Source organism: Aquila chrysaetos, chromosome 15 (assembly GCF_900496995.4).
Source record: "Aquila chrysaetos chrysaetos chromosome 15, bAquChr1.4, whole genome shotgun sequence".
In the NCBI taxonomy this organism is placed as follows: Eukaryota; Metazoa; Chordata; class Aves; order Accipitriformes; family Accipitridae; genus Aquila; species Aquila chrysaetos.
In genome coordinates, this window is record NC_044018.1 from 19586704 (window position 1) to 19708599 (window position 121896).

At 42.1% G+C, this 121896-nt stretch overlaps 4 protein-coding genes across 7 annotated transcripts; 2 read left to right on the forward strand and 2 right to left on the reverse strand.

The window, feature by feature from the left end:
- Window positions 1-39377: 39377 nt before the first annotated feature.
- COLEC11 (collectin subfamily member 11) lies at window positions 39378-88034 on the reverse strand. 4 transcript variants are annotated; one of them, XM_030036985.1, is made up of 7 exons: window positions 87833-88034; window positions 65539-65694; window positions 59724-59795; window positions 44481-44552; window positions 43703-43756; window positions 42205-42300; window positions 39378-42048 (listed from the first exon to the last, which is right to left on the reverse strand). In XM_030036985.1, the coding sequence occupies exons 2-7, from the start codon at window positions 65666-65668 to the stop codon at window positions 41639-41641; spliced, it is 834 nt and encodes a 277-aa protein (XP_029892845.1). In that variant the 5' UTR covers window positions 65669-65694; window positions 87833-88034; the 3' UTR covers window positions 39378-41638. The 4 variants fall into 4 exon arrangements, with proteins under 4 accessions (XP_029892845.1, XP_029892843.1, XP_029892846.1 ...); XM_030036983.2 differs by having other exon boundaries at window positions 81139-88034; XM_030036986.2 differs by lacking the exon at window positions 87833-88034 and adding an exon at window positions 81139-82750 and having other exon boundaries at window positions 39378-42030.
- A 248-nt stretch (window positions 88035-88282) lies between these two features.
- RPS7 (ribosomal protein S7) lies at window positions 88283-95903 on the reverse strand. Its single transcript, XM_030036987.2, has 7 exons — window positions 95790-95903; window positions 95112-95193; window positions 94705-94776; window positions 93006-93149; window positions 90969-91033; window positions 89121-89271; window positions 88283-88398 (listed from the first exon to the last, which is right to left on the reverse strand). Exons 2-7 carry the CDS (start codon window positions 95184-95186, stop codon window positions 88321-88323), a joined length of 585 nt encoding a protein of 194 aa, XP_029892847.1. The 5' UTR covers window positions 95187-95193; window positions 95790-95903; the 3' UTR covers window positions 88283-88320.
- Window positions 95904-102546: 6643 nt separating this feature from the next.
- On the forward strand, window positions 102547-111313 carry RNASEH1 (ribonuclease H1). Its single transcript, XM_030036988.2, has 8 exons — window positions 102547-102717; window positions 102811-102935; window positions 103523-103717; window positions 104305-104404; window positions 104900-104954; window positions 106068-106152; window positions 108541-108665; window positions 110848-111313. Exons 1-8 carry the CDS (start codon window positions 102608-102610, stop codon window positions 110932-110934), a joined length of 882 nt encoding a protein of 293 aa, XP_029892848.1. The 5' UTR covers window positions 102547-102607; the 3' UTR covers window positions 110935-111313.
- Window positions 111314-113696: 2383 nt separating this feature from the next.
- ADI1 (acireductone dioxygenase 1) lies at window positions 113697-120422 on the forward strand. The gene is made up of 4 exons (XM_030037434.2): window positions 113697-113878; window positions 114285-114404; window positions 117033-117212; window positions 118949-120422. The coding sequence occupies exons 1-4, from the start codon at window positions 113759-113761 to the stop codon at window positions 119078-119080; spliced, it is 552 nt and encodes a 183-aa protein (XP_029893294.1). The 5' UTR covers window positions 113697-113758; the 3' UTR covers window positions 119081-120422.
- The last annotated feature ends 1474 nt before the right edge of the window (window positions 120423-121896 follow it).

Here is a 121896-nt window from a genome sequence, read left to right on the forward strand (position 1 = left end):
TCAACTAATTACCATAATATGAGCATTACAATAGACAAAAGAATTAAATTTGGTGTTTAGCATGCAATCTACATCATAATTCCCAAGGGTGGCTCCTTTAGGATGTACCTAAACATCCAAATAAATTCTGCAGCCTGTAGACTCTTTTGCTGTCCCTGTCAACAACTAGTGAATTTCAATTACAAATTGTAAAAAGAAATAGTATTCATTATTCTGTCATTTGTATTGTATCTGTGGATATTTCTTCATATTACAAAATTGCATACCCTAACATCTATTCCTCTAGCACTTAAAATTAAAAAATAAATAAATAAATAAATCACTTATGCATTATTGAGAGGAAGTTTGATAAGAACATACCAACTGAAAACATCTTTTCCTCATCAAACCTACATGAAGTCTTTCATGCTCATTAGTTAATTTAAATGAGCAATCAGAAGTCATACACTGTTGGTTAATTAGCCATTAAAAATAATAATTGAGGAACTGCATGTGAAGTACAAAAATTAAAATGAAGCTGCAAAAATAAGAGAGGTTAAAAGGAAAAGTGATATTTTGTCCAATGTAATTTAAACAATTCTGCAATAAGGGTAAAAACTATTGATACTTTTGTTTTCTTCATACCATGACCAAAACTCAACATGAAAAGAACAATAGTAAAGGCCTTTTGAAATTTCACAAATGCTATCTATCCAATACCTCAGATAAATTTGCATAAAGTAATCAGTTCAGACTAGTCAACGGTAGCAAGACCTCATATGTGTTAATTACAGTAACTTTTAAGACACAGAAACACTGAATTCACCACAAATTCAAAATAATAATGTTTAAAATGGTAACAAAGAAAGAACAGCATGTACATCAAAAGTTAAATTATAACCAAAGACAGAAACCTTTCAATAAAATTAATGTCACTGTTGTAGTACGTGAGACGAGAAATAGAAGACAGTATACTAAACACAGGAAAACAATTAAAATCCTAAATTCCATTTCTGCAAAGTGTTTTCACTCTGAACCTGTACTGTCTAACAACAAAGTTACCAGTGAACTGTATGTTTAAATGTTTTACTTTGCAACAGAGGCCAGCATTCATCTCTGATGATTTTATGTGCCTCATTTAGAAGGTAAATCCGTCAGTCTTCCTCTGAGGCAACAATTCATTCCTCACAGCTACATATTCTCTGTCAGAAAGTAGTTCTATTAAATGTATTATCCATTCATACAGTACATGCATATTTCCTCTCACCCAAGCCAGAGCCATTTAGTAGTACTGCAACAGTTCTACCATGGGTAAGCTACCATCCCACCTCCTCCACACATAGTGCCACTCCAGTATTCATTAAAATATTAGTACAACTTAGGACATATAAGGGCTTCCAGAAGAAGTTAACCTCAGGCATAGCAATTCATATTTCCCAATTAAGGCAAGACTGCCTGAAAATGCACAAATTTTCAACATAAGCTCTTAAACTTCAAGGTGGATAAGCTGATGATATGTGACAGAGATGATACATCATCTCCTGACAGAAGGGGAGATCCGTCTCCTCCTGGTAGTACTGGTAATCATCACTTAAACATTATGACGTAGGGGTGAGGATTCTAGAGCGTTTTCCAAATGATTTACATCTCAAAAACTTTGAAGTGTAAATGAGGCTTTACATTAATTGAACAATACAGACCAGCACCACAGTTGACGCTGCAGGGAGGTAATAGTGCATACTAAATCCTGGTGGAATATACACCTCAAAGAAGACTTTTTACAAATGCCAATCAGGCTCTATAACCACTGTAAGGATCATATCCAGAATGGAGATTCACATTAACATCCTGTTTGGTAGGTGTGAAGCTGTGTTTGATATATACATATATGCAGTCAAGCATAAAGAGTAACCTAGATGCAAAGGAGCACGAGTTTCAGAGCTGCCAGTCAAGCACTTAAAATTGTCTGAGGAGAGACAAATGAAGGAACTGACACCATAAGGAGTTGAAATGATTGTTAGAAAGATAAATTTTCTATGTTTCCAGGCAAAAGCTGTGTCCAGTTCACCCCAGTGAATTCTGAGATGTGACTTCTATAAACTAGTCCCTATGGACTGAACACTCTCAAAGCTGCCCAGGTTCCTTGAAGCCTGATCACAAGAACCCCTTTTACTGACCAAATCACTTGCTGTGGGAAAAGGATAACCTCTGTTCTCTGGAGGCATGCAAAAACAGCTGTCATGACCTTTATGAACACTCTTAGTAATACTGATTGGCCTCAAAACAGCAGTTTCTTGGATTACCATGAACCACCATGAACCCCTTGGATTACCAAGTGATTTGATTCACCACCATGTGCAGTGTCATGAACCAGGTCACAGTATCTGCTTCATCCAGGGCTGTTTGAAGCAGCATTCTTAAGTAATCCATTTTCTATATAGGCCATTTCATCAGAAGTTCTGTAATTGATCAGACTGTAGGAGTACCACAATGCACCCTGAAAGCCTGTTTGACATCCTAAACTGACACAACACAGAGAAGCATAGACCTTTCTGAATAAGTCCCAACCTTTATAGTTCCTGACAGCGGGGTTGAGACTGCTGAGCTCTTTTGGAAGTTGCTGCCACTGTGAGAATCTTCAGGGACAGGTTGGAAACTGTAAAAACAGACCCTGACTGAAGAATCTGGGAATAGTTACCCACTATTAGACTGAAGCTTTAGGAAGAAAGGTTTGTTCTAAAATAGCGAGATTATTTGGTAAAGCTATCCAAAATGTGCAAGGCAAGCAGATAATAACAGTACTGAGAGGTTCTAATGCTGCTTCAAATGGAGTGCTAATTAATATGCCCTGCTTCCCAACAGCAGAGTAAGTCAGTGTACATGCTGAAATTCTCCAGCAAGAGAAGTTCCAAGGAAGATCTCATAAATCTAGCTGACAAATTACTACAGAAAGAGAAACCAATGGAGAAAGCAAGAAATAATGAAAAACTTACAGGCTCTGATTCTTTCTAAAACACATGCTAAGCACATGCACTCTGTTCTGAAAAAGGGAAATACTCAAAGGACATCTGTACCGAGTCTGGTTGGGTTAGACTTAATTTACTTTATAGCAGCCTGTATGGTGCTGTTTTAGACTGGTGAGCAAATCAGTGTTGATAACACAACAGTGGTTTAGCTGTTGCTGAACAGTGTTTGCACAGTGAACAAGGCCTCCTCTGTTTCTCACGCCAATGAGTAGGCTGGGGGTGGGCAAGAAACTGGGAGGGGACACAGCCAGGACAGCTGACCCAAACTGACCAAAGGGATATTCCACACCATACGACATCACGGTCAGCAATAAAAGCTGGAAAGGAGTTTTTCCAAGGTAGCAGTTGCTTGGGGACTGACTGGGCATTGGTCTGCTGGTGGCAAGTGTCTGCTTTTGTGTCACTTGGGGATTTTTTGTTGTTTAGGGGCGATGAATATTAAACTGTCTTTATCTCGACCCACAAGTTGGGGTTTTTTCCTCACTTTTGCCCATCTGGCTGTTCAAAGTAGTCAGATTGGAAACACCAGAGGAAAAACACTCAGTGGCTTGAGAGATAACCTGATAGGAGCAAGCCCTTCTCTCTCTCTCTTTTGCATCTTAGGAATAGAATTTGTTATTCCTTCCATTAGTATTCTCACAGAAAGGGGAGGAAAATCGTTTGTAAATACATACATCCTCACTGAAACAGTGCCCCACAACACTGACCTGTGCAGACGAGCAATCCTCTGATGTGCAGGCTCCAAGGCCATAGTTTAATAAAGATGGACTCTCTCTGAAAGGCAACACAAACATTCAGCAAGATCACATTTCTTACAGGAACCCTGTAGATGTCAACTAATGCTATATCTCTCTGATTGTCTTGAGTTATGGTTGAATGAGCCCTAATTAAAAAAGGGTGGTCTTAGTTAGCTACCCCACAACACATCTCACCATCAATTATTCAGCAACAAACAATCCTTTTGGTCCTTCAGGTCCTTTGGCAACAGATACGTAAAAATGATCTCTTTAAAAGAACTTCTGTCAATATAAAAGGATAAAGCAGATCTAACCAAGATGCACTAAGCAATTTTAACTGTGAATCTCGTCTGTGTGGCTTTGGAAAAAATGCAGTCAAATTAGTTTCTCAAATTAAAATGAAACTGATACTAGCTGCATGAAAACTTAGTACAAGTTCTAACAGTAACCATTTGCTTTAAATTAAAAAAAAAAAAAAAAAGGGAGAGAATAACAGTTCAGATGTTAAGAGTTTGAACCTTCCTTGGTCTCCTAGATAAAGTAGTTGCTATCAAAAACAAACAACAGAAAGAACACATTGTCTAGGGTTTTCCCGTTAAGAAAATTAGCACTCAATTTAAATCCTATTATGGTACCAGATTTTTTAACTAGGGGAAAAAGTCTTGCAATATTTATCATAAGCCTATCAGTTGCAGAACATGAGACTGCACAAAAACGTATAAAATGAGGAAGCTCAGTAAAATAACCATCAGATTAATTCTGACTAAACTAATAAAAATGTTCAGATCCAATAAACGATGTAGCATGACAAGCAGACAAGTTAATCACTGTGTGTCATAAGCAAAGCTATGAACCTTGACTATTTAGACTGAATGCTGTCATTTGTAAGGACCTATCTAACCATAGAAGATCCATTGTCTTTTAACTCTCAGAGCCACACAACATCCAAGCCATGATATGAAAAGAACTGAGATTTCAGTTCTGAAACTGGGTCACATGTATTGTCCATCACTGTCTTCAAAGGTAAGGCAAGCCACTGTTGATTCTAATGGCTTCTATATGGACCAATGTGGGATTAAAGAGCTCTGGTATCCTTCTCTAAGGATGCTCACTGCTTAACTTAACTCCCAAGTCCTCTTTCAGTGTAGACAGTTAAGTGGAAAGATCTGACAGAAACATCATGAGAATAAGCCTCTTGAAAGTCCACAGATGTAAACTAATTTATCTTATGAAGCCATGTTATTTTGAAAAGCATGCCAATTTCTAAAATCCAGAACTGGACTCCAAGTTTGATCCTTCTATACCCAGAAAGTAACTGTTGTACAACCCGCTTCCTATAAGATCAGTTCTAGAAACTTCCTCCAGAATAAGGTCTTTTTGATCTACGCATGTGGAAGTGGACTTGCAGGAGTCTGGAGTCAGTGTATGGGAGCCAAAAATACTGTAATAACAGTATAGGAGAATTTTGAGGGTGATCAAAGTGGACAATGTCTGTAACAGGTTTTGTTGACTCAGATCTCAGAATAAACTCCAGAACTTACTAAAAATCACACATACAAATCTCAGCTGCCTAATCACTGGCATCTAGTGCCCTTTTAGATACCTATGGAATCTGAGATGCACAACAGGGGGGTGTCACAGGACTTTTGGAGCCTCATGTCACTCTGGAGCAGCAGCTGGAGGACAGGTAGGATACACTAGAGGATTTCAAACAGCAGTAGACATCTGTAAGAATCTCATCTCAGAAGTCGATACTGGCAGCAATAACAAACTGTTCTGATAAAATATTCAAGATATAGAAAGATGTCTCAGTAGCAAACAAATAAAAATGAAAGTTTTACACAACAGAAACCACAGAAAAGCAGCTTCATTTGGCCAGCTGACTGAGGGGAACTCAAAGGGAAGTATATGCCATGCCTCTTTCATAGTAGCATAAACCCCAGGAACAGGACGAATGCTTGGGCCATGTTCAAACTGCATTCTCCACTGCCTGTGTATAAGGAAATCATGGCAAGAAACATGGATATACTAAAACTGCTTACATCTAAGAGGGAATGGTGGATGACTCGGGCAAGGCACTTTGAGGAGATGCCTGGACTTGACCACAAATTCAACATGAGCCACAGAAAAATATCACTGACCCAGCTGTGATGTTGAGAATAAAAGATCGGAGCTGAGCTGCATATTCTTCTTTTTTATGCTACATGTACAACATATGGAGGAGATGGAGAAGAAATGCATCCCCACAGCAGCTGCTGAGGCTAAAAGCTCCAACAATTGCACTTATGTACATTCTCTCAAAAGAGAAGTAAATTGTCTGAAACAAATATAAGATAATGTAGTATAAGCTTTGGTGGTTTTTCAATGTTTCACAAAACTATGATTCAAAAAAACCAAAAGGATTATGTTAACATGGTTGTAAAAATCAGGTTCCAAACTAAAGAATTAATTTAACAGGAAAGCCTACTTAGTCTGTAAGGCCTTGAACAGCAGGTTCTATGTAAAGGAAGAGAGATAACACCATATTTAAAGAATAAAACATGTTGAATTTATAAAATAGTTTCTACAAATAGGAAAGTAAAATTTTCTGTGGTAAATAGCATGCTGTTTTGCAGTCTGCAGTTCTGAACTCTTTAAATATTGTTATCAATATGGAAGCAGAAAACATACCAAGTTCTAAACAAGCATAGGCCCTGAGAGATATATGGGAAAACAACATAACAAAGTTCAGTGTAATGTTATTTTTTATTTGTAGCTTTCAGGAAGATTTCTGCTGCCAGATAAACACTTTCGACATATGGATAGATCTGAATGGAACAGTTGCTTAGAAAGACAAGAAAGAATAATTGAGTAATTTTGAAGTTAGGATAAGTGAGAAGGACATTTTTTCTAATCCCTGTAAGATTTTGGGGTTGCAAAGGCTTTCCCAAAGAGGGCTCTCTGAAGTGTAAAGATTCTGATCCTTTAATAATTGGAGGAAGGATCTTAAACATAAAGGAAAAGATATTTTATCATCTCTGACTTAGATGGAAGATTTCTAAGCACGACAGAAATAAACTTCCATTAACATCCTGGGAAATGAAGAACTTTATCTAAGTGGGTAGAACTTATTTCTTTCATTTTACTTTATTTTTCTAGTGATACACTACAAGCTCACCATGTGACTTACCCTATTTTTTTTGTTTACAAACTGAACATGATCAAAAGCAAATAATAATTAGTAGAAACAGTTGATTCAAGAAGAAATCTGGCTGAACTTATATCATCTATCTATTCAAATATAATTTTAAATCCTGTTTTACACTTGAAACATCAGTTAATCTTGTCTTTACTAATTAACACTTGCCCATTTTATCTTATTGGTCTATCCTTTGCAACTGTGACAATCTCTTCATTGATTTTTATATCCTTGTACTTTAATTGTTGCATTAAAGCTGTAGTTTACTAGGACATCCATTTCTTAAAGTAAATCATGGCCTACAACAATGTTCTGGGAAATCAGACCAACTATTATTAAATAATGCTAAATCTTGATACACAAGGTCATGTCCTCTTGCTCAGTATGATATGATTGCATATTAGTTGAACTCGTGGTTCCAGCTGTCTGGAAACATGAACTCAGTTAATGTATGATTGACTACACTGAGGCCACATCCATAGGAGAAAATCAAATATACATTTTAAGGAGTGTTAACCCAGAAGCTTGAAAAAAATCCTGCTTTTGGTAACGGGTTGTTCTTCATATATTCCTTATATAATCAAAGAGTGGAACAGCATAAACTGATGCGTGCTAAGTAAATGACCTATGAATAAAGACAATGATAAAATGCCAGATTGAGCAATTTTACTGGCCATATTAAATTGTTCATAGTTTCTCTTACCTGTAAACAACTCCTAAATGAAGAAAAATTCTTTCATTAATTAGGGCAAGCTTTTCAGAGTAAGCCTCAACATGAGAAATTTTACAGGTGACTTGATCATCTCTACATTGGGGAAAACATTGGCAAGAGGCAAAGAAAGTATTTTTCTTTAGTAAAGAAAGTAATAAAAAACAAAAAGACAAAATGTATTAATTTGACAAAATGATGTAACCTGGATCATTATTAGTACTGCCACTTAGATTTCAATAGTTCATTTTAAATCTTAGTCTATTTCATTAAACTTTAAAACTCATTCATAAAAATACAGGATCATATCCTTAATATGCCTGTCTGACATGATAGATGAGTCAACAGTGAAATACATTGTCCTTCAGACTTCAGCTACATTGTCTTCATGTTGTCCGGAGAAGTTCTTATGATTCCTAGCAGAAATAAGGTACAGTTCATTAAAACAGTTAGCAAACCAACTGTTTTCTTCATTGCAGTCCATATTAGATGTTGTGTCCAGTTCTGGGCTCCTCAGTACAACAGAGACATAGGCATACTGGAGCAAGGCCTGCAAAGGGCCACAAAGATGAGGAAGGCATTGGAGCATATATGTGATTACGTGGAGGAGCCAAGATAGCTGTTCAGTGTGGAGGAGTGAAGGCTCAGGGGGATCTTATCAATGTGTGTAAATTTCCAATGGAAGGAGTAAAGTAAACAGACTTTTTGCAGTGGTATCTAGACACAGCACAATGGGTATAAACTGAAACACAGGAAATTCCACTTAATCATAAGAAAAAAAACTTTTTTACAGTGAGGGTAGTCAAACACTGGAACTGGTTGTCCAGATTGTGGAGTCTCCATTCTTGGAGATATTCAGCATCTGACTGACTGCACATGGTGCTGAGCAACCTGCTCCAGCTGATCCATCTGTGAGTAGGGGTTTGGACTGGATGATCTCCAGAGGTCCCCTCCAATCTCAACAATTCTGTCATTCTATGTGATTTTGTATCAATTGCAGATTCTCTAAACCCATGTCTTATTTTCTAATTTTTCCTTTTCCTTATTCTCTTCTTTATTCTATTCTTTCTTTCCCTTTCAACATAAACTGTTCTCCTAAACCCTGATTCCACTAAATCAACAGAAAAATACTTAGATTGTTCTCATCTTCTGTGTTGAACACTAAAATCTCCTTTCCAAAAATTACATCTTCTCATTAAAAAAAAACCAAACTGGTAAAGCCACCTTCCTCAGCCCCTAGCATTACACATCCTTTCTCCTTGACACTCCTCACTTATTACCATTACTCCACAAGTTTAAGTTTCTTTTATACCTTCTGAAGATTATCCATAACTCACAACCTGTTCAAACATTAAAATACTTCCATTTCGTACATCACTAATGACAACAAATATTTAATTTTCACTAATTTTTCATTAATTTTCACTCATTAAATCTTTTCACTTTTTTGATATTGCAGCTCAACTGAAAATTCCTTGCAGTTTCACCTATTACATTCTTACCAATAATTTCCTAATAAACTTTTCTATTTTGAAACTACAAATGACACAACAAACTTAAATGTTTGTTACATGTAAATATTTTCAGCTGCTTTGTACTATTTATAATTGTTATCAAGAGTTCAGTCTTATATCTAGTCTCCCACCCAAAACCATAACGAAGCTTAGAACCTGATCCGACCCGTAAGAAAGTATGTAAAAAGTACATGATTTTCTACTATGAGTCCAGCATTTTGCGAGCAGGTTGCCTTGTCTTGCAACATAAAAAAAGGATTGCACAGAAGGGAGCATTTACAAATTTACAGCTGAAAAAACCAAAAACTGTTTTAAAAGGGATTTTGCAATCTAGGCTTAAATTAGCCATTCCACACTGTCAGTGGTGCAAACCTGCTCTAAAATGCTTTATAAAGTATCTTCTGTGTCTTCTTCCACAACAAAGTAACTTTTAATAAATCATCTATGTATATCAAACAGGAATCTGAAGCTGCTTCTTCGTAACACAAGGGATCTAACATAATTTAGACAGCATAAAAATTAATTAATTATTAATTCAGCAATTCTTTATGCAGCAAGGATTTAAATGCTCAGTATTGAACAGCTTTCTTCCCTACTTTTCTCTTTTTTAATCTGTAATATAATAATACACTTTGCTGTTTCAAGACCAAGGGAACATATTTTAATCACTTGTTTAGCTTGTAAGTGGCATAATACAACTTCCTATATAGGTAAGAACACTGTGGCAATCAAAACGCTTTCCAGGAACATGTGTTCATTTTTTTTAAGCTTTAAAAAAAAAAAAAAAAAAAAAAAAAAGCAAACCACAAACCTAAAAAAGCCTGGGGCAAGTCCTAGCAGAGTGTGTCAAGTTTCAGCCAAGAGCAAATATTTATGTCTGCATGCCACTTTAAAACAACATCTTGAAGTAATAAAGGTTGCATTCGGAAGAAGTTTGGGGCCATCTAGTGGAACTTTCAGTAAAATCATGTAAAGCCTGGGGGACACGTACAAGAAACAAGCGTTCAGTTTGCCAAAAAAGGGACACCTATTCTGCATTTTTAGCAGTTTTTTCCTCAAATATACTGTGTAAGTTGACACAACTTTTTTTGGTCCAGTTTAAGAAAAAAGTAGCTATCCAAAGAACTTACTGTTAATGCAAAATACAAAACTGCAGAATGAGGGGTTGATTTAGAAATTCATCCCTAGAAACATATAAATCCAGGGTAGACAAGGAAAATATATTGTATAGTGTAAGACATGGCAGCCACAGGAATTAACTACATGACCTAAAGAATCTTCTTCATCTCTAAATTCTGTTATTTTAATTTGCCAATGGCAGTGTTCAAGAATTAATTAGATAAACACACACTTCTTTTCCTTGAAGAAGCAATTGAGAACATATGTCAGAGATATTCTTCAATTTATATTTTTTACCTTAGCTCCTGATTTTGTCATTGAAATGATGTGTGATTGCTTCATTACAGAAAAATTAAGTATTTCAACATTAGCCTGATGGCACCATTTCCTACATCGCACCTGCACTTTAAGAATTACCTTAGCTTTGTATTTATTTTTGGGTGCAATTTAAACGTTACCAGCTTTAATGCGCAAACCTTTCTATAGGATTTATCATGATTATTTCAAAGAGCTCCACAATACAGTTCCAGACAAGATCATACAAAGCTTTGGGGTTAACAGTCTACTTATACACAGAGAGAATACACACCATCGTCAGTGTTGTCTTCAAGCATAGAACTAATTCTACAGTTGTCAGAGTCCAAGTCTACTGATTTGCAGTTAATTATGAGAACACATATGTTTTTCCTGAGCTTCTCCCGTAATAGACAAGTTTTTAGGTGGAGATAATAGAAAAGGTCATGTAAAAACAGTTTAATTAAAGGATGACTCCACAAAATCTACAGAGCCTTTTGATCTCTCTGTTCTTGTAACTTCTTAGAATTACCTGCAAGTACACATTGTCAGAATAACGACTTGAATTATTAGGAGTTAAGTTGAAATCAAATTAAAACTTAGATAATAAACTTTTTTTAACTTCTACTAGTAGCTCTTTCTCTAGTTATACCACTTTGAATGCTCACACTTTGACTAACAGCTTCTCCATTAAATAAGTCTTGACAGGAAGCATGGAGAAACAAGGTATTATTATCTTTTCTGCTTCATATCCAACACTTTACTCCCCCATTCTTGCACAGTTGAACTGTTATGCTCTTGCTGTGTGGGAAGCATCACAACTCCAAAGAAGGTGAATTTGCTTGAACTTTGTTATATACATTACTTGATTAACGGAACTTGTTGGTAAGATCCGTAGCCATAGTACAGCATTTCATATGCCCAGGCAGGGTGGCCAAAGGCACATGGAAGATAAATGTGAATTATTATTATGGTCTATTTTTCAGGTTTATTATAGAAAGTTGGAATATAGGACAGAAATCTATAGGAAATCAGGTTTCATTAGCAGTTCACAGAATTAATTGCTCAAATTCTCCATTCATAACACTCCACTGTTTTAGAAATCTTTGTGATGCTTTGTGATTCTGGGATTTTTTTCTAAATAACTCTTGGACTAAGTGTCATTTAACCATATCACCTATGATATATACATGTATCGTATAACTTTTCCAAATATTATATAATGTTTTTTCTTTATATTACACTAGCATAAAACAATTATGCATTGCAATACATTGTCACTCTCAACTTATGTCCTTCCTTAAGAATACTTTGGAAAAATTAAGCCTACTGTCATACCATACAAATTTATTTAAATTCATATTATCTAAATCAGGAAAGAAATTGACCATCCTAAATCACACCTCGTTAACTAGAATTTCACTACAAACATTCAGCTCTTAACTGAACATAGACATTTGGGAGTTTGTATATACTGTTAGAGTAGAAAACTTAAAACCAAAAGTAAATGTCTGATTTATACTTACTTGATGTTACGTGGCTTATTATAGATAAATTGCCATCTGGAAGGCACACAGATAGTACTATGAATTATTGGTTTAATCTGCAGGAAAAATAAATCATACATCATTAGCTGATGCAAGATGTTTAAATTATTTTCTTCTCAGAAGCATTTCTTAAACACTAGTCCCAGTTTCAAATACTATCTTTGTTCAGTGCAATATGTTACTTGTCAGTATTTTGGAAAATCTGTCATACTTGAGGAATCCCAAGGTTTTTACTGTTTCATGTCTTCTATTCTCAAAAACCTGTGTCATGTTCATTCACCATTTGTCCAAAACACTTTTCTGTTCTGAAGCAGCTGACACAATTTAATCAACCAGAGAAGTCACTGTCAAATGGCCTGATAAGCTCTCTCCCCTGAGAAAATAAGCTACCACCACAGCATTTCCAATACTTGCTAAGCCAAGAACTGAAAAATTGAGACTTGGAATCAAAAAGGATTTCCCACATAGGAGTCCAGACCAGAATAACAGCTAAATATTTATAGTAAGTAGGCCAGTAACTGCAAAACCAGCTTTCCCCACCTACTGAAAAAGACATTGCTGGCAACATTTTGCTTTAGTTTATGCTATATAAAGCCCTGTTATCATTGATGGTACTGCAGTGATTGTAAACTTTTCTGTGACTTCAGTCTATTCATCCAAATGAATTTATGTTTGGTGATGAGGACCCAGTAGGAACAAAGATTTGCTGCTAGTGTAATAGCAAAGGTAGGAAAGCATAAATCTTGTCTCCAACATAAAACCTATCCTTAGATGCAAAAGCTACAAGTGCTACATGAGAAAAAAGAAAAACACATGAAGAATCAGTGAGACAGAGATCTTCACTGATGGGATTCTACCAGCAAATGTATAAGGCAAGGAATTGGTTAGACATAAAAATCTACAATCTCTCTTTCAACGTTCATGTTGTATTTAGACTTGAGTCAGCTCTACCTATACCAATAAGCTAAAAAGGTCCAGGGACTGGATGGCACAAAGCACAGGATGGCTTGTATCCATACCTAAACTCTCTTGACGGGATATTCTATCCTCCCCATAGGGAATGCTAACCTCAAAATAAGGATATTGTCTGAAAGAGTGCCAACTGGCATTTGCCAAAAATGTTTCAGGGACTACACTAACAAATTGGAAATTTTATTCTATCACTTGCCATCCTCAGAGCCATATCCTGGCCCTGTCCATACTAGGATGAAGGTGGCCACTGAGTGCTGTTACAGTTCTGCATAGAGTATACGTTAACTTCTGTTGGTAATGATGCAATTTTTTTTTTTTTCATTTTAGTCCTCTAATTTCCATTATAGCTACCATTTTTCTAGCTTTAAAGAATATTTGTGGAGTACAACAAAGCTCTTAAACTGGCCAAATATTGCAGTATAGTTTATCACAAAATCCTGGTCCCACAGGCATCCGCACAGGGACTTGCTACATTTACACTAGTGAACAAAGCAGTGGCAATGCCTATTGCCCAGCCCCAAAACAACATAACATCATCTGTCTACTCCATAATATTAACCTTACTTAGTCTCCAAAACAGGGTTCATGCCTATTAAGAATGGTCTCTGGTCCATCCTAACTTCCAGACTGAGACTGGGAATTGGGGTATGAGCTGGCACAAGCCAAAATCATGTCCCAGTACAGATAATTGACTTCCAGTACCCAAACATATTCTAGGAGACTGTTTAATGTATTAATAAAGATGCAGCCAGAGAGAAACATGCGCTGGCACTGTGTAGTATAGCTATTCCTTAGAGATCTCTTTCTGCCCATGTTCCTGGTATGATATCAATGGAAGAGAAGGTACAAGAAGGGGAGAATAATAAACACCTGGGTTTCATCATGACATACAGACAGGACACAGCTGGAGTGACCACCCCAGCCCAAGAACTGGTGTTCCCAGAAACTTAAGTTATCCACTCTGTAATCACTTAGATCTGGTCTCTGCCTTTCAGTCTATATGCATGAACAAACAGAATTTGTCTCTAAATATGATTTGATAGAGAGAAAATAATAAAATATAGCAAAAGTGTCACTTCCAGAGTGATGTTTTGTAAATTCTCTCTGTTGACAAAGCACTGTTATAAGATACATCACAAACAGCTGTACAAAGAGAAACACTACTGTTCAAATTAGACCCAGATGTTTGTTTCATTAAAATAGCTTTGATAATGCATACCCAAGAATATAAGGTTACTGGTAGGTTTTTTATTCACAGTAATTAAAGTGTTAATTTAAATAGGTTTTACTATGGCATTTTACAAACTTGTAGTTTAGTAATTTATATCAAGTATGTATCAAGGCAATAACCAAAATTTCAAGAAATCTATTTCTTATATAAAACTTGCTTGGGATTACCTTTTTTTACTTATTTATTTATTCTCATTAAGAATGGTACAGATTCAGTGAAGCCAGCAGCCAAGCCCGGTTCATTTTCCCTATATTCTACTATGAAAGCGATGGCAGAGGCAAAAAATAACTACTGTAAATCTCTATTTCAAATCAAAATCCAATTGTAATTCAAAATGTAGAAATTTATCAAAGGCCTTTCCCATTTAACTGTTAAGAATCCAATCCTGTTTGCCTTCAGTGCCATATGAGAGAATGCAAAGATCCCATTCAAAATGATGACAAGCTCTGACTGGCTAAACATGCCCAAACAAACTCTGTATGGTATGCAATCTTTATCACATTAAGTGATATAGATGCTATACAGCATATGTGTAGCAATACTGGGCTCAAAAATCAAATATTCAGTGAGACAGGACATATATCCAGTCACTTGGACTCTGCCTTCTCTGCAGAGGGAGAAGACGGGACAAAGTACAGATTAGACTCATTGCATGTATGAAACAGACTTAATCTGCATATGCACACACTATTCAGGGCTTCCCACAGGCTTAAAATAGCCCACCATTTGGTTTGCTTAAATTCCAGCAAAAGCCATTTGAACCACTCAGGACCTATGTGGAGGATTCAAATGGGACTTCAGCAGGGCACGGCCTTCCATTTTGTCCGTTATGTCCCAGGCAATAATGGGCTATCATAATGATAAATACAGCAGAGATGTGGCAATGCAAATGTACATGTTGCAGGTTGAACTGCCAAAAATGGCTAAGAAAGGAAATACAGTTTAACATCACTTTATCTGTTATCAATACTGCCTCAAAAACTCCCTATGGTAGATGGATTACATACAAATAAATCTCAGTTTGCAAAATAAGCAGTTAGAAAAATGGGCTATATGTATTCTGTGTGACCAAGCCTTACTAGATTTAGGTTTACAATGTATGGTATTTACATTCTAATTTTGAATGTTTCTTATCCTCTGTAGCGGTTCAAATACAAATAAGCTAACTTAATACCTGTGTGATCTAGGTCAGTCTCTTTGACTTCACAGTGGGGAATAAAAATGGGAAGGCCTTACTCACCTGGCGTCAGTTTCAGCTGAGAGATGAAAACCATCCGAGATCAGATAAGAAAGAAAAAATCTTTTTTACAGTGTGAGTGGTCAAACACTGGAACTGGTTGCCTGGACAGATTGTGGAGTCTGCATCCTTGGAGACATTCAGAACCTGACTAGATATGGCACCGAGCAACCTGCTTTGGTTGACCCCACTGTGAGTAGGGGTTTGGACTGGACAACCTCCAGAGGACCCCTCCAATCTCAACAATTCTGTGACTCTGTGATTAATCACTAAATGTCATCCATCGCTTACACTGTCTGCACTTCTACTTGTACAGTTTACGGCAAAGAATGCAGAAGAGTAATAATTCCTCTTAATTCCTAAAAATATGGAAAATATATATTGCCAGTCAAGTGATGTTTAAATAGTTACATAGTACAGACAAAGGAAAGTTAAGAAAAACTTCAAGAGTAACATTATCTTTGTATCCAAATTTTTACATAATGAATCTCACGTAAATTGATATTATTATCATATCGTATTCTTCCCTGAAATAGCATATTTTAACTGTTAAACATAAATTATACAAGCATAAAGTAATGAATGGGTATTTTTTCAAAGTAATTTAAACAGGTGGTATTCATAATTAAACACTTACTGTCATTTCTTTCCTTTTCCCCTCAGGCTTTTTAATTCCTATTTCAATGTAACTGTAGAGGAAAAAAGACACAGTAGATAAAACTTGTTCATTTGTATCCAAATGGAATAGACAATCTAAAAATACTTTGGCCTTGCTGTGGAATCTTTAACTAAGGATTAAGAGACACCCAAAAAAGGACACGGCTACCATCACTTCAACTTACCAAAACTGGAAACTAAATGTTATGCACTGTCACCACCACAAAATCCAAAATCCCATCAGGTGTAGGGCTCCCCATGTTTGGAGGCTTTAAGACACTTTAAAAGGGCTGCTCAGAAATCCCACTCTTTGGCCAGGAATTGCCTGCAGATAGCCAGCAAGAGACACTAGCCACATGTATGTATGAAATACAGTTACACAAAATAATTTACTGACACACAGAGAGAGAATGCCCTCTATCATCTCTCAGTCCTGTCCAGTCTGAGTCCAGAACTCTCCCTGAAGACTGCTATCCATCTTCTCATGACTGTAGCTAGTGATGGCACCACCCATCTCCAGGACAACAGCCTAATGACTGACATACTTGTACAGAATCAATGTGGTTTAAGTTCTGGTCTACAAGTTATTTTTCTGAAAAATGTCACGACCCGGGCTGGACAGACCAGGGAGGAGTCGTGGTGAGTTTGGAATTCCCTTGGGCTAAATTAAGGTGAAAGGACACCAAACGATCAGTTGAACATTTTATTCATGGCAACAGCAAACTGAACTTGGGAGGCATTAACAATAGGTGGCGGGGGTTCTCTCAGCAGGAATTGGCATGGAACCACCTCAGTAAACCGTGTAACCCGTGGTAACCACACCTATATAAATTCAGGGAAAAAGGAGAGCCCTCCCGTTGGGTCAGTGCAGACCCCCCTGCTTCCTAGGCTCCTTCGCAGAGAGGAGCCCAGGGGCGGCTGGATCCGCTCCTCGTCCCAGGCTTGGTCAGCGGGTTTGTGTCTAAAGGGATGAGGTGTAGAGATCGTGGAAAGGGAAAGAGAGAGCAGGACAGCGAGAGACAGGGGAGAGGGACAGCGAGAGGGAGAGGGAGAGGAGGCAGTCACCGGCCCTGGGTCCAGCGTTGGTCCAGTCAGCCGAGGGCGCCGGTTCCGGCGGGCACGCACACGCAGGGCTTCAGTTCGCGCCCTTTTGTCATCTCCCGGCCCCTCCTTCAGGCGGGCACTTGAACTCATTAGGCTAACGAGGTGTCGCTTGTGAGCCTTCGGGAAATGGGTCGGTGGGCTCGGGGGTCCTTCGGGCAGCCGCTTCGCCTTCCCTGCAGCGGTGACCCTGGTTTGATCTCCGGCCACGGACGGTGAGCTGCCCCGCTCAGCACCTCAGCGCAGGGAGCGGGGCACCCTCCGGCACCGCCTCCCCCTCTGCTGCTGGTGTCCTGCCGGCCGGCTGCTCTTCACCTGGGCGTCCTTGCTGGGCAGGGCTCCTGCTCACGCGGAGGTCCTCCTCAGGCAGAGCTTGCCCCACCGCCATGTCTGAGGCGTTAACTCTTCCAGTCTCTCACAGATGCCTGCTCTGATATGTTGTATTTGTATGTATATGTAAGTGTATAGAAAGGGAGTTTCATGGCTGGATTTACTCCACAGTTCCAGTACAGATTTCTGTAGTGGTCAATTAAAATCTGATTTTTGAAATGTTTTTGGCTGTCTAAACAGGCTGATCCATGGAGATACTATATGTATCACAGTGGACAGGTGCCTTTACGTACATGCCAGTAATATTTTTAAATCCACAGTTCAGATATCAACAAGTTCTCTGCCAAAAATAAAAAATAAAAAAAAAAGCATCATACTGTATTTCTGCACTCTTCTTTTTCAGTGAAATCTGACCAAAATTTCTGTTCAATCTTCAGTGCCACAGCGCAGCTAAGCAACTGCTCATGCTGGATATCTAAACTAGTTAAACTAATTTTATTCAAGTTGAGATCTGCCAACTAGCTAATCTTCTTTGTGAAACAAGGAATTCCTTAATTTCACAGGGAAGTGATTGATTCTTCAATACAGCCTAACTACAGGTTAAAATTTTGCAACTTTCAGATCCACTGGAAATGCCAAAAACTAGCACAGCTCTGCGAAAAATTGTGCCAGCAAAAATAATGAGATGGAGCATGAGGAGACAGAGAAAAAACTTGTCTTGGTTGCTAACATGTGGGGTTATCAAAGCAGCTACCTAACTCTAAGGGAGGGTCATGCTTAAAGATTCCTTCCAGCCCAGAAGCCAGAGACACTGGCCTCTGGTGTTTAAGGCTACGGCTTGTTTGTCCAAGCCCTCCCTTCTCTACTCTGCATCTGTGCTGCTACTGGCAGTACTGATGTATGAAGACACCTTCAGAATTTTCAAGAAACTATGTGCATCAACTTCCATTAAGAACAAAAATCCCATACAAAAATCAACTATTTTCTAATGAAGATTATTCATTATTTACACAGAACATCAGGATAAAACATGTAACATCCTAAAAGCTCAATGATCTCTCTTGCTAAAATTTACTCTCCACTGTGAGCACCATCACTCTCACTGGTAAAAAAATCAAAATTTTATTTTGCTGCTACTGACAGTCCCAATGTTGCCTTCTCAGAGCAAGAACAGCCAAAACTTTGTTACAGCATTCCATATGAGAGCAGACAATTTTAAGGTCAGTGCTGAAAAGCTTTGCAGGGTGACAAATTAATTACAGTATTAAAGAAAGAAAAAAAACTTTGATCGGCACTATTTCCCAGAGGGGCGACTTGGCTGAATAAAACTTAGGTGTTTTCTTCAGTAACCAGTTTGCCTTTTCACTGTGTGGTAGGGAAGTGTATTTTCATACCTCCTTCTCTTCGCTCTCCCTTTTGCATTTTCAAGCACATTTTGGCTGATACACAGCAATTCAAAATGATAAAACCCTGGTAATGCTAAGACAGTTTATAACCACACGGGCAGCAGGCGACATAGGCCAGGGCAGCCCTTTCCCTTAAGCCCCATCACCTGAGGCGGTTTAAACTGCAGAGGAAGCTCTTTGGGCCAAGGACGAAGGCCTGGAAAGCGCAGTCGCTAGCAGGTTCATAAAGGTTTCCTCCCCTTCCCCGCCAAGCACTATGATGGCCCCTCGTCATCCCAGCAGGCCCAGGGTGGGGACCACGCAGCCTCCCCTCAGGGTGCAGCCGGGAGCCACAAAATGGCTTCCTACCTACTGCCGCCCAGCCCGCCTGCTCAGCCCGAGGGAGGCCCTGGGTGCAATGCCTGAGGGGAGGCCAGGCCTGGCCTAGCCCAAGGCGGTAAGAGCGATGGGGAAGGAAAAATAATCAAAATTAAAATCATGGCAGCCTTTGTAACTATAGAGTTATTTTGGTGTGCAACATCATTCACATAACTCAGTCATTTCGGGCTGCATGCATGTGGGCTCTTGCCAGGGTGAGATTTACAAAGGTGCTGGGAATGTTAAAACCTCCTGGGGTTAAATGTTAAATGTCCTGAGAAACACTGAGAAGGGGAGACTGCAGTTCTGGTGTGGGTGTTACAGACCGCTTCCCAGCTAACAGAAAATAAGCTGTCAAAATTGCTAAGACCTACCTGAAATATGAGGCGTTTGTTTCTTTGCATGAGCTATTCCTTTCTCCTGTTTTGTGTTTTTGTTTTGTGTTTTTTCTCTAATGGATGCTGAAGTGTTTATCGAGCACTGAGGAGGGCGGCCAGCTTCCTGGAGCTGCAGAGACGGAGAATAATGGAGGAGCTCAGCTGGGGCTCCTGTGGAGAAGCCTTTCCCTTCACGGAGATTTGCCACAAGTTTAGAATGTCTCTTTTGATGGGCTCCTTATTTTATCCAGGTTTTCTGAACAGTTCTACTCCTTTCCAGTATGAAAGACATCACAGAAAGGGCTACTAAGGACCAAAAGTCCTTATGTGAAAGACAATCTCTAAAAAAGGTCATTTGGACTAGTAAAAATCTCAAAATTTTTCTTACACAGGCAAAAAAACTGTTTCTTATTTTATAAGCAGTGAAGAAGTTTCTGGGTAAATAGAAATACAGAAAATGGAAATGCAGGTAAACTAAAAACCACCTTTTTATGATAGCATTACACATCACATCATAGCCACAAACTGTAGCGTGAACCAGAAAGGAACAGAAGACCAGCTATGAAGACCAGGTCATTTCTAGCATGAGATACTAGATACAAGTGATTACTGGTAAGGGAGAAAAGTCCTGGTTAAAATGCTAATCTGGCTCTGGAGATGTGGAATCAAATCTCATATTTTCTATGACTGAGTCTATGAACAGACTTCCTGTTTACCTGCTATAAATCACCTCATTTCTCCTTATTTCTCTGGACAAAATAGATATCCTAGCACTTACTTGTCACACAAGGTATTCTGAGCTTATACCTTATATATATTATAAAGTATATTTGCCCTACACTAATTCCCCGGTCTTCTTCTGAGGGTGACATTTCATTTGTTCTTGTGGAAGCAGCTCAGGAATCCTGTAAGGAAAATGGTTCTCTGGATGCTTGCTGTTGCTGGCCTTGTATCCTATAGGAAGGATTTTTCTTTGTACTGCCAAAATATATGATCCTCTTTAAAACACTTACTAATGTCAAACCCTGCATAAAAGATTCATATATGTGGTAAAAAAAAATGAAATCAACAGCTATTTCTTCCCTCACTCATTCCACTGCCATCTTGTCCTTGATACGATGTGGCTATTGCAATAATACTGTTTTCCAAATGTCATGTTTCAAGGAATTACTTATGCCAATTACAAACTCTGAAATCCACTTCCTCCTAAAATAACATACCTGTAGCCTTAACTACACAATGTAATGATCCAACAGCTCTTTCTCTATGAAATCTAGGAACTTTTCAGAAATTAGTCTTTTACCTTGTTTCAAAATTAGTCTTTTATTTGGCTTCAAACATGTTGCTGAATTGATATATGAGCGACACAGTTTCCAGCAAAGAAAGGTTTACCTTTACCTTATCAACAGATAATGCCAGGTGCTCAGAGCTGGGTAATGGACTGATCATGCCTGTTGAACAAAAAAGACATATAGAGAATATAACATTTCTTTTGTTTGCAACTAAGACAAAGAGATATGTACAATCTGTAAACTTTGAATGCAAATACTGTTTTTAGCACATGAAAGTGTGGCAACATCAAGAGCTATGTACAAATGCAGGTTGTGCAGTAAAAATCAATTTATGGCTGCAAAGCAATCAAAAAACCCATAACATTTCCCAATTCATTTTCAAAGAATTCACATGCAATCAAAACTTTGTGGAAGTATTTATATTAGATTTATGTGGTGTTTAGGGGTAGTATTCACTTACTAATTTGTCTTCCAGAAAACCACTAGACTAGGGAAGAGGGGGAGTGGGAGAATTTTCTCCACCTTTAGATGTGAAAGGAAAAGTTTAATTGAAAAAGTGTATGACTACATTGAGAAAAAGTGTATGACTAGCTTAAAACATAGATATATATGGCTTAAAACATAGCTAAGTATTCATAGTAAGCATAAAAGATGAGAAATGTGTTCATTGGGATCCTGAGCTGCAAAGGAAAGACTTTAAAGATTTGGTTGGTTTTATCTGGACTTTTGGTCCAGTCCATTTTATTAAAAGGACCATTTTGACCATTCACACCAAAATCTAAATTTGACTAATAAAATAATTCAGTTGCAGAACTTCAGTCTGGATGCATCCATATTTTGAGATAACCACTGTCAAGTTCAGGAACATTTTCAGAATTAATAAATTTCAGTGCAAAGTAGGAAAAAATGAGTATTTCCTGGCTAAAAGGGCCATTGTAGAATAGACTTGTGGCACCACAAAAAGTATTCAGATATGCATGAAGCTCTTCACAGCCCAGCACAGACTAATTTTACCTACTGGTTAAACAGGAGAGTTGTATGAAAGCTGAAGCTCTGCATTCTCAGTGGATGAAAAAAAAATCTGTAGTTTCAGGGGTGCTTCATACTATAAAGTAGTTATTTTAAGCAGAAGGTAAATTATTACAATCATCATCTAAGAACTGGAAAATATCACAGTAAAATTACCTAATTTTATTGCTTCTTTCCATCTCTTTTGAGTGTCATTTGAAGACTACCATTATTTATAATCTGAATGGTATTCACTGTATTACCTGAAATCCTTCTCCTTGTCATCTATCTGTTTTCCATAGTGAGCAAACTGATCTGGTTTAAATTCTGGACTATGCTTCTATATTCTGCTCTCAGTTAAATGCAGGCAGCTATTTATACTGTAATAAACAGAACAATTTTTCCCCCAACATTTAATGTCATAGCTAAATTGTAAGTTGCATCAGGCAAAGGATTATGTTGGTCTACATTAAAAGAAGCTGAAGATGTTCATTTCAATATATTAAATTTTGCTTTCAGTTCCAAAGTATTAAAAATTCACCATAACCCTGCTGACTTCAGTAAGATTTTTATAGATCTAAATGTGACAGTAATAGTTTACTTAAATAATTAAGTCTGTCAGAGGTAAGATGAAATTTTCAGTTGCTTCTTGAAGAGAGGCCATCAGAAGAAGGAAGTGTCCAAAGGATGTTTTGCACCATTATTTACCCTGCGATGAAAGAAAATGGTAGTTGAGGTACAAAATGTCTCATTTGGTTCACAGAAATAATTTTCAACCATATTGTTATGCCTGAGTTCTGATTACAGATTAGTACATTTCAGAAGTTGTTATTATGGCAGTAATGAGCCAGCAATTGAATTAAATCTGTAATCAAAAATCAGAAAGTTGTGTAATCATAATCAAGCTTGTACAATTCTTTCTCCACTGGAAGAACAGTCACAGGCCAGAGGAAATATGTCTTAGAAGGTACCTGAGCATTTTCACTAGTGTGTTCACTGTAAAACCTACTTTACAGTCACTTTCACAAGTGTAAATGGAGAAAAGATATTGCAAAATAAGGTCCTTTGTCTTCAGACCTGTATTACATGCTACTGTACTTGGTGTAATGTGAAGCCTACATATCTTATCACTTCATTACATAAAAAGCAAAAACACGAATGCAAAGATTTTTACTTGTTTTTTAGATTTGGAGCTTATCAGAAATTTCCCAGCAGCAGTCAGAAAATAATGGATTTGATAGGATCAAAGTATTCTGCAGGGATACGCTGATTATGTTGCAACCTTTGAGGAAAATCTACTCATTTTTGACCACTCTGCCCCCCACCCATCTCCTGGGTGCTTGGCTGCTAAAGCCCTTTATCTAGCCAACTCCTGCATTGCTTAATCTCCTGAGCTCTTTGGGGTTTTTTTAAGCAGTCTGGCTGGCTGAGTTCTCAGCCACCATCCAAGCTCATAAAGGCGCTGGTAAGGCTTACCAGTTCCCTGGGCAGCTGGAAATCAAGATAATACAATAACAAAGATGAATTCTCTAGAGCTACTGCCTCGCCCTGCAGCCAGCTGGCTCCCACATGCCACAAAAACCAAACATGCTACCTCAACAGTCTCCCAAGCTGTCTGAGCTACGTGGGTAACCAGTTCCTTAATAACTCAGCTCTCTGGACATTCCCAGTAGTCTCCTTTCTCAGCTCTTCATCTTCCTGGTAGCACTGCTTCCCAGAAGCTGTTTTACTACGGAGCTGGTAAAGCCAGGGGTTCATGAGATGGACAAAAATTTGAAAAATGCATTTTAATTTTACCTTTTTTTACCTCCTAGAAATTTTGCCTCATACTAATTCTTGTGCTTCGGAAATTTTGTCCCAGTGTTGTACTTGGCTTTTAAATGCAAAAAAGTTCATTGCAAGGTCTTTCCATTCTTCTGGCCAACTGGAGTTTGGCTTTGATCTTGATAACTGTCAAATTTCATTGTTTCTCTCATTTTCACCTCACAATTCTCAAAAGATGTGCCTACACTCCAAAATATACTTAGCTGTTTTCCTTGTCCAAAGAATAAGAATCCTGCTGAAACTTTGTCATTATCAAAAACAAAGCGGGGTGTAGAAGCAAGAATACAAATACGGTTTAAAAATTAGCACATCCTCTATGAAGTTTGCTCCCCACAGTCTGCTTAGTTTGACAGTTGAAGTGAGCACTGAAGGAATAGAGGTTAAATGCTCATAAACTTTCACACCACCTACCATTTCAAAGACTTGACTGTCACATTGGTCATCATTTCTATATCTTATTGGTCCACCCTCAGGAGCCATTCGTTCTTCCTTTATATACTTAATGGTTAGATTTTCTTTGGGGAACTTTTGTTTCTTGCCATATTGGATGACAACTAGAGGTTCCAAGCTTGCAATGGAGCTCCAGGATTACGCATAATATTCAGGAGAGGGAGACAGCTTATCCTATCTCTGTTTATAGAGAATATGCAGAGTTCAACCCATCTCACCTGGAGACTTGAGATCCAAGAATAACAACCATGAGAGGTAAAGGAACCCGAGTAAAAAGCCTAAAATTTATTGTACAATTGCCAACTTCTGTGTAATACCAACATGAAACTAGACACATGAACTACGTATTTGTTTATGCACATCATGATTACTTTTCCTCTCCCCCACTCCACTGGATTTTTTTGGTTTTTATAACGTGCAAACTCACCAGTCTTGGGCAAACTGAGTATCAGCCTACTGTACCTTTAATAGATTTTCTGATGGAGCAAAAAGTTCACCTGTTGTAAACAACATCTATTAAAAAGAAGAAACCGGAAAACTAATACTTTGTGAAAACTTGTATGTCAAACAACAACAAAAAATGCACCTACACATCAGCTTCCATTTATGACCAAGCACTTTTTCCTTTAAAAAAAAAAAAAAAAAAAATCACATTTTTGTGCTCTGTGTTCTTGATCTATAAAAGTGAACTACTCCAGAAGAGCATGTGAAAAAGAAAAGCTCCATGAAATCAGTTTACAGAGGAAACATTAATGTCTGCCAGTGCACATGCACAGCTGTGTGTGAAGTTAGCCTTGCTTTGAGCAGGGACTTGGGCCAGGTGACCTCCAAAGGTCAGTCCAACCTCCTCTGCAAGTCTGCACCTTACTGCCAAGGGCACACAGCACACAGCATGTCTGCCATCGCAGAAACAGCCTGCCTGATAGCTTGTGTAATGGCCTGGGGCCATTGCAGGAACAGGGGGTGAAACTGCTTCTGATCTCCAGACCGAATGATGGGCTGGTAAGAACATTAGCAGTCAGGCTCTTCCCCTCATTTGTCTGACAGAAACTGCTGTCATTATCCCAGCAGCAAGAGAGCCGGATGCGTGTCCACACTTCAGTCACCCCATTTCGCTGTATTAACCCCATCCACTGTAAGAGAAAATTGTGTTAATATGCAAGGTGTGACCAGAAGTGGGTGAAGCGCAGCAACCTGTCCCATTTTGCCTCTTCTGCTAAGTGGTGGCAACCTCTGTCAGAAAAATAGGGCAGGCAGGAGAAGTAACATTTGAAATTGCTGCAGCTAAATCTGTCAGAGCCTTTTCACAGTTTTTTGAATACAGATAGGAAGGGTAATTTCTAGCCTGCAGTTCAAAGCTGCATGCATGTTTTCTCATGGTCATCAACTTCTGTATGTGTAATTCCTACTTCCGATATTTTCAGTTATTTCACATGACATTTGCGAGTAGTTCAGTTCGAAGATACACATCTGCCTATAACAGCAGCCACCTGCCCTTTCTCTTGCAGATACCAGCTAGTTTGAGTTCTCCCCCTTTAGATTTATAAATGATTCAGTAATGCGCCATAAAAACAATCTTTTAATTATGACTGTTTTTAAAGAATATAGTCTTTCTTCTTTCATGAAAATGGATGTAAGCATGAGGTTTCATAACACAAAGCAATTCCCCAGGATATTTTTTCATCTTTTTATTAATAATCTCTCTCACCTATAGTACATAACTCCATTTACTCCAAAGACACCCAAAAAACAGATTATGCTACTGACCTGTAGTTTATGGTGAAGCATAGGGAGGAAACGAGAGGGGTTTGCCAATCAAAAAGCAACTTCCTTTTTATGAGCTCTGCTATAGAATGTCCATGCTCACCCTCAGAAGAACCTCATTTCCAAGCTTTCAAAAGATGCAATATATATTTCAGTGAGTTATATTAGTAGAATTTCAACATGTACATCTACTAAAACTCCTGAGAACAACTACTTTTAGGAAAGAATTTTAATTAAAGCAAAAGACTATGCTGAAGAGTTTCAGGTTTTATTCTGATCTTTCTCACAGGTTTGCAATGATATGGTTCATAAAACTGATAATTTCTTTGTGCTTTAGTTTCTCCCACATGTAAAATTAGATCATTACCTAATGCGCAGGGATTTGAGAACCTTAATTTTTAGTCTGTAAAAGACTTTTTGATCTTCACTTAGAAAGAGAAGTTTACTTTTTTTCCTGTACCTTCACATGCTAAGTCATTCAGATGTAGAAAGTCAGATAAAGAGTGATTTTCTTCTGCTTTGAGATGAGCAGACTGTTAAAGATAATTTGTTTAGCATGTCCATGATTTTTTCTCTGCCCTTTCAACAGCCAAGAAAACTAATATGCCTGGAATTAGTCATTAGTTTCAAAAAGAGAGTATACATGTACTCAGGATACTCTTTTACCATCTACATGTTTTACAAGAGGCACATACTGAAAAATGTAAAAGGCATGTATTAGGTGACACAGAATTGTAGAACTTAATTTTTAAAAAGTTATATTTCCCTCAAGGATGTAAGGCTGATATATACTTATGTTTTTATTGCTGAGTCATATTAACAAAAGATATACTTACCACAATCATCATTTTTACTAATAAAGCTGATTCCCAGAGGCCTTGACCAAATAGGAAGCACGGTGCTAGGGCTACAGGGCAAACAGGGGGCTTCAATCCATGTTGTGCATAGCTTAGACTTTAAGACTGCCCAGGTTTACTCTAGGAAATGTTTTTGTGCTGGTGTAGGACATCATTGTCTGCATCAGACACACAAGCAATAGAGACAGGGAATTGCTGTGATCTTTCTTCAGTCAGAGATTTAGCAATTTACTTCCAGGATTTTGAGCATCAGTTATCAGACCACTGTTTTGGTGGACAACATGAAACTAAAGCAATGAGCATGGGGAGGTCCATGTGGAGGTTGCGGAGCCCACAGAAGCCTTCTAAGAAAAAATTATCCTGTCTTACTTCTGCCTATTCTTTTGGTTGAGTCCAACAGTTGATGCCATCCATCACTTACTTCTGAAGCAGGAGAGCATATGCTAGTGTGAGAAAAGGACTAGGGCAGTGGCAGAGGAAGAGAAAATGATAGGGTCATATTCACAGTCCTGAAACAGGGGAACAACATCTGAACAGACTAGGAAGAGGGATGAGTTACAGTAGAGGTCTGTAGATTTGTGAGGAGCATGTGCAGTGCAGAAAGGACTGACTATTCATGGTCTCTTCCCATACAAGTACCAACAGCTATCAGATAAATCTAGTTGGAGTCATGCTCAATACAAGCAAATGTGAAACACTACTTGAAACATTTACAAGCTTTCTTTGAAATTACTTTAGAAAACAAATATTTAAGTTGGAACAATTAATTCTAGTGGAAATACCCTTATATTTCTGTGAAATGTAATTCAGCTTCTCAAAAATATTACTTAGAAACCCTAAAAAAACCAAAAAAACCACCAACCAAACTTACCATAGAATCATGGAATGGTTTGGGTTGGAAGGGACCTTAAAGATCATCTAGTTCCAACCCCCCTGCCATGGGCAGGGACACCTTCCACTAGACCAGGTTGCTCCAAGCCCCATCCAACCTGGCCTTGGACACTGCCAGGGATGGGGCAGCCACAACCTCTCTGGGCAACCTGTTCCAGTGCCTCACCACCCTCACAGGGAAGAACTTCTTCCATTACCCTTTGTCCTATCACTACATGCCCTTGTAAAAAGTCCCTCTCCAGCTTTCCTGTAGACCCTGTTTAGGTACTTTAAGGCCGCTGTAAAGTCGCTCTGGAGCCTTCTCTTCTCCAGTCTGTTCTCATGCCTGTTTCCACTCCAGTATCTGCTGGAGACAGTCTGTTAAGACATCAAAGTTAGGAAAATATTATGGAGATCCCAAAGCAAAGTTATACATCTGAGCAGCAAGCAATCGCTGGACTTAATATTGATTCCAAAAGGCCAAACATTAACAGTTTATGTTTCCTTATTTTGGAGTGATATTGTATGTGTGTGGGTGTAATTCTTTTTTGCAGTGTAAACACATATGGCTATTTATAAGATTGCAGAAGTTAGCCTAACATGCTCACAGCAAGATTTCATTTGGGGCACATTTTCCTGGCTGCCTTTGGCCTGTGTTGCACCGTGCCAGGAGCACAGCACAGCACCGGCGCTTGCACTGCCAGCCACAGGAGACTCGCTGTGTTATTACTCGATTTGCCCTTGGTGCTGAGCCAGCCCGAAGGTGACTGAGCTACAAACAAGAGCAGCAAGGGATTTGGATAGGAAAATCAACAAAATCCTCACAGCTACTGGAAGTCAGCATAACCGTGTATCCTTGATGCTGGGCAGGCATAGATAGGTGGCCAGATTAGCATACAGCTGACTAAGAAGACTCAAAATCCTTTTTGCACAGTTCTGCTTCACACTCATTATCAAGCACTGTCTATGTCACGCTACGCTCTGCCAGGAAAAGAAGTCATAACATCATGGCAGCACAGAAATACGGGCCTGGAAGGGACCAGAAGAAACTATATAGCACAGCAGCTTCCAAGGAGTGAGGTGTGCTAGTCATGACAATCTCTTATGGGCTTTTTGTGTTCCCAGCCACCACTGCCAGGAGTGTCAATTAAGAGGCAAGCAGAAGACAGCAGCAGCGTCGGCTGGTGTGGGGAAGGCAGGACAGCTGCAAAAAGGAAAGAGCAGGGGCTGGGAAGCAGGCAGGGGAGTAGCAGGAGTCAAAAGCAGTAGGGCACTGAAGATGTAAAGGCAGCAGCAGGGATGTTTAGCTACAGCAGTATTAGGAATCACTAGTTTAGTCCATCCCTCTGCAGAGGGGCCGAATCCAGTTTATCTTGCTTTTAAAACAAGCCCAAAAGAATTTTTTAATGTGGAATTATTTCCAGTGAAGAACATGGAAATACTTAATAACAACAACAACAACAATAATAATAACGATACCACTGCTTCACTAGAAAAACTGTTTTAGAGCTTAACTGTCCCTTTTGTTAGATTTTTCCCAATATCCAAACCAAACCTTGTTGGCTTCACATTTAGCCTATTTCTTCATGCCATGTCATCAGTGGGCATTGGAAATGACCAGTTATCATCTCCTTTATAAAGAGCCTTTACATCTTGCACCATACACTTCCTTACTTAGCCCTTTTCTAGATTAAATGGAGCTCTTAGTCTTACTTCACAGGTCACATTTTCCTACTGTTGATCAGTCTTGTTGCTTCACCTTTGGATTCCCAACATTTTGTCCATACCCACTGCTCAGAAGTGAGCCCACTATTCCAGCTGAGACCCCACCTACACAGGGGAAAAGAAAATAACTCTCTTCCATGTCTTTATATATGAGTATATCCCAGAATGAAATGACTCAATAAACCATCAAATCTTGAAATCTTTTGCAGTTTAGTACTGATGTTAACCCTGAAACCTCCCAATCTTTTCTGCCTTTCACATATTCTGGGGCATTTGGTCACTTTTTTCTTATGTACAGTACTTTTCCCTTTCTGTTACTGTATTTCATTGGTCGATACCAGCCATTTTTCCACTGAGTAAAAATCAATTTTAAATAGGATCCTGTCACCCACAGTTCTTGAAATCCTCCTTACTCCTTCATTATATCATTCAAAATATCAGTATAAATACTGAGTAGAACTGTGTTCAGGATAAACCTCACAGAACTCTGACCTGAAATGCCCTCTCATTTTTACCCCAAAGCACTGATAATGTTTCTTTGACAGTAGTTTTTTAAGCAGTGCACTCACTTTCTGGGAACTAATTAGAGCTATTCCCCATTTGGCATGTGAGCATCAAGAAATACCACATCTTACCGGTTTTCTAGATATACCAGATCAGCAAAGTAAAAAATATAAAGGTGGATTTGACATGATTTGTTATTGACAAATCCACAATGACTGTCTCCATCACTTTGCTATCTACTTGGTGCCTTTACTTAATTGTTTAACCATTTGCTCTGGTATCCTAGTTAAGCTGCTCAATGTGTTACTTTATCTTTCTTTTTCTTTAAATATAGGTACTATGTGAAAGCTTCTCTAGGGCTCTGAGACCTCTTGATCCTCCATAAGCATCTGAAGACAATCACTAATAGCTCAGCAGTTGCTTTGGCAACTTTCTTAAGTATTCTGTACCAAATTTCACCTGACCCTGCTGACTAGAACATTTCTAACTCATCTAAATATTCTTTAACCTGCCCTTTCTCTTTTCTGGCCCGTGATTCTCTTCCCCTGTTAAAATTAATTGCACCAAAGATCTGATTGCAATTAACCTTGAGACAGTAAATCTTTCAGCCTTTCCTATTTCATCACAGCAGACAAAAGCTTTTCCCATCAAATTAAAAAGAAATATGTTGTCTATGTAGTACCAGCACCTCAGTAAAGCATTTTCATGATGCACCACCAGGCATTTATTCTCTGGGTAGTTCAAATGCGCTTGTGCTCTAAAATGATGTTGCTGGATTTGCAGGCGTGACCCCTCTCTCTGCTGATTAGCACTGACTGTTGTGCCAGCACCACATGATGCCTCCACACCCCTCCTCACTGGCATTTTTCCCCAGTGGACACTTAAAAAGGCAGAGATACCACACACACAGTGTGTTGCAGGAGATTCTTTGCAGCATATGCCTCCCCTGGCAGCCTAAACCCTTTCAGAAAGGCCAAAACGCCCAGAGTTTGTTTCACAAAAAAAAAAAAAAAAAAGATGGGATTTTTTATCTCTGTTGTATTAAAAAGTTGTTTGTGTTATAACCACATTTATGCTCTGAACATACCTTTCACTAAGGAAAGACTCCATGGGGTCTTTCTGTCCGAAAGAGAAAGAGCGTTACGCTTGCAAGACCTTCTGTCACGAGCACATCATAACTCTTCCAGAGACCTTTAGCTCAGTGTTCTCCTTATCACTCCCAGCAGCCACCTTGTCCTGAGAGCTTCAGGCTTGCCCCCAGAGCTTCCCATCTCCCCATCTGAGTTGCTGTTCTTGCACGCTCCATGCAAAAGGAACTTTTTTCTTCTTCTTTTTTCTCCTAGCTCACGGATTTAGGTGAAGGGTTGAGGACCAGCTTACAAAACCCAGTATGGTCCTAGCTAGAGCTGGATTACTGGAACGTGTCTGATTTTACATTTACAAGCGGGAAGTCTGTAACCTTTTTAACACATTCAATATGGTACATTCCCATCTGCGTTATGAAGCACACCCACAGTGCTTCTCTGTTGAGCTTTTGCTGGTGAAACTAGTCAAGCAAGACTCTCTGTGCATCGAAGGCGCTGAAATGGTCTCTGCCATGGCAGTGCTTGTGGTTTCTTCTTTCTGCTGCCCCTTGTCTCTCTTGGAGGTGCTATTTATTGCTTTGCAGCACAGACTAGGAAAGGCACATATCACAGGTAGCAGGGAAGGAAGAAACAATGCCAGGCAACCATTATTCACTCTCTCTCTCATGCAAGAAAGAGAGATAAGAAGAAATTCAGCTTGCCTCTAATATAGTGATCATAGCTGCCAGTTTGGGAAGGGGAGAAAGGAGAGTTATTTTCTGCAGGCAGAGCACTGATTTTTTTCCTGAGTGTGACTCATGAGTCAGTACCACACTGGGCTGCGTGATAGAAGGAGCATCTGGACCCACCATGTGACAAAAAGTCACCCGTGGCAGGTCATGCTCTTCTAGTGGAGGTCACACCTCCTTCACAACCTCATATAGCCTCTCTTCATAACTTTACATGACAAGCACAGCTGGTCAGCAAGGGAAACATCTGAGTGCCAGCTCTATATAATGGGGGTTTGGGGGTGGAAGTTCCTGAGATTTGATGGGTGGGATTCATCTGATCAGACAGAAATGTCTGCATTTTAGCTTGTCACCTTGGTCTCACCTTAGGGCAATGGAAAGAAATGAGGAGTCAGAACAAGGAACGTTCCCATCCCAATTTAGACATCTAAAATAGGACAGATGAATCATACCCTGAATGCACTTATTTCTCCCCACAGACTATAAAGAGAGACAGTGTGACTAGCTCAGATGCAGATATCTACAGTGCTGGTGTTTAAAACTAGAGGAGACAACTCCCATCCAGCAAACCTGAGCCAAGGCTTCTGGCAAACCAGGAGCAGTCAGGGGAGCAAGGGAATCTGGACACCTCCATTTAAAAGTCTCCATTTAGGTGTTGGCCTATGTGCACGGAGCATAAGTTCTCACAGCCAGCAGAAATCTCCCATCAAAGCTGTCAGTGGTAATTAGCAGGAGGCTAAACTGATCATCACAATGGGCTCAATTCAGCTGCCTCACACAGAGGCACCTAGTGCCCTTTGAGGCACCCCAAGACATTCAGCAAATTTATCCACTGTCCTCTGTTCAAGGAGTGCAAAATTTTGACCGTAACTAGGCAAAACGTCTACCAGGGTAGGTTGCCTGCTGTAGTGGTGTTCTCAGCACAGTAAACCCTACACACTGTCACTTACAGCAGGTGAACCATCCTCTATTAGAAGATTGGCAATGAAGTCAGGGATTGAGAACATGCAAAGCAACCTGTAAGAATAAGCTAAAAAACAGTACCTAGCTTGAAGAAACCTTCTTAAAAAATCAGTTCTGGGTAATTAAGGGTAAAATAGGCTCACCAAAACCACAAAAGTAAGGAATGCCCAGTTAATTATGCCCCATGATTGCTTTCCTTCAATCCTTTTTACATGAAATATTATTTTCTTCTTTTCTAGCCTAATTTCATACATAATACCTTAGTTAATATTGATTTCCACTGTGTATCTTTGATTTCTTTTCATTTTCATTACATATCTAGCAAAAAACCTAGTCTGCATAATCATTATCATATTCCCTAAGTTCTTTAGAAATTTCATAACAGGTTTAAATATTCCTCTCTGTAATCTTATGACAAATTATTTTCCCCTGTCTGCTCACTATTAAAAATGGATTTCTGTGAAGGTACTTATCTGTAGCCTCCAATCACACATATACATTACTTGCTTAAACAGCAGAGAAGGCCATTTTTTTTGCCTATATCCCATCACAGCATAAACAAGGTAAAGAGTAAGGGAAGCAAAATACATCCAGTTGGAAAAGGCATAAAACATTATATAAATGCAAACATAAAGCATGCAGCATGCTTCCAGCAGAAAAGGTGGGATGCACAGGACTTTATATTGCCCGGCTCTGTCGATGCCCGTTCTTGCTCCCAGGAGAGCCAGGACAATGCTGAGTGGTTTTGAAAATTCTGTCTTCATCCCTGGTTAGTGATCTCGACAAGGGGGGAAAAAGGCATGGGATCAGTGTCGGATTAAGTAAAAAAAATGATCAAATATCATTTACACTCAAATCACAGCAAAGCTGATTCAAAGAGACATGTATGGAAAATGTTCTCTTCTAGGATAAGAGGTGATCTAATGGTCCCTTTTCACTGCAGCCAGCATACCATCAACTGGACATCATAGAACAGATGAGTTGTTCTGTGGGCAATCGGACTGAGAAAGGCTGGTTTCCTATAGCATCCACCACTATTATCTCAAGTCTTCAGTGCCTGAAAGGACAATTTCTAATCAAATCTTTTCCTGCGGTTAGGATTTTGTATAGTCTGTCTCCAAGATGACTCTTTGGTGTTTAACAACAGATGAGTTCACACTGCAGCTATTTCCTGAGGAGGGACTGAGGGAAATCTTTGTTCATTACCCACTTACATCTTTACACAAAATGTTTAAAAACTTCAGATCCCTGACACTTTCTGTCACACCTGGTTGAAAATGGTAAAAGGTTCAAAAGTTGTTAGAAGGAAATACGGCATGCAATCGCATTAGCCTTGTTCTTCAAAAACTGGGCTAACGCTGATGATAGAAGGAGCAGCCAACACCTGAGGCAGGCACTGCTAGATAATGATCTGCAAGTGGCACCAGAAAGACAGATTTGGGCCCATAGAAAACCGGCCAAATAAATGTAAGGCTCACAAAGCACCAGAGCAGGTATTCCTGGTGTCAGCTAATAGTGAACATGCCACAGTACGTCCTGGTGTCAGCGAACTCAGGCCCTGCTTTATCTGAACTGTAACGTCAATGCTTGCTGACTTCTCATCTGTTAGCAACCAGCCCATTTCGGTTTAATTTAAAATCATGAAGTAGATTTGTCTCATGGGGTAGATTTGTTGATCTTCTATTTACTCTAGTCTAAACTTAAAGGAGGTTCATCTTAGTTAATAGTATAAACCATATTTTCAAAGAATCCATTTTAAATTGCTTATGATTCAAAACAACTGCACAGGCAGATCAATTTCCAAGATAATACAGTATAAAATATATAATAAAAGTAAACAATTAACTTCCCTTGTGGGTCTGATCAGATGCAAAAGGAGGAGAAGCTTTAAGAAGAAAACTGAGTACACTGTGGAGACCAGGACAGTCGTCTCAAAGAGTATTTTTTCCAAAGAGATGTTATCACTAAGTGTTAGGCATGGTGTCAACGCATCAGCTGTAATGCATTTATGCTTTTGCAGTGCCAGGTTAAGGGATCCAGCATTTATCTTCCACTTTCAGAGGCTTCTGAATAGTAAGATGTAGCCAAAAATCAGCACGAAAAAGGAATTGCCTACATCAAGGTCAACTATATTTTTTCCTGCTAATCTAGCTGGGTATATTTTGAAGAGATATTGAACTTTACCTAAATAAGTCACAAGTTACTGTATTAGATTTTTTTATCTAGAGGAGAAGGGAAGTGATGCTGGGGAAGAAGCAGGGAATGGAATTAAATAAAACAAGCTGATATATGTGCAGGGCATTTTGTAATAAGGAAGTTAGTATTTTGCATTTTTATACCTTCTTTTATTTCAGTGTGTGCTACAAACACAGTGAAATGAACATATTGCTCAATTTCCCTCTTGCAGAATGTTTGTCTGTCCTTATCATTCCGACCATACTAAAGGATGAAGCTGGAACAAAGTTGGATTTGTGGCTCTTTAGATATGCAACAAATCTTTTCTTCACTAGATGGCACCCGTCCACTCCTATGAATCAATGCTGAGTATGGCAAAAAGCAAAGGTTTAATTTTCATAGAAGAATATAAAATGATGGAGGAATTATTCTTGATGTTGAATGCTTTTACTGCTTCTTTGTGTTCTGCATCATACCACTTGTGTACTTTCAAGGTTAAAGTTTCACAACATACATCTACTTCAACTATTTTACATTCAAAATTTGTGTCATAACTGATTATAGCCCAGAAATTTGCATGAGAGATGTATTCATTACACCAGCTCAAACTTTGAATAACAGCAGTCAGAATGAATTATAAACATCAAAATTCCTCCCTCCCTCTCCCTCTCTCTTTCTTTCCAAAATAAACATAAATCTAGAATTTATGAAGAAACTGTGCCAAATCCTCAGCAGGTATAAATCAATTTGGCTTCACTGAAGTTGATTGATGCCAGGTGAAGATCTGCACCTGCAGTTTAGATGCTGGCCTGCAGAGCACAGCTTGACTTGTTTTCTTTTTCTTAACTCCAAGGCATGATAATTGAACTCATTTGGGCACACTTCTCACTTCTTAGTCAAAACTCCCACCTGGCATTGGACTTAAAATCAGTGCACATCTCTTTGCTATAAATCAAAATAATCTCTTCACAAAGAAGAGAAGAAATCTGATGAAAGACTTCAGAGCTGGGAAATCAGTTGTTCAATACCACATCGGTGGTTGCACTCAATAACGTGGTAACTCCAATGCAAGCAGAAGCAAACTACTACTCAGCTCCTTCATTTTGCCTCTTACTGCCACTAGATGATAGTATAGTAACGCATGTATCGTTCAGCTGCACACCAGACCTTCCATTGCTGACTTCTTGGCAGTATTCACACTTTTATATGTAAAGGATATACAGAAACTCATCAATACTACATAGCTAGCCTTTGAATAGCAGTGTTTTAATTATATCCCCAGTGATTTCATACATTAATATACCCAAAGAGTAGTGGATGCTATTATTTGGCCGTAGACTCAAACTGGGCTTTATTTAGACACAGACATTGTGCTAAATTGGTCACCTCCCTCTATTTTTATAGCTACCCATCCAGAGCTATAGTGAGACGTTTTGATGGAAAGGGCAAGATAATTACGTTTCCCTAGCAGGAAGCAGAAGAACGGCTGGAGGTAACATTTACATTCCGCCTCATGGGCATCCCACTCACTGCTGGTTCTGCACATCCACTCACTGCTTCTCCCACTTTTTCCATTTCATGCTCTCCCTCTTGAGAGGACTCCCCTCCTCATCCAACTGAAAGGCTCCTGGCTAGGAGGAGACATGCATCCAGAAAAACACCTTGAGCACACAGCTATCATCCTCTCCACAAACCCTTTCTCTCCCGGTTCCCATAGTTTGTACTCTCCTAACACAGCAAAATTAAAAACAAACTGTTCTTTCTCTCAGCTACTCTGTAAAGCAAATAATCAAAACCCTCCACTGCACATTTTTTTCCCTAAGTAAATCTTAAGACTCTGGTTTCTTTTTACCCACAATAACACAAGGAGGTCAACTCTCTTCTCAGTAGGCTGGACTGCCTCTCCCCAACCGGGAATATGCACCCCAGGGAATGGGTGAGTGGCCGGCTCCGGTCCTGCACAATACCTCTTACATCACAAGTGGTTTCACGGACACAGTTTCATTTCACAGAGCATTTCCAGCTCTCCCCGGTGGACAAAAAACCCATCTCTTGGTCCATAACCTGTGGCAGACAGGTTGAGTGATGTGGACCTGCTGGCACCACAGGGCAAGCCAAAAATTAAAAACCACAATCTCCAGTGAAAAGAGGTTGACCCTTGGGACAAACTCATGCACACATTTATATACAGAGCTAAGTGAGCAGAATGCTTGAAAATAAAGGTTAAGGGGAAGCGGTCCAGAAAGTGCAAGGGGTAGAGTCATGTACAATCAATCAGTGTTTGCACTGTAGGCTAATTTTCTGCTCTAGGATTTGATTCAGCAACCAGCATCACAAGTCACTGTGTTTCCCATAAAAACTGGATCTGGATATAGAACTAGGTGAAACCTTGCTTTACTGGAAATTTGGTTACTTTGACATCTTTTTGTTTTAATTCAGGATGAAAGTATATTTGTAAGATTTTCACATTTAAAAATGCTTGTATTTGTTTTATCTTATTTAATGATTGGACACTTGTAATAGGGCATAAACTGCTAGTTATATGGCATAATACTTAAATGAATCATTTTCATAATCAGTAAGAATATCTTCTACTTAATGTTGGTTGAACTATCTATTGCTTTGTATTCAGAGTGTTTACAGTGTCATAGCAGTCCCAGAAGGTGAAACCCATTCAAGTGTCAAACTCTTTCAGTATGGCAAACAACAGAACTCTCAGAAAGATAACTTGTTCCCATTGGAAATTAAGCCATAAAGAATAAAGTGAAATATTTCAAGCATTATACTGAACACTGTTACTGACATGGCGTAAAGCATATTAAAAATAATATAAAACCAAATCCCTTCATGGGTCAAAATGAAGCTTCAGAACTCAGAAATGAAATTCTGAAAAATTCCAAAAGGAAACATCTTGAAAAATGTCTACTTCAAAATTTCTTTGTCCATTCTGAACCTTCACCATATTTTACAATAAAAAATTGTTTTAACTTCATCTTATTTCACTTTTCATCAAAAACTGTAACAAAAAAAGTCCAACTAGCTGCTATTTTGTAATGCATATTTGAACTGGTATTTCCTGAGCTTATGAAAAATGAAGCACTCCATTTTACTTATATGAATAAGGATGCTCTACATCCCATGTATAAATATTAATTTTTTACAGTTCTTCTCTGTCGCATAAGACAGTTTAAAACTCACAGCCAGGAAGAAGTTCTGCTGCTAACCTGCAACCTGTCACAAACCCATATTTTCAGGGATAATCACGTCAGCTGTCAGGGCACAGCGAGGACCAGCTGGTTCATGAGAGATGGCAAACCAGGAGCCAAGCAGGATAACGAGGCAGGTGGGAGAAGCACTTTCCACCAAGGAGCCAGGATAAGGAGTGGCAAATTCAGGTGGCGATCAGGGTCAGACATCGTCCAGCACTCTCCGGGGCTGTCCACAGCACTGCAGGGCTCCCACTGGCAATGGAGCTCCCCTTGGACCCAGCCAGCTAAATGCTTTACTTTTGCCAACTCGTCTCCTAGAAGGGGGATGAACATCTGGCCCTGGCATCAGTAATACAATAACACAGCCTTAGCAGCTGAAGGTGTGGAATACAGTTGAATGAAATATGCATTTTATGTGAAGTCATTCAAGAGCATGAATGGGCAACTATATAAAAAAAACCAAACCTGTTACTGTTGCCTTCTTAAAATGCACCAACATGCCCCTTAATTAAGAATAAAATAAATAAGGCCTATGGGGAAATATTTATGAGGAAAAATCATCCATCAAAAGTAAAGCATATAAGAAGAGTCTGGGAAACCTCAGTGCCAGCTTGCCAGGCAGACATGTTCCAAAGGCTTCCACAGAGCCACACAAAAGGAGTAAGGATATTACAGTGCAGGTTTTAAAGCACATGGAAAATACACCAAATAAAACTAACATATTATTTGATTTTTCTCCTAAAACAATAGCTCCAAATTCCACTGAGAGTAATGGAAATCTTACCATGCACATCAGCAGGCTTCGTGCAGGCTGAGCGCTACATGCAACATTGATTTCTGCCTCCAGCAAGGGTCCACCTATGGGGGTCAGCAACTGGCGGGTGAGAGAAATGCTGAAGGGCTCATTCTTTTCCAGTCATCGTTTCTTGCCCTGTTCCTCGCAAGGGTAAATATCAGATGTGCACTCTTTGCTCCTTGCAGGACAGCTAGAGACCTTACACACTAGCCTTGTTCTCCTTGCCCAAATGGTGAAACCAAGGACTGTTGCAGCCAATGTACAGGGCTCTGACAATACACCTAATTTCCTTTCTATCTCGTATATCAAGAGCTGCAAAAATATATCCTGAAGAACATGAAAACTGGGGAAATAAATGTTTTTTCCATTGCCTTTATTTTTCATCTTAAATTTTAATAGAAATTGAGACTGCTTAAATGCTCTACACATCAAGGCAATCTTTATAAATGTGGTGTGACTTCCAGCTAAAATAGGAGCACTTGGCATCTGAAAAAGCTTCCCACCTCCTCAAAAGGCCTCTTTTCATGTTTCTGAGGAAATCGAACATTACAACAGAGATTTTCAAAACCTGGGTGAAAAATAAACAGTTAGCAACTTCAGCACATACATAATGAGGGAGCTCTAGATATCTGTAACTCAGGTTTGGACTGGTTTAATATAGCTACAATGATTCTACAAAAGTATGTTGGGGATTTAAATGGTTTCTGAGGATTTCTATAGCAGGCAGGAAACAATCATGATATTCAAAAGGCGCTATTCTAACCAAACAAATTGCTCCACTGGAATTGTTAGCTCCCTGCAAATTCTGTAAAGAGTCTTTGAATATTAGCATAGAACCATATTCACATTATTTAATAGATTTCAATACACACTTGGAAGAACACCTAACATATAGGAATCATACCTACCTTTATTAGAAAGTAAAGCAATCAAAGAACCGTTCATTTCTTAGAGTGATTGCTCTGGAGCTGGGCTGATATTCAAATACTATAGGAATTTGCTACTGATCTTCAAAATTAATAGCAAACATATATATATATATAATGGATTCAAATTCACAGAGTAAATATAGCAAGCAAAATGGTTTCTTTTCTTAGGTATATAATGATAGCATCGCATCAAATATTGTCAGACTCTGTGGATATGAACAGAATTGTACGGTCATTGATAGTTTATATACCACAGCACTGTAGAGTTGATATGAGTTGGTCTTGCCTTGCTGTAGGGAAATCGCTGGGACCACATGCCATATCCACTGTGGATATCCTGTAGACCAATCTCCCATAATGATCAGGTATGTATTTTGATTACTGTTATACAAAGGATCATTTCTCCTTAAAAATCATCTTAAAACACTCTGCAAGGTATTCCTGAAAAAACAGTCAGAGATTTTGTAGTCATCTTTCTATGCCTAACAGCAAGATAAGATGTCATGCAACTGGCTCCTACGAAGAACCAAAGTAATTAATCATTTCCTTTGTGAAATTATGTTGTTGGTTTTTTTAAATATACACCACATTTTCCATCACATGCAATTGTAAATTTGGTACAAAAATTATTTGTGAAAAATTACTTATTACTTCTATATACATAATTGGAAAATTTTTGGAAACTTTTGCTGCTTTTCAGGGGGTCATCTTTACAATCTGAGTAAACATGTAAGCCATTTCCCTACCAAAAGGAACTACTAGTGAAACCATTTTTTACAAAATTTGTTGTATATTTATGAAGTCTGCCTTAGATTGTGGAGGGCTGGTATTTTGTTTGTTTTGTAACAGGATGCACCAAGATCATCTTATATAAATGTGAAACACATTTACTTTAAGAAATTATTTGGGGCCTGAAACAGTTCATGCATTCTCAGCTAAAGAATGCAGAAAACCAAAATCCTACTTTTACCTTTAGCCAACCCCAAAACGAAAACACCCATCGGGCTGGGATCCCTCTTTCAGTACTAAATTATAAGAACTTTATCCTCCCTCAGCACTAAAATACAGTTTACTTAAGTGCCTCCTTGTCATACATCTGTGAACAGTTTAATAAAGAAACATTACAAAATTGGTAGGATTCCCGATTTGTTGGTTTGCTTTGGCTGTTTTTAAAAAAAAAAAAAGTTGTAACATCTTCACATCCAAAAAACTTACAGTAATATTTGTAATTACTACCTGGAGTATACAAAATGTTTGCCTTGTTGCTGAAACATCCCTATAGCACTACAAGCAATTAACATTTATAACTACAAATTTTGCTAAGATAAAAGAATATCGGGAATCTACTTCTTCAGAAATAATCATTCTAACAACTAGAGGCCAAATTCTGCCTTCCCTTACAGTCATGCAATTGCATTTGTTAACTGTTGTGAGGGCAGAATTTAGCCCCAAACCACCTTTTTATCTAAATACATATATTTTCCTACAGAAAAAAACAAGCTATGTCTTATCACTGCTCTTCCCTTCTGAAGGGTAAATACTGATATTTGAAATACCTAAATTGTATTTACAGCTGTACAACACTGATGCCACATACTTGCAAAATATCACTTGTACTCTATAAACATGGGGTAACTTGTACAATTGGCTTAAAAACTTTTCTTAAAAAAAAGAAAGAGCAGACAAGCTTAGACATTTTCTTTGTCAAATTCACACACAAAATACATGGTAATATGACAAGCAACATCATTCCACCCTCCAGAAGCCACCATCTCCACACAGTCCTCCTCATCATAAGCATTGTTGGGCTCCCCACTGCGCCATTTGTTGAAGGTCTGCATGGGCGATCGGTCAGAATAGACAAAATTTCCCTCTTTCTCTAGGTCGTTAATCCCAATGAAAACTCTGGTGAGCCCGGCTTGGTTGATGTACGAAGCGATGAGATTGTTGGCAGTCTCATCCTTGGGCATGCTCAGAGTCCCTCCTCTTCCGTGGCAGTAGAGCTGGGCTTCCTTGTATCTCTTCTCTTCCTTCACCAGCAGATATATCTTATTATCTGTCTCACGCACACCAGCAACAGCTGCGGGGGAGGGCAGTGCTGAAAAGTGAGCACTCGCATTTCTATAAACCAAGTTACTGTACACCCCAAAATAGCTTCACAAATCAGATGCGGAACGGTGACACTCTCTACGAGCAATTACACCGGAAAAATGAAGCAACAAGAAAGGAAAATATTTATATAAAATTAACCTACCATTTTTTATGAATTTTAGTTCTGTTGTCAGCTGGGCCACTTGGATATCCATTTCACCAATAGCCTTCCTTAGCTGGCTGCACTCACAGGGGATGCCTGTGAAATGATACAGATACAGCAAAATCAAAAAGCTATCTAATTTCAATAATTATCTAAACAATTCTATGAAAAGGCCCAGCCTGGCAGCCCTGGAAAGGGCTGTCTTGCAAATAACAGACAGAAACCTAGAGCCTTCGCTACCCTGCACCATCGTATGGTTCTCATGGGTGTCTGAGCCTATCCAGAGCAGCTCAGTTCACTTCCCATGAAGCTTCAGCCCTGCATGATTAGTGCTAACCTAAACACAGACAGATATTCCCTGGGAAAAAAAAAAAAAAAAAAAAAAAAAAAAAAGAAAAAACAGATTTTTTTTTTTTTAACTAAAAACATTTGTTAAAATTTCCCGTTTTGAGTAAAATTATTCTCTTCGGTCTTCTCCAAAGAGCACTTTTTCCACAGCAAAAATCTGCACAGCGCGTTGTTCGCCTGCTCCTCACAAGGAACATAACACAGCAGATCCAAAACGCTAATGTTCCAACCATGTAATGCACATAATTACCTGCAAAATGTAGTTCTGTACTTTTGAAAGTACAGAATTTATGGTACTTCTTCCAATAAAATAAGACAATAGAAAACCATCTATTAACCCAAATTGATTTTGGTTTGACAAAGATAATCTGAATGAGAATACTAAAAGGATAATTGTTACATCTATGAGCTCAAATCTCAAAACGAGGATCAATTACGGTTTCCAGTTCTGTGTGTAATTATTCAAATCTGCATTTGACTACCCAATTACTCAGCTTAGGTTTCTTAAGTCAGTCTAAGCACAGGGTACTTACACTGAAAAACTGTGCTTGATGACTAGGTATATGGTACTCTGGCTCAAGAATTAGAGCGACAAATTATGTTCTCATGAGAAAACTAATTGGTGCACCCCTAGTGCATCCTGCCAGGAAGGGAAAAATTGGGTAAAATTGGAATTTGCCACTTTTGTAAGGCTTACAACACTTCTTATGCCAGGCTTTCACCTTTTTCTCTGGATGATCTGTATTTCTGGTAATCTCCTGCTCCTATGACAATAATCCATAGAGGGGCAGGAGCTTCCAACCTGCTCCTTTGTGTTGGCTGGGAGCCATAGTGGGATATGAAGAGATGTCCCTTTGCCCTGGTGATGAATGATACGGATGGTTGCTCTTCAGTTCCTGCTAGTCTTCTGGAGTGATCACACCTCTGAGGAGCTCTGAGACATGTTTCAACAAATACACTACAAGTCCCGCAACTACTGCAGCTTCAATAATTTTAAGTAATTTGAAAATATTACAGTGAAATATTACAGTACCTATACAAATATTTAATTTTTCATTATTTCCCCCATATGTAAACAGACATGTATTTTTGGTGATGATGCATGCATCTTGTAAAATCCTTCACATATACAAGGTGTGTCATGGATTACCTGGGTCACCATTAGGACCTGGTGGTCCTATGTCACCATTATCTCCTTTTTCACCTAAAGACATGAAAAAAAATATAAATTTAAGGCAGCTTTTTTGGTCAACAGTTCATTTAGCACTTGTTGATTTTTTCTCTAGTAACATTCAAATGTGGAAAGTAGAAATATGCTCAAGCAAAAATAAAGATTTTTCTGTCATAGTTGTTCCACAATAAAGGCCAGACAAAGCTATGAAACTTGAACACAAAAAATATGTATCGATATCCTTTTTTTGACATTCATGTACTTCACAGAAGTTCAGATGCTGCAGAGGGAAAAGGACTAGATATGCTATGCTGGTGCCTAAATCTAGATTCATAATCTAGATGCTTAAGTAAACGTTGGTTCAAATGACTTAACCAAAGTCACATAGGAAGCCTATGGGGTAGGCAAGATTAGAATACAAGTCTTCTGGCTCTTAAAAGTCTGCCAAAATACAGTGCAACTTCCCATCTGCTTCTCTTAACTGTCCACACTTGTGTGATGGTGCACAAAGTTCTTTATTTAGCCTTAAACCAGGATTCTCACCCTGGTTTAAGGGTAAATATACTGCTGTCAGAGAAAAAGGTAACTGGCTGAGAGATGTCAGTCATGTGGCTGACTCCAGTGTGAGAAACTCCCTGTTGTGGTAAACTCTGAGACTTGGTAACCATTTTTCAAGCCCTTAAACTTTTCTCAAACATAAATGATCACAGATTTTTCATCTGAAACACAAATGGAGAAACAATTGAAGTAAGCATACCTTTTGAACCAATAGGACCAATTTTTCCATGCCGTCCCATGCTGCCTTTCTGTCCTTTGTCCCCCATTTCTCCTATACATAACAGAAAGACGAAAGACACAAGGTAGCAATGTAGCCTGATTCATTCAGATTCTAGCATGCTTGCAACATGTTTTTATAATGAGCAAAACCATGCTATATCCCCAATATTCATTGAACTCTAGAGTTCCAGCTCACTCCTTCTGAAGAACTTAGTATAACAACCTAGACAGTGATTTAATCTTTGCAAAGCAATTGACATTAACGAGGCATGCAGGTGCAAATGAAAACGGATCTTGGCTGAGAGCTGCTGGAAAAGCTTTTACAAACTTCTCTCAGATGATCATGCCATAATTATGTTGAAAATGAGGCAGGATTGCATTCAAACATGTATCAGTGGATTAAAACTATCATGGAGTTGAGAAGACTTAAAGGATCCAAGCACAGCCGACAGTTTCATCTAATACAGTAGCTCCACGGTAACTGAGGGCTGAATTTGGGTTTAATGGCTTATTTATACAATATCAGCACTGTGGAAGCAGTCACATCTTCATTCTTTGCTCTTGCATTTGAAGATTATATTAATGAAAAATTAAAATTAACAGAAATCTTACATAGACATATATACATATATACACAGACAGATGCACGTTTATACAAAGTCTGACTCAAACCAGCTATTTTGAATGTTACTAATTTTAAAGACAGTTCTACAGAATACTTCAAAGTGCAGTTGTAGCAAAGGAGCTGCTAAAAAATCAGTTTCCTCGGCTGTGTTTTTACAAATAAAAGGCAACTATCCACCTCTTAAGTTCAACTGAAATTGTCAACAAATCTGCATGAACCAGCCACCGTCACCTATCTGTGCTCATGAGGCATACCCAGAAATCTAATGTAAGACAGCTTGATTCACTTACTTTGTCTGACTTTGACCTTTTTTCTGTTAGTCGTACTTTCCTGTGTGATGTAAAGTGAATATTAGAATGGCTTCGGGGAAACAGAATTTGCACTGGAACAGGCAGTTTCTTCACAAACACTGTCTTCACAAACCAAGCTGAAGCACTGTTACTAATAAAATGGGTGCCACAGCCCAAGTATTGATGCCATTGATCTGAGCTCCTCCAGAGCTCAAATAATAAAACAGATAAAACTTGCCTGTTACGTCACACGGTTTTTCTGGATGGCATTCTCCAAACATTATGAAAAATAATTATCTCAATAGTGTGAATCTGAGAGAAGAACTTCAGCTTATAATAGCAAAGCTTTATTCAACCCCATGTCTACAGAGCTCATCCACAGGTTTAGGGGTTCAGCAGTTGAAATTAATAAGCACTAGTCACCTAATAGAGTAAATACAGTAGGCTTACACACGCTTAAACCAAGCCATTTATAGTCAATAAACTACATAGTCTAAGCTTGTCAGATTATTATTTCTAAATGATACTTTGGTTCTGGCACTGGTTTAGAGAGGATTCCCTGATTTGTTCTAGGTAGACTTTCTGAGACCTATGAAACGAGACCTATCATTTTGTTGCACTCAGTAGGTAGTGAATGTGGCAGAGTTTGCCTGATGCTGCAGTTCCTACGGCCTGAGAAGCCTCAGGAAATAATACCGCATCTCAGTGTACACAGGTGATACCCTTTCCTGGGTGCAACACCTGAGCAAATCAATGCTTAGGCCTCTTCGTATCATGATTTCAAGGAGAAACGTGGTCTGGAGGCAGCACAGCTCTACAGCTACGTCATATGAGATAGGTTTCCCACTGTACCTACCACACAGTATTAATGGAGAGCGGGTATGGAGGGACTACAGGGACGAGAAGCCAAATAAATGCCTTCTGAGGCTCCCATCCTGCAGAAACCCAAGACCGAGACTGCTTTAGGAAATATTGATGCAGTTGTTTCAATGATTGTTGAAAAGATTGTTTCTTTGCTCAAAGCAACTTCTGTAATGCACTGCTCGGCTACACAGGAGCAAGGAATAAATGAGACAAGTTAGGAGGAAAATCTACCACAGGGATCCAGCAACTGAACTTGTGTAAATTGTCATAACTTGGTCTCAGCTGTGGATCTATGTCAACTGAAGATCTGTTGCCCTCTGTTGTTACTGCATCTGGACAGACAGTCACATATTTCCTCTATATATTTTTAAAAGCTGGATAATTTTATGACCTGTTTCATTATTACCTTTAACTTATAAGTGTAATCAGTAACAAGTTTCAGAATATAAACTGATCACCACTGGGCTAAGAGATGTCCTCCATATTACTCCGTGAAGTCTCAAGCAACTGTCACTTGATGGCATGAGTCAGGAAGAAATAATTTCCTCTGAACTGAGAGAAGCCGAATGTTCATGGCTTGTTGGTCTAATTAATTACTGGCAAGTCCTACAGTAAATTATTTTCCTTTGTTTCCAACAAGGATCAAATTCACTCACTACTGGACATGGACTTAATTAGGAAATTTTACCAGAAACCAAAACTATTTTTCTCTTATGCTATATATTCCTACTGGAAGAATGGAAGTAATCCACTCAGCCAGCTGAAGATCTACTTTCTGGAATACAGCTTCACATTCAGAACAGATTCATGGCTTGCCTTAAAGATGTAATCTGTTGGGCTGTGCAGGTTATAAAGGTACTAATGCTACCATTGGATATTTATCCAATATATATAGTATATTGAGAGGCTATTTCCTTGAAAATCTCTAAAGTATCAGCTTGTAATGAGTTTATCAAGTTGCTCTGAAAGTGACCTTTCTTGCTTTGGATATTTATGAATTGGGATTACCCTAACAGATTGTCAGCTGTTTGAATGCTTTCTCTTTTCAGGCTGCTACACCTGAAATTAAACAAACACATAGAACTAATGCATAAATAAAATACAATATATAAAATAACTTCACTTTCTTTCTCATAAATACTGCCCAGAAAATGAACTACTTCTCGGTAATAGCCAGTAGAAGCTACGTGATCTGCTCAGAAGTGTGTTATCTCAAACAATGAAGACATACATTAAGTCTCCTGTGCTCATTAAAAGAACTGTTTGGATTTGGTTTTCTCTTACAGTGACTAACCCCTGCTTCTACTCCAGGGGTTTGCTTATTCTGCCTCTTCTGCAGAATAAATCACAAGGTTTGAAGAGAGACCCATCTGCCTTGAGGGTTTCAAAAGTTTTAATACCTTTTGTGAAGTCTTTTTTAGTGGCCCTATGATTGCCAAAAATGCAGTCTAAAGAGTCTTAATGAAATCAGGAAGTGAGAGCTGGAAAGAAATGAGGACAATGAAAGAAATTAAGTCTCCATAGACCAAAAGTAGGAAATCTAACAGAAAGTTTGAATGGAGAATATAAAGTAAGTCATCTGTCATCGCTCAGACGAAGGTGGCATATATTGGAACCAATTATAGGAGACTTAAAGGATTTTGGAAGGAACTGAAGAGAAGGAAATTCTAAATGATCTTCTTGGTGGCCTTCTCAGGCCCACAAACAAGAGAAGAAATAAAATACCAGAGATGAATGGTGGGCTGCACAACCAGTGAAAAAATGAGGGCTTTGGCCCTGTGCAACACTATGAATGGGGGTCTTCATACAATATGGCCAATCTTTTCAGACAGGATTAATCAGAACAGACAAGAAGGTATAAAACTACTTAAAAAAAAGAAAGTGACAAAAAGACAAGTCTAGCAGAAACACAAATTCACCATGTTACAGACAAATTGAATTGAATCATGTCAAAGGGAAGACAGCAGTAGTTTACTTCCCAAACTTAAGGATTTGAAGATAAATCAGACAGAATTTCTTCATGATTTGACATAATGGACTTCACGGACATCTACCTAACAACGAAAGTAGAAGTGTACCAAACCAGAGCAAAGGCCTCTTGACTCTAGTCCCATCTTTGACAGCAATCTGCAGAGGATACTTAGAAAAAGAATGCAAGATATAGACCAAGATTACAATGTCTTTCCCCCAGTGTTCCTCCTTAGTCTTGCAGCAGTCAGTATTCCCAATGCAAATATTTAGCCTGACTTGAATAAGAGCAGTATTTTTAAAGGATATAATGATGTTATGCTATGGTAGTAATCTACATTCGGGACACTTAACTTTTTAAAACTACTTGCAACTGGAAATCAGAAAATTCTGAATACACTGATAGACTACGGTACTGCTTTATGCGAAATAATCTGAATCATCCACACCACTGAAGGTTAGTGACTGGCTAAGGAACAGTGGTTACAACACAGTTAGATCTTATAGGAACAAACAGTGGATAATCCCTGGTGGCATTTTATGTAGTTGGGGCAAATTAATTTCACCCAGCATTAGCCACCTGAAAGTCAGGTTTTTAGTCTAAGCTATTTCTCTAAGCTCCCTTGGTAGGCAATGGAGAAATAAACACTTCTCAGCAGTGATCCATCCCACTCATGTTAGACAGGTATCTTAATGACAAAGTGAAACTTTAAAAGCTTTGCATAACAAATGGGGGGGGGGGGGGGGAGAAGAAGCTATTATCAATCCATACTGACTAGAAATCAGAAAGGCTAGAAAATTTGCGAAGGAAACTAAAGAAGAAAAAATCCAATCTATGAAGGCAGCAGCAAAGTTTAAAGGATTTTAAAGTACATTCAAAACAAAAGAAATGGAAATAGTATGGTCCATTCCTGAATGGGGGAGTTTATATTCAGATGCACACAAATACAAGTAGCTGCCCTTATAAAACACATATCTTGCCAGAATTACGTTAACAACATAATACCAAGCTTGTTCAGACCAGTGGTCCCTCTAGCCCGAGACTTTGATTCCCACAGTGGCAGCAGAAGGCGCGATACAGGGAGATCACGCAACCCCAGCCACCATCTGCAGTCCATTGCAGACAGAGTTGCTGAATCAGTCCCCAGCAGTTCAGTGAGCGACTCTTAGTTCAGGTATGATGGGATCTGATCACATCCTCCTCAGACTACTCTGTACAGATGCAAGAGTCTCAATCTGTCCAGTTTCTCCTTATGAGGCAGCTCCTCCACCTTCTTCACATTTCTGGTGCCCCTCTCCAACCTCTCCTGCCCTTTGTGAGAGACAGAGGCCAGAAGCACACTCACTACTTGAGACAGTGCATGTCAGGCTTTTATACAGAGCAACATCAGCTGCAAAAAGGAGCTTCCTGTTTTGTCCTTGGTATCTTTTCTGATGATGGGCAGTGTTTTGTTGGCTTTGGGGCTGCTGCTAATGACTTCAGAGCAGTTCTTGAGTTTTAACTGACAGTTACGGGTTTTGGTATCTTGTAAGTATGGATTAAATTATGCAACCCTAATGTCCCTAGGCAATATATTTATTTACACTGAAGCCCATCTGCCATCTTTTTGTCCACTCAGTTTAGCATGGATTTTCTCAAAATCCTACTGAGTTCAGGTGGAACTGAAAGATGGTTTTGAACCAGATGATACCCACTTTGTGAATCCACAACTGTCAATGTCAGGACTTTTATATGGAATCCTGCTTGCAGCACTCCTTAGTGAGCAATAAATTCATGTAAAAGTTGACTCAGAAATGTAAAGGATTGATTGATTACATATTAATGAGCAATCAGTAATACTAAAATATAAATTAAGATATTATTACCTCTCTTTAGAATTTGATTATACAAATGACTGAGCACTCTGGCTCCAATCCAGTTAAATTAATGAGTCTTCTCTCCTACTTAAGAGGCTATGCCTGTACGAGTAAACTAAATGCCTGGGACTGTTCCCTGGCAGTGAGAACCAGGTGGCCAAGAATGGCACACTCCACGATATCAAACTGTCTTACTCTTCAAGCCAGGATAATCACTTGCAAGCTGCTCATTGTGTTAGCTCACAAAACGTGCCCAAGAATTGCCTGGGAAAGCGTTAGCTGGCAAAAGCCAAAATCACTGTGTTAATACTGCAAAGGTAGAGATAGTTGAGCTCCAAGCCTAAGAATAGCATGTGACTCTGCTTCACATACCATTATAATTAAGTATAAGTGAAGTACAATGTATAAAGGCTGAAATTAAAATACTAAAATAAAATATTTTCAAATGGTTATGGCTCTAAGAAAATTAAAATGTCTCGAAGAACACACCTTTAACGTGCTGTTCCTTTGATTATGCATTCCAACAGTAAATTTGCCCTCTCCTCCTTATTTTGATTGCCATAAGCAGAATCCATGCTACTCTGGGAATATTCCCAGTATTGTATTGTTACTGAAATATCTGTGTGGAATTTGTATACATGCAAGTTATGGCCTCACAGATTGGATCATGACTTAGTTAAATAATTGAGTTCACTCCTAACATGGGAGTGCACAGTACAGCAAACAGTGCAAGCGGGGAAAGTTACATCTATTAACTTTACACCCCAAAACTTGCACTGCAGCGCACGTTACTTTCATCTGAATAAGCCATTGTACTTGATCCACTGCTCTACGCTTTACATAAGGCCAATACAGTTTTATATTCTGCTGACATGCTATGCATCATAATTGACCTATACAATTAATTAAAAGCAATGAGGAAAGTAAGTGGAATTTAACCTTAGTCAGTGCCCAAAGACATAAGGATGTCTGATGTCACCCTGAAACATCAGGACAGTCAGAACCAGATTTATTTCAGGTGAGCACCAGAAAGTTTTAATGTTTATCAGTTTCTAAACTAACAAAATCTGAAAATATCATGAGGAAAGGATACGATAAAAACATTTGCAGCACTTTCTAATCTTGAGATATTCATTTCAGGTCAAATATACCATAAGAAAACCATTTCTTTTATAAGTTATATATTCACTGATTATTATATACCTAAGGAGTTCAAAGAAACTAAGCACATTTTCTTAGGATGAACTTGCTTTAGAAATGAAACAAAGAAAGGGGAAAGAAAAAAAAAAGATTACTGTGATTCTGATAATGTCATTTAACACCAAAAGTAGAAGACTCTACAAACGTTGCAGAAGAATTACGGTTTCTCCTTCATGTACTCAATTACTCAAATAGCAGAAAAATACAGTGAAATTTAGCAGTTTCCACCAACAGGAGCCAAATATTAGCCCAAAAGGACAATTATCAGGCTTCAATAGAAATACAGGGGGTCAAACACGTCAGCACAGTGACTGCAGTTTAACAGGCTACTGCACAGAAACAGGGCTGCTGTGATCATCCACGTGTGCTCTTAGAAAGGGGCAAATGCAAAGCGAGGCAACAATTTTATCCATCTTTTATTACCCACTAAGCTATGTGTTAAGTACCTGGATCACGGCCAAACAGCCAACACCCCCGGCCCTGCACAGGCACACACAGAAGGGAGGGGGGGCAATAATGCAGAAGAATGGAAGCTTGCAATGGCAAGGATCAGCAGGAGGAAGAGACTTCCCCCAAAGCCTGAGGTGCCCTTGCAGAACCACTTCACTGCTCTGCAGACGGAAGAGGAAAGACCCGTCCCATCAGGGCAGACGCTGGAGCTGAGCGAGGCGGCCCAATCTGCTCCCCACATAACAAGCAGTGCAGCTAAGAAAAGGCGATGGGTGACAGCAGTAGGTGACTCTCTTCCGAGAGGTACGGAGGCACCCATCTGCCGACCCGACGCACTCTCTAGAGAGGTGTGCTGCTTACCAGGGACTCGTGTCAGGGGTGTCACCGAGAGACTACCAAGCCTTGTACAGTTCACCGACTGTTATCCGCTGCTGTTGTTTCACGTGGGCACCAGTGATACAGCCGGGAGACGTCTGAAGAGTATCAAGAAAGATTACTAGGAGCCCTGGGAGCGGTGGTAAGGGACTCCGGAGCACAGGTAGTTTTTTCGTCAGTCCTCCCGGTCAAAGGGAAAGGGTTTGAAAGTGCCAGTCAAATCTGGTGAATCAGCAAATGGTTACAGGACTGGTGCCACAGCCAGGGGTTTGGTGACTTAGGCCATGGGACTCGCTTTGAGAAACCTGGTCTGCTAGGGACTGATGGGGTCCATCTGCCAGAGCATCTTCCGTCATAGGCTTGCCAAGCTGGTGAAGAGGGCTCTAAACTGAAGTTGCCAGGGGAGAGGAACCTCAATCCATCCCACTCCTACCAGTTTGATGCCAGTGCCAGCAGTAGATGCCCAGAGCCTGGAGGGGGATCACAGGTCAGCAGGAGAGAACCTGAAGAGCAGCACAAAGGAATTCCAGCCAGTAAGTCAGCTTCATCAGGGGCCCAACTTAAATGCCTCTATGCAAACACAGGTAGCATGGGGAATAACCAAGAGGAGTTAGAGACGTGCGCACGCCTGCAGGGCTATGATCTTATTGGCACCACAAAGACTTGGTGGGATGGCTCCTATGACTGGAGTGTTGGAATGGAAGCACACAGGCTCTTTAGGAAGGACAGGCAGGGGAGAGGAAGAGGGGCTGTCACCTTCTATGTCGATGACCAGCTGGAGTGCATGGAGCTCCACCTGGGGATGGATGAGGAGCCGACCAAGAGCTTATGGGTCAGGATCAAAGGGAGGGCAGGGACAGGTGACATTATAGTGGGGGCCTGCTACAGGCCACCTGACCAGGAAGACCGAGCAGATGAGGCCCTCTATAGACAGATAGGAGCAGCCTCACGTTCACAAGCCCTGGTCCTCAGGGGGGACTTCAACCACCCCAATATCTCTTGGAGGGAAAACACAGCAGGACATAAGCAGTCCAGGAGCTTCCTGGAATGCATTGATGATAACTTTCTTCTCCAAGTGATAGAGGAGCCAATGAGGAGAGGTGCTATGCTGGACCTTGTTCTCACCAACAAGGAGGGGCTGGTGGGGAATGTGAAGCTCAAGGGCAGCCTTGGCTGCAGTGACCATGAAATGGTGGAGTTCAAGATACTTAGACTAGCAACGAGGGCTCGCAGCAAGCTCGCTACCCTGGACTTCAGGAGAGCAGACTTTGGCCTTTTCAGGGATCTGCTTGGTAGAGTACCATGGGATACAGCCCTGGTGGGAAAAGGGGCCCAAGAAAGCTGGTTAATATTGAAGGATCACCTCCGCCAAGTTCAGGAGTGATGCATCCCAACAAAGAGGAAGTCAGGCAAAAACACCAGGAGGCCTGCATGGATGAACAAGGAGCACCTGGACAAACTCAAACACAAAAAGGAAGCCTACAGAGGGTGGAAGCAAGGGCAGGTAACCTGCGAGGAATACAGAGAAATAGTACGAGCAGCCAGGGATCAGGTTAGGAAAGCTAAAGGCCTGATAGAATTAAATCTGGGCAGGGTCATCAAGGGCAACAAGGAAAGCTTCTATAGGTACATAGGTGACAAAAGGAAAACTAAGGAAAACGTGGGCCCTCTCCGGAAGGAAACGGGGCACCTGGTTACCCAGGATATGGAGAAGGCTGAGGTACTCAACGACTTTTTTGCCTCAGCATTCACTGGCAAGAGCTCCAGCCACACCATCCAAGTCGCAGAAGGCAAAGGCAGGGACTGGGAGAATAACAAAGCACCCACTGTAGGAGAAGATCAGGTTCGAGACCATCTAAGGAACCTGAAGGTGTACAAGTCCAGCAATGTGCACTTGCAGCCCAGAAAGCCAACCATATCCTGGGCTGCATCAAAAGAAGCATGGCCAGCAGGTCGAGGGAGGTGATTCTCCCCCTCTACTCTGCTCTCATGAGACCCCACCTGCAGTACTGCGTTCAGCTCTGGGGCCCCCAACATAAGAAGGACATGGACCTGTTGGAGCGAGTCCAGAGGAGGGCCATGAAGATTATCAGAGGGCTGGAGCACCTCTTCTATGAAGACAGGCTGAGAGAGTTAGGATTGTTCAGCCTGGAGAAGAGAAGGCTCCAGTAAGACCTTATAGCAGCCTTCCAGTACCTAAAGGGAACCTACAGGAAAGCTGGAGAGGGACTTTTTACAAGGGCATGTAGTGATAGGACAAGGGGTAATGGCTTTAAACTGAAGGAGGGTAGATTTAAATTAGATGTAAGGAAGAAATTCTTCACTGTGAGGGTGGTGAGATACAGGAACAGGTTGCCCAGAGAGGCTGTGGCTGCCCCATCCCTGGCAGTGTTCAAGGCCAGGTTGGATGGGGCTTGGAGCAAGCTGGTCTAGTGGAAGGTGTCCCTGCCCATGGCAGGGGGGTTGGAACTAGATGATCTTTAAGGTCCCTTCCAACACAAACCATTCCATGATTCTATGATCACAGGTCTGAGCTTTACACCAACTGAGATTTTAAAATACTTGGCCAGCACTTTAAAGGACATCAGCAGTGTATGCCTATCAAGACATCAAAAACAGAGCAAAAAAGCAAAGCCAATAGCAGGTCATGAATGGTTATTAGATAATCTGTCCAGGCAAAAGGTCATGAACTAGTTATTTCTGAGAACAATATCGTGAACAAATTATCAACCTCCAAATGATGCTCAGTTCTTACCCCGCCATAAATAAGAGGAACAACTAAATATGAAAAAGATGTCAATGTGTTCGATATTTCAGTGTTAGCGGTTCACATCATTTTTCCCAAGAATATTGTTACATTTTACTTTTGCCTCAAAGTTCCAGCTTCTGGATAACAGACAAACCCTTGGACTGCTCTAAGAGAGTATACAGTTGAGTCACTCTTATTCAGCTTGAGAGACTAGAAAAGTATTTATGCATGAGCTTAACTTCAGGTTTGGGCACTACACACTGTGAAGGTTAACCAGAGACTAAAAGGTCAGGAGACTGAAAGGTTTTTCTAGGTCAAGGCTGGATATCCTTCTGTGTCCTCTCCATACAGTAGAAATGACATCTGTGAAGTCTATTTGCTTATCCAGTCAACACTATGACACTCAGAAAATACATGGGATATGGTACCATGATGAAATCTTGCTCCATATTGTCCAAATTGTTTTTAAGGTAACCATTTCTTTTTCTTTGAAGAAGCATTTGTGGAAAGGAGTCGATGAAGACAAATAACTACAAAATGTACAGCATTAATGAAAAGATTAGTTAATTAGAATTCATTTTAAACAGGAGCTTGTTTGTAGAAATTTCTTACTATGCTAAAATAAATCTGTTTACCAAATATTCCAAGAACATACACGTGTCAAGTCAAATCTGGTTGCACAAAGGAAAGCAGAAAAAATATGTTGCTACAGAAGCAGTAAGAAATTCTGCCTGTGTTTAACCTGAAAGCACTGCCTGGAAAAATACCGATATAGTATGCATTAATATTCAATTTTCTTTCACCTCTCTTCCTTTTCAAGTACGTTTTCTTGCAGTGAATTTTCACTTCAATATTTCTTCTTTGAGTCTCATCAGAATGTTGGACTTTTGGAGGTATGGAAAACTGGAAAATTATCATTAATATTAGAGTTAATCAAGCATTCCTCATGAGAATGTTTTCCAAATAAATGCAGTTTTGCAGTATGAAGTACATAAAAGAAATGTTACATTATGCATTGGCCTGACTGAAAAAGAGTACTTCTGCTTCTAAGATGGTCCAAAACATTTTGAATTGATTTGACAAAATGCCAAGCTAGAGAAACATGCAAGACAGCACAACGGGAGGGGCTCTCAAGCTCCCCATGAGAAAGCAGTATGACCAAGTGCCCATCTCAAACACTTGTACAAAAATGATCACAGCCTGAGAAAAAACCAGAAGGAACTGAGAGTCCATTTAATGACAGCAGTCATGCGGGTACTATGGGACAGCCAGAACAACAGGAGTGCTGCAGTGGATGGACATTGGGTCTTTAGGAAGGACAGGCAGGGAAGACACGCCAAGGATTATGCTCTGCACAGTGGGCACCTTGAATGTATGGTCTGTTGAAAGCACGTAAGTCAGATTTAGAGGGGAGGTCAGCAAGGGGAACACCATCGTGGGTATTCATTACAGTCTTGTCAAGAAGCAGGACTGGATGTGAAGAGTTCTTTTAACAACTGTAAGAAGCTCCATAACTGGAGGCTAGCTACTTCAGCATCTTCTGGGAGAGTAACACCATAAGAAGCAATCAATCCAGAAAGTGCCACAGGGACAGTTATCTAATGCAGGTACTGGTTTCTAGCTACAGTTGGTAGTCTCCTAGACCTGTTATTCACATACCCTCTGGTTGTGGATATGACAGTCAACAGCAGCCTTGGCTGCAGCGACCATCACTGCCTTCATGAGATGACAGCTTTCAAGATTCTGAGGGAAGTGAGGAAGGCAAGCAGCAGGATAAAAGCCCTGGACTTCTGGACTTGGGCTTGTTCTGGGAACTCATAGGCAGGATCCTACTGGAGGCTGCTATGAAGTGCAAAGGGGGCCAGAAAGACCTTCTAAGTCTTAAGGAACATTAATATCCTTAAAGCACAAGAACTATCCATTGCAGTGTGCAGGAAAATAAGCAGATATGGGAGAAGGCTGGCTTGGCTGAACAGGGAACTGTTGACTGAGACCAAATGCAGAAAGGAACCATATAGGAGGTGGATACCAGGACAGACTACCAAAGGGTAATATAGAAGTATTCCCGAGGCATGCAAGGATGAAGTCAGGAAGGCCAAAGTTCACCTCGGCTAGGTGTATGAAGGACAACATGAAAGACAGTACAGGTAAGGCAGCAGCAAAAAAGAGACCAACGATAGCATGGGCAATCTGCTCAGGAGGAAGGCAACCTGGTGACAAAGGACACAGGAAAGGCTAAGGTACTTAGTGCTTTCTTTGCCTTGGTCTCTACTGGCAAGGTCTGCTCTCTGGCCTCCCAGTTCTTCATGCCTGGTAGCAAGGATTTGGGGAGGACATGCTACTCATGGTAGAGGATGATTGAATTAGGGACCACTTCACCTGGATGTACACTGGTCCATGGCACTGGCCAGAAGGCATTCAAGGGTGCTGATGCTGTTGCAAGGCTGCCAAAGTCTAATCAGCAGCTGATAATGAGTGCCATTCCTCAGGAACCAGTCCATCAGTGCCAGGGAGGAAGAAGTGGAAGGATCTTCTGTGAGTCTGCAAGAAACCCCATGCTGGCAGGAGTGGTTGGTGCACTGGAGGGCAGCGCTGCTGGGCAGGAGGAGCTCAACAAGCTGCAGGAATGTATTGACAGGAATATCATGAGTTCAGCAAGATGCTAAGTTCCTCACCTGCGATGCATTGATGAAGGCTGACCAATGGCTAGCTAAAAAACTCCTTTGCCTAAAAGGACACAGGAATTTTGGGGCCCTCATACAAGAGAAGCAAACTGGAGTCCAGCTGAGGAAGATGGTTTTATTTAGCTTAGAGTAGAGAAACATAAGGGGGGACCTAATTGCAGTCGTCCACTACCTACAAGTGGTTCGTAGAGAAGACACAGCCTTCTCTTCTCAGAGACACACAGCGAAAGGACAAGAGGCAACAATCGCAAGTTACAACAAGAAAAATTTCAGTTGGCCCTAAGGAAAAGGCCTTTCATGATGACACTGATGAACAGACAGATAAAAAAGGATGTGGAATCTCCATCCTCGGAGATTTTCAAAAGTCTACAGGACAAGACCCTGAGCAACCTCATCTAAAGTTGACGTCTGCCATGTTTTAAGCAGGAGATTGGACTAGATGAGCTCTTTATGACCTTTTAACCTAAATTATTCTGTGGTACTTTAACTTCTCTTCATGCTGCATTACCTTGCAAGAGTTGAAATTTTAGTCTCCAGTATTTTTTTATAAGAGTCGTCCTTGAAAGGTACATCTCCATAAGGGAAATACACTGACTGAACACACACACCCCTCATGGGAGTTATAAATTTTTCAATGCATTGTAGGGGGAAGAGCTCTAGCTATGGATTTTGGTCCCAGGGAAAACTGCAGGTATCAGACTCCTGTAATTGCCCAAAAGAACTACATAACAGATCACGCATCATCATAAGGAAGTATAAATTACCACTGTGATTGCTTTGAAAGTAAGCTTGTAAATTCAGTTCAGTAAAAACTAACTCACTTCATCATTCTGATGACAAGAGTGTCACATGTTTAATTTCAATATTGAAATAAAAGGTTTTGACTACTCTAAATGTGAATTTTTCAGAATGTGCATCTCCTGGAAAACTCATGAAGGTCAAATTTCCTCCTTGCTTCAGGAGAAAAACAAATGTGAAGACAGAATTTCCTGCAAGACAGAAATGTCATGTTTCTCTCAGCTGTATAACTGAATACTATTGAGCACCATTCCTCTCAAGAGCTCCAAATATTTTTGAACTACAATGCAAACAGCGCTGCCATCATCTTTTGATAAATATTACTGAACTGTGATCCAAAAAACGTGGAATCATTCATTACCATTTCTGCCTATTATGGCTTATTGACTTCATGGTTTTAATTAAAGTATTGCGAGTGTTCACATTTACAAACAAAAGGAAACAAGAAAACTGAGCCTCATGATTTTTCCCCCGATCTAATGTGAGGTTTTCATTTGCAGAAGGCAAATTATGAAGAAGACATTATGGTGCCTTTCTTCACAGAGACCTTTTTAAAAAGCAGAAAATTTCTTTTTTCCAAAATGAATCTTTTTTACCAGAAAGCAATAGTCAGTCTACCAATGAGTGCACACAGTTGTACTGGGTTTGGCTAGGATAGCGTTAATTTTCTTCATAGTAGCCAGTATGGAGCTATGTTTTAGATTTGTGCTGAAAACAGTGTTGATAACACAGGGATGTTTTAGTTACTGCTGAGCAGTGCTCACACAGAGCCAAGGGCTTTTCTGCTTCTCCCCCCACCCCACCAGCGAGGAGGCTGGGGGGGCACAAGGAGTTGGGAGGGGACACAGCCGGGACAGCCGACCCCGACTGACCCAAGGGATATCCCACACCGTATGACGTCATGCTCAGCATGTAAAGCTGGGGGAAGGAGAAGGAAGGGGGGGACGTTCGGAGTGATGGCGTTTGTCTTCCCAAGTCACCGTTAGGCGTGATGGAGCCCTGCTTTCCTGGAGATGGCTGAACACCTGCCTGCCCATGGGAAGTGGTGAATGAATTCCTGGTTTTGCTTCACTTGCGTGTGTGGCTTTTGCTCTACCTGTTAAACTGTCCTTATCTCAACTCACGAGTTTTCTCACTTTTACCTTTCCGATTCTCCCCCATCCCACCAGCGGGGAGTGAGCGAGTGGCTGGGTGGGCCTTAGTTGCCGGCTGGGGTTAAACCACAACAAAGGTACAGGAAAATGCCCAAGGATGATTTAGTCACCCAGCAAAAGGAGAAAGGAGCCTCATCATCATCGCCTCACAAGAAAAGGCAGCATTTGGTGAGGAATGACTTTCAAAACGTCTTCTTTAACAAAGTTACCTTTCTCTCCTGGAGGCCCAACTCTGCCTGGACGACCTGGAGCACCTTTCTCCCCCTTTTCTCCAGCCTCTCCTGTTGATACAAAAGGAAACAAGAAGAATCATATTAAACCAGGACTATTTTCTGTTGGTGGCAATGACAAGAGTGCTATTCTCCCCAATGAAAATAAAAACCTACTGTAACAATAGAGGAAAAAATAAAAGCAGATGCAATCTGACTTAACAGCTTTACTTGATGTGTGGAGAATAGAGTTTCCTGCAGTTGGCGTAGACACATATTACTGAAGTCTCATACAATAGGTCTAGTTTTGTGGATGTTACTTATATCATCAACCTCCAAAAAGCCCAACAGCACAATTCACTTAAGTAGAAGCTTCAGAATTAGTCCCCAATTTAGCACATAATTTCTGGGCCTGTGTTCACTAAACACTTCCTGAGTATCTGCTAAGGACATGCTTAAGTCTCAAGTGAAAACGGCTTAAACTATAATATCAAATTTAAAAAAAAAGAAGAAAGTTTATGCAATTTACGGAGGCCGATAGGAAAGCATTGCTACATCCGTCATTTAGAGGATCATTTTTAAGCATGAAAGAGTACCTCCTAATCCATATTCTCATTTATACACTGTGCCTTTTAATCTCTGTGGTATGAACCACCGTGCATTGTACTTACTTGCACATGGCTCATGGCACATTATTATATTCAGAATATTTAAACATCAGTTTCTGTAAACGTTTGCCTCCCTTGTGCCTTTCATTGGAAATTTAGGGATGCTTAGCTTGTTTCCCCCCTACTACTGTACTACTCTTGTAGTTTGCCATTAACATAAAATTAAAATCTCTTAAACAAATAGAAGTTTAAAGAACGATTTACATAGCCACCTTTACAAAAAAAGATTTATACGAAGGAGAAGAAAGTTCTGTGGCTTCCATAGAAAAGAAAACGCCAGGATCTAAAAGCCAGAGCTAGCACAGCACACTTGATGCCCCAGCGCTGTATTTCTACAGAGGAGAGTGAGCATTAGCTGCTCTCCAGGAAGCTGAAGAGAACACCATAGCAGGAAAGTCAACAGTTACCATGTACTCCTCAAGCCCTGCTCTCTTGCGTAGCTGGCAGCTGTGGTTCAGAAAGAGACCACAGAGATTACATGTAAAAACAAGCCACAACATGGCATGTTTCAAACATGCAGCTGCCAGCTCTCTCTCCTTATTGTAGACATGGGTGGCTGTGAGCTGAACTCGCCTCTCCATCTGTTATATTTTCCTTCTTCAGGCTGCCAGCAGACTCCAGACCACCTTCCCTGCCTTCAGACATGCAAAAACAGGCCATTCTCTGACCTTAATGAGGACAAACTTCACATAATCCCCAGTGAATAATATTGTTAGTATGAAACAGGCTATTATTTGGCACATTTGCGAACGTCACATTTTTATTATCAGGTAACCAATAGGCTTTGTATGATTGCCTTTCGCCCCTCAGGGCTGGTTATGAGTTCTTTGCTTCCCAAAGATAAATCCTGACAATGACTTTTCCCTGCTCTCTGGAGGCTGAGAGCAGGCTATTACAGCCTATTGCTTTACACGTTCTTCAGAGTGAAAGCTGTGCATTAGGGATCGGTAAAATAGATCACTCTTGCTTCAGGCCATTACACTTGCCTGCATTTATTCCTATAATAAGATGACACTGCATTCCTTAGTGGGGGTGTTTGAGAAACATTCCCTGGGAGGAGATTACCCCATTACAGGCCCAGCTACAGACCACTCTGCATTTTTTGTTATCAGTTTTTTTAAGCAGCAAGACCTTGGCCAAGAGGGACTGATCAGTGGTCCAGTTCAGCTTTGCTGTATTTAAGTCCCTACTTTTGCTGTACGTACCCTGAGCACTGTGCAAGCTGAGGAAGCAAAGACCGTGCAGGTGTCGTGGGCAAGAAAACAGTTTTCTGTCAAGGAATTTCAATCAATGTAATTTATCACCAATTAACACTAACTTTTAACTTTTGATTCCTAAATTAGGAAAAAAACCAAACAAATGAACTTAGAGAAAGACACCTCTGCACCCCCCTTCTGGTCTCCAGCCCCTGTGCTGCACGTTACACCCAGACACTTCAGAGCAGGAGGTTGGGATCAGTGCACTGCGGTCCCTACCCAGTTGCTCTGGCGTGGCCTCCTCCGCCAGCCACAGTCCCTTTGCAGCCATTCCTCCTGCTCCGTCTCCTCTCCATCCCTTCCCGGATGGCTCTTTGCTCCAGCCTTACTGCATGGCAGAGTACCTTCTTCCTCAGCACAGCGCAGCTCTGGCCCACGCGGCTGGAGCAAGCAGCGCTCCGCAGCATCGTGATGCTCCACACCCCCAAAAGAAATTTAGCCCTGGCACCGAACTGAGGTACAGCAGGATCACAGGTATCGGGCACAACCCTGATGCTGCTACAGGCTGCTTCTCCCATCGTCACTGAGAGAGATCTTTCGTAATTCAGATGATATATCTTACCATTGCTGTCGAATTGCCTCCTTTTGTGAATTCTTTGGGACAGAATTTGTCTCTATGTTTGCATCCTGCCTACCTTGAGCTGTACCATCTACCATAATGAAAATAGCACACCAAATATTAACTACGTGAGCTATCAATCATTCCTTGGCTGGTGATAACATTCTTCCATTACTTGTACTCCCTGTGTGAGTAGACACATCGAGTGTGGGCGTAAAAAAATTGGTTTTATTTTATTTACATAGCATTAACTTTTGTATGGATCGTATGCCATTGAGACTATTAAGACAATTCCTGCTTTAGATTCTAGAAGGGAGACAAAACAAGGTGGCAAACAGAATTTAAGCTTTGAAGGATTGTTCCATGTTATTTTTTTCTCCACAATAGTAGTCACTTCAATCTCATGTGCCTATCAAAAGGAACCAAACTTTAGGCAAAATACGAGTGAGCAATATAGTGAGGCTTCATCATCCATCCCTTCTTCACACACAACACACTTTTCCCATTATTAATATTGTCATCTTTCTAAAACAGGGATCAGTCTGCTGTCTGGATTCTCAGAGCCACTGTATTTTTCCCTTCCACATTTCATCTTACTCTTTTATATTGTTGAGGTTATAAAAAGAAAAAAAAGAAAATCAGTCCCTAAGACCTATGCAGCTGACCTTAAACTCATTTGTGCCTTTTTCTATTCTTGGTATCTTTACCAGCTTTCTTCATCTTTCACTTCCACCTTCATTCTCATCTCATCCCGCTTCCGATTCCCCCTTTTATTTTGTGGGGTCCTAATTGGCTTTCTGTCATTTTCTTGGGGTTTTTTTTGGTTTGTTTTTTTTTTTTTTAGTTTCCAGTCTCTCCACTCAGTCTCATTCTTTGTGCCCTTCTTTTCTCTTTTCCCTTTATCTCTTCCTGTTCTTCTAACATTTCTCCATTATGCTCCCACACCCTTGGGTACTCTTCCCTGGTGCTTTTCTCCTTCACCACCCCATTTGGGCTCCACTTTCTGCACCACCTCTTAGGCTTAACCCTCTCCTCCTATTTTTATCCTTTCACACATCCCATGGTCTCCCTCATTTCTTCCCCTTCTTCCCTGTACCTATTTTTCCCAAATCCCGACAGGCTCGTGCACAGTAACAGTGTGGGGCTCTGCTCCTCCATCGTTGGAGATGTTGCCAGCAGCCCAGCAGAGGAGGAGATGGGGCAGATCTAAAAGCCGCAGTGAGCCAATCCAACTGTGTGGGAGCCGAAATTTGGGCACGCGGCCACGTGTATGTTCAGTTTAAAGGGAGCCTTGGCCACCAAAATGGGTTGGAGCTGTGCCAGTGGGGGACAGCAGTATCTCATTACCAATTCTCTGAGCAGTCCCCCTGACAGCGTAGCTGGAGCCTTGATCGCTTTTTAGGGATTTCACATTAACTAGGGCTGTATCAGGCCATTTTGTGCTTCACTGAATTTGTACATCAATCTCTCTCACTTTTGCAAGGCTTACATCTCATGAAGTGGAGTGAAATCATTAACACATAATGGTTTTCAGGCTTCTCTGTTGTTTCCTGGCTCAGTATTGCCTCCTGACAAAGGGCCAGGGTCCCGCACTGTTTATATGTTTTAAAAAACACTGCTGCATATAATAATAATAATGGTCCTCACATAAAAATGGTAATCACAGATGTTAATTTTGACTGATTACATAAATAAGGAAACTAAGGCAAAGAAGTTGCAAAACTTGTCGAAGCCTGTCAACTTCTCTGAAATGAAAAACCGTTTCAAAGCTTCAGTCCTCGGTGCTGTGGAGTCTGACCCTTTGACCGATCTTCCATGTAACTTTAGACAACATATATTTACATCGGTTGTGTTCTTCTCTGTGAATCACACCAACAGCACTATCTTATGCCGATTTCACAGCAAATATATCAAAAAAATGAAATAACTTTACTCAAGACTTAATCAAACCTCAGAAGACCTGGATATACTGTTGTTCTTTCTAACTAGAACATCTGCAGAAGGTATAAATATTATTAAGACTTCAGAGGCCACTTACTGAAGTAAAATCAAAAAATATAGATTTTAGTTCAGTTCAGGCATCCAAAGCTGCATCTATAATAACAAAAAAAAAACCACCAGGAGAGTTTTTTGGCCCTGAAGCCAATTGGCAAAGTGCAACCCGCATCCCTACAGCCCAATTCTCTTGCTTCCAAGCACAGGGCAGCCACATCCAAACTGGGCAATGTCTGGAGAGGGCAGCTTACACCACAGCCAAACCTGCGGCCAGGCTGTGCTTGCAATTTAACTCTATGAACAGTTGCAGGACAGAACTGAGCCTTGCACTCACCAATCAATTAAGCAGCACAGACAGCGCCTGCAGTCCATACTATGGTCCTCAGGCAACTGGGTAAAGCCCAAGTTTGTACTAGATAACATTAGTGGCATCAATATTGTTAGGTGAGTTTTGTGATACTAAAATGCATAAAAACCTGGAAGGTTAGTTGTGCAGTTCTTAAAAAATGCGTTTTTTGTTGTTGTTGTTAATGATAAACTGGTAGCTTTCATGGGTTTTTTTGTCCTTAGCTAACAAGTATTTCCCCATTCTCACAGGTGTTACACTCCAGTAGAAATACCATAGCCTCCATAATGGAGATTATTGTTACTGACTAAACAGGGCTGGGATTTCACACCATAATAGATGCTGCTGCTTTAAAATGCTAATTCTTCCCAGTTGTTGATTTCCTATCTAAGGTACAGTTTTTTGCTACAAAAAGATCAATAATTTATTATGCCACCTTTTGGGGGCAATAGTTTGGGGGCATATTTTGTAAAAATATTGCTTTTGTCCAGAGAAACTATAGAAATGCTAAAAACCTAACTAATTTTTTATTTCTTCTAAAAGGTACTTAAGCATTTAAAAAATCAAGGGAACACAAACATAAGACTAGAAAATACAAAATACTTCCCATTACATTGCAAAATGGCAATGAAAACCTCTCCAGGTATAAAGCAGGGCCTGGTTTTACAGTTTTTGGGTATGTGTACCACTCCCAAGTATAAACACAGAGAAAGCAACCAGGCAGTGTATCAGAGTAACAAGCCCTACTGATCAGGAGCAAGTCTGGGAAACTTTGGCATGCATTCTCTGAACCGTGTTTATTTTAACAGACTTAAGTTCATCTTATGGACCTTAAAACGTCATTTTTAAGGAGGCTACAAATGGGACAAATAAGAGGACAAAGGTGCCAAAGGCACCTTCTTTGTCTCTGTTAGAAACTGTCAGTGGTGCAAATGAGCCTGTTAGAAAGAAAGGATTAGTATTTGAATGATGCAGTAGGCTTCCACATTACCTTTGAGGCCTGGAACAAGAATTTGAACAGAGCAGGACTCCTCTGCAATATGTTGAGGATATCCAGACCTTAGCAGTGACAGGAAGGCAAGGCTAATTAGAGTCACCAAGAAAACCAGATCTCTCTTCATAATGAGCACTTACAGGTCACTGACTCCTAAACAAAAGAATGAATAAACAGTTATAAGAATTCCAAAGACTTTCAACAGTTTCTGAACATATGCAGCATCCTACTACAAATACAATATATTTTTGCATGCCATAACCCACACAGCATAAGAAGAAGGTGTGCAGGTCCTCCAAGCAGGTTGTATGTTCCACAGACACACATGAAACATGCAGCAGCGCATTCAGCAGCTTGTTTTAGTGTTAGACAGGGTAAGATAAAGCTCAGAAGAAATTTAGTGAAGAAGCAGGAGATTAAGCAATGCTAATAATAAGCAATTCTGTGTTCACGATTTCTCATTGGAGGCAGGGATCTGGAAAGGTTAAAGGAGAAAATACAGTACATGGGCTTGCACTGAAAGATGTTAGTGCTAAGTTGCCACTTAAAAAGAGTGCATACTGCTCTAAAGAGGCAATTCAGTACACAATAAGACCAACCTAAAGGCCTGAAATTTCACTTCACATCCACCTGAGCACTGAAATTGTGCCCAGCAAATTGTCTGATACAATAGCCCTCATGTAACTCATTGAGGGTGGAAGGCAGATAGTATTCCACTATATCGTGCAATGAAGTTACATCAGAGTCTTCAATAAATCCTGAAAAGATTCACCTCTGAAACATACCCTTGTTTAAGCCTACAAGTGAAATGGCTTGCCTGGTATTAGGCTGTGAAGAGGTCTCTCAGAAAACAACAGTACAGAAATTGAGTTTGTGTGAAAGGACCATCAAAAGCCGATATTTAGGGGGTCTGACACTTTGACAAAAGTGTTATTTATGTACTTCTGATATGTTTTTCCAGTCCTTCTTTCACCAAGGTTCTGTACTACACACACGAGCTGAAAGTCATATCAGGGTTTCAAGAGAAAGTACCTGTATATCATCTTTTATAGCCACAATACAGACATGTGCATTTCACAGCTAGAGCAAGAAGATTGGGCTATATTACTCTCCACTCCCTGATTCTCTTCAAAAATAGGCCAAGTAGGATTAGGCACAGGTGTGGGGCCAGTACATGGGTCTGTGTGTCTCAACATGCTGGGGGTCTAGCGGGGTGGATCTGTTATCTGGGGGATGGTCTGATGGCATAACCGCCCTTCAGCAGAGACAGGATAATAAGGAGCTTCAGGGTGAGAATGAGCTGGTGGAACAGATACCAAAACTTAAGGGATGGAGCAAGAAGGCAGCAGACTGCCCTTGAATCTGGCCACACCTCCCCAAAAGGAGATTCCTAACCCCAGGGTACAAGGCACTGCATCTCGGTGTACTTTGTGGCCTAGAGGAGCTCACAGTATCCGCAGTGGACGGTGCTGCCTCTTTTTGCCACGTTCTTGATTCACAACAGTCAGCAAGCAAAAGAGGGAGCAACAAAAAACTAGCCAAGAGGAAAGGTTGCAGAGAAGGGTGTTTCTCCAGATCTTCCCTTCAAAGGCTTTTAGGGCCAGTCTTGGCACTTGAATAGTCAGTGCTTGTAGAGCGGAAAACGAGAGGGTCCATGGCAAGAACAGGCTTCGCAATGCCAAGTTAGGGACCAACGCTCTCTATGCGGGAAAGCAGCGAGCTGTTGTTGCCTCAGCCAGCCAGGAGGACGTGGCAGAGACTCGCGCCTGGAAGTCTCTCCCAGACACCTGAATGTAGGCGTTTAACCCTCAGCAGTGGCCACCTTTGAGGGACAGGGAGTGGGACCATCCTGGATGACAGCCCCACGGGTGCCCTGTGGGCTGAGCAAACAGGGCACTCGAGTCCTGCCCGCCTCTGCCTGCAGCTCCCACCCCACAGCCGGGAGAGCACCCGGCCACCAGCCTGCAGGACCGCCTAGGCAGGGCATCCCGAAGAGGGGCACTTCAGGATCCAGAAGAAGATAAGACAAAGAGGCTTTCAAGCCAAGTGGTTCAGATACACAGCTGAAAGCCTGGAAATTAGGCGGTTTCAGCATGAGCACCCAGCAGGCTGGTGAAAAGGATTCTCGACAGATGAGTCGGAGAGGGGAATTAAATGGCCTGAGACAGAAGAAGGAATTGAAATTAGGAGGGTGCTCCAGTCTCTGCATTAGTGAATAAAAAGGTAGCATCACCTCCTCTGGTTGCATTTTATGAGGTTTTAGATGTATCCAGACTACAACTGAAAGATCAAAGCTTCCAGGTACGTTAAATATTAATCTGCCTTTGCAAACTCCTACGCAGCTCAGAGATGAGACGAGAACTGTCAGGGCTGCTTGGTGGCTCTGCTCAGCAGCCAGACATGAAGGATTTTCTGGGAAAAACAAAACCTCCAACAAAGCTTCATCACATTCCCCACTGCCTGCTGCTGCTGCAGGGCGTACAAGCCTCAGAGACACAGGGGATACACCTCATCCTACCTCGTGATTGTTCAACTTGCAGAGAAAATGGACTGTCTAGAAAATGGAGCTTCCCAGTGTCAGTCAGGTCACAACACCTGGACCTGTATGAATACTCGGGAAATTACCTTGGTCTCAGAAGAGCCACTAACAGAGGAAATCTCTGAAGAGGTTGCAAATTAAATACTTTATAGAGTCTGCAGCTGCCATAAAGGGACACAGTAGTAGTAGAAATCAAACCAAAAGCACTTTGGATATCACTTTCTCCACCTTTTCTGCTTCAAAAAGGAACCTTCTCTTCTGCAGCTAAAATTGCGTTATATGATTGAAATAAGCATTTGATCTCCAGATATGTGCTACAGCAGTACCTTTCATTTTAAAATCCTGGAAAATTCCTTGCCTTTCTGACCTACCTTCAAGCCCTTTCAGACTCAGATTCATAAAGGCATTTAGAAAACTAAATCCCACTGAAATTGGTCCTCAGAAAAAGGCACCAGCCTGTTTTTTTCAAACACTATCTTAGCCCTGGTATTTGGAGTCTCCTCAGCATTGGTATAACCAATGCCAGAGAGAAGCCTAGAGAAGTTAAGCGCTAGCAAAGGTATAAGTATTTTCTCACTGTCTATGCAGGGGTCAGGAGTCAAATTTGCAGCACTTACAATGGTGGCCATTAAATCAGCATAAGCTGAAAGCTGTGGAAAAAAAAATGTGAGGACAAGGAAAAAGCAACATTTACACGGCCTTTCCTTTAAAAAAAAAAAAAAATAGCAAAATGCCTCTATTCCTATTAGTAATGGAAATATACCAATGCAAACAGCACAATAATTTCAAAACAACTTTTGAGACCTGTCAGCTTTAGGGAATCTGCCTCAGTTGCCAAGAGAGAAGAGGTTTATTAAGCCAGGCTTCAAGTGACAAATCCTTGAGAGGTCATCGGAGGATCCCCAAGGCACCACAGGCTCGCTCAAAACTGCTGCAGGACGGGCCAGGCCAGCTGGCACCCAGCACTCCTTGAGCTCCCCCCCCAGCTGTGGGTGGAAAGCTTGGAGATCACTTCGGCCAGCAAACGCCTCTTGCATGGAGACCCTGTATCTGCCAGCGGCTGCTCTGCAAGGGCCGGTGGCTTATTGCACGCTGTTATTTTGGACCTAGAAGCAACAACACAGATGATGTGACTAGTTGAATCCAAATGGCTGAGAAATGCAGAAGGAAAACGATGCTTGCTGGCATTAATGCTCAGCCAGCCAACAGCTACAGAGTGGCTGTAATCCTCTGTATAATCCTACAGGACTCCTCTTTGAGCTGTTTTTATTTCACTATTACTAAGTTGCTTTCACTCTTATTATGATTTTTTTATTATTATTTTTAAAACTATACTTCATTCTCAGGGATATGAGCCAAATTATCTACATTCAGAATTGAGTGCATTCCTGGTACAGACAGGCACACAAATTTGCAGAGCCCCAGCCACAGTTGGTGGGTGCTTTTCCCAGGCAGGTTTGAGTCAGCACTACAGACACATCAACAGCTTTCAACAGTTTTCACTCCCCGGACTTTTCAAGTCCTCGTCATCCACATCCCGACACCTCCCAGAACTATCTGGCAGCCTGCGTATCCTCAAACGCCCCAGCAGGCCCTAGCCGCATCCTAACGGACGCAACACATGCCCATAAAATCACGGCAATGAAATGCCAGGCTGTCAGGCTGTGACACAGACCTCACGCTATTTCAAACATTTTGAACAGATAAAAGCCAAAACCAAAAAAGTTATGAAGTCCCAGGGCTAGAAGGGTAACGCCAGGGCGCAGCGCAGATCACAGGTATGTTTCTGAGGGAAGCAGGGAGAGGCAGAAGCGACAAGCCTCCGGCACTGTGCAGGCAAGCTGCTTTTCACCCCTTGGCCCGAGGATCATTCCCTGGAGAAGATGCCTTCCACGCTGGAGATGAAACCTGTGTCGCTGACCTCTTCTTTCTCCATTACAGCCTTGCTGATCATCCTAACCTACGGATGTTTTGTGTAGCTATGCTTTTACTTCATCTAAGCATTTTCTCATTTGTCCTCCCAGCTCCCTCGTGCACTACCTTGAGTAATCAAGAGTTCACCATTTAGCCGGAATATAAAAATCAGAATCAATGATAAAGCTGCTTAAACAATGGGTGATCATTTTCATAACACTGCAATGCTCTGAAGTTAAATTGTATATGTTGATTTAAAGGTTAATGCAATGGGCTTGAAAGATTAAAAAAAAAAAAATCCCTAAATGCTAATACCAAAGAATAGCAAAAATGAGGACCATAACTGCCGTGACTATGAAGCCTCTGTGAAATCTATGGAGCATGGAGTAGCATAAAGCAGAGACATAACACATTTCAGGTCCTGATGATGCTGAAGAACAGCGAGGTTTGCTGCAGAGGACAAAAGAGTGAGTCTAAGCTGATGGGAAGCTTACATTACCTCAAAGCCTAACTGATAGGAAGTCATTGGTTACTCCCCAAAGTACACTTAATTCTGGCTCAATAGAGCTATTTCCTCAGCCGATGTTTGTGAGGTGTAAGGGACTATTAGTTCTGACTGTACAACTTAGGTGCCCTTGTCATATGTAGGAATAGTAGCCTCACTTTTCATCGAGAAGAATGTTTTTAAAAATTGAGAAAAAATTTCTTCCTGATGTAGTTCTGCTGAAGTCAATGAGTCTGTCAGAATTAACTTACTGTCATCTGCGCTGAAAATATAAAATCAGAGCTTCAGCAAGGGTGAGATGAAAATAGTGCCAGAAAGGGGTAAGTACATTTTCAAAACCTGTAACTAGAGGGAGATGGGACCCATGTGATTTCTTGCCCTGAGTGCCAAATCTCTCACAATAGCTCTGTATGGTTTTTTAGATGGCAGAGAGTAACACACAAGTAGAATTTTATCTTTGTCTGTGTATCTGTCAGAGATAACTAGAAATGCTAAAGAAAATTCCTCCCACAATGTTTTAATCAAAGTCCCTATTAGATGACAAGATCTCTGCCGTAGCCTTATTTGCAGCTGTAATTTACAGAAATAGTTTGTGATTTTGGGTGCCATCCTTGATATAAGTCAGATCAAATTTTCAGTATTCTTTACCACCCCAAAATAAAAAAAAAAATACAGAGTTCAAATACAGGCATCAGTTCTTCTAAAGCCTGTGTCTATATTATCTCAGTTCAGCCCCATTCCTATAAAGCATCCACATGAGAACCTGATGCTATCCCCACACACCTATCTGTAGGAACTAAACCACCAAGGATTCACCAAGAATCAGTGAATTAAGTGGAAAATGCTGCCAGGTACATTTCTTTACACGAGTAAATAAGTTATTTACATATGCATTTGTCATCTTATTTCTGAAGCTTTAAGGCATCGCTTTTCAGCCCTCCACATCCCACAGAGGCTTAGGACTGGCTGCAGAAATTGGGATATTTGTGCTGTATTTGAGCGCTTAGTGCCCATTCAACTAACTTACGCTTTCCAACATGTTCTCGCCCTCCAGGCACTTGGAAGTTTTCCAGGTGGGCCTGGCAGTTGCTGTCTTGAGGGCGCTGGACAAGCTTAAAAGGCAAACTTAACCTGGGGAGGGTGGTCCCAGTCCCGCAGCTACATGCTTGGAGGTGCAGAGAAGAGGCAGAAAGGTCTGTCAAGGCCCCATCCAATCACCCCAGACATGTCAGCAGTGGCACATGCCTTTTGCACAACAGAAATGCCACTCAAGTACTGATCCAGAAAGTAAGGAGTACCAGCTATGGAGCATCCTTAACTTAAAAGGATTTGAACCCACAGCTCCAGTTCCCCAGGGGAGTAATTGCTCCCACTGGACAGACGCAGTAGGTGATATTAGACTACACTCAGGCATGCCACGTTAAAGGATGGAAGGCAAGCAGGTAAGAAGCCTGGTGAAGAAGCCAGCTCAAGCCTAGTGGTAGGACACTAGACTAAAAAGGGGCAAAACGAATGTTCTTCCCTTCCCTGCCTTCTATTTTTATGTCCCACAATTGACTCATGTATAAACACGTGGACAGGTCAGAAATGCCCAGACAGAAGGCAAAATCTAAGCAAAGCAGTTTATGAGGCTAGAGGAAGAGTAAAGACAGGAGAAGAGATATAGGATGTAGACGACTAGCAAGAGAAATACAAAGCAAAAGTGGAAAACCAGAGGCCTGACCAGGGGAGAGTGGCAGAGGAAGGACAGAGGGAGAGATGGCACCATCCCAGAGTGCAAGTGGATGGCAGAAAGGTTTGCTTTCGGTTGCCCCAGCACCCTACTCCTCACTGAAGAGGAGAACAAACACCACAGAGCAGAAACAGCTTTTGCCCCCATTTTCTCACACACTAGCTACATTTAAAGGAGGTTTGAAGAATAAAGGGAAGCCACTTGACTGCTGCCCAGTCCTTCCCAATGCTGCAAGTATGACACCTCAAAAAGTGAGCCACAAGACAGAGCACAAACAGGCATCTCCTGAGGCCAGCTATCAGGACAACTTTGCTTAGATCCAGATGTCAAGCTAGCAGAAGTTACAAGCAGACCCTTGGGTAGGATTTCACCATTCTGGTTTAGGTGATCACAGAAAATGACCCCGAGCTCCCTGCGTAATCAAGTCAGAGAAAGGCACCTTGGCACGGGGATTCATTTCATCCTAAAACAGGACAGATAATTGACTCTGGAGGTACCTATTCATTGCCCAGTATGACTAGCTCAGCCTTGTAGGTATGCAAAGTTAGGTGAGGGGGAGTCCCACCATCACTAATTAGCTAAGCCAATCTGTGGGAGGGCTAACAGCAGCCTGGCTCCCCCGCTGCAGTCACACGTTACCCTCCCCTTCTCTGGACCGTCACCAACCGCCAGCCGATCCCATCATGAGCTAGCACAGACTGCTACGCCAGCAGAAAGCTATTCTTCTTTTTGTAATGTTATTTTTCAGTTGATTTAGTTCCTTGGTTCCTGGTGAGGGCAAAATGGCCATCATTCCTGTGAAAAATGTTGCCAGCCAGGGAAAGAAATGCCCTTGGCAGCAGCTGAGATGGCCTTCACTGTGTTACAAAACCGTGCCCTCACATGCCAGCAGCATACAGAAAACAGAAAAATGCATAAATGAAAGAATTAAAGGGACTAAATTCACCAGAGAAAAAACCCAGCACATAATTAGAGTGGGAACATTTTAAAAGGAGGAAAGATATGGCAAAATACCAGGCTGCAATGGAAAATAATATCCAGCAAAAGATACAGACCATAGAAGATACAACAACATGAGGTATTTTGCAATAGCATGCAAGCCACCAAGAGTCGTGGAAATGATCCAAGAGTGTTATCCTCAAATGACAAGGACATACTTCTCGGAATGATATCCTCAATATAACAAAACACCACGGTACATAAGCATGCGTGATCAAAACCTTGCATTTCAACAGAGGCAACGTCAATGCAATTTCAACAAAAGGTTATTTTTATTCTAAGGCTGACCAAATAACACTCTACATGTGATCCTATGCTGAACCTTTCATATCAGCTCCCAGGAGCCTAGGAAAAGGAGGAATATAAGTTATATTGGTGACACAAAGACCAACAGTACCTCCAGTAAAACGGCCAAGCCTCAACGTAAGAGAAAAATTAAGAGCATCAGAGCAAAAAGCAAGCCTCACAGGAAATACAGCCACATATCTTCACTGACAAGTGAAGGGTGAACTTGATAGCAATAGTACTATTCAATGCCCTTTCACTCTTAGAGTCCTGAAACACCTTTCCAAGTGCAGATAAGGGAAAGAAGATAAAAGGAAGGGGAATCTACCAAAGCAGCTCCCCAGATTAAGAGAAAATATATGGATGGTACATAGAAATGGTTGTAGAAGCAAAACACAGGGGAAAAAAAAACAGGTTTCTATGGGTCTGACGTGACTTAGTAAAAGAGCACACAAAGATACACAACTCCTGCAGATGACTAGACATCAATGAAGTTCTCAGAAGTTAAAGTAGTCTTACACTAGTATGCTACACCAGACTTTCACTAACCAGTCTATATCATTGGCAATAGTCATGATCCTACTTATAAAGTATGCCAAATGGAAGCCAGCTGAAAGAATACCTTTCAGCAGCAAAACATTTCCCAGATCAGCTCTTACATATATCACAACACATGCATTTGAAATCCTTTGCTATGTACAACTTGCTGGTCTACAGCTATTTAAAAAAACTGAGAAAGTATACAAGTGACTGCATGCAGGTTTGAGATGCTTTTGACAATCTCATTTGGAAAAAAATGTGAATTCAGAAAGAAACAGACAGAATGTGTAGAACACAATTAGCAAACAAAGGTGTTTATCTGAATTCATATAAACTGAAGGTGTTTACTTCCCTTATCCCTATACCACAATGCTGCTGCTACCAAAAGATTCTTGAGGATGACAACTCCCTTTGGAATTTTTCATTAAAGTCCTTCCATCTAACCAACTGCCCTGAGAGATTCCTTTATTTTAATAATGTACCTTTCTAGGGGAGAATACAATAAGCTATGTTAAGTAAGTGATAACTACTGGCATCTCCGCCTGCTTTGGTACTCAGTAAATTCTCTAACAATAGCTGCAGATGCACCTTTCACACAACATGACTAGAGGCCAGTTGTGCACAAATTAAGAAGCTGCACATCAGCTAAGCAGTGATCACTTGAACCTGGGTATGTATCTATTCAGCATTTATAGGGCACTTACAGGAACAAAAACTAATGCTACTGCTCTGATTATACAGCTACCAGTAAAAGAAAAGACTTCACAGGTGTTAAAGACTACACTGACCCTGCCCTGGCTGAAATCCCAGCATCTGCCCGTTGACTTAAGCAAAGGAAGAACGAACAACAACAAAAACCAGACTTGCCACAGTTACTCAGTGCTGCCAAAAAGGTACAGAGGAATCAGCTCTAAACACATCAGAAACTCCATGCATCCAACACTGTAGTTGCAGCATTTAACATCATCTTCCCTAAAATCAAGGAACAATGTGAATGTAATCACATGCAAACTAAGTCTAAATGGGCAAACGCATGTTTAAATAGAGTTGCTTAGAAGACAGAGTAAAAACTATTATGACCAGAACCATTAACAAAGCACCTGACAGACTGTGGCATCAAGTGCCAACAGATTTGTTTTACACAAAAGGACGCACACATGTTGTTGCAGCTGATAGAACAACTTCCCTTGGCACTGCTTACACAAGCTTGACACGCCATCCAGAAACTAAATTCAGGATTTGCAAGTCATGGGATGCCCAGCTGATCTCTTTCAGATGGGAGGGTTTCAAGTTGACAGTGAAACTGCCCCAGTATCTATAGAGAGCACTCTTTTTCAACAGTGTACTAAGTTCCCATTCTACCCATAGCACTGTGGAAGCAGACATAGCAGTGGGCATGGTCTGCATAAAAATCAATGGTCATTTAAACCACTTCTGGTATATAACCCATTTACCTATCTTCACAAAACTTGCGAAGATAATACAGTTGCCTCCCTGTACATCACAGACAGTTTAAATTTAAATAGTCCAACCTGAATAATTCTGGAGACATGATACTCAAGACATGAAGATATTTGGAAACTGGTAGAAATTCTTACATTCTACCTAATAAGAATGTCACAAGGGCTTCTTTAGAAAGATCAGTTTCCTCTTTGCTATTTCCTCAACAAAACAAGCAAACGTTATCTGTGAATGCTCTTTGAAGAAATACGCCTTGTCCTTTCAAGGACTGCCCTTGAAAATTCAAAAGAAAGATGGTACTGAAAAATCTATAATTCTCCCTTGAAGATTTAAGATTTAGGATTATGTTCAGCATTATTTAAATGGAGCGGAGATAAAGAAATAGCTATGTATGTTGTCTAAGGATTGTAAACTAATTTTGAACTATTTAATTATAACAGACTGTTATACATTCATGCATTCATGAAGGTTTTATATAACAGTCATAAAAAAGAAAGGAGAGTGACTATAGAGTTTTTGGCACTCCACAATTACATGAAAGGCAATTCTGACATGAAGGTATTAAACAGCAATGGAAGAAAACCTCCAGTAAAGAGGTTTTTCAGCTGCAGTTCATAACATGGCTCTTGTTACATCATCTCACCTCACCTCTGCATTGGTTTTAAACCGCAAGTTCGTTGCGCAACTGGAGAGAAACATCGCAAACGCGTCTGTGGATGCTGCTGACAGATCCACCACCCTGGAGTCTCTGCAGCACGCACAAGCAGTGCTTCTCTGGCTCTGCCACACGCTCTCAGTATCGGTTTCCTTAACATTTCTTGTACATAACTCCACTAACCAGACAGCCATCAGAGATGTGTTTTCTCATTAACACCATTCTGATGAGAGAGCTTGCTGAGAGAAATTTTTCTTTTCTTATGTAATAAGACATTCTTTGCTCTTTCCTGTGCTAGGCCTTCATTACATTCTTGTCTGATGTTTTTATTTTGATTGGCCGTAATTACTGTGCCATCTAACATTGCCAATTCCTTCACATACCAATTTTTTCTAAAGCTCTTTGGTTTAATTCCCCAAAATTAGATGATCTCTTATAAATCCTTCTCTGATGATAATCATAAAATCCTACTTATATTAAATCATGTCCTTACAAAAACTTCCATGCTTTCTTGTCTCCCCTTAACTCTGATACAATCAACAGCCTTTAGTGTACCAGATTAATTTAAAGAAAGAATTACTTGTGAGGCCTTTTAAAATGGATGTGAGTTATTTTGATGCTTTCTTTAGTGAACGATTTATGAACCCTTCAGTCTCTGCACAGTGCGTTCCTTAGCCAGCCAAGCACTACTTCATGTAAGCTTCATTGTCCAGCCCTCGCAGCACAGAAACGAGTAAACTGGCCCCAGCATTCAGACCAGATGGAGACTAAATAAACCCCTGATTTGTGGTCTCTTGGAAGATAAAAGACTATTTCTAAGGAGTCCACTAAAGATGAATAAATGCATGCTTATTATCAGCAAGGTTCAATACCTGCTAAAATCATCAGCACCATCACAGGAGAATTTGGAGGCATCCACAACTAAGCCTGTAAATCACTCAAATTAAACTGAAAATCTTAGGGTGTTGATTTCTTGTTGTTATTATTTATGCTTATTCCACAGTTAGCAAATCACACTAACAGTACCAAAAAAAAAATAATCACAGAGTGAGCCATGCTTAAGGCCAGACAAAGACAGACACCAGGAGCCTGAGCACAGCTATAGACAGCCTCATTCTTCAAGGTCCCCACTCAAAAACCAGTCAGAGTTGAAGCAGTTTCTCTTTCCACTCTCCCATCCTTTCCCCCCATTCTTCAGCCCCAAACCTCCAGATGAGAGCTGCTTAAGCGAACACTGGCAATGCTACCACTAAATCTGTTTCTGTGGCCTCTTCCCAAGTCCGAACAAAGCATCCAAAACTATCTCCTAACAATTCAGCCACCTTAAGAGGCAGGAGGTGCCTGTGGTTTTGTCAGAAAACTTACTTGGGTGCCTAAGCTCTTCTTACTACACAGAGCAGAGATGGCCAACATCTTGCCTGAAGAGAGTAACAAGACACTATTCTCCCACCTACCCATTTATGCCCATCGAGGAAACACATCCAAACTCCTTCAGTCTCTTCTAAGCACGCTGTAAGCAGTAAGGTTAATAGAAAACACTGCCATTCCCTTTCAAAACATGGTGGGGAGCTGCTTCTCTCTTGGAGGCTACCTTCTTAGGGGAGAGCTCGTGCCAAAGGAATAGACTTCCCTGGACTGTTTAGGCTTTCTCTTTTTTCTTTCCTAAAAATCAAAGCAGTATCAACATCAGAAACTGTCTTGGGAGCTGTGGACACAATCTTGGGTGTTCAGTGGTCCCAATTCCAAATTACCGTGTCAGTTAGCAACAAGGACACCTTTCCAGCAGATGGGAGGTGGCTGTTTGAAGCAGTGCAATGAGCTGCATGCAGATCTCCCGCTCCCCAGTTAAGTGCTCCCAGCCAGTAGATTATTGCATGACAGCTGGGTAGCAGCAGTCCATTTTTCAAAGGGAACTGTAGAAAACTGTTTTTTCAGAGCCAGTTTGCAAAGCCTCCATGCCTGAAGGACAACTGGGCACACACATTCAAAGCGAGGTTCCAGCTTCTGGAACTCAAGTTCCTGCAGGCACTTGGCACTAAAGGTGGTGAATTCATCCACTCCCACATCCAGCGGAGGGAATCCCGGAGCATCTCTCCCACAAACATTTTCCAGACGGCTTCTGTGGCCATGACACACTTTTCTGGCTGCAGCAAGTCACTTTCTTCAGCGCTTAGCTCTCCTCCATTCGCTCCATATAGCACATAAACATTGCAGATTCTTGGTCTGGAGCCAGGTATCTAACTTGCAGCACTGTGAAACTGTTTATTCATGTCCATGTTTCATTCACATGCGTTATTGCTGGACCAGATGACCTTTAAAGGCCCCTTCCAACCCAAACCATTCTATGATTCAGTGTAGAAGGAAATCAGTGTAAACCCTAGAACTCCTCACCATCTGTCTGATTGCTCCAGGACACCCTATGGACCTCCTAACCAATCTTCTGATACAGTTGTGAGGAAGCAGCATCCAAACAGTGACAGCAGCTAAGGATCCTTGGATCCTAATAAACAAGTAAGAGACTGGTCCAGTGGTGAAGAACTCGAGCAGACCAACTTCCATTCTCTTCTTCTCTAAAGACATCTTATACAACTATAGCCAAATCACCCAGGACTAGATTTTTCTGAAGAGGCACTTAGATGGGTGACATGAGACCTTGTTGGACTTTCAACACCACCTCTTTCTAAAGCTTCAGGCTCCCAGTAGGTTGTTTTCCTCTTGACTTAAGAGTTTACCTAGCTCTTAAAATCCAGCCGTACTCCCTTGCAGCTTTCAGTTCCAAACATATAAAATGGAGCACTTTTATCGCAAAAGTTGGCAGAAGCACTAACAAAGCCTTAGAAACATTTTTAAACGTTCTCTCCCTTGTACAGGTGTTTGTGTGGCTAAAAACATCAAAAGGCTTTAAGCGAGCTACTGACGTATCAAACCCTCTTGAAGGGTCCTACTCTCACGGCCCACAGACAGGACGGTCTGTGGCTCATGTGCAAACCAGAAGGAAGCACTCAAATTTTAAGCAGCTGCCAGCTAGTTATTGACCAGTAATCTAGGGGCTTTACCTATGCTTGATGCCTCACGAGCTCAGTCTGTGCCTCTTTCACTAGACTACCTTTCCCAAAATACATCCTAAGACTCTTCTCATCAAGGGAAGTGAGAATAGCAAGACCCTGACCACACGGCCTTACGGGAAACGTGGTTCAGCTGTGAAGTCCAGCCAGTAGCAAAATGCAATGCAAAGCACAAACTACACTTCCCAGGAGACACCATGAGAATATTTTTGGCTAAACTGCTCTGGTTTTCAGCCAAAATATTTTGACAAAAGAACTAAACTAACCCAGAAAACTGACACTTTTCTTTAAAAAGCTACTTTGCCAAAAGCCCTCCTACTTCAAAAGGATTCTGGTTCCAGAGTTTTTGGACAGCCGTAGAGATGACTAAATAAGAGCTTTAGAAACAGTGTAAAATCACTCAAAAGTAATCAGAAAAATAGCCTTCAACATAACGTACAATTTATAAATTACACAGTAGATTTCTGCAGCTTCCACAGTGCAATTCTCTGCTGACTCTAGGACCATGCCATGTTTAAAATGCCAGTTTGACTATGAATTTAAGTTACATATTCTCTTTCATGTATGAATTAAAACAATAACTTCATTTTAACAGATACATCTAAGAATTTTCTGAAACAGTCCAAGCATTTTTAAAAGGAATACTCAGCTTGGAAGTATTACTTTTCTACAACATCCACATACCTTATTTATGCTGCATCAGTAGTGTAATAGAATTTTAGGGATATGTCTGAGAAGTTATCACAGATTAAAAGATCCCAATATCATTGTTATAAGTGAAACCTTTAAATCAGTGTTTGTTTTATATTCTCTGATTACTATAATGCCTTAAACATTCATGATCACATAAACTATCATATATATATATATATGAAATACAAAAGATCTCAGCTACAGAGAGGGAAACGTAGGGCAATAGTTTTTACATTTGCTACACTTTTAAAATCTTTCAGTACTGTAGTATTTCCAGTCCAGAGGCTCTTTCTGTTTCACTGTATGGCAAGTGAAGTTGGGTATTTTAGTTCTCCACAGTGATCTGATTTTGCTAGAAAATAATCCCCCTCCTAAATTTCACTGCCTATATTGAGCACATATGTATGTATGCACAGAGGTCAGAATAGAAACTTGCAAGTCCCTTTATGAATCCTATTTTTCATACCTCATGACTGAAAAGCAGGCATGTGGCCTTCTGGTTACTGATGTACATCTTACTCTCATATTCCAGCTCATTTAGACTAAGATTTTATATCTTTACACATCCTTAAATTTCATTAAGCATTCATGTATACTACTACTTCCAACTTGATTTGGTTTTCACTGAGTTTGCTCTTAATCATCCAGTGGTGTAATTCAAGCCCTTACTGGACCTTCTGTCATCTGCTTCACTTCTGCAATGTCAGTCTTCATTCCCTGCTTTGCAGCTGTACTAAAAGCCCACTTTCAAAAAAGTAGAAAACAGCCAGCCTCTTAGGAATAAAAGTAGAAGGATGGAGAAAAGCACTTAGTATTTCCAAAATTAAACTGATCTTGATTATCTGTTACCGGAAATTACAACCCATTAAGGCACTGCAGTAAGTTTCAACTGTAGGAAAAGTTAAAAATCACATACTGTTTTGTCGTTCCCTGCTCAAAGCAAAGCGACCTCTTCCAATAGCATTTGTACATTTTAAATACAACCCCCCCACCAAACAGGAATTCAGTGATCTAACCCACATGGGTGCTTCTCAACAGAAAGGTCCAACGTTTTCCGATAGAATCGAGCGAACTCTTATTTCCCCTACCTTCCCCTACTATTTGGGGATCGTCAGTCACATTCTGCCACTTACAAAGCAGCCCCCTAACAAACATCCAGGCTTCTTCCTCTACGTGCCTCTTAAGAGTGAAAGTATAAAAGTCTCTTACCTTACGGCTGCTGAGAAAATGGGAACTGCACAACGCTCTGTGCCTGCAGGGACACTGCACAGATGAACCTCATTGCTGCTGTTTACAGAAGTCTGACAGTTTTTAATTTGAAAAGAGGTTGTCTTTTGCTTTTCGACAGTTCAACAAATCAGACAAAACAGTTGCAAGTGTTATCTGTAAACAGCTTCCTGTTTGAAATAGATCAGCTGTCCTGCAGGACAATAATTAGGAAAGAAGTGTGGGAAAGCTGAAGAGGTCCATGATGTAAGCTTTTTATTTTGGGAATGTACTTTTTTGGGAATGCACTCTTACTCTCCCCTCCTCCTCTCTAGCAGAGAACCCCTTTTTAACCATTTACATCTATTCAGCTCTAAGCCATGCGTGCACACTGCCCCAACACAGCACTTTTCTTGCTTCGCTTCAGCAGATATGAAAACACATGAAAGGCAGCACCGAATGTGACCATCTTATGTGGTTCGTTAACACACTCTCCCCTACAGATATTCTCTCCATTCTTGCAATTGGCTCCAGCATTCTTGACTTGAATAAAACATGCTACTATTTCAGAGCTGAATCTCAACACTCCACAATAACGTAAATAATAAATTATCCACATGGCAAGCTTAGTCACAGAATTTGGGGGTTTGGGGTTTGTTTTTTTCTTCTTTTTTTTTAAACAGCTTTTGATATCACTTTCTGTGTCAACGGGAAGGGAAAAAAACAAGACAGAAATCCTTCACTATAGCTTCCAAATAGTTGTACAATTCCGGTTTTCATCTTAAACAGCTAGACTAGTTTGAGCCCTGGGTAAACCGCAGTACTCCACATATGTTTGGGAAGGAAAAAACTGGGGCCAGCCGATTGTGGGAAGTAGGATTTTGAGAACACCTCCCTCTGTTACGGCAGTTTATACTTCAACAGGTATTACTGGCTGCACTCAACTTCCAGGGCAAATACAGAGTACTGCTTATGACTATACCGGTTAATACCCTCTAGTGAATAGCTGCTATATTTGTAAGGCTGCAGCTCTGATAAGCTGCTTCAACACAAAAGGCTTGCAAACCATCTACCTCCAGCCCTGTCGATGCCACTGTTCCCCCCTCCCAGTTTCTCCAGCTAGGGTTTGAGGGGCCATGCTGTAAGCGAGCACCCAGCAGGACACGAGCCTGGGTAACTCCCAGTATGTGACCTCTTACTGGAAGACCAGGACTGTAGCTAGGGCAGTAGCAGGAGGTTCCTTTCCATCTTCCACAGTCCCAAGACAAGAAAAGCGTCAGAAGGTTTTAGACTGAGGGACTAGAGAAAGCTGCAATAGGATCAGCTGTGTGTGTTCACTTCTTTACCACCCTTCTGATCTGCTCTCGTGGGAGGTGTAGGTCCACTCCACTGAGGATGTCATCCTGTGGGGGGGCTTGCAAAACAAGCTGATGACACACAGTACCGGTGCACTCTTTTCCTGCTTTGCTCACAACTTGTTGTATCCTCTCTCCCAGCAAACCTCTCCTCTGCCACCACAGCTCCTGCTTCGCCAGCCCACAGCACCACACACGTGGAACAGCTTTGCTGGCGAAGGCGGCAAAAATGGGTACTGCGGGTATCACAGCACTGCAGAGGTAGTGGTGCCTCAGACTCAGCGCTCACCGTGGGCTACCTTCATAAAGGCAGACCTCTCCTAAATCACCCTGTTTCCATGTTGGGCTGGAACCTAGCTACCCTCCTCCATTGCTATAAACTCCCGTATTTTAACACACACCAAATGGTCATGAAAAGTTAAGAACTGGTCATCACTTCCAGATTACATCCGTAAAGAAAGGACAAAATGGTAGAAGATGAACATGACTGTGTAAGGACCACACAACTCTAATCTGAAAGTTCAGTTTTATGCATACAAGCCCCATTAGTTCACTGGGAGCAGAAGGCAATTAGCAGGATTGGGCCCCTGCAGCACAATGTTGGCAGCAACTTGCTAAGAGAAATGTTTGATGTAAAGAATGCAGCAAAGTGACTGCAGTCCAAGCCTTTGAAGATCATATTACGATGGCAAAGGCAACATCCATTTACATACATATCTACTCTCCCTGTAAACACAAGCAAATAACTTTGAGGCCAGAAACAGAATTCAAGGAAGAAACAGAGCCATTCCAGGGAAAGTTAGTAGAAAAGGTAGGATTAAACACTGGGGAAAAAGAAGTGAAAAATAAACGTAAGTGACAAGTTCAAAAAGAAAGGGCAAACGCTATAAATGCAGTGAAAGTGTTTCTCTAGGAGAGGGGAAAATAAACAAGTATGCGGTTTTCTTTCACTAAGAGAGAGAAAAGGGCACAGTCCCCTTACAGAAAGGCATAAGCATCCTTCACCCACCAAGAAGGCCAACTAGAAGCTGTGTAGCCACATTGGTGCATCATCTAAATCTGGCTACTATGTGCAAACTGGAGTACTGATGCACAGACTACACAGGAGCCGCTTAAGCCATCACCAGGTCGCAATAGCTGTTGGGTATTAAGTTAAAGCTTTTCATTATGTTAATATGCCTGCCTGAGAAACTGTAGCACTTCAAGAGCTGATTCCCAAGTCTTTCAGCCACCCTTGCCAGACAGAGAGGGACAGCCTTCAGAGGCTAGGGTATAAAGCAAGACACACCAGCTAGACCAGCTACTTCAGCTTGACCCACAACCCAACATTCACCCAGCCTCTAAGCTCAGGTTAAACACCATGTTGACACAACTATAAGTAGAAGTCTTAGATTGAAACTAACCAAAACCACATAGACAAAAGCAAATTGGTTGTAAGAGGGCAAGAACAAGTCTTCTGTTAGAAAACAGGAAAAAATGTTTATATGTTTTAGGAGCATTCAGGCAAATTTTTCTACGCTGTAGAAACCAGCGTGTAGAGGTGCCCCTGGGAAGATACCCATCTGAACCTCATCCCCTTAGCACAGCCCCAGAGGGCAGACAGCACCACTGTACCTCTATGGGCAAGGAAACACCAGAAGCTATCCTTACCACCTCTTCTGTGCAATACAGGAGATGCATGGTGGGAAAGGTCAGTGCAGAAACAGCAACATGGGTTTAACTTTGTTTGCAGCTGTGTAAAACCTGGCCTTCAACTTCGTTAGTGGTATGGCACTAACATTTTTTGCATAAAATTTCTGAGCAGCATTCACTGCAGCAATAGTGCTTTTTCTGTTACTCCCTATCTCTGAAAGTGGAATACTCTCTTCAGTGCCTGGCTTTAATTCTCTTTGCTGCTCCAGGGGCAGATCAAAACTGAGCCAGACATGTCAGCACAATATCCAATAGTGAAAAACATTAGCTATTAATCATTTAGCAACACCTAGCAGCAACTGCTTGTTGTGAAGCTTAAGAATGATTTTCCTGAAAAAGAGTAACAGTAACTGGAGGGTAGAGGAGGGGATACCTGAACTTGCAGACTGTAACAAATCCAACAAACTTTCTCCTCTTGATCACAAGACATAAGATCCTTTACATGTAGCTCTCTGTAGGGAACAGAGCACTAGTACAAAGATGTTCATGTCACTTCTGTCTCTTGCTCTCAGCAGAACACAGGTTTTTCACACGAGCACTCTCAAGGCAGGCAGTAAGAGACACAGCAAAGCCACTTCATTATATAAAGGGGTCAACCATTCACACTGATCAATGCTGCAGTCAGGCCTGTATGGAGGACAGGAACACTCACACTCCCTCAGCCTAACCACAGGACTTCTTTTTATGAGATTTCACAACTTTCTGTAATCAGTATATTTTTTTCTGTCATTCTGGTACACCTCTAGAGACCTAGAAAGCACATCCCACAAACAGGAAAAGGTCTAGCTTTTTGGCATTGCTCTGGCTTTTTAGATGTAACAGAGAACCAAACTCAGGCCTCCCACTTAGAAAATTTAGGACAAACAAAGGCATAGGAAATACATTATTTCAGTCCACAGTGCAGGAGTGATAGGATTTCCTTTTAACACTGCTTGGTGTGAGGATCACTACATTAAACCTTGCCAGATGCTCCCACTTACATTCAAGAGGGGCTAATCAGACATGATGTTATGCATCAAATTATCATATTAATACAAGATAGGTCAAACACTTACCACCCAAAACTTCAAGCAAGTTCTGCCACACTAGAATTGCAACACATCTACACACCTTTCCAAAGGGAAATCAACAGGGAGCAGCCTTCCTCACAGACAAAAATATTTGAAGACATTTGGAATAAACAATGAAAGCTCTAGTATCAGGTGCTCTTGAGACTTGCACCTAACAGATGTAAAGAGCCCTTGCTTCTCATTTTGGGCTACTACAGGAAAGAATCAGTCTTTTTATACTCTTCAGTATGTGATTGTCTCTTTGCATTGACACTACCCATGTACTACTGCTGCACAGGGTTTTGGTACAGAATGCCCCATTGCTTTTTTGCACAGATCAGCTGATAAACTCCTGAGGAATCATGCGTTCAGAGTTCAACAGCACCAGCACATGATAGGTACAGGAAGAGTCCAGCACCATCTCCTATGGCGTCTGTTTAGGTTAAGGTAACATTTGACACCAGTATTCCAGCAGCCTCATTAGCACTTGACCAGATGGCATCAACTGACTTTCCAGATTGCAGGCATTCACTTGATATACTTGTCAAGGGACAGAGGGAGTTGTCTGACTGTATCACTGACACTAACACACAAGGGAGTCCATGAATAAAGGTAGACTAGGACTTTTTGCAAAGCACACAGCCTGGTATTTTTATGCCACAAAAATCCACTTTTACTTGCAGCTTAGTTGATGTAAGAACCATAAAAGGCTTTGACAGCATTATCCTTTCACTCAAAGAATTTGCTTATGGGGCCATCATGGGCCTTTGCATTTCATATAGTTCAAAGGGCTTGCAACAAGAGCCAAGAAAAATCTATAGCCAGCTGGCAATGCCTGGGAACATTTGCAATCTTTACGTTCAGTTTATTAGATCTCTCCTCCCCCGCTTACACCCTCCCAGTGCTTCAAAACTAGAAATGCTACTGACATTTTTATTACTATGAAGACATGAAACCTGAGTTACATTTTCACCATGAAACAGGAAATGCTGCCTACTGAAGCCTGCTGTCTGAGCATCACCTCTTCTTGCAGATGTTACACAGCCCCAGCAGACTCACCAGCCTCCAACTAAAGGTAGTCAACATCTGGTAAGTCTCCAAATACTCCCGACTGTTTCATCCAACCCACACCAGCTAATATCCATTTGCACAGGCCACCATCTGTGACTGTTGTAGCAGGAAGTTCAGTAACATGTCTGACTTGAGACTAGAATTATTTTGGGGGGGACTAGGGGGTGGTATTTCCAACCCGAGTAATACTCGTTTTAACAATGAAAACTTGAATTCTAAAGTTCTGGCACTCCTTCTGCTACAAGGTCTTTTGTGATTACTCTCCATGTAAGCAGCCAAGATTCAGGGTTATTATATACCTACAACTTCCCTCATCTAATTCTAAGGGAAGTTGATGAATTCACTTCTGCTGAATCATCCAAGATGAACAATAAATAGTCGAGGAATAAATAAGGAATGAAGTTATACTCCAGAGACAGAAGTTTGAAAAGGAGAGAAAAAGGCCTTAGGGTAAGCCAACTTCTTCAAAGATACAGCCTGCTTTTTTGTGCAAACATTCAAGCCTTGTCAGTAAGTAGCAGGAAATTAACTACTAATTGCAACAAGGGACATGTGTTTTCCTTGTTCTCTTTGCATTGTCTGCACCAAAAATAACAGCATACAGCTATCTGTCCTACCCCACTAAACAGAAGTTATGACATGACTTAAAAACCTTCACTTTTGCCAATGCAAATGCAACGCCAAACTTGTTGTAACCTTTTAGTTCCTCACAACAGAAGAGAGGTATCAAATGGGAAGCAACTAAAACCACAGTAAATGGGAAAAGGAAGTAAAGGTACAGAGACCCTCACTTGTCCTCCATCTACTCTCAGGTAGGAAGATGCAAGTTATTCAGAGCTCCTGGTACACAGGCTGTTACCTACTTAGCTCTCCACCTAATAGGCTGTCTCCATAATTAGGTGCCTTTTACTATATTAAGCACTTACTCCTAAGCAACAGAATAGCCTGCTCAGTACAGTAAAGTACTAAATTCATTAACTGATCAGATCATTTACATGCCCAACTTCATGCTCCCCCCGCCTTCCCCAAGCTGGAAAAAAATGTTACTTGCTGAGTCTTTCCAAACATAGATACCCGAGTCAAAAGCGTGGTGTTTTCAGGACAGTATCGGGCAGCCTTTGGCTGCTGTGATACAGCTAGTTCTCCCCCACCTCTCCCTGTACTGCCCAGCATCTACTGAACTATGCTAAAACACCATGCAAAAAAACCCACACACACTCCAGCAGTCATTGCTTCACCCTGGCATACCTATCCCTGCCTTCAGTTATTAGCCATGAGAAAGGTTCCCAACGCTGATATACAGACATACATACTGCTAATATATGGAGATACAAAAATCCATGATTTCTGAAAGCAAGATCAATGCCAAAAAACTGTTGTTGTTGTCCAGCAATGTAGTCAAACACTCAGAAGTGAAAATGTCTCCCCATTTCATTCTGATAAAAGGCGAGAAGCTGCAGGACCTGCCTTTAAGTAAGAACTGGTACGAACTGGTACGTAATTTTGCCACTTAAAGAGCAAGAAAGTTACCTCAAATTCAAACTATACCTCCAACGTATTTCCCAAAAATTCAAACCCCTTTTTCAGATGTCATTGCTCCATGTTTCAGAGGTCACACCACCTGCTATGTAGACTTCTTCCAGTGCCAGGAACACATAGGTCTCCAACTGGTATTCTTGTGTGCCAAACTCAGGAGTTCCACTGCTCTACAGTAATTCTCCACATCCTCCCCAAAAGGCAAGTCTCAACATACTTCAGTTTATTTTTCAATGCCAATTCTTTTTGCAGACTCTGGACTCTTTTGTCCTGAGTGGTGTTGCAACAGTGCCAAAAACAACCTAAGAGGGCTACCGTTAAAACGCTGATGACTTAATACTTTGATACACAAATGTCACTCATCCAGACAGTAGAAAAAGTCCCATGAACCAGTTAAACCCCATCTATTTTTATGGAATTCAAAATTTAAATGAAATTACTCTGTTATATGAACAGTTGTTTATTCAGCCATTTTTTGCACTTTACAGCTGGAATTCTGGAAATTCGAACACCACATCTTTGCCTGTGAGCTTCTTGTAGACACCAGAAAATGTTTCCACCTGTGAAGACAAACAAGCCATCTTGTTTATACATGCTGTGTAAGGAAGTAAAATCTATGTTAACATACTTTAGGTACTACACTATTTCCCACCACGTGTTCACTCTGAAGTGAATTCTGAGGCTGATTATTTTCTTCTAGATTAAGGCAGCTAAGCATTTACACAAAAGACATGTTTTCTGGAGAATATTTGGAATCTCTTTAGATTTGCAACCACAGGAGACCCAGAGAGCTGAGGTGGCCTAAACATGTCCCCACAGAAAAAAACTAAGCAAAGTGATGGGGAACTTCAGGCTGTACCTAGCCCATCTGTTTAAGGTCAAAACTAAGTGCTTCACTTAAAAAAAAAAAAAAAGAACAAAACTCCAAACCAAAACAAAAATAAAAACCAAAAAAGCCAGCACAAAACCAAACCAAACAAACAAAAAAGCCAACCCCCACCAAAACAACAACAACAAAAAAAAAAACCCAACAAAACACTGCCTATTCCCATGAGGGAACCAATATTGCTACTTTACAATCCAGGGGTTTGGGCAAGTCGAACTAGAGCTTTAATTCAAAACTGTCTTGCCTCATCTTCAGTATCTTACTCCAAATATAAACAGAAGCATCTCCATTGCTACAAGCCAAAAGGCAGTCTTTTGCTACATCACATAAGCAGCCTCTTAGCTATGGCAGAATGCCACCCTATCCTGCACAAGAAAGTAAAAGTTTTTTGTTTACCTTGTGTTCAACATTGTTCTGTTGTGCTTTATCCAAATGGACTTTTATGAGTCTGCTACCGTCCAGTTTTACACGGATTCTCTTGCCCACAATTTCACTTGGGAAGACCAGGTCTTCAAGAATGGCATCGTGCACTGCAGTAAGCGTACGGCTGAAATGCCACATTTGTATCATTAAAACACGTCCTCTTGCCAAATTTTCCAGTTTGCCAAGCATGCTTTAGCTGAAAATTCAGTGGTGTGTGTTTTTTAATGCTGCAGTGTGACAACACCACACTTTTTCACAGGCCATGCAAAAATAACAGCTAAATTCTACACTGAGTGTAGGAACCTAATGACTCCATTGAGGGGAAAATGTCAGTAGCCAGGTTTCTGACCTTTTAGATCATGTTGCTTTGCAGCAACAGCCCTGAAACATTCCTTTGTTTCTACACATTTAAGGAGTATTTTATTTAAATCAGAACCAAGTTGTCCCATCTGCAATTGTGCCAGAGACGCTCACTGGAAGAGTTTAAGTGTGCAAGTATCTCCAAGTACACAGAACATGTTCGTAAGAGACCCAGTTTTGAAAACACTGGTTTCTGCATCTGCCTCAACCCAAGTGGTTTAGAACACCAATGTATTACAGGAAAAGTCTAGGTGGCAAGTTTAGTCCATGCTTAGAAGACTGACTGATGTCTACATTTGTGTTCTTTAACTGTCCAGAAGTGAGCCAGAATGAGAAAAATTAATCCAGGTTATTTTCTGTATGAGTCTAGATGACTAGTAAGATTTCCAGCTTCCCTACGTGCAGCTTCAAGGCAGTATCAGTAGTAACTAAGCCCTGTGTCTACAGGAGCATGTCAAACTTGCAAAGATTGGGATAGCTAAGGGAGACAAACATCAATCACATTTCTATGCTTCACAATATACATATCAGTTTTACAACACTAGCCTGATCTAGTCTCAGGCTGAGAAAGGGATGGTCCTGCACACTCTCCTTTCCCTCACACTGAAAGTGGCAGCATGCTAATCACATACACAGATGCCATCTTCTCTGCCACTGTGCAATACTAGCTTTAATATAACAGAGTCCTCCAAAGGCAGGACTGCAGCTAGAGGAGTACTAGGAAACAGCACTTTTAAAATCCATGCCTAAAGATTTCAAAATACAGTAACAGACATGACACAGGTATAATACTGGGGCTGGTAGAACTTACAGGAACATGCCACATGTCATAAAGAGGACAAACTTTTTAGGACAGGGACTACATAATGATATAGTAAGATAGAGAACAGTATAGCAAACATATTGACATCACATAGACACAGTAGTGTTGCATGTCTAGCAATAAAGAAACTAGAGTGGGAAGGCCATTTAACACAAATGACTATACTACTGCTGTTGAATTCATACCCAGAGGGACTACTCATACCAACACCCCTCCTCAGCCACTCTCTCCCTCATTGCATCCCTTCAGTGTGCCAGCCCTGCCTTCTGTACAGTCTAACACGTGATGTGGATGTGGCTCTTCCTACAGCTTAAAAAAAAATAATTTATGTCAGCACACTGTGGTAACAGAGACAGCAGGTTGGAGTTTCTTAAGCCAGTACTGCTAGCTGAAAATTGTCTACAGCTGTAGCTGGAAATACAGTTGGAGTTCTAAGAAATGCAACACAGTGCCCAAAGACAAGCTTTTTACTGCACTCTTTAGCAGTCAAATGGCAGATACTATTTCAAACAGTAACAGAAAGGGCAAGACTAACCAATCACTTGAATGACTTCTCAAAAACTCAACTAAACATTGCTTGACTAAACTACCAAGTTACAAAAGAAGACTGTCCTACTGAATCAATATTATTTACTTACCTCCTGGGACGCTTTTGCTTGTTTTTTGTGCGGCTTTTTCTTGTTGGCTTGGGCAGAATCCTTCTCTGTTAAGGCAAAAAAAAAAGAAAAAAAAGGCATTTCTCAGTATCTAGTGTTTACAATCAACTAAAAAAAAAACCAAACCAACAACCTTCCCCCCCCCCCCCCCAAACACCACAACACATGCATTTTTTTTTTCCCCCACTAGAAACAGATGCATGAAACACCAAAAAGGGAGACTTAGGTATGCCCAAAGCTACACTAGCATTAGAATCTGATATTACTCACAGAAGCTGAAGTACTGGTAATGCTTTATTTCTCATCTACCGATCCTGTATTCAGTGCACTGAAATAAAAGATTTGTATTCCATCCCCCCCTCCACTATGAATATAACCAAGGTAGTTTACCATGTTGTATCAGCAATCTGAACAGAAATCTCAAAGAATTTTACAATTTGTTAGAGTGAGCCTCCGGTGCAAAGCAGAGTAGTAAGCTATCTCAGTGCCACAGACAGCTAGGTGACTTCTGAGATCAAAATGCTAGTTTGAATAGTAAGATGTATAACACAATGCAGATCAAACCCTGGCTTTGTAATCTGTTCCAAAACCAGCACCTAAAGGTATATATACCAGTTGGGATGAGTAAAACTTATTTTCTACTTCCTTATCTGCAAGGGTAGATGTTTTAAAACATCAAGTTTTAGATACAGTTATAGCCACCTGCAGTATTTTCTACCAACATATCACAGCTTCTCCATGACTGTATTCGAGATCAGGTTACTATAATCCAAACTGGGTCACATCATATTCAAAAGCAACATTTCACCTACAGCAGAACTGCACACATTCCCTTCTAAAATATGGATTACGAAACTGACAGGGAATTCTCAAGCACTTAAAGTGAGCCAGAGGCACTTCATTAAAAGAAGTCTTCTTGGCCACATAAAGATTCAGGGTAAGGTGCTCTGGCTCTTAAAGTTACGCTACGAAAAATTTTTGCTAAAAAGAGCTTCAGTGTAACAATTAACTGTCCACTCTGCAGACAGATCTCCAGATTTTGTCCACCCCTTAGTACTGCCCAGAAAGCCCTCTACCACCTTTTCACAGCTTAGCTCCTTCCATAAATTCAGAACTTGAGTCAGATTTTTTCTTCCTCTCCTATTAACTTGAATGTTAAGTGCTTAGATTATATAAGTGTAGTATAGAATCATTTAGGTTGGAAAAGACCTTCAAGATCATTGAGTCCAACCATCATCCATGCTCACTAAACCATGTTATGGAGCACCTCATCTACACTCTTTTTGAATACCTCCAGGGATGGCGACTCAACCACTTCCCTGGGCAGCCTATGCCAACATTTGACAACCCCTCTCAGTAAAGAAATTTTTCCTAATATTCAACCTAAATCTCCCTTGCCGCAACTTGAGGCCATTTCCTCTCATCCTATCTCCAGCCACCTGACAGAAGAGACCAGCACCCACTTCACTACAACCCCCCTTCAGGTAGTTGTAGAGAGTGATAAGGTCTCCCCTCAGCCTCCTCTTCTCCAGACTAAATAGCCCCAGCTCCCTCAGATGCTCCTCATAAGACTTGTGCTCCAATATTAATATTTGCTCCCTTTTACTTTCAAGCTTTGCTTCTCAAACTTCTGGAGGAGTAAAAGAGACCAGAACAAGAAAGTCATATCATCCGCCAAAAAGCCTTGCATCTCACCATATTTACATAGCCTTGGCTGCTAGCTGAAATCATTTTAGCTTACATCCACAGAAGGACATTCATTACATTTCCTGCTAGTACAAAAATACGTGTTAATTGTTACCTTGAATGGGCAAGACAAGAAGGGTAGTGCAGCACTGGAACAGATTATCCAGAGAGGCTGTGGAACCTGCATCCTTGGATGTTTCCAAGACCCAGATAGACAAAACCATGGCTGACCTGATCTAATGTTGGCAATAGTCCCACTTCATGCGTGAGGCTGGACTAATGACCTCCAGGGATCCCTTCAAATCAACATTTTTACAATTCTAAGTATTATACCTGAGCAATGAACACCACATGCTTTCCACTGAATTTCTTCTCCAGCTCACGAACTAGCCGCACCTGAATCTTCTGGAAGGATTTCAGCTGAGGAACTGGTACGAAGATAATGATGGCTTTTCTGCCACCACCCACTTCAATTTCCTGAAACAAGTAGAAAGTAAACATTATCTAGAGGTCAAGAAGCAATGGTTGCTTTGATCATGAATCCTCTGAACACAGATATTTGATAGTCTTGCTTAGAACTTTGGGGGGAAAAAAGAGCAGAGAGCAGTACCTGTTTTAATGTATTTAAGAGCAAGCATTAAACAGAAAATCCTCTGTCAGAGCACTTGTTTTGCTGTAAAGAAGTGATTGGGCGATAAATCCCACCACTGCTTTCAGAGTGACATCCTCTGAATAGCAATGCCCATTCTTTCTGCAGGATGGGACTCAGATGCTAGAATCCTAACTATACTGAACGCTTATCATCACATCTGCAGTGGTACCTACATGCTGATACAAACTTTCAAAAATTATTTGCCTCTAATGCAGACTCTAGACAAAGTTTACAGTAATAAGTCTCTTATTTTCGAGCTACTACTTCATGCAAATCATCTTCTGTCCACTACTTGCCAAGGCCTGCATCACTACTCAAACAAAACATTTTCTTCCCCTGCAAATGCCAGCAGGTTTACATCACACCAACGTGGACTACTCTTTCCCCAGTTTGCTTCTCCAACAGTTGATCAAAACCAAAGAAGTTTGCATCGGCTTACAAGGCGCTTCTCCCATAAACCTAACTGCAGAGACATCCTCAACAGAACGGAAAGCTGAATTTTTTACCAGCTACATTCCCACATGAGCTAACTCAAAATTCAAAGGAGATTTCTCACAAATAAAACCAAGTAGCTAAGTAAACAACAAAGACATTTTAAAAACCTCCTCATTGAGGACAGTACACATTGCTGTACTTCAGCAGCGAAGCAGTTCTTCTGAAGGCCCTTGAACTCATATACCAAGCCGACTTCTGCATTCCCAGACTCTTCAACTTAACTCTAAGCAGTCAAGCATCTGTGTCTGTATTGGTGGGCCTGGGCAAGAACCGAAAAGCAACCTACTTAAGTTTTTGGTTGCAGCAACCAGCTTCAGAAGTTCCATCCAGTCTCCAAGGCTGACAAATTCTAACACTAATTTTTTTCTTCCTCAAGGTTTCAGTTGACTTTATAAATGGAAACTAAAATTTACAAAGAGGCTAACCTGTGTGATCAAGTCAGTCTATTACCTCGATCCACCTCTCATCTATTACTTTGTACATAAAAGAGGCTTTACAACAAACTGATTTTACAAAAAGAGTATTCCAGTTTACATGCCTGACAAAGATTCCGCAATGCCTACATTGCCAGCCAATATCCACAAAAAAAGCCAGTTTCAGACCTGAAGCCCAGTTTGCAGACAGCAGAACTATAATTTTTAAAACACCAAACCGCTACTTGAGTTTTTTACAATGACTTTTCAGAGCAGTTCCTAAAGACGCAACTATTACAAAATCCTACGTGTTAACAGCAAATATCAGGAGATAAACCACAACAGCATATGGTAAAGCAACCACAGGCCATAAGAAGCAGCTAAAGACACCATTCACCCACTACATTAACATTCACATAAATCAAACAGAGCGAGTCACCAAGCAATTCTTTGTGGAGAAGGTCTAGCCTACCTTAGCTGCTGTGATGTTCAACTCCCGCAGCTGAGCCTTTAAGTCAGAGTTCATTTCCAACTCCAGCAGAGCCTAGAAAAGTGAAGTTTAATAAGAATAATCCATTACATACGGTTCAATTCCAAAGAACCCTTGAGACCAAAGTCTATCCACAGTGCCAGAGAGCAGCTCTACACCTTCTACCACAGACAATGTCAAAGATTTAACTTCCTATAAGTCACACTGACAGACGCAACAAGTTCAGTTGGTGGGAACACAGGCCGACTGCCCCAGTTCCCAAGTAAAACTCGGAAAAAGTACACGTTTAGACAGCATCACTCTCGAAGTTTAAGCTCTAGACCACCGTTGCAACACCGTCTCCGTAACTTGCAGCCGGCTACCAAACGCCAGAAGGAAAAGACACGTACCTGAGATATACCAGACTCGAACTCATCCGGCTTCTCGCCATTAGGCTTCACAATCTTCGCGCTAGAGCTGAACATGGCCTTTCTGCAACGCAAAAGAACACCCGAGTTGTCACCAGGAACGTGCCTTCTGCTGCAGACACGGCAAGGCTCTGCAGTCCGGCTACGCAGCCGCACGCTTCAAAGCGAAGCCAGGGAGAGCCCCGGGGGGTGCCCACCGCAAGGCGGGGAAGCCGTCCCGGGGAGCGAGGGGCCTGACCCCCTCGGCGCCCCGGCTGGGGCGGCGGCGAGGCCCCCGGGGCGGCGGGGAGGCTGCCCGGCCGCTCACGGAGCCCCACGTGCCGCCGGGCGGGCAGCCCTTCCCGGCTCAAGGGGGGCTCCCCGCCCGGCCCCGGCCCCCTCCTCCCTCCCGGCGGCCCGCCGCCCCGCCGCAGCGGCCTCCCCTCGGGGCGCCGCCGGGGGAGGGCGGAGGAAAGCCCCGCCGGCTCGGCTCGGCTCCTCTCCGCCAGCACCGGGCGCCCCGGCGACCATCGGGCCGCGGGCAGGGGGTAATCGGGGGCATCCCCGCCCCGGGACGGCGGCGGGGAGCGCCGCTCGGCGCTCGGCTCCGTATTGCGGCGGCGGCGGGGGGGGGGAAAGGCGGCGCCGCCGCCGCGGCCCGCGCCGGGCCCGGGCACCCACCTCTCTCCGCGCCGGCCTAGGAAAAGGGAGAGCTCTCGCGAGCGCGGTTCAGATCGCGGGCCGCGAAGGCGCTCGCCCCGCCCACACAGGGGTGAAGCCGAACCGGGAAGAAGGGCGGAAGCGCTGCCCGCCCGCGCCGCCGCCCCGCGGCCGCTTCCGCCAGAGCGAAGCCCGCGCGGGCGCTGAGAGTGCTGGCGCGGCGCCCGCGGATGAGGTCACCGCCAGCCGCGGGGCGGGGGCAGAAGCCGGGGGTTAGCGCATGCGCGGCGGCGGCGGCGGGGCGGGACGCGGGCTGCCTTCCCGCCTCTCTCCCTCCCTCCCTCTGCGGCAGGGTGCGGATGAGGAGAAAGAGGCGGCAGCTCCGCTCTGCCCCTCGTTGTTATGCCAAACCTTCGCCGCCACGTGCTTCCCCGTGGCCCCCGCTCGCCTCAGCGGCTCCCGGCCGCTCCCCTCAGCGGCTGAAGTGCTCGGCCTCTGGTGTCAAAATGCTGCGTCTGTAAATAGTCACCAGGATCTCGGCCCTGGCAGCCCGGCGCGGCTCGGTTCGCTCCAGCCGTGGCAGGGCCCGTAGAGGAACCGTGTGTCTGCCGCTCTCTTGCGGAGCTCCCTCACCCACCTCAAGTGCTGTGGAAAACAGCATCAGCCACCAGCTTTAAAAACAGTCGGATAGTGGATGGCCTTTTTCCTCCCCTCTCTGCTGCTTCTCCCCACGTTGTTAATTTAGCGGGCCGAGAGTTCATCTGCGATGTTCAGCCCTGTCAAGGTAGAAGAGACCTGCTGGAGCGGTCTTGGCACAGTCACCCCTGACCTGCGGCAAGGCATTGTGCCAGAGAGACGAGGCCAAAACCGCGCCAGGTTTCAGCGCGCTGACAACCAGAGAGGACGGGCAATCGCGTGCCAGCTCAGGTCTGTGCCTGGGCTTCGTTTTGTGTGCCTCTATAAACATGACCTCTCGGTTGCTTCCAAGAGTTCTGCTGTCAGCGATCAGAGTTAGTAAACTGTCATTAGACTAGAAATAACACACGAGTCTTCGGCTGTGTTCAGGTACTAACTCAAGATATAGAAGTCCTGGGCTCCGCGTATTCTCTCATCACTGGAAGGGATTTTTATTATATATTGTGTTATTATCTAACAAAGAAGGCACTGTTAACACTTCAGCTGCACGCTGATAAAAAGAACAAGCCGTACTCTAGTTTCAAAGGAAGTGACTTGCATGTTGATTCAGGTGAAAGCACCCGGCTGTACATCTAAAGTGGAGCTAAAACCCTGCCCTGACAAAAAATCTCCACCTTGACGTTTCCCTGGTGGCTAATTTAGACAGGTTCCCTGCTCCAGGGAAAGTGCCACTCAGAGGCAGGTGTGCAGCTCTTGGCACACACTGTCCGGAGAGGTTAGACACAGGAGTGCGCTTCAGAGCACTGGTTCTGTGCTCAGATGCCCTGAATTACCCTAAGAGCAGCCAACTTTAGCTTGTAATACCACATTCACTATTACTATGTAATGGTGTGTGTAAAGTCTGTTATTTAAAAAAAATCCAGTAGTGGAGTAATAAGTGCCTGTTGTAAACAAAAAACTGACAAGGACACCACCACCCCCAAATTAAACAACCTTACCACCTGCAGAAGGCAGCCCGTCATGTTTTCTAGCATTTGTGGGCTTTTTACTAAATTTATGATAGCCAGAAAAGCAGATTGCTCAGTTTTCTCCCAAGTCACTCTTCCTTCTTTGCATGAATTCAATGAATGGGAAAAACTGCCCAGCTCATACTGACATCCAGGATTAGTATTGATAGATTTAAAATTATCTAAACAACAGTGAAAAGTATCTGATTGAAGACTAAAAAAAGAAAGATAACAAGTAATTGTCTCAGCAGTCCAGTAGTCCGCATTCAGTTTATACTGTGAAATCCTTTACGAGAAGGAAAAAGAATAGGTGGTGTGCAGATGGATCAAAACTGGACTGTTCAGAGCGCTAATGAAGAAATAAAGGTGCAATGTGACTATCTACAGCTTCCCATCTCCATGCTATTAGTGCTACTGAATAGACCAGGATGCTACATGAGAGAAGGTGTAGAGAGATGTTTCCTTTCTGACACTGACTGTGCATTAGGGGAAGGATGCAGAATGTCGAGATCTACATGGGCTTTACCCAGTCGATAAGGCATGGTATCCAAAGCAGCTGACAGGTTTTCAAGAATCACTGTGGACATGTGATCTTTAAAAGAAGTCATGTCATTACAAAGTAATATAATTAATAAAGTTCTTAATGCCATGCAGACGCAGAATGGGCAGGGTGAAGAAGTGGAAAGAATAAATTAGTCAGGTGTGTTACAAAAGTATTCCAACAGAAATAGGACAAGGTCTCATGATGCTATGAATAACATGATTTAATATAATAAGTGGAAGAAACAGACAGAAGGCAAGACTTGTCAGGATCATAGTTAACTCTAGAATTGGAAGCAAAACTGAGTCTATTCCTAGTTCACTTCTCTGAAAGAGGCTTGTACAACCATACCAAAGTTTCAAAGCTCATGGGTAGGCTGTTTCTCTAAGGGTCGACTGAAGATTGCAATGATGCTAGGGGATTACTACTTTGCAGCTTCACTGACACATAGTTCTACACTGAAGTACAGCAAGTTTTTTGTTACGCAAGATCTCAATTCTGAGAAGGAAGATAAAACACCTCCTCTTCCTGTCTTATGTTTTTAATCAAGGTAATGAGATGGCAATATAACTTACACTTGCAGGGTATGCTAGATAAAGTGACTACCTAGTGACCTACCTACCTAAAAGCTCAGTTTTATATAGGAAACACTTGATTCAGGTCACATCAACTTTTGCTTTAAAAGCTTATGTAGGGAACCCACAAAGGTGCCCACCAAAGCCGCTCTATCACTCCCCCTCCTCAGGTGGACAGGGGAGAGAAAATACAACAAAAGGCTTGTGAGTTGAGATAAGGACAGGGAGAGATCACTCACCAATTACTGTAAAGGGCAAAACAGACTTGGGGAAATTAGTTTAATTTATTACCAATCAAATCAGAGTAGGATAGTGAGAAATAAAACGAAATCTTAAAAACACTTTCCCCCCACCCCTCCCTTCTTCCCAGGCTTAACTTCACACCCGATTTTCTTCGCCCCCAGCACTGCAGGGGGACAGGGAATGGGGGTTGGGGTCAGTTCCTCACATGTTGTCTCTGCCGCTCCTTCCTCCTCAGGGGGAGGACTCCTCACTCATCCCCTGCTCCACCGCGGGGTCCCTCCCACGGGAGACAGTCCTCCACGAATTTCTCCAACGTGGGTCCTTCCCATGGGCTGCAGTTCTTCATGAACTACTCCAGTGAGGGTCCCTTCCATTGGGTGCAGTCCTTCAGGCACAGACTGCTCCAGCGTGGGTCCCCTGCGGGGTCACAAGTCGTGCCAGAAAACCTGCTCCAGTGTGGGCTCCTCTCTCCACAGGGCCACAGGTCCTGCCAGGAGCCTGCTCCAGCGCGGGCTTCCCACAGGTTCACAACCTCCTTCGGGCATCCCCCTGCTCCGGCGTGGGGTCCTCCCCGGGCTGCAGGTGGAGATCTGCTCCCCCGTGGACCTCCCTGGGCTGCAGGGGGACAGCCTGCCTCACCATGGTCTTCCCCACGGGCTGCAGGGGAATCTCTGCTCCGGCGCCTGGAGCACCTCCTCCCCTCCTTCTGCACTGACCTGGGGGTCTGCAGGGCTGTTTCTCTCACATATTCTCCCTCCTCTCTCCGGCTGCTGTTGCGCAGGTTTTTTCCCCCCTTCTTAAATACATTATCCCAGAGGCACTACCACCGTTGCTGATGGGCTCGGCCTTGGCCAGCAGTGGGTCCGTCTTGGAGCCGGCTGGTATTGGCTCTGTCGGACATAGGGGAAGCTTCTAGCAGCTTCTCACAGAATCCACCCCTGTAGCCTCCCTTGCTACCAAAACCTTGCCACGCAAACCCCATACACCACATTATGGTTAAACATGTTTCAAGCTAAAATATTTATCAAAGAAGATTAAAATGCTTAGCTAATGTGTACATTACATGCATTAACGTGGGACAAAGTAATCAGCTAACATTTACAGTGAGCTTAAGTAAAAATGTCCTACAGACACATGCCATTACTTAATTGATGAGTGTATTTTTTGTATACATATATTAAGTCCTATTTTTTTCTGCAGACTCTCTGTTATAAACACAGAAACGGCTGCCAAGAAAGTATGTCAATAAATTAATAAACAAGTTTTGCTTCTAGTTGGGGGGGGAACACAGGACCCCTTATAAGCTGAATAAGGGGGGCAGTGAAACACGGCTAAATTTATAGTGCAATGGGTTGAGAGGAACGCTTGGTATCAGGCCATGGCTCAATGACCACTCTCATTCAACATGGTGCCACCATGTTTCCACCAAAACAGGGGGGCTTGCTCTCCTCTCTTTTCCCTTAGCTGCTCATTCCCAATACCTCAGCTGTGGTAGCACAAGCGCTCGTGCAAGCTTTGATTTGGCAAAAATTGGCTAGATTTGTATACTGGATCAGCTTATTCTATGGTGGCTACACAGGGTTACTGTGTATAACTGTGGCATTGACTACAAGTGCTAAATCATTTATGAAAGCCACTCAAAGTCCTATCCACATATATATTTACATTATTCTGTATTCAGATGAGGAGAGCTTTTGTGACTGGACCCTTCAGCTTTGCAGGTGGGGACTAAATGTTTCACTTCTTGGTGAGTCTTCACACTCACTTCACAAAACTGTGAGCTACAGAGCCTGAAATGTCCTCTCTGCCCTGGGCTGGCTAAAAAAACCCACAAATCCACCAGTGCTACAGCAACCAGAGAGCAAGTACCATGAAGCAAGCACAGGTATTGCTTAGCCTAGCGGTGCTAAATGCCACAGTAGTAAAAATGCAATCTGTCACATGAGGAAAGGGATCCATCTCTCCTGCCATTGCAGCACAACAGCAAGGAAAAATCAGCAATGGAGGTGCAGCAGTAGGGCTGGCTGATCACATGCAGCCTCAGTTTTACCAAGTGGGAGAAAAAGCAATGAAAGTAATGCATATGCTACTCGGTGGACTTCAAAAATCTTTTTTTTTCTCTTTCGGTTTGAATCTGAGCTCTGCATGTTGGTCATGACAGCAGGAGAGTTACTGTTCAGTCCTTGCATGTAAATCGGATGTATGAATCTGTTCAACCAGAGAATTAATGAGTGTAACAGAAGGTCTTTTCTTTCCCCATCACTTACTGCTCATTGCTCCTTTAGTATGCGTTGCCCAAAGAAGACTACGAGTAATATACATGTGTAAACCTGTAAGGAATAAGAAATCCATCTGCTGTAGAAAACCATAATTAAAAGAAAAGCTAACCAAGAGCAATGAAATAAAAATATCCCAGGCAGGAAGGAGTGAAAAGCCTGAGAGTCTCAGTGGAAACCTATACAGAGATAATTAATGTAAATAATCTTGATCTGAGAAAATCAGACGTAAGCATTTTGTAAGCAAGAGTAATATGAAGTCTCATGAATATGTTGGAAGAAGCAAGAAAAATGCAGTAATTATATTCTGCTACAACCCTGGCCAAATTTTTTCTGTATTCCACCCAGGCCTGTCAAATGCATAAGCTCTTTGTTTGTTGTTTTAGGTTTTTTTGAGAGAGAGATGTCACCCAACTGATACACACAGTAACGTTGAACCCATTTGCTGTTTTTGCAATGGCAGGCAAAATTAACGTCATTGTTTTGCATTCTTGGCATTTTACTAGGACACCCTTGTAAATCTGAACACAGCGCCCTACGGCTCTGGCATCTTGAGATTGGCTTTGTCACAATATGTCCGTACTAGAGGTACGGGGGAAGTCCAGCAGCTGAAAACGCAGCAGCATATATGCGCTGGGCTGTTTCTGGAGGCGGTCGTACCTCTGCCCCCATCTTCTATACTTTGATCTCGTCAGGAGCTCAGCCGAGGCACCGAATTCGGCACTTACCCAGACCTCCCGCCTTTGGTCTCCACGTACATGACGCTCCCGATACCAGGGTATGTGACAGCAGGTTGCAGCTGGCAACAGTTTGAACGTTAACCTGCTTGGACAAGGTGATCCTCCTTACTTCAGAGGCCGTCACCGAACGGGGCTCAGCTGGAACACGCTTACTGGGAGCCCCTGATTTAAATAGCAGGATGAGGACCCCTTTAATGACCTTCTTCAGCTCTCGATTTTTGGACGTACTAAATACGTCGAGGCCCCCGCCACCTGGCCGTGACAACCCCTCCTGGGGTGCTCGCGGAGCCCAGAAGGGGAAGCGGGGAGCGAGCGGCAGGTTGCGGGGGACGTTCGCTCGTCCCTTTCAATGACTCGTTCGGGACGGCGAGGCCGCCGGGGCCGACCACGGGGCCGGGGCCGTTCCTGGGGCTGGCGGGGGACGGCTTCAGCTGAGGCACCTGCGAGGTTTCACTCGCCTTCTAGTCACCGGGGCTCGCAGAATGAGGAGTTCGCGTGCGCTGCCGTGACCTCATACATCTCGTGCCCCCAAAAACCAGAAAAACCCCAAAAGCCGATTTAGATGGCTTTTACAATACAAGTATTACGAGCGGGGCGGCGGGAGGCCGGCACCAAAGCAACGAGAACCCGCCAGGCCCTGGGCTTTCCCAGGGATTTTGGCCTCTCTCGCGGCTCGTAGGGAAGCCCTCGTCGCGCGCTCCCTGCCGTTCGCCCGCCACGCATGCGCAGGGCGGGGGGGGGGGGTGTCGGCGGCCGAGCGGCGGCGGCGGGGCGGGGGGCGGCGCGGTGTCCGGGGGTGGGCCGCGGGGCGGGGGCGCGCCATGTTGCGGTGGCTCGTGGCGGTGCTCAGTCACTCGTGTTTTGTCTCCAAGGGCGACGGCATGTTCTACGCGGTGCGCAAGGGCCGGCGGACGGGCGTCTACCGCACCTGGTAAGGGCCGCGGTCGGGGCGGCGGGGGGAGCCGCCGCCGGGCCGCCTCCGCCTCGGGCCGGCCTCACCCCCCCCCCGCCGCCTGTGTTGCAGGACGGAATGTCAGGAGCAGGTGAACAAGTTCCCCTCCGCCAGCTTCAAGAAGTTCGCCGCCGAGAAGGACGCCTGGGCCTTCGTGCGCGCCGGCCTGCCGGAGCGGCAGCAGCCCGAGCCGGCAGGTATGCCGCTCGTCCTCCCCGCGCCGCCCGCCTCGCCGCCCGGGCGGGAGGCAGGGCGGGCGGGCAGGGCGGCCCGCCGGGGAAGCGGGGCGGGCGGGAGGGAGGCAGGCAGGCGGGCAGGCCGCGCTGAGCCGAGCCGCGCTGAGGACCGGCACAGCCCGCTTGCCTTCTGCGTGGCGTCGGTGCCGACAGTGCGGCTTCTGGCCGAACGCGGGTAGCGGCTTCTGCTCATCCTCCGGTGGACGTCTTGTCACGGGCGGAATGCCCCGGTGGTGAGTGCGGCGGTGGGTGGGTGTGTCGGTGCGACGACAGTATTTCTGTAGTGCCTGGGGAGCACTGCTTGTTCCGTGTCCCTTTTAAGGGCCGTTACGTGCGTGTCTCCTCTTCAGCTTGACCTAGGATCAGGAATGACTGGTGTGTCATAATTTTTGTGTAGTAGCTTGGGATGGTGTCGGTTAACAGACTAGCGTTGCTAACAGGTGATAACAGCGGTTGTTTCTAGAAGCAGTCATTTCAAATAAAACTTGCTCTTGTATGTAGTTGAACTCTTTCTCTTTTTTTTTTTTTTTCCCATTTCTTCTTGGAAGGGGCATACAGTCCTCTGGCTGTAACACAGGAAAATGGTAGCCAGAGAGAGGGACCAGAAATAAACATCTCGTGTTGCAATACGTGCAAAAGGCCGTATGAACAGTCTACAAATGAAGAACAGATTGCAAAGCGTGTAAAACACGATGAAGTATACTCAGTGCCTACAGTCAGTCAAGATAAATTTTCATATATGGGTGAGGTCTTTCATTATTCCTGTAATTCTTTTCAGTTCTTTGCACTCTTTCATAAGTAACAAGTGTAATTATTAGAAAGCTTTTAGGGAGGTTTGTGCACGGCAGCATCAGGCCCAGCATAACGTTGTTTTGTTTTAAAATGGATATGTGAGCCATGATATATTTGTTCACATTGTCTTTCAGTATAATTTTAATTGGCTTTAACTGGTGTCAACGTATTGCTTAATCTGATTGTTATAGGTGCGATTTTATGTGTGTCTGAATCACAGACTATATTTAAATATACAGATGTAGCTGAGAAGTTTTAAAGTTGACTGAAGAAGACAGGAACTGTAGTGAAAATATGGAACTTGGGGCAAAGGTGCTTCTTGAGGCTGACTAATTTGACTCCAGCGAGGGTGTGAAGCTGCAGTGGGACGTTTGTTCTGCATTACTAATTTACATGGCTTCTGTAGTTAACTTTTTGAAGGGCTGTCTGGGGAGGGAAGTTTTGGGAATTAATCTGCTGGCAGACATTTCTTTTTGCTTAAAGAGTCTAAATCCTTGAAGGAGTGCTTGAACTTCTGCTTTTGGTAATTCTTTTGTAGGTGACTTTGCAGTCGTTTACACAGATGGTTGTTGCTCGGGTAATGGACGTAATAGGGCTCGTGCTGGAATAGGTGTCTACTGGGGACCAGGCCATCCTTTGTAAGTAGCTGGATGGATTCTTTTTTATTTTTATTTTTATTTTATTTTAGTATATTACTGTTTGCTTTGTGTGATTTACAATATCAGCCTCCTTTGAATGTGAAACCCTGCTGTTGAGACTCATAATGACAGTACTATGAGACTAGTGAGTTACTGAGGGGAAAAGAGGAATCAGCTTCTCTGGGAGGTAAGAATGTGGAGGAAATCAACTGGAAATAATATTTTTTAAGGGCTGAAGCTATAATTCAAGTAATGCAGAAAGTTTTAAAATAGGTGTAGGTGTACACAGAAGACAACAAATGTAATCGCATATTGTTGGCAGGTCCGTATATGCAGGTTGCACTATGCAGGCGGAAGTTAGAGCTAGAATATCTATTCATCCTCCTTTATAAAAAGAAAGGTAGCTCTCTTGTATTTATTTTTCTAATGTGTAGTCATTATACACCATTCTGAATATTTGGGGTAACTAATCTACTATTCATTCCATGGACACAGAAATACCAGTGAAAGACTTCCTGGACGGCAGACTAATCAAAGAGCAGAAATACATGTAAGTAGTAAATGTCATAAAATGCTTCTGCCTGTTAGACTGCAGTAGCACGCTCATGACTATTTCAACTCTGGCCTTCAGAAACCAGTTACGGAGCTGTGAGGGAAGTACACAAAATATCAGGAGTTATGACTTAAAACAAATCGTTCTCTTCAAGTTTTATTGATCTCTATTGGTTTTGAACAAGGTAATTCACCTTGAGAATTCCCAAATATCATCAGGCCAAGCACAGCTATTTAAAACAGCCTTGTTTTAGGAAAGCCTGGTTCTCAAATCTGTAGAGTATCCTTTGCATTTTTAATGCATGTATCTCAGACCTTGGAGTGAGGGCTGCTGAGTAGCGGTTAAAAGGACAATTGGCTCCTTACTGTGATAGGATCAGAGTATCGTATTCCTTAGATACATAAACAATTCTACGCTCTCAGGAGTAAATTCTGTTACTTCTGCAGTAAACTTCCATTGGCAACAGCAGATTTAGTCTTCCCTCCTCACTTCTTAATTCTGTTACGCTGCTATCCTGCACTGTGTGTTTGGAGATGAACCGAAATGGGGAATTGATCTGCTTAAATACCACAGAGGCCTCATTTTAGTGAGGGACAAGCAGAGGTGATGGTGGTGTGCCAGAGGTGAAACTTGTCACTAAAGAGATTTTCAGCTTTACATCCAGACCCAGCCACTTCTTGCTCTTATTACGTTGCATAGCACCAAAAAACCCTAATAAAACCCTTTTAGGGGTTCCAGACTATTGGAACTGGTATGAATCCTTCCTCCTCAAAGTTGTGCAGAAAAGGCCTAAAACCTGGTGTGCAGTTGATAGAGGCTTTGGTAGAAGATTGGGCAGAGAGCTACTCATTCTGATGTTCAACTCTACTGAAGGTTTTGGGGTTTTTTGCCAGTGAAACTTAAGCAGCTCCCTGTTTGCCTGATTCATTAAGTGGTCGTCTGCATGCATAATTTTGAGAACCTCTGCTCTAAAGCATGTTGATACTCACTGATGGAGAGATTACTGTAATATTTGTAGTTCGGTGTTAGCATCAAGTACTTTGCTGGTATTTTAATTGCATGTGTTCAAAATCATGTTCTGAACTGTGATTCTATTGAAATGTTCTTAAGGCAGCCTGCAAAGCAATAGAGCAAGCAAAGAGTCAAAACATCAAGAAACTAATTATCTACACTGATAGCAAGTTCACTATTAATGGTAAGTTAATTATTTTAGTTTTCCTGATTCTTAAAGACACACTGCACAGTGTTTCATTACGTAAGGCCCACAGAACATACTGAGTCCTGGGGAGAGGGATATAAGGATGAGAATTCATAGCTTATTTCAATACTCACGACTGCTTGGGGAAAACCAGCATTTTTGTCTTAAGGCATTCATTATGACACAAAGTCTAGAAAAAATGTTGTTCATGTATACTGTGTCAAGGATCTGCTCAGAAGTTGGTGTAGTAACCCTGTAGGTATTTTGGTTTGTTTTGCTTGGATTGGAGAGGCTGTCTTAATACATACATGTGAAGTACATTCAAGTTTCCTTGCTTTTTACGTGTAGACTACACTTTCAAGCTTTCAGGCTACGCTAGAAGACTAGCCAGAGATGGTATGTGCTCAGAATATGTATTTAAAGTTTCACCGTCATCCAAAGATTTGGAAAATTTAATTTTATTCCCTATAAATGCCATATGAAGTGGGCAGTAAGACAATTCCTGAATACAACTTTTTCCTCTCTCCCCGAGATCTTCAGATTTTACTCCTGTGATAATTTGGAACTGCATAAGTATTTTTTTCTTTGTACTTCACATTTTTATAAAGGGAGTACATGTGTTTGCTGTTTCTAGATAACTTTTGAGTTTTGTTTTGTTTTTCTCATTAAACAAAAACTTACTGCAACTTTTTGATGGAAAATTAAATGTTGCACTTTCACACTTTGTTTTTTTGGGGAGAGAGATGGGGGGAATGTAAGTATCTTGTTCTTAGCATGATATGATGTTCTTAGCATGTCCTATACTTGAGCGGTAATGCTGGAGGTAATAATCTGTTTCATTGCTTGTTAATAATAAAGCAAATAAATGGCTGGTATGTTAGAATTCTGTATAACTTTTCTTCCAAATAAGTCATTCTGCTTTCTAGAAGCCCTCCCCCCCGCCCGATTTCTGAAAGTAGAGGAGTACAAGAGAAGAGTGTCAGTTTTTTCAGGTGGCTCATGCTTAGAAGTAAAGCAAAAATTACCTTGAAAAACTCTGATGTCACCTTGAGTAGCAATACCCTAGAAAGGACAGAAAGCTACTGAGTAGGAACAAGTGACTGCTAGTCAAGGAAGGAGTTGCTGGAGCTGTCACTTGCTGCTTGTTTCAGATGCTGTTAGCTTCAATGTCCATGAAAGAGGTTCTGTCCAAAAGTAGAAAGTGTCAAGGACTTGTGCTCTGTCCTCCTGATTCTAGCTTGTAAGTTGAGGAAGGGACAGTGAATGTTAAGAGACAAAGGAATTTTCCATTGCTTGGGTGTTGCATGCTGATCAATAGAATCCAAGTGCATAATTTGTTGCAAGAAGCAAGTTGTTCAAAGCATTAAGGAGCAAAGAAACATCTTTGCAATTCTTTGCTTTGTGAGAGAAAAGTGTATACCATCTTGTCTGTGTAACTGGTGCTATGAAGGAGGAAAAGTTGCTGTGTCAGATAAAATTCCTGTAAAACTTGGGTACGAGACTTAAAGATTCTTCTTTTCCTCCTTCATACTTAGGTGCAATGTCCTAGTCTCTCTGTTCTTCCTTGCAGTTTGCTCTTGCATTTTGGGTCACTGAGGTGCAGGTTCCACTCTTGTTTAGCCAAAGTTATTTTGTAAATGTGTCTAGGAGTTATTTTTTAAAATACCAGAGGAGGAGACTTGCAGTTAAGTACAAACGGATGTGGTGTGGTTTGGTTTGGTTTTTTTAGGAGTTTTTGTGTGCAAGATTGGTGATTCTCTGTTTGGTTCGGGTCTGTTTGTCATGAAAGCAGTAAGGATGTCTTACATTGTCAAGACTAGCAAGGTATTAAAAAAAGAGGAGAAAAAAAAAAAAAATCCTTATTTAAGAAGTAATACAGTAAATTTTCTGGCCAGCAAGGAATGGCCAGAATGTTAAATCTTGTTCTGTAGAAATCTGCTTTTGTGGTTCTTCTCTGAAGGATTCTGTTCAGTGTGCAGAAGCCATGAGGCAGCTGGCTGGCTGTTTTTCCTCTATGCATGTGTATCTCCTCAGTTTCTCAAAACAAAGTGGTAGATTTGTTCTAGCTTACTGTACCATCAAGCAAATCCTTAGCTTCAGTTTATTGAAGTTCATGTCGTAATTTTATGTGTAATGCATATATAAGATTGTAGTCTTTAAGTTAAATATCTGTTTGGGAAAATATGGTCAGGTAATACAAGTAATAATGGAAAAATAGGATCCTGAAAGACAGTAGTGGAGAACCAAACAAGAATATCTCCTATGTCCGGTGTCTTTGCCTGAGACTTTGTGCGGCGTTAACGTCTTGTTAAAAGGCTGTTTGCTCCGTCTTATCCTTGTTGGCTTCTTTAATAGCATTTTTACAGTAATGCTTCGTTTGCATAGGTATTACGAGCTGGGTTGACAACTGGAAAACAAATGGCTGGAGAACAAGTTCAGGAGGAAGTGTAATAAATAAAGAAGATTTTGAAAGACTTGATAATCTATCAAAAGGCATAGAAATTCAGTGGGTAAGCACCTCATTTCTTATTCTTAATGACATCTTAAACATGCTTCTTGTAAAAACTTAAAAGTATGACCATAACTGAGAATTTTATAGAGCATAATATTGTACATCCATAAGTAAAACCATAAATACAGTGAAGCTGCTTGTTTTATTTAAAGCCAATAAGCAGCATAACTGAGGCTCTTGGAACCAGTATTTCATTTATTAAAATGCATGTTCATATTTGTTTTCTGTCTCTTGTTACTACTTAGAAAATGCCTGCAATAATTATTTTTAGTTTGTTAGCACTGTTAGTAGATAAAATTTCTGTTCCTGGAAATCTAAGCTTAAAACGTAACTGTGACTTTTTGAGTCATAGCTGAGTTTCTGGATTTGCTTTTCAGAACTCCTAAGATGCTGGTTCCTTGGTGTTACTCAGTCACATGATTGTCTTTAAACTGGGAAAACTAAGAGAGTGTAACCCCCAAATAAACTAACTGTACCTTAACTGTGGTTTTTCTAAGAAAACTGGGCACAGAAGCGTCTTTAAAATACCCATTCTTAAGTTTTAAATTGTTTCACTCTCCAGTAAAGAAGTAAAACAACTTCTGTGCAGGTATTCCTGGTAAAATATATTTTTCTGTAACCTCTAGCATCAGTGCTAAACATTGTAGGGGATATCTTCCCTCTCGTCCTCCTAAATTTTATTCTACTTGTGGCATAAGGCTACTGATTCTAGAAGTAAAACTCTGTACCATTGACTTTGTGGCTGCTAATGGCATATTTATTGGGCTTCTCTCTTTACTCAGTAGAAAACAGGATGACGTAGATCTTTAACGTGCACTTTTTCTATGGGAAATCTATTGCAGATATTCTTCCGTTCATGGTGTTCTGTGTTCCATAGTTGGCAACTCCAGTTTAAAGGCTGACTAGATTTTTATATAACTACTCCTATTGTCTATTGAGGAGAAGGAAGTGTAAAAGTTTAAAACTAAGACCGAAGTTCAGCTGTCCTTAGAGTATTTAATGTAATGAAAAAAATACTGTTCTTTATGCACACTTCTTACACCTGAATTTCTTAACCTTGGGAAGATTTTTATTTCAGGAGGAGCAATGTATGCATACACTTTATTTTGGTAATCTGCCCGCTCCAGTGCGGGGTCTTCCCCGGGCTGCAGGTAGATATCTGCTCCCCCGTGGACCTCCCTGGGCTGCAGGGGGACAGCCTGCCTCACCATGGTCTTCCCCACGGGCTGCAGGGGAATCTCTGCTCCGGCGCCTGGAGCACCTCCTCCCCTCCTTCTGCACTGACCTGGGGGTCTGCAGGGCTGTTGCTCTCACATGTTCTCACTCCTGTCTCCAGCTGCTCTGCAGCATTTTCACCTTTTCTTAAATACGTTATCCCAGAGGCGCCACCGGTTTTGCTGTTGGGCTCAGCTGTGTCCTGCAGCGGGTCCATTTTGGAGCCGGCGGGAACTGGCTCTCTCCGATGTGGGGGCAGCCCCTGGTGTCTTCTCACGGAGGCCATTCCTGCAGCCCCGCAGCTGGTACCAAAACCTTGCCATGTAAACCTAATAGTATGTCGCACACGCTTCATGCTTGTCCCCTCTCTGATCTTGTCAAATAGCAAGCTTGATTTTCTTCCTCTCCTTCCTCCCCTGCACTCCTCCACCCCTACTTCTGACAAGGATGGGCTTAAGGCTGAAAGTGTTTTCAGTTCCTAATTGAAGGATGGATAGTTAAGACATCTGAAAATTGGGAGATTCTTTTCATACCCCATTTCTGTATCCGAAGTGAGTGGTGTAACCACCGAGGCTGTTAGTGGCATAGAGGTCTCTGGCTTTCTGGGAAAAGATTAACTTGGTTTAAGCACTGCATGCAGATAGGTTTTTCTCTCTTCTCTGAAAGTGGGAATTTTGAGTCGGAGCTGTTGTCTGCATTTCTTAAAGGCTAGGTTAGGTGGTCCTTATCCAGCTCATTACTTCCTATAAAGATGATTCTCACAATTTGGCAAGACTTCCCTAGAGGAAGGGAGACTATGAATGTTCCTGGGAAGAACACGTAAGGACTAAATGTGAGGAGAGGGCCTCTAAGGAGGTGTTACTGTACTGTGAATGAAAGGGTGTTGCATGATCAAATTTCGTGTATGTACTTTTTTTTTCTTGATTTCTTGCATATCTAACGCTTCTATACTTTTGTCCTAACAGATGCATATTCCCGGTCATGCTGGCTTTCAAGGAAATGAAGAAGCTGATAGACTGGCAAGAGAAGGAGCTAGTAAACAAAAGTCCTGATGTACTGGGACTAGAGACTGTTGCAGTGGGAGGAAAAGGACAACATCACAGTGACAGCTTGAACTGCTGTAATTGTTTCAGAGTTGAACTTTGAACTGTACTTCTTTCTGGCATGAAGTGTTAAACATGTACCAACTTCTGGGGAGAAAAACCTCGCATCTTCTTCTATAGCATTTGTTTTACAATCAAGTCAATATTTAGTTGATGATACAGAGTGTTTGCTTTTTTTCATTTTACTGATGGGCTGCAGTCAGTGTTTTTAGCTGTCTTGTAAACTTCTGAATTCACTGTAAAGACAGATTTCTGAAGAAGAAATGTTGAAACTTTATCCTAAGCATTCTGTGTTTTCCTCTTAGTAAAATAAATTAATTTTTTTGTACAGAGGTATATATTAACAGCCCAAAATAGTTGGGGGTGGGGGGACTTTGGGGTTGGTTGGTTTGGTAAGAGGTCAGTGACCTAACACGGAGATGTCCGTTAATGTTCTTTGGCATTCTGGTACTAGCAATAACTGCTCTACAGATGGGCTTGTAACACTCGCCTGTGCCTCACAATATCATCATTTACAGCATCTGTCGATTTCTTTATAATGTTACTTATTTTGCAAGGTAGCGTGAACAAACTAAAAAGCCAGGTCACAAGAAAACTTGAACAATGAATTTTTACTGTTCTCCTCTCTCTAGTTGCTTCATGTCCAAGCTCTTTGTTTCTGGCTTCCTGTTTCCATGAAGTAATTTTTTTATGCATGCTGGTTCTCATTAGCATTGTTAGTTCCTCTTTAGTGTTGTCCCAAAGGTAATAATTGGCCTTTTTATCTGAAATGGAACTAGAAGATGTTCAGTTTTTCCAGATTGTCCGGATGTGAATTGTCTGACTTCATTTTTTTCCAGTCAATGATGAGATTAATGGAATGGCTAATGTGCACTTAAATTAAGAGAGTAATTGCCAGTAATCAACATAGTTTTATTTTCCCTGCATCTATATGGGAAGAGCAAATGGGTTTGGTATGTTATCTTTGTCAACTTCTTTGTAAGGTACCTTCATACCATTGAATAGTAGGGCTTAAGCTAGAAGTCACTGAATTTTTTTTTTTTTTTGTAGTTGTTAATTGCTATACAGAATGATAGAGCTGCTGAAGGTTGATTTCTTAATAGTTCTCATGTGTTGTTGTATCTTTACTGAGGCAAAGTATGACCTCTTACGTATTTAGAGTCACATGAATTGTGAGAGAATGAGGAAACTGGCTAGCTAGTAGCTGGTAGGTAAATGAGGTTTCTTTAGTTGTTTTCTCTCCTCCAAAAGTGCACAGTAAAGCTCATCTAGGGGTAAGGTAATGCACTGGTTAGATTTTCCCCTCTGCTTCTTTTGTATATATGCACAGAATTAGCTGTTTATTTTAGAAGTTTGGCTTGAAGGGAAACACTCCATCATCCCCGATCAGATCTCTAGCTGAGGCAGAACAGTGTGACCAACAACATACTGAAGAGGGATCGGATAATCTGCCTATCGTACCTCTCCAGTTAAACATGTAGATCCTGTTTACTGTATGGAAATCTGTATTTTTTGAAGCAGCAGCTTTGGAAAAAAAAAAAAAAAAGTGTAGATAGTGGTGGGTAAGTCATAACATCAGTGTAATACTGAATTTAAGCAACTTTACTACCTGAATCTAATAGGTAGTTTATAATAGGAACTCTGATAGGAAAGAGTTTTGTGTTAATTTGATACCAATGTTTATCATTCTTACTCTGGAAATTCAGGACAAAAGAAAGCTGAGAGGGAAGTTACAAGATTAAGGCTGATTAAAGGGTGGAAAACAAATAATACTTGTCAATGGGACTTAACAGGTGCTCAGGGACCCAGAGAGGATGTTGCCGTCTGAGTCATTCTTTCCAGGGAACTAAAACTTGAGGAGGGTATTGGCATTTAGCAGCCGAGACATTCAGTGGATAGGCACTGAACTTCTGGCTGGATTTGTATGTCCTTCTGAAAATGTGGACAATACCAGCATTGGACCAGCTTACCTGTAATGTTGTGGGACTTGCAATTAAATTTTATCCAGAATCGATAACCAGTAGTGCTTATACGTGAATACTATCCATTCAAGGGATCTGGTAGCATTTCTAAGAATCTGAGAAATAGTGGTTAAGACATTTTGGTAAGTATAAAATTCCCTTTTTAGGAAGAAAAACGTTTAAGGAGGGATTGTTTCTTTTTCAGTTGTTTCTCCAGCCTCACGTTGTGTTTAGCTGGCTGTTGGTTTATTTCCCGTGTAGAACCGCAGGGCCGTGGAGGCCGGAGAGGACCGTGGAGCGCATCTTGCCCACCGCAGCTCCGGCAGGCCGGCCGGGGTTCTGTGAGCATCTCCAGGCGTGGAGACAACGCAAGCTTCCCGGGCAGCGCGTCTTACCGCTCTAACTCCCTTCTTTTTTCCTCCTAATGTATTTCTCCGTGTTGTGGGGTTGCAGTGCAGGTCTTTGAGGCGGTAAATTGAGCCGGGGCGTTACTGCCGGGGCGGACCGGAGGCCGGGCGGGACGGGCGCTGTAACCAGCGGTCGGTTACCCGGGGGGCTGGGGCGGGGGGGGAAGCCCTTGCCCTGGCAGCTCTGCCTCGGGGAGACCCCCCCGCCTGCGCTCGGCCGAGAGCCGTACGCTCGCATCGCAGCGGCGCCTGCTGCGCCCTCCTCGGCCCGTCCGGAGCTGCAAATGGTGGCCCTTTAAGGCTCTCCCCGTAGGCCGGCAGCGCCGGGCCGACGCCTGCCCCCGCCCGGCCCTTCCAGCCCCGCCGGGGCGGGCCCGGCGGAGGGGCGCGGGGCCGGGCGGCGGGATGGTGGAGGCCTGGTACATGGACGAGTCGCAGGAGGACCAGCGGGCGCCCCACCGCCTGCGGCCCAACCGCGCCGTCAGCCTGGAGCAGCTGCGCCGCCTCGGCGTCGCCTACCGCAGGGTGCGCGGGAGCGAGGGAGGGAGGGCGGCCGGCGGAGACGCCGCAGAGGCCGCGGGGCCCGGCCCGGGCAGCGGCCTCGGCGCGGGGGCCTGCCCCGACGCCCGCCGGGACGGGGAGGGGAAGGGAAGGGGAAGGGGAAGGGGGGCAGCCCCGGGGCGATGCTCGGCGGCGGAGCGCGGCGGCCCCGCGTCCGGCCGCGGCGAGCCCGGGCAGGGGCAGGCGGCGGGCCCGGCTTGTGCGGCGGGGGCCGCCAGCTCAGCTCCGCCTGGAGCCGCCTGCCCCGCCGCTGCTGACGCTCCTGACCACTCGGGTTTTTCCACCTCGGGGTCCTCGACGGCGTCGTGAGCAGTCGTGTCTCAACGCCTTTTTTTGGTTTTTTTGCTTTTCCCCCCTGCCTATCTTCCAGTTGGATGCTGACAACTATGAGACTGATCCCTGCCTGAAAGAGATTCGGAGAGCAGAAAATTATTCCTGGATGGATATAATAACCATACATAAAGACAAGCTTCCAAATTATGAGGAAAAGGTATGCGAGTCTTTTTGCCTTCAGTGAGGATTTGCACGCTGAAGTCTAACCGCTACAATGTGCAGCCGGCTTCTTAACACCTACACACCCTGAGCAGGGGCACAGAGATGAGATTTCTGGGTGTAAAATACATCCTGTACTGAAGTCCTGAACATCAAAAAAGCAGTTCTGGTATTATTTTTAAAATAGCAGAGGCCTTTTGCTTCTGTAGATTGCCTTCAAAGGTTTTAAGGATAGTTCCCATCACTGTGTCATTTCAAAACTAAGATTCCTGCCAGCAGAGCCCTGCCAGTGCTGACCTGTCCTCAGAGAGCCTCGCTGGGATGAAGGCAGGTGGTTGTGAGCTGGGCATGGGCTTTGAAGGCTGAAACATCCTGATGGCTGCTTGCAAAATACGTCTTTTCAAAGTGAATGTTAACCTCATGGAATCAGAGGGATACATTCCCCGTACAAGAAGATTTTTTTTTAATTTTTTTTTTTACCTTGGGAAGCTGCTACCTTGTAACAGCTGGATGGGAATGGTGACAGCCTCTCAGATGAGCCTGCTAAAAGGAGCTTTCTCCTCCCGGCACTGGTGTGCTGCTCTGACCTGAGCACAGCAAGTCAGTGGTACTTCCCCACTTTCATTAAATTTCCATTTGCCAGTTGTGGTGGGTTGACCCTGACTGGACACCAGGTGCCCACCAAAATTGCTCTGTCACTCCCCTCCCCAGCTGGGCAGGCGAGGGAAAATATAATGAAAGGCTCGTGGGCTGAGATAAGGACAGGGAGAGATCACTCAGCAATTACCATCCCAGGCAAAACAGACTCGACTTGGGGAAATTGATTTAACTTATTACCAAGCAAATCAGGGTAGGATAGTGAGAAATAAAACTAAATCTTAAAAACACACCCCCCCCCCCCCCCCAGGCACAACTTTACTCTTGATTTTCTCTACCTCCTCTCCCCACAGCAGCGCAGGGGGACAGGGAATGGGGGTTGGGGTCGGTTCCTCACACATTGTCTCTGCCGCTCCTTCCTCCTCAGGGGGAGGACTCCTCACTCGTCCCCTGCTCCACCGTGGGGTCCCTCCCACGGGAGACAGTCCTCCGTGAACTTCTCCAACATGAGTCCTTCCCATGGGGTGCAGTCCTTCATGAACTGCTCCAGCGTGGGTTCCCCGTGGGGTCACAAGTCCTGCCAGAAAACCTGCTCCAGCGTGGGCTCCTCTCTCCATGGGACCACAGGTCCTGCCAGGAGCCTGCTCCAGCGCGGGCTTCCCACGGGGTCACAGCCTCCTTCGGGCATCCCCCTGCTCCGGCGTGGGGTCCTCCCCGGGCTGCAGGTGGAGATCTGCTCCCCCGTGGACCTCCCTGGGCTGCAGGGGGACAGCCTGCCTCACCGTGGTCTTCCCCACGGGCTGCAGGGGAATCTCTGCTCCGGCGCCTGGAGCACCTCCTCCCCTCCTTCTGCACTGACCTGGGGGTCTGCAGGGCTGTTGCTCTCACATAATCTCACTCCTCTATTCGGCTGCAGTTGCCATTGTGCGTTTTCCCCACCCCCCTTCTTAAATGTTCTCCCAGAGGCACTACGACTGTCGCTGATGGGCTCGGCCTTGGCCGGTGGCAGGTCCGTCTTGGAGCCAGCTGGCATTGGCTCTGTCGGACATGGGGGAAGCTTCTAGCAGCTTCTCACAGAATCCACCCCTGTAGCCTCCCTTGCTACCAAAACCCTGCCACACAAGCCCAATACACCAGTTTGTTTTAAGGCCATTGTGTTATAATGGTTTTAAATTGATGAGAATGTGAATTATGTAGTAACATATGGACTTTTGCTCGTCTTGCCGTGTTGGATCAGTAGTGGCTCAGGGACATCTGCACTAGTGTGGCTTAACAACATCTAGACCTAAGCAGATGATGGTACCTGGCATTACACTGTTCTCTGTGCACTAACCTGCTCAGGTCTCTGTTAATTGAACTTTTAAACCATGTTTTCTTCTGTGCTGTGAAATGTACAGAGAATTCACCATTCTGAAAAAAACAAGAATGATGTTGCTGCTGCCCAGGAGGAGAGAGCCTGGAGCTGGGGCTCACTGTGTAGGGGCAGGCATGACATGCTGTTTACATCAGATTGCTGTAGATGGGCCGTGTTTGGCAATAACTGCATTTTCACATGCAGTTGTAGAAGCCTTCGGGTCTAATTCAGCCCCACACCAGTGTAAAAGAGGGGGGGAATAATCTGTTGCTCTGTTTTATTTTTGCATGTCAGGAAAAAAAAAAAGGCACAAAATGATCAAAGTGAACAACTGCAAGGACCAAATCTTGTGGTGGGAAGCTTTACCTGCCTCTCTCTGAAATGGGTGTAAGCATTACTGTTATTCAGAGTCTGGTTATGTACAGCTATAGCTGCTGTTTCTTGTCAGAGAAATTCCTGTCTTCCAAAGGAAATGTAGCAGCCTGCTTAGAAGTGTTCTGAGAATGGGTCTGGCTGGCTGGATTGGCCATTTTAACCGTGTTGGTCTCACCTGTTAGTTAAATCACTGCACAGTTACCCTTTCCAAGCCTTTGTCTGCTTTGCTACGTGTTTCTACCAGATGTCTTTGCAGTTTTTCTGTGTTCAGTAGTTTTAAGAGATACTTGCTGTTCCTAGATAAAAACATTTTATGAAGAACATTTACACCTAGACGATGAAATTCGCTACATCTTAGATGGATCTGGCTATTTTGATGTTCGTGACAAGGATGACAAATGGATCCGGATTTCCATGGAAAAAGGAGACATGATAACCCTCCCTGCTGGCATATATCACCGATTTACACTGGATGAGAACGTACGTTGTTACAGATTACTGTAAATTTTGATGACAAATCCATGTGAGCGTATATCACGTTAGTAACTACATGCCCTGAGACTTGCAGTTCGTTAGCAAAACATATTAAATATGAAGTAGGAATATGAAAAACACTAAATAATTCACAGCATCTGAACCTTTCATCTCCAGGTCACAAATCCAGCTTCCTCTCATCAGCTGTAACTGCAAGTCATTGCCACGTGATAGCTGTAGCATATTTTATGTGACAGCGGTGTGAGAGCCAAGCCCTGTGGCTGTCCCTCCCACAATTGCCCCTGCTGTCGGTTGAGGTGGAGATGGATCCCTCTGTATTGCTTCGTTGTGTATCTTTGTGGGGATAGACAGAGCCTATCTGTGTCCAGCAGTGGTGTTTTTCATGACTGCTAAATTCACCTTCAAGGGAAAGAAGGATTTAAGGGTCCAGAGCCACTACTTGCAGCTAGCATGTGTGAGACTGGATGCTGGCTTCACAGGAGGTGACCTGCTTCTGGAGGGTATTTTTGGCAATGGGACTGTGAGATTGGCACATGTAGTCCTGACCTGTGTGTCTGTCCTTGTGGGCTTTTATAAATACGTTTGTAACCTCAGCATTACCCCTGGAAAATTGGGAAATGTGTGGTGTCTCCTGTGTGGCAAAATCTCATCTCTGGCATAGTCTTGAGAACGGTATAATTTTGAATCAGCTCTCCAGATAGCAGTTATCATATATGTAGAAAGGGAGATGCTGCATTGGTGAAGAAACTGACTTCTCACATCTGCGTTTTGAGATCCACAATGAATCGGCTACAATTGCTAGTTTAAGGCTTTTTCTTTACATAGACAGAATGTTGGGTGTTATGGGTTGAATCCAGAAGAAGTCTTAAATGTTTGTCCACTTCAGAAACTTTAGTCCAGTAGTGCCATCTTCAAAGTAAATTCTTCCGGTGCTTTTAGACCCTTACATTTTGCACCCAAGTTCTTCAGGTACCTAGCTATTCTTGACATTGCTGAGCACCTGGGTGCAAGATAAGCACTTAGCAGTGTTTACAAAATAGGTAGGGTCTAAATCTGTAGCGTAGTGGACAGAAGAGGAGAGGAGAGCTCCCCATAACTCAGTTGTTGGAGCATTTGTGCAGGACACAAAATCCCCTTTGCTGCTGCCACAGCTGTACCTCGCACTTGGCATACTTTTGGTTAGCTGGTGGCAGGGGCTACTTTTCCTGTTGGAATCTGGAGAGTTTTCACTTCCCATAGCACTATTTTTTGGCTAGGCTAGTTTATGCACTCCCTATGCAGCTTTTATGGCTTTCACTTTGAAGCTTCTGGTATTCCTCAAAAGCACTGTGTAGCCGTCTTGGGTATTCTGATTGCTGTTGCTTAACTAAGCAAGTAGGATTTAGATGCTGCATTGACCAGTATTGTGGATCCAGTGCAAAAGATTTGCATAAGACAGGATGTTTCTCGTTTCTTTGAAACCGGGAGAACTACTGTCTCTGCCTGACCTGGAGGCACTGGTTGTGTGACACAATATATCACTGCATAGGTGCAAAAGCTCCCACTGCAGTGGCTGGGAGCAGGAACAGCAGCTTAGTGGTATCATCTTCTGGAACACGTGAAACTTTCAGTCCATTTTGAAATGGTTTCAAAAATTTCTGCAGAAGTGCAAATGAAACATTAACTTCAGAATGAAGATCCCATGGAGCTCAAATTACTTGTCATTTCTTGTTCTTTGACAGAATTACGTGAAGGCAATGAGGCTATTCGTTGGAGAACCTGTCTGGACAGCATACAACAGGCCGGCTGATGATTTTCCTGCTCGGAAACAGTATATGAAGTTTTTGGCTGAAGAAGCAAGTAATGGTGTCTGAGACCCAACAGGTGGAACAGCCTAAAGCCCTGTCAGAAAAAATGTGACTGGTGGCTTTTCACTGATTAGACTTCTATTTACATATGCAATTGGAATCACATAATCATAGAAAAATTTAGGTTGAAAGGTCATGTGGAGGTCATCTAATCCAACCCCCTGCAAAGTACCAGGCCAACTTTAAAGCTAGACCAAGTCACTCAAGACCTTGAGGTTTGGAAACCTCCAGTGGTGGAGGTTCCACAGCCTGTCTGGGCGCCCGTTCCAGCACTTGGCTTCTCTCAGGGGCAAGCATTTGTTCTTCATGGCCAACTCCCTGGTCACAGCTTGCAGTTGTTGTCTCTTGCCCTTTCATCGAATGCCCGAGAAGAGGCTTTGTCTTTTCTGCAGTCCCTTCTCTAGTGGGAGACCGTAGTTAGGTCTCTTCTAAGCCTTCTCTTTTCCAGGCTCAACAAACCAGTGTTCTTAGCTGGGTTCTTTTCTGTTAAGGAAGATGTTCAACACATTTTGCCTTAGCTTTGACTACTGAGGAATGTCACTTGTAACCACCTGACATTTAGATTTGAAGCACTGACTGTTTTGAGCCCAACGGTCCAGAAGATTTTCACCCACCTCGTAGTTCATATCCTCAGTCCGGCCACAAGGCTGCTGTGGGACACGCTGTTGAAAGCCTTGCTGTGGTCAAGGTGAATGACATCTGCTGCTTCCCCTCCGCCAAGGAGGCAGTCATTGCCTCTTGGATGGCAGTCAGGATGGTCAGGCAGAATGCACCCTTGGTAAATTGGTGTTGACTGGTTGCTCCCTATCACCTGGTATTTCATGTGCCTGGAACGGCTTCCACAATGCCTTATTCTGTAATTTTCCGCGGGACTGAAGTGAGGCTGACCAGCCTGTAGTCCCCCAGATCTTCTTTCTTGCCCTTTTGAAGGTGGCAGTATCATTTGCCTTTTTCCAGTCAAAAAGGTTTTCCTGATCTCCTTGACCTTTCAAAGATGCCAGCAGCCTTCCAGTGACATTAGCTAGTTGCATTTACAGTTGCTCAGGAATCCATTTTCTAATCTTTTTTCCTTGATATTTCTGGCAGGTAGAATTGGGAGAGGTGGGCTACATTAATATTCATTCTGCTCTGAATCCATGCTAATGAACTACGTAGGAATCTGTTTTTAATTAAAGAAAATAAACCCTGCTTCATTCTTGCCTAAAAATGTTCATAAGATAAATTTGCATAATCATCATTTTAGTATGCAGCTTCCCAAGTTCAGCCGTGGTACATAAAGCTGTGGTTTTCTCTCAGTAAAATGCAGCAATTTGCTCTTGTGAGATATTAATAAAATTACTTTGACTTAGGTATGGTGTTTGGTTTTTGGTTTTTGGTTTTTTTTTTTTTCCTTGTGCTGACATTAAGGACACACTGAACAACAGTGTTACTGTAATTGTTAATCAGCTTTTATTCCTTGTGTGGCTACTGACTTCTGTGACATGGGAAAAATCATTAACTGTGTGCTTCAGTTTCTTTAGCTGTGAGATGGAGAAGAGTAGACTTAATGCTCGTCCAGTTTTCAGTAAATGCCTTGCGGTTATGAGGGACATGTAGCTCCTCAGCAATGGGCACCAAAGCATTTTGGTATGAATTTGCTTTTTACAGTGACGAATTTTGTCAGCTGGGCCGATGTACTGCTTGCTCTAAATCTCAGTGGATGATGAGAGCATGGGCTGTGCGCTGGCTGCAGCCTGTGTGCTGATTTCAGCCACATAGAATACAAGCTCCTGCTTTGCATCCCAGATAAACATGACTCTAAAGAGAGGTTGAAACTTGGGCTTACATCAGTTTTCCTAATGTAGCAGACGATAGATAATTGAACTTTCCCACTGCTCTTCCCTATGGGTGTGCGCACACCCTTCTTCGGCAGGCAACAATGTTTTCCTCACTTTGTAGCAACATTACTCTTAACCATTTCTAGGTGCTTTATTTCTTTAAGTGCTTCTGAAAATGAAGTTGCAGTTTTGAAATGAAATTTTACTAGCTTTTATCTTAAAAGTTGGAAAGGGTGAATAAAAAAGGCACATTTTTCCTCCCCTAGGGTCTTTGGTTGCCAGCTAGATGAGACGCACGGACACAGCTGACCCTTCGTTCTGCCAGCGGGGGCTCAATTTGTGGGAGGGGGTGCTGGCACAACCCGTGCTTGCAAAACGCAAGCCCACCCAGCGCTCCGTTCAGCCCGCACGGGCTTTTGTGCGGTGGTTTGTAAGCCTGGCTGAAAAAATCAGTGTTACTAAGCAAATGGGAAGTGTAACTAGTCAGACGCACATCGGGTAGGCTCGCACAGGCGCTGTGCTGTGCCGTGTCGCGTGCTTCATCGGTTCAGGGATTTGTGTGCCACTTGTCTGGAAGGAGCGCTTGAGTGTCCTCTCGTACAGCGCACTGGGGCATCCTGGTCCCAGAGTCAACTGGGGATTTTTCAAGGTACAGCTACAGGAATAAATGACAGTTACTGCCGGTGGCAAGTTTTATTCCTTTGACTTATATGCCACAGAAAATTGTGTTTCCGAATGCAAAGTAAAATGACTGCTTTCTCCCGGTGCTGGTATCAGTCCCTGGTATCCAATCTAATTAATCCTCCTTCTGCTTTTGTTTTCTTTTTCTTTAACAGAAGTCAACATGAGACTGTTCATTCCTCCTATGGGCCCTTCCGTTTTGATCTCTCTCTCTGCGAAAGGGCAAGTGGAGGCAGCAGCGTGGGCTCTCAGGAACCCCCATTTACAGCAGAGCCATCCCGTAACAGACTGGGGGAGCAATTGGGAAGAGACAGCAGGTAACGC

What these genes read in the sequence shown, in the direction of transcription:
- ADI1 (XM_030037434.2), top strand. Translation starts at nt 113,759, where the DNA reads ATGGTGGAGGCCTGGTACATGGACGAGTCGCAGGAGGACCAGCGGGCG. An exon ending in TTCCAAATTATGAGGAAAAG is followed by an intron (nt 114,405 to 117,032) that starts GTATGCGAGTCT and finishes TGCTGTTCCTAG; the next exon opens with ATAAAAACATTTTATGAAGA. An exon ending in GATTTACACTGGATGAGAAC is followed by an intron (nt 117,213 to 118,948) that starts GTACGTTGTTAC and finishes GTTCTTTGACAG; the next exon opens with AATTACGTGAAGGCAATGAG.
- RNASEH1 (XM_030036988.2), top strand. Translation starts at nt 102,608, where the DNA reads ATGTTGCGGTGGCTCGTGGCGGTGCTCAGTCACTCGTGTTTTGTCTCC. An exon ending in TGGGGACCAGGCCATCCTTT is followed by an intron (nt 104,405 to 104,899) that starts GTAAGTAGCTGG and finishes CCATGGACACAG; the next exon opens with AAATACCAGTGAAAGACTTC. An exon ending in TAGCAAGTTCACTATTAATG is followed by an intron (nt 106,153 to 108,540) that starts GTAAGTTAATTA and finishes TCGTTTGCATAG; the next exon opens with GTATTACGAGCTGGGTTGAC.
- COLEC11 (XM_030036985.1), bottom strand. Translation starts at nt 65,668, where the DNA reads ATGAAGAGAGATCTGGTTTTCTTGGTGACTCTAATTAGCCTTGCCTTC. An exon ending in TGGGCCTCCAGGAGAGAAAG is followed by an intron (nt 44,553 to 59,723) that starts GTAACTTTGTTA and finishes TGTTATGTATAG; the next exon opens with GAGAAATGGGGGACAAAGGA. An exon ending in ACTAAAATTCATAAAAAATG is followed by an intron (nt 42,049 to 42,204) that starts GTAGGTTAATTT and finishes CTCACTTTTCAG; the next exon opens with CACTGCCCTCCCCCGCAGCT.
- RPS7 (XM_030036987.2), bottom strand. Translation starts at nt 95,186, where the DNA reads ATGTTCAGCTCTAGCGCGAAGATTGTGAAGCCTAATGGCGAGAAGCCG. An exon ending in ATGTGGTGTTCATTGCTCAG is followed by an intron (nt 91,034 to 93,005) that starts GTATAATACTTA and finishes TTGCCTTAACAG; the next exon opens with AGAAGGATTCTGCCCAAGCC. An exon ending in AGAACAATGTTGAACACAAG is followed by an intron (nt 88,399 to 89,120) that starts GTAAACAAAAAA and finishes TTGTCTTCACAG; the next exon opens with GTGGAAACATTTTCTGGTGT.